Raw genomic sequence first — 132,253 nt, 5'->3', positions numbered from 1 at the left:
TGTCTGAAATGAATTTTCAGTGGTTGCATTGGCTTAAGCTATCAATATCTGTCTTGGAAGTTGGTTGATGGTGGCCTCTTTCATATCTGCATTACCGTATACCTCAGCTCACCATCCTTCGCTGTATAGAAGAATTAAACATCTCACATGTAATACTCAGCGATGAGGTTTTTCTATTTAAGGCATCTGTATCTATTTTGCTGGGTTCTGCTCCAGCATGCTAGTTTATTTTGACAGATTCTGTTTTCCCACCACATCAGCTCTCTGCAAGGTCCTGACAGCCTGCTCAGCAATTTCTTGTATATGCGCCATTGCGGTTTCATATCTGGGTGTCTGAAACACTGCAGGCCCCTGCCTTCTGGGTCCTGCTCAGAGTCTGTCTCTGCTGCCCTCTCGTGATGCCTTTGGGGTATGCTGGGCTTTGGGGAAGCTCTTGCTCACCAAGTTTACAATCAACTCTGAAAGATTTCAACACCAACATCATCGTTGAAAGATCTTCTTATTTTCAACAATCTTTACAATTCCAGAATTTTACAAAACTCCACATTCAGTTATTTCTTGCGATTGCATGTCTTCCCCTGACTACACAAGGGCTGTAAAGCCCCCCTGAAGGGCTCATCCTGGACCACCACTCACAGAAGTCGTGTCCCAGCTGCCCCTTACTCGAGGCAGTTCCCTGGCTGCACACAGACAGATTGCTCATTTTTTTTCAGTAGAAATTAAGTCACTAAATTCTGTTAGTGATTCAGCTTTTTCAGCTACTCTTTTTTTTGAGCTAGGCAGGTCTCTTTGTAATTGCCATGGGCTGCATCTCCCTGCTCTTCTCTGTTTTGACCTGTAGTGCTGCGCTTGGCTTTTCCACACCTCTTCTGCAATCACTGCATGTGCGATCCAGCTTCCTTCCATCCCTGGGTCTTGTGCGGCTGCTTTAGGTCATTACGAAACATTTGAGTTCTGCTCTTATCAGGGCCTGAGGAACTAATTGTTGTTGCCATGAAAAGACCTGCTTTCTGAGACACATTGCTCAGTGAACAGCTATGTAAGGCACACCAGCTGTCTGTCATCATGTGGCATGGAAAAGATCTGAATTAAGTCCCAGGCAAGTGTAAGAGGTTGGCCAAGGAGGTGGTGAAATCTCCATGCTTGGAGATTTTAAAAGTTGGGCTGGACACAGCCCTGAGCAGCCCTGCAGAAGTTTGAAGTTGTTTTTCAGGGTGAAAGGTTGGACTGGAGACCTGAAGGGCAAAGCTAGGGGCTGCGAAAGGCATAGCGTGGCCTTTTGGGACTGACTTTCATGGGGAGGAGCCCTGATACATGAGGTACATGAGCCTGGAGCATGGGCATGTCTTGGAGAAGGTTTTCCAGGTGGCCTTTCCCCAGGCAGGCTGTTCCCAGGGTGCTAGGCTGGGGAAATCCCAGGCAGACTTATTCAGACTTTTCTCAGGATGCCTAAATCAGGGCAGCTGAATCCCAGCCTCAGGGGCTGGCTGATAAAACAGCCCAGGAAATTCAATAAGCTCAAAATACCATCCACTGAAAATCCTGGGCTCTGTGTTTCCAGCAAGGAGCCATGTGTGGCCCTTTGCAATAAGCCCCATGGCTGGCCAAGGAGTAGAAGCCGGTCCTGAGCCAGGTTTCTTTATTCCTAAATCATGCTTAGGAATGCAGGAACAGCCTGCCCATGTCTGGGAGGCAGCATCCCTGCTCCGAGCTGCACCTTGCTATGTAGCCCCCAGACACCATTGCATTCTCTCTGATGAAAAAAACCTACAAGCACACTGCCCTGGACCAGTGGCCAATCCCATATTTCATGCCCAGAACCACAAAGCAGTGCTAAACTCCCAGTAACCTCCTGATAAACACAGAAATGGTAGAAGCATTGGTTAGAAGGGGCCACTGGTGATCTCTAGTTCAACCTCCCCCTTGACCGACCCTCTTTCCCAGCACATCCCATGGTTTCCTTTAGGGGCCTCCTGGCTTCTTCCCAAGAAGACAGCTTATTCCCGTGGTTCACGTTGTGCCCCATGTCCCTGACCGGAGCCGTAGCGGCTGACCCAGGCCTGTGAACCCTCTACTGTGCTGGTCACCAGTGTGTCGGTGTCTGGGTCATGCTGTGGCTTTGACCCCACTATTCTTGTTGGTTGGACAGTTTTGTTTCCCCAGGATGGTCAGCACTTTTTAGCATGCAGCAGAACGGTAAACCTTAATCTTAAATTCTCAGATGAAACATTATGAAAGTCTGATCTTAGCAGTTTTATTCTTACAGTGTTACAGAGGGAAAAAAGCACACAGGATCTTTGCACTCTCATTGCTTCAAGAGCTGAGCTACTTTCTTCTAATTTCTGAGAACTGACAGTAAATTACAACATGCAAACAGAGGCACTGAAAAATGGTATGCAACAGTGACAGGTAGATTAGCACAGTACAAACCCGACCCAGGAATGTAAATTCCTGCAGCCTTCTGTTACAGCTTTTGGAAACCCGGATCTCTAATCACAGTCACAAACGAATCAGCAGTAAAATCTGCACAACCCTTGCTGCAGACCTGGGCTTTCTTTGCTGCTGCTTCTGGCCACTGCTGGCCCTGTGCCACCATCCAGAGTCCTCGTGTCCCCTCGGAGGGGTGCAGGAGTTCACAGGCCACTTCTGCTGCCGATGGTGTTCCAGCAGCTGATGTTCAAGAGCAGGAAGAGGAAGACAGCTTCTCACACACAGTTTAGTGCTCTGAACAGGAGAAACTGGCCAAGTATTGTCTGCATAAGGCATGCGGATGTCTCCTTGCTCGTTGTGGCACATCTGTGGTTTGCCTGAGAGGCTGGTGTCCATAAGCTGATGAGAAAATGATTGCTGGGACCTCTGAAATAGCTCTGTCTTCTCTGGAGCTGTTCCCTGCAGCCCCGAGCCGTGCAGCCGTCAGCGATGCTGGTGTACAGAGAAGCTGCTCTCTCAGGCTTTTTCCCCCAGCCAGTCTCTCTTGCTCAGGATCCTCAGTTAACACCTGCATGAGGATGATGCCAGCAAAGAAGAGCAGCCACCGCTTGCCTAAGTCTTTCTCCTGACGTGGCAAATATTTTCTCACCTGGGCTGGGTACAGCACCTTCCTGGCTTTCTTGCTTCGCTTTGTTGGAAGGCCTGGAGGTCTCCCAACAGTTCGGACAGCAAACATCGGCCTGGACAGACTTTCTGAATTGTTTTTCAGCAGATCTGTGCTGGAGAAAATATTTTCTCTGGTGTAAGACAACATGTCCTTAGCAGCCTGCCGGGGTAGCTCTGAAAGCTGGGAGAACGCTATGGAAATATCTCTTTGCTCAAAGATGGTTTTAATTCAAAAAGCAGACTGATGAAATAATATTAAGAAATATTAATAATAACAACAGTGCTTTTATTCATTCTCATTAAAGCAAAAAAATGCAGAACCCCAGAGCTGAACTCTTGGAGTGATTTATGTGTCTTTCTGGGAAGCTCTTCTTTGATTTCTCTCCCTACTCCTACCTGTGCTATAAATACTTGCTTTGATGAGTGAAGATGTGATGGGAGGAGCTCAGCTGACTCACAAACCACTCTGGAATGTCTCTACCCCCAGCACCACATATCTGCCCACTCACTGCTAACAGGAGTGGAAGAGCATGCTCCAAATTTTCTCCTCCCCGGTTCCTTTCTCCTTTGTTACAGCTGTCTGTCACAAGACTTTGCCTCAAGACATTTCAGTGCTTTTGAGAGTGTATATTTCATTAAAATTCACCCATCTGCTACAAAGAACAGAAACGGACACTGAGGACAGGCATGCTCTCACCATCCTCCCTTGCCTTCCCAACGCATCTGCCAGTATCTCTGGCCTTGAGCTGGAGGGAGGGAGGTGGGAGACCCCAGTTTCTGTTACGACCTGGTGCAATCTCAGCACTACGCCCCAGAAAATTAACAACCTCAGCACTTGCTCTGGCAAGCTCAATCTCAGATATGCCCAGAAAAGGAAAAAAACAACACTAACATTCAAAATCTGTATGCCTTATGATGACTAAACAGAGCCTGAAAGGGCTGAGTGCCCACAAACCTGCTGGAGAGGTCTCCAGCTCTGCCTGAGGTCTTTGTCATGAAGTTAGAAGAGTCAGTTGCATGTAGAAGAGTTAGCTTCATGTATGTTTGTCGGTGAGAAGCACCTCACACCTGCACCACACATGTGGGAATGAGAGATGAATTCCTGCAAAATGTCTTTGGGAACAAGCTCTGGATGGCTAATGTAAAATCAAATATGACTTGATCTCTCCAGGGCCTTCTCAGGCAGCCTTTAGCCACCACAAAGCAGCAGCAAAGGGCAAAAATAATCAAATTTTAAAGCTATCCTTTGTCATCTCCTCTTGCAAAGATCTCCCTAACATTGCCTGCTTTCTGCTTCTTGGAAGAACAAAATGGTGTTGGCTTTAAGTCACAAGGCATCCAACTTCTGTGCTTTGTGCAGTGTAAATCACCATCACGTCACCGCTGGCCTGATGTGAACGCTCCCAGGCATCAGGCTTATTCCACTGGAAATTGAGTTTTGGGCAGAAACAAAATGTACCTACTAACACAGTGACTACAACACACAGAGTCCCATTTCTAGGTCTGTGCCACCCAGCACCTCCAAGGTGATGGGTCATTAGTTCTATGATGGGTCATTAATTCTACGTGGCAGCACCACTTGTGGCTTTTGCAATCATCCCTAATCCCCTTTTAAACCAAGTGCTGGATCCAGTGTCTCACCTCAGGACGCTTGCTGCTAAAAAACACCTTCCTCAGGGCAGTCTTTTACGCTGCCCGGATGAGTACTTAAACCTGAGACACAGATGGGACATAAAGACAGAACTTTGGTGGTCTCTGGGCATCTTCCCCCACCGCACAAGGCAAAGTCCAGAGGGCTGTGTTTCCAAAATCACCTAATCATTGTCAACTCATGGCAAGGCAACTCCTAAGATGTAAGGAAACACTTCAAGCAGCCTCTTTAGTCACCATCTCTCATGGAAGCTGGTCAGAGTGGGTAAAATGGCTTGTCCCTTAGCTCTGATGGCTACAGCTGTGCTAGCTGCACTCTGCCTCCCACGACTGGTGCAATATCACCAGGCAGCACCTAAATCACGTCAGTGCCTTAGTAGCGGCACGCGATAAGAAAATAATTCATGTGGATTGCTGCTGTTTTGCCCTGTGGTGTCTGAGCCTTCAGACCCGCCCTGGTCCCAACAAGCGAATGAGTCAGGCTGGGGTTTAGTAACAAATCCTCCCGCTCCCAGGCCATGGGTTTCAGGCTGGCTCAGCTCAGCTCGGAGGGGACAGTGCCACAGGCACCTGCCCAAACTGGACACCAAATACACCTGGATGTTGAGTGAACAGTGCATGTCAAGGGCCAAAGAATCAAACATTCAGTATTACATTAAACTATCCCCTTTATTTCAGCCAGGATCATATTCAGGTCCCTTCCAACCTGTGATTCTCTGATATTCAAGGAGAGAGACAGATCAACTGAGTTTCTTCCAGGTGTCCCATCATATGAGCTGTGTTTATCTCCGTGCAGTTAACGGGCAGCTCCGTTACATCTGGACAGGAACGCAGCCTGTCCAGAAGTTGACTCCAGCTCTGGAACCAACGTCATCACTTTGTGTAAGTCACATAGAGGTTTCTCAGTGAAATTCCACATCTTGCAGCTCTCACACACTTAGTCCATCTCACCAGCATTGTCCAGCAGCCAGCCGTAGCGAAGTGAGTAATAACGCAACCTCAAAACGAGCCCCAGGAAGAGGGGGCTCTACCTGTAGGGACAAATCCTGTTCTTATTGGCAATCATCATTACCCATTAGCTTATTGTCATGTGAGTATTACACAGGGATGTATTTATAACTCCCAGGTGAGCTTGTCCAAGCAGGTCACTGGATCCTCCTCAAGTGAGAACTAAGATGAATCAGCACTGCAAGAAGCAGATCTTCTGCCCACCAGGTGCAAGGAGAAGAAAAACAATTTCTGTTGAGCTGGATCCAAAGAATTGAATTTCATCAACCCCCTCTAGCCCAGAGACTTCAGTGCATTTCACCAATGGATTACCAAAGCCAAAACCTAAGCCTTGGATGCATCAGGAGCAGCATTCAGAGGTGGAGGTGCTGGATTTTTGTCATAAGGGTGCAACCTGAAAGCCCTTGGCATGGGTCAGGAGGGTAACAGAACCAGCACGGGGTGGCTTTTGCAGATGAAGAGGACAGAGGCCATAGCAGCGATGGAGCTGACTGGGTCGCATCAGGCCAAGGTGCTCTGCAACATTCAGTACCATGTTCTGACCTCAAGCCATCCAAGAATCTCAGTGCTGTTTGTGCTAAAGAAGCCTGCAGGGAGGGGCAGAAATGCTTATTACATCATCTGAAATAGTTGGAGCAAACCCAAGGTACACAAGCCCTTTTTCACACTGCAACAACCTTGAAGCCAAGGACCAGCTTATGCTCAAAGCAGAAGCTCAGAACTGACTTCCCAAGGCCTCCGCAGCACTCAGAGAGATGGCAGGACCTTGTTGAAGGCAAAGCAAGCCTGTGACTCAGAAACCTTGATCCCATGGAGGAAATATCTAGTCATCTCAGGAAGAATTGGGCTGTTTGCTGTGATATATCAGAAAGAGCAGGCGATAGTAATGCCAAGTTGTGCCAGCTACCAGGGGTACATACCTCTTCGGTTGCAGCCTTGGAAAAGCTACCAGGAAATTGAGAGCCATGTTGTGAAAACATGGAAGCTGGGGAGGGCTGGGTGGGAACACAGCACCAGATTCCCAGATTTCGAGAGTCATGCCCATAACTCCTTTTGTACCTACACACAGCTTTTGTGTTGGGTGACTCAGTTTGAGAGGAACCCTTAAATTCTGGGAACATCTTTCTCCAGGATTTTGAAGGTTTGGGGTTTTTTTTTTTGCTTGGAAGAACAAGTGGGATACCACATGGGTCTAGTCCAAACGATAGTGTTTGTTTAGTGCAGCATATTGTGGGAACAGGAGAGGGGAAAGGTACAGGTGAAAACAGAGGTTTTGGCTGCAGTTAATGTTTTACCTTTTCTTTCACATATCACTTGCTGGCCACAAAAATGTACACGCATCTCATCGGGGTCAGGTGCAGGACCTAGTGAAGGAAGGGCTTCTTAGGACTGGATCCTTTATGCCCCTCGGGGAAAGCCGGAGATGATGCCAAAAGTTAACAGAAACCAAAGCCGTAGGGGTCTGGTGAGGTACCCCAGGCTGGAGCAGCGAGGCTGGGAGCTAGGGAGAACATGGCGGTCCCCAGCTCATCCCCAGGGTAAAGCCGCAGCAGGGAGATGAACCATTAGCAATAAGAGCCAAATGCAGGGCAAGATGTGCCCACAAATATGCCCTGTAGCTCAGGGCAGCAGAGTGATTGCTTCCATGGCTGCAGTAACAGACTAAGCAGAGGTTGCACCACAACTGCTGCTTAGCTTGAGTTTGACCTGGAGGAACTCTGTCCTAGACAGAAGATGTCGGGTGAGGATAGCTGGGTATCACAGCAGGGTAGCCAGGGGTGGGATGCAGTGGTGGTGGCTTCCATCAGCAGCACACTGACAGCTTCAGCTGTCGGTTACATCAAGGATTACAGAGCTGCAATGGGCTGGAATAACCTGGGGGCGGTGTGGGCACCACGTGCCCCCAGGGGTTCAACTCCGCCCAGGCAGCCCACACCATGGGCTGTGGTTCAGGGAAGGTTTTGCTTCCTTTTCCCAGGCCTGGGTTCCTGGGCAGGCTCTTTCCAGGAGGCAGGGATGGGGAAATCCCAGGCAGACTTCCTCAAGGTGCTGAAATTAGGGCAGCTGAATCCCAGACCGAGGGATCAGCTGATAAAACAGCACAGGAAGTGCAGTGTCAGTAAACTCAAAATAGCATCCACAGAAGATCCTGGACTGTCTGTGTCCTGCACAGAGATGTGAGGCTCTTTGCAGAGGTCCCCACAGCCAGAGCAGGAGCTGATGCCAAGTCCCACGCTGCAGAGCTCGGCTACTGCGCAGTGACATAGGGAGCCACTGACCAGCTCTACATCTGTAACCAGAGAACATCAAACCACGCTGGGGAGGTCTGCCCCTTCTGCAGGTGCTTCCTGGGGGCGGGTACAAGTCCTTTGAGGTAGCTCTAGATGTAGACCCTAACATCATATCTAATAACTATTAATAAACTGAGTCAATAAGGGAAGTGTCAAGGGGAAGTAAACAGGGTTCTAGATTAGTTTAGTTACACTATTAACTCTTCTGCGTATTCTAGTTTCAATGCTGGCTGATTCTGTTGTCCTTCTAACCCATCCCACCTGGGAAATCAACCCATTTGGGGAGATACTTGCTGATCTCACCCCATTCCCCATGCTGGCAGTTTTCAGATGCAGGTGGCTGAAACTTTGTACCTAAATCCAGGTATTTTAGTAACTGAAACAAACCCATTACGGGGGAGTAATGTTAAATTGGTGTGAACTCCATGAAGACTAAACGCTGCAAGTAAGACCAGCTGTGTGCTGGGCAGGAGAAAGTTACAGCTGAACCCTTGACTGTCATCAAGAGGCGACATAAGACAAACAAAGCAGGAACTTGTGAGACCACTGAGGCAGGGTCCTATGGCTCTGGCTAAACCATCCTCCTCTGTCCCCAGGTTAAGTGGCAGCAATTTTGCAGCAGCTCTAATCAATCCATTTTGGTGCAGCTAAACCAATTTTCCTAAAGTTTAACCTAAATCTCACTCTCTGGAGACACTTCCATGCCCTGCCCAAGGAGGACTGGGCAAACCAAGCACTGCTGTCTCCTTTCTGCCAGTCTTTTGCATATTTGAAACCTCTTAGCATGCTTCACCTGAAACTTTCTCCAGGCTGCACAACCCCCCCAGCTTTCTCCCCTCCCCGAGCTCACTTCTGCAGGCAAGAAGGCTGGTCTGGTGCAGCACCGAGGGCTCCCTCCCCAGGAGGGTGCCCAAATATGGCCACAGTGCTCCAGCAAGGCACTGCGCGTGGCCCCACATTACTTCATCCCTTGTATATGCAACACACCTATTTATACATTTTAATGGGATGTTTGCCTTTCTCGCAACCCCATGGTATTATTCCTTGTGCAGAGCATGAGCGCTGCAATCCCCCCCAGGCTTGTTTTCCTTCCAGCCCTTCGCCCTCCCCATGCTGGAACGTGCATTTGCTCACTCCCACCCTTGTCTGCAGCACCTTCTTTCAGACCTTTCCTCCAATTTATGCTTTTCATCCCAAGCCTTTCTTCTGCAATGCTTGCACACCTCCCAGCTCCCTATCCCCCCCAAATTCAACAGGCAGTCAAGCTCCCACCTCTGTCCTCCCCACCGTTGGGGGAATATTGAACTTCCTTAGCTCTGGAAAACTTCTTCCCGTTCATCCCAGTAAATATTAACAGCTATTCTTTGAATATCCTCTCAGAGGAGGAAATTAGACTCTGTGGTCTCAACTTGGAAAATGTTGGAGGTCGTGTCTTCCCTCCACCTTTCAGAGGCTCATCCCACCTCCATGTGGTCTGAAAAGCTGTTGTAGACAGTTCCCTCCACCCGCAGATGAATTGCATCATTTGCAGCTATTGGGAAATCTCTAACTTACCTGAGCTGTCCTTGCTGTTTTCTCCCATACTGCAGCCCATGATCTTTCCCTGCAGTCACTGAATTTGCTTTCCTGGTGGCATCTCATCTGTTTAATGAAGGCTACAGGACTTGGAAAAAAAGCAACAAAGCACTTAACTTTCTAGGGATCATCAGTATCTTTTCCTTGCCCTGTGTGTAAGGGCATATCATTGGTGTACGTGGAGATGGGCCAACAGTCACTCTCGCACCCCCCTGTAAGTGCTACCCCCATTTGCCTATATCTGCAAACACTGTTCAGGTGCCGCAGGCCAATGTCACTCATCCTCTGCGGTCCATGGTAGAGCCATCACAGCCAGAGGCACCAGCTGGCAAGGAGAGGTCCCACTGGGTAGCCACACTGCAGTAGGAGCAGCCCCAGCAGCACTCAGGGACCGGGCAAGCCCAGCAAGGCTGGCACGATGCTGTACTGCATTACAAAGCAGCTCTGGTCCAGAACTGTGCCATCACTGCAGCATCTTCCCACAGCAGAAAGAAATCCCAGGGAGGACTCGGCCTCATAGCCAGGCTGACCATATCAGCCAGCACCCACCTCTGGAGGCAGCTTTAGTCAGGCTTGCTTTGATTAATGGAGGCAGCTTGGATTAGTTCCTTGTTAGGAACATTTAAATGTAAAACTTTTCCTGGAGGCAGCTGAAGTTAGCCAGAGCTCATGCAGAATGTGTGCTTGTGCACCCTCCTTCCTCTGGCTGGAGCTGGGCTGCGTCCATGGAGAAACGCAGGGCAAATCCTGTTCATACTCCCACACCCCCGGGCCTCATGGAGGAGGCAGCCACATCCCTGGTACCGGGATGCCCTGAGAACCCCAGCCACAGCCCTCCTGCCTGGAGCGCTCCAAGTCCATGAACTTGGGGAAAGCAGTTCTTTATCACTGCCTGTATAAAAGGAAAACCTCCCAGCTCACTTGTAGGAGCAATCTGAGGGCCAACTGGTGTCCAGTTTTCAGCCCTTTCTCAGGAACCACTCAAGATCCTCCTGAAACTGGAAAATGGGAGACCCTGGCCAGGAGGTTGTCCCTGATGATGATCCTACAGGCAACCAGGGCTGCAGGCACCGAGCGGAGCACCGACACTGCTCCAGCCCCAAAGGCTGACTGCAAAATGATGGAGCCCTGCAGCAGAGCAGGGACTTGGCCAACACCCAAAGGCACCAGAAGAGACACCAGCAACGGCATGGTGTGCATCAGTGCCAATCTCAGCAGGGAGAAGCTTGCTGTTTCCGTATCTTGGCAGCCCGCACTTTGTCCAACATCAGGGTTCCCGCACATGGCATTTGACCTGAGCAGCCACAGGCAGGACCCCCGGTGCCACCCGCTGCCAGCTGATGTGGTAGGGATGAGCATGTGCCTGATGGCACCTGGGGCCTGATCCACCTGGATGGGAGGGAGCAGCTTCATCCCATGTGTGGGCACAAGGCGCAGCGGTGGGTTATCTGTCCGGAGCCAAACATGGCTCAGGATGAGTATCTCCAACACCAGCATGGAAGAGAGATGACACTGAGATGGAGAACAGGCCAGGCAGCCAGGGGTGGGTCTGCAGCAGCATGCTGGGGTGCACACCCACCCCCGGGTACACCACATGTGACACCTTTGCCAGCCAGATTGCTCACATGCTGCATCACCCCAGGCTGCTCCTTTCCATGGGCAGCCCCAGCAATTTGTCCTGTAACCCAAAGCAAAGCTGCTTTGGCAGGGAAGGGGGCGCAGATGTTGGGAACCACACGTTCCCCAGTTCAGGCAGCTCTTCTGGTGCTATGGAAGCATTCTACCAACATGGGTACATGCCCTGGACACAGCTGGCACCAAAGGGATGGATGTGACCTTCCACTCTAGCTTTAGGCACCCACAAGGAGAAGGCAACTGGTGTCTTGGCCACAAGGTCCCCTTCAGTGTTCCCCACCAGCTGCACACTTGGCCTGATGGCCTTTCCTGGCCCCTACACCAAGGTGCCCCCATATCAGGGAACAGCAAGATCAGGGCTGCTCCCTCAGGAAGGATGGAGCAAGTGGGACCCCAGGTCCAGCAGGGTCCCTTCCACAGTACCTGCATAGAAGGCTGGGGCAGGTCTGAAATGGTGGCCAGGTCCAGCCAAGAGTCCAGAGCAACCCAAAACTCCAGATCCAGCAACACCACGGTGAAGAGATGGGTCCGGTGTGAAACCAGGAAGACAAGCCACAGATCAGAGCCAGGTCCAGCAATGGACAGGCATGTCCCTGGTGATGGGGCAAGACAAAATATCAGGCTACAGCCTGAGGTCTTTGGATCAGCAGAGCCCATAGCCAGGCACATATGGAGCTGAGCTGGGTATCAGCACTTTTCTAACACAGCTCCCACAAGAACTGATGGCTCCATCTGAGCTTAAATAGAGTTCCTGAGCATGCTTACAAAATTTTGCCCATGCAGGGAAGGCTCCTGGGTGTGGGGAGCTGTCAGGTGAGGTTAATATTGGAAAGACTAATTAGTGCCTTCAGAGCTGGCACTGATTGGTGCATCTTCTGTAATGGGAAGTGCTCCTGAAGGTGGCACAGCTGCTCTGTCAAGGTCTGACAGCGCCACATGTCATGGGAATGCAGCCCATGCCTATGGGCCCTCTGACCTGAGCCCAGCCCTGGGAAAGCAGAGAGCAGGCCAATGTGGTCACAATTTCCATCCTGTGCAAGACATGCACTATTTCATATTTACTTTTACCCTCCTTTATCATTGCCATGCTCTCATGGGCAGCAACAGCAGCCGTTCCCACATCCTCACTATACAACTATTTGGAATCACTCTGCCCTTTCCCCAGGGTAAATGCAAAAGAAGAATTTGGCCCAAACACCCCTCTGGCTTCTGGATGCAGTTGCAGGGTGCGGAGTACCTGCTGGTCTCCCCATGAGCCTCCACCAGCCCATGACAGGGAATGGTTATCCCAGTGCTGCTTTAATTACTGAACCAGCTGTGCTTTGCTTGAGGCCAAATGCAGTGCCATGCCTGCAGCAGGGTGGGGGCTGCTTTCCATAAATCACTGCTCCAAGTGCAAGAGGAGGGTGTGCCTGACTCAGGAAGAGCTCTTGCCAGCCAAGCAGTCAAGCCTTCCCAGTGCCACCTACAGCCACATTGTAGCAGGTATATGTGGCAAGTCCCACGCTTCAGGCAGCCCCCATTCACCTGGGAAATCCAGGGGAGCTGGACGGAGGCGCAGGACAGACATGTGGTTCTTTTTATCCCTAGCAATATCTCCTACAAAGTCATCTTTCTAGATCTTTTAATTATGAAGAAGATATTAAGAGTAAAGAAGGGCTGAAGAGATCCCTTACAGATGGGTGAGGCTAGGGACAGCATTGCACCGTACTCTCTGCAGTCCCCCTGCTCCGTCGGGTGCTCTACCCACTCCTGAGTGCACGGCGCTTTAGGAAGCAAGAGCTGGCAACAGGAGGGTGATCCATCCTGGTGGCTTGGTCCTATGGGACCAGCCGTCCTGGCATGCTGTGACACCTGTAGCCAAGCGCTACTGGAAGAAAGCAAGCCTTCAACTGGGCAAAGGGAGCTGACAGCTCAGGGGAGATGTGTGCAATGCTTGCAAAGTGAGGGAGTCCAGGCTGTCTACCAGCCCTTCAATTCACAGCTTGGCTGTGCAGAAGAGCAGAAGCAGCAGTCTGAGCGCCCCAACACAGGGGGGGTTTCTCCATCCTTCAGCTTCTAACCCATTCTTCCAGCTCAAACTGCATTTTCCCCAGGAAAAGCCAACAGAATAAAGAAATCCACATCTGGCTAATGAGGACAAAGTCTCAAGCAAAAGCACGTTACCACACACCTGCATCTCAGCCATACCTGTTGAGAAAAAGCTCTCCAGGAAAGCCTTGGGTCCTGTGCCAGGAGCATCCAAGCCTCCAAGAGACAGAGTGGGACCAAGGACAAACACCATGCTCTTTGTGCTTTGCTCCCCAAATTCCAGCCTCAGGTGTGCTGCAGGAGGACGTGTTTACTTCTGAAGCTGGGGGCATCACCCTGGCCCTTCAGCAGTGTGCTGCGGTATGGGCTTGGCCAGGTATGTGTAGGAGCAGCTACGGTGATGAGGAACGCCTCAGAGAGGTTCTCCTGGCTCTGAGGCGGCATGAGAGTGCTCCTGTGCACTCCTGTGGAGAACCTCAATGGTCCTGGCACAGCCATTTTGGGAGGCTATGAAGTGTAAATCTTCTAGGATGTTCCTTTCCCTTAGACCAGATTCCTTTGCACACAGCATTGAGAAATGAGCCATTGGGCTCCTGGTGCTCAGCACTGCAGATCACCCATGTGCCAGCTCCACTGCCTTGAAAGCACTTGGCAGGGCTGGTGGCTTTGCAGAGGATCTCAGGGCAGCCTGGGGACCGGGGACATTATGGACAGATGTCTAAGCTGGGATCCTGGGGGAGATTGGGGTTGGGGACAACCTGAAGACCCATTTGAGCTGGGATCCAAGTCCTGGGGTAAGTTGGGACTAGGGACAACCTGGCCAGACATCCTTATATTCTGTAAGGGAGAGCCCTCTCCATGGCCTGGAGGTTCCCTTGCTTTCTTATGAAGCCCTCCAGAGTACAAGCTGCTGTGTGGGCTGGGAATGTGGGGAGGGCTGGCACTTGTGCAGCACTGGCCAGATCGTCCTCTCCAGCATTGGCCGAGGGATGAGGTGATCTTCATGCAGCAGAAAGCTGAGCCCCACTTCTTAGCACTGAGAGCTTTGTGGGAGGAAAAGACCTTGGCAGGTCTTCAAGGTGCACATGGTGCCTGCACACCCCATGGCTTTTGCAAGAGAGTTGGGACAGCTTTGCTTTGGGATGGAGCTGATGCGCAGAAGTGGGGTGAGATGGAGGGGGAGGCAAGACAGTGCAGTGTGTCCCCAGAATCCCTGAGCAGAGGCATGAGGAGCCCTACACTGCTGAGCCCAAGGGTGCTGAGCTGCTCAGGGTGAGCACAGAGCCACCCAGCATGCAGCTCGTGGGAGCTACAAAGGCATGGGCTGGTGCCTCAGCAAAACTGAAGGAGCTCGCTTGTGGCAGGGTTGAGACCTCTGGTTAAGGGCAGGTGAATCTTAGCGGGATGAAAACAAGCTCTGCAGATGCTCAGCTCCACTTGAAGTCACCCTCCTCTCTTGCACGGGATGACTGTTGGTGCAAAGGCACCCAGGGACCTCTGGCACAACTGAACACCCTGTGGGCAGACCGCAAGTGCAGACATCCAAAACCAAGTCTAAATCCCCTCCAAAACAACACAGGCATCCCCACAGTACCTACAGCCACTTGCATAGCCCTTGGAAGCCCGAAATCCTCCCTTGTGAAGGCAGCACTGTCATCAGCGCTGCTGCAGGTCCTGACGCCATGACAAAAGCCGTCTGCGATCCAGTGCCCATGGGTGCCTGCTTCAGCAGCACCCCTGCAGCCCGGCACTGTAGACAATGATGGCTTTTTTAGCTCACAAACCCAGTCAGTGTGGGTGACATTTACCTCTCCTGTCATATTCTTCGGGCTTTGAGTTCCTCTCCCAGAAACAAGAGACCTTGGTAGAAGGAACCAGAAATAAGCTCTGTCCCTCTCCCAGCTGGAAGAGGAAGGGAATCCTGGTCCCTGAGTTGTTTCTGTTTCTTATCCAAGATAAAAACATATTAACAGTCCTGGTAGTAAAGTGTCACTAAGCTATGGAAACCAGCTCAAATACATTGCTTTTTGCAGACGCTTGCAGCTAGAAGGTGGCTTAGTTTCACTCAGAGCCCGTCCCATAAGCTTCACAAGCAGCCCTTCCTTCTTTCTGCCCAGCTCCTCTCATGGGCTGTTCTGCAGGAGAAAAAGGCTTCTCCACTGGATAATTTCAAGAGGAAAAACCATGGACAGGCTTTCCAGCCCAGCGTCATCTCAGCCAAAGACACAGTTCCCTGGTCTCCAGCCTAGTCCCCCCCTCCTGGCTCTGGGGGTTGGAGGAGCTGTGTGGCACGCAGCTTTTGGCACTGCTGCACTGTGTGGGTTTTGGATGTGGCTTAACATGAGCATACCCTGAGGAGCTGCACACACACTCTGCATCAAGGTGGTCTGCAAAAACCACACAGCAAAGCCCTTGCTCCCAGTCCGAGCCACCGGGAAGCACAGGCATGGCAGTGCAGCTACATTGGTCCAGAAGAGAAATTTGGGAGGAAAACCATATTTCAGTCAAATAAAGGAAATGTACTTTGAATTATTTTATTCAGGATAGTTTGGATTTATTCCTGACAATAGCTCTGGAAGCAGGAGTTTGTAACTGAAGTCTTTGGAGACCAACTATTAGAAAGAGGCAAATCAAAAATCAGTGAAAACATCCACAGGATTATGTATATGGTGATTCACAGCAAATTGTAGACGGGGTCTTAGGCACAAAACCAAAACCTGAAAAAGCAATATCATAAATATCTGCTCAGTTTGCCTGCTCAAAACAAGGACATGCGCTTTTCCTGAGGTGCTTCCATGCAGCATGCTCTCCCCTGGGTCTCAATGGTAAAGAACCTCTTCTTGGCCTCGCAGGACTGGGAACAAGCCCAGGATTCCCACTGCACTTGGCCCAGACAGCCCAAATTGTCTTTTCCTGTGTGTGTTGCTTAATATATGTCAGTTGCTATTTTGGGCTTTCTAGATAATGAGCGTGGTGAAGTGTACCCAGAAGCAAAATGCAGAAGAGCTCTCAGGACAAGTTGCCACCACCAGCCCTGAAACAATCGGTGGTTATTTCTGCACTGGCTGGCACAGCTGAGCAGTCTTCAAGGCAAGCCTAAACAGACTTGCAGGGCAGAAATCTCACTGGAGGTGCCAAAGGTGAGCTCAGGTATGAGCTCAGAAGAGCAAGAACTCAGGAACAGGTCCAAAAAACAGTCCCCAGAGCTCGCGGTCACGTAGGAGCTGGAGAAAGCAGAGCTCTGAGTGCCCACACTTTTTGGGGAATGAGGAGCCACAAAATCTCGCAATTCTCCCAGGTGTCCAGCACGGCCTCTGCTCTGCCCAACACCAGCCAGGGCCAAGAAAAGCAAAGAGCTGAAGACTGTGAGCCTGGAGAAGGAGTAAGACACAGCTACATGTACTTCAGAGGCAGTAACCCAGTGACTATTTACTCCTACTGTTTATATCCCACAGCGTCTGGTCTCATCTCACAACTTCTTAATGACAAGGTATCCCAAATGAGCATGTGAGGAACAAAGCATCTTGCAATTAATGGGAGGTTGCTTGGGCTTTGTTGCTGGGGCCTTATTCACAGAACATTAGGAACAAGTGAAGCATCTGGAGGACAAGAGAGACCATGATGCAGAGGATCCAGGGCTGCCGTCCCCCTACGTTGCCCAGGACAGAGCCAGTGCAGGCCTGAGAAAGGCTACCCTGACCACAGCCTGCTGTAACGTACTCCTCCATAAGCCCAGAATTTTGCGAATTGTGAGAGCAGGACTTGGCCTCTGCAGTAAGTCACTACAGCAGGTTGACTTTGGCCACAACCTGCTTGCAGCCCGTGCTGGAGTACTGCTTGTCCCCTGTAGTGTAGTAACTGAGCTGACTTGCTAAATTTTCAATATGCTTCTGGTCGGGATACAGCCCTTCCCTCCTCATCTCCTCTAGGAAGCAGTTTATGACATGAGTCTTCTCCAGAAGAACAAATGGGATGATGTCTGCAGATTTCCAGAGGGGGTGGGTGTTGATCAGTACTGGCTGGACGATGCTCAGCAGTTCTTCAACTCCCCTTTGCTGATGCAAAAGCTCAGCAGATGCATTCTGGATAACAAACTTTGTTATTTCACTACCTCCTATGTTGCTTATTAAAATGTAGATGGCATTGAGGAACTCATTGGTTTGATTGGGTTGAAAGAATCGGCTGAGAGTATCCAGCAGGACTGGAGACATGAGTTCAACCTCATCCAGAATAAACACTGGTATCTTCTCTTCTATTTCAGCTCTTGTAACCATGTCAGAAATCTTCTTAGACAAATCTATTTCACAAGTAAGAGGAGCCACCCCGCTGGGGCAGTGATGCATAACAAAGTACTGAAGCACAAAGTCATTGTCCATGACAGAACGAAAATGTTTGGCCAGCAGCCAGCCAACATGACTCTTCCCAACTCCTGTCGGGCCATTTAAAGAGATTACTAGAGGCTTGTTGTGCATGTGGGTAGCCAGATAGTCTTTCAACAATTCCATAATACTTTCCACAGCAACCTTCTGCCCGAATACTTCCCGGTGCATTGTTTTCTCCAAACCATCTAGGTCGTATTTTTGGAGGTTATCATCCAGGTTCTCTATTGCATTGAGAATCTGGAAGAAGATAATGACAATGAGCAAGAGGAGGCAGCGTTTTGCCTTGCTCTTCTCCTCTGTTGGAAGGTATCTTTTTGTTTTATCTGGATAAAGTACTACCCTAGATTTCCTTCGATTCTTTTTCCGCCTGCATTTTTTCATAGCATACTGCTCCACAGATGTGTCAAAGGTGAAGTACTGGGAAGTTTCCAAGCCGGTCTGATTAAAGAAGGACATGGAAGCACCATACAGGCTAGTCCGGTTCAGGGAAAGCTGCCTCTGAAGCAGCCTCGTATGGACAAGCTCTGAAGACTTTTCTCGAGGGAGCTCTAAATGCAGACGGCTTTTCTTTTGCACCCGGTATCGTCGTCGCAGGCGGATGATTGCTCGCAAGGGAGAAGAAATAGAAGACATTTTCTTTGAAGCAGCAGGGATTTCAGTATCCAGTACTTCCTCCCCATCACTCTCACAGCAAGATTCCTCTTCTTTTGCATCACTCTTGGCACAAGGCATCCCCCTTTCCCCGTCGCTGTCAGTGCCGGGCATCTCTCCTTCCACGCTGCTCTCAGCAGGATGTGCCTCTTCTTTTGTGTTGGTCTCAGCACAGGGCATCTCTCCTTCTGCATCACTCTCAGCACAGGACACATCTCCTTCAGTACCGCTCTCCGCACAGGGCATCTCTCCTCCCAGATCCTCCGTGGCAGAGGACACTTCTCCATCCACCCCAGTGCAGGGCAGCTCTCTGTCCATCTCGTCTGGTTCTTCCAGCCCATTCACATTATCTTCTTTCTAAAAAAAAAAAAAAAAAAAAAAGACATTGTAAAATTAATCTTTGTAAGATCAGGAAGTAACCAATAACAGCCGAATTAGACACATACCCTACTTTCTAATAGGCAGAACAGTTACCTGTAGCAATCAGCAATGGCAAGGTGGCACAGAGAGACTTTCACACCTAAGCTAACTGTCTGGAAGATGCTCTAGACATGTAAAACTACAGATGAAATTCAGTGTAAATAAATGCAAATCCACACATATCACAAAACCAACCCTGCCTTCACACGCAGAAGGAAAGCTCGGAGCTGGCTGGAGCCAAAGCTCTGCTACGTGCTGCTCCCATGAGCAAGAGGCAGGGCCCCAGACAGACAGACCCGTGGTCCGAACCAGAGTTGCCCCGTCCTATTGCCTTACATCTGCTAAATATAGGCAAGACACAAAACCACTCTTCCGCATCAGCATGCGCACACCCCATAGAAAACAGTCACTCCTACACCTGCAGAGACCTTTCGGGGTGTGGAAGTGTGCATGGGAGGAACTTGCTGCAGGAACGCCTGGGCCGTGCAGGTTGTGGTGGCATCTTGCTCGGGCGGGATTTTTCCTAGCTGTGCCAATGGGGACGCCAGGCAGCACCGGGCGCTGCCAGCAGGGAGAGGAGGCAAGGGCAGCATCCAGCCAGCGCTCAGCCCTCGTCCCGCAGCTCCCCAGGCTTCCCCCGATGGCAGGGCTCAGACAGGTTGCAGAGAACCGACATGGTTGTGAGTAAGCCCGCCAGCAGCACACAGCTGTGGGGAGAGGAGCCGGGCTGCCCCGCAGCACCCTGACCCTCCTGCCCCCGCGGTCCTTCACGTGCACCCCTGGACACACGGCAGCCGCTGTGTCCTTCCCACACAAGACCCCAGAGCACACAGGAGAGTGTGGGGACATGAACATCCATGAGAATCGCTGTCTGCATGGAGAATGGACGGACAAACCTCAATTGTCGAACAAGGAGGAAGAGGAGAGGCTGTACTCCGGCAGCGGGACAAGATGACAAGAGGCATAGACCCAGCAGGGAAGCCCCCAAGAGAAAACAGCTCTCTAGGCCTGGATGAGGCCACGCAGCAGGACCCCGCGCACAACCGCCTCCACGTGCTGCCGCACCGGGTCAGTTCCATCCCTGCCCAGCACCAAGCCGGTGGTGGCAGAAGCTGTGTCACAGTGGGAGGACATTTCCCTGCTGCTCTGGGCCACAGCAGCACTGACGCAAGGGGACAGTTTGCCATGGCGACATTGCCAACCCCAAGAGCAGGAAGCCGGCACGGGCAGGGCAAGGAAAGCCGCTTTCATTGGCCGCCCAGAAAAATCAACTCTAGGTTTTACCAAAAGCACTGCGTCTCTGGGGAGGAGGAAGAGGTCCCTGAAGGGTTTGTTATTAACTCGCTTCAGCTCAGCAGGAAGTTACCAACCTGCAAAACGTCATGCTCTGGCGAAGGTTTTACTTCCCCCACCGCAGGGCTGACGCAGGCGGCCGCCTGACAGCACGCAGCGAACGAAAGGGCAGCCAGGGGAGTCGCAGGCGCTGGGAAACGCTCCCAGCCGCCTCCTCGCTTCGCCCTGCTCCCTTCCCGGCTCCTCTGAAATGGCGGGACACACAGCAAAGCCTTCACCCCACCATGGGGACAAGTTGATTTCTGGACCATGTGCCGGCAGCCAGTTCATCATGGGAACCGAGCTGGGGCGAGCAACTCCCCAGCACTAATCGTTGATGGTGTGCAGGATTTGGCCGTGCCCAGAGTGAAACCAGCCAGACGAGATTCCTGCAGGCAGGTGCAGAGGCGGCACTGGGCAGGAGGGCTGGGGCCACCACTGCCAGGCATGCCACTGCCAGGGATGCCCCGGGAACCCTGGGTTGTCCCCACGGCACCCTGGGGTCACACCTTTGCTTCTTGCCATCTTGCATGCTTCGCCTTGCTCACACAGCACCTGAAGGTCCCCAACAGGATGGCTGTCCCCAAAGCCACTGGGGAGCAGCCCCTACAGCACAGACCACCACACACCAGGGTCCCTAGGGAGCAGAGACACCACAGAGCTTGGCCTGGGCCAGGACAACCCTCCAGGCCATAACACTTATCGACACAAACATGTGGTGTTTTCTCAGCCCCAAAACCCATGCAGGTGTAGGAGGGGGTTGCTTAAATGCCAGGGGAGAGCTGTGGGAGTTTATGGGAAAAGGTTTAGGGAGCAGACAGACACTGGCAGTAAAAAGCAAGACATCCCCAACGGTCCCCCGTGGAGGCTGCCAACACAGAGCAGGATGCCACCCCATCCTGCCCATCTGTAGCCCCGGCAGAAGCATGAAGCAGTTCAGCTCCTCGCAGCCTGGAGCCAACTCTCCTACCACCACTGTGTCCACGTGGGGAGCCCAAGGCCCCCGCGAGGCTGATGGAAACCGGCAAGGACCAGGCATTCATTAGCTGGGAGATGCCACCGACCCTCTTTCCCAAAAGCCAAGAGCCCAAAAGCACATCCCCATCCCACCGGCACGGGATGCCCAACACTCCAGATGAGCTGAGCGAGTCAGGGCAGAGAGACCAAATCCCATCTTCAGCAAGAAATCTGTCCAGTCATGCATATAATAATACTACTAATACCATGACTCAGTTCCTATTACCTGCTGGTATTTACATAGGGCATTTGCTATTTGCTAAGAGCAGCCCCTGCCTGCTCAACATCGGATCGGGGCCGGGGCAGGCAGCTGTGCCAGCCCAGCAGCGCTGCCAGCCTGCAGAGATGCACTTTCAGCAACTTAATTAAATGTTTGGTGAAAACAATAGGAAAAAGAACCTGACGATTAGGTCTGCAGCATCACAAGTGCTCGTGTAAACACCGTTAGTTGCTGCTCTGTGCTGAGTCTGGCAACACCATGGGGACGCTTGCACTTAGCTCTTGGAAATGCTCCTGAGAAAACTCCAGCTTTCCTCCTTTAACTCTTCCCTTCTAACATCTGCATTCGTGTGTCACCCTGTTCCTGCTAAAACAGGGTTTCCACAACAGACGAGCCTGTGTGGGCAGACGGAGGCAGCCAGGCCGGGAGGGGAGCGGGATGGGGACAGCCTCTGGGCAGACAGCATTCGTGGGTAGAAAGCATCTGGTCTGCAGGAGTAATCAACCTGACACCAGCTGGAGAAACGTGTCCCCAGTTAAAGTGCCAGCTGCTGAATCCCGAGGATGGCATTGGAGAGGACAGAGCTGCACCCCAAACTCTTTGGGTTAGCAAAGCTGCTGGGAAAAGGGACCAGCTGGAAAATCCCAAAGGCTGATCCTGCCGCTGAAAGTGGCAAAACCGAGCATTTCCAGGGGGAAAAGCAGAGCAAAATGTCCCCTCGCAGTGGGGGTCGCGGATCAAACAGCATCGGTGGCCGGGAGCAGAAATCCTGAATAGTGGCAGAGGCCAGCACGGCCCCAGTGCAGGGCATGGCCCCAGCACCCCGAGCTGCAGCTTCCTGGGGGCACCGCTTGGAAACAAGCTGAGAAATGTGATTCACTTAGTTTGGATCGTGCAGGTGTTCGCCCTCCCCAAAAACACAGCGCAGCAGTGATAGCCAGGGCAATGCCAAACCCACCTGCACCACCCCAAAAGCCTGCTTGCCACCAAACCCCACCAGCCCCACTCCCAGCCCAAATTTTTTGCTGAGCCCTAAAGACCAAGACCAATGGGAAAGGCAACAAGCAGAGGGGAAGAGCCTGGAGCATCCAGAAATGGCAGGAACAGGAGGGTCCCCACAAAACCAGGGCAGTTTTTGGTGGAAAGGCACCAATTGGGGATGAGCAGGAGGCAGTGGTGGGAATGGAGCTCAAAGCAGCCAAGGCCAAGGGGTGCCCCAGTGACCCCCCACGGGGTGGGGAGCGGGACGGGGGAGCCGAACCAAGCACAGTTACCCACAGCGTCTCCCTCGGGGCCGGCCGCCGGTGCTCTCCTTCGGCCACTGAGCCCAGCCTCCGGCCTCGGACGGGCCAGCTGCTCTTCTTCCCCCCTCTCTCTCATCCGTACAAAGACCCAACCGCGGAGAGGAAATGGCAAAGAGGAGTGGCCCGTGGCAGCACTTCCTTCTCCCCGCACCACCGGACGGCCGCCACCAGCTGGTTTTCTCTCCCCCCTCTCACTCAAAGCCCTCCTCGGCAGCTGCCGTCACAGCGGCATCGTGCAGAGAAACACGAATCCCAGGCAGCCGCAGCAGGACAGGGACGGGGCAGCAGGATGAGCTCATCGCCTGTGTGGCCTCGAAAGCCCTGAGTCTGGGCAAAACATCCCCACCCTCTGGGGTGTAATTAGCCCGGAGCCCGTCACCAGTGAAGATCAAAGCAGTGATGCTGCGAAGAGAGGTTATCTGGGCTGACCCAGTACTGGTACAGCTCGGGGACGAGGTTCCTTCCCAGCAAGGAAAACAGGGAAAGCAGAAAATAGAGGTAATCTGGGAAAAAATTGTGAGTCCATAAAAGATAGTGAGTCTGGAAAAAAAATAGCAAATCCAGAGTAGCTGATTTGTCTGTCCCTGGGCTCCTGCTCCACTGCCCCCAGCCACCCCCAGCCCACGGAGGCTTTTGGCCCCTTCACAGCCCCCAGCCCCACGGCAGAGGGACGAGGGGATGGCTGGGCCAGGCTGCACGGGACTGGCCTCTGGAAGAGCTGGCGTGGGCACCCCGAGCCCTTGCTGCATAAAAACTCCCTGGGGAAAAGCCGCTTCTTCCATCAGCTGCAATAAGAGAGAATGAGGAAGCAGCGGGGTTTTTCCGTACCCGGCGGTGCCGAGGCTCATCACGCAGCTCCTCCTCACCTCCACCGGCAGCTCAACTTTCCTTTAGCCCTACCAAACCCACCCAGACCCCCCCTGCCTCTCACCTGTGCTTGCACAACCTGGCCAAAGCTTTTCCCTGAAAAACAAGGCCATTTGGCAAAGCCAGAGCAGCCCCGAAGCGGTGTCTTGCTGACCAAGCTCCTATTTTTGGATAAAACCCCAGCTGGAACCCACTCCCTTGGAAAGTGGCTGCCCAGGACCAAAAACGGGGGGGCGGGAGGGTGGGGTGGGAAAACCCTTCCAGTTTGGGGTGTTTTGGACCGTCACAGTGCAAATCCCACCCTGGCTGTGATGCACATGAGGGTCTCCACATCTCCATGGGGAGGGGATGCTCTGAGCAGGTTCACCCCAGCCTGGAGATCCACAAGGTCTCTCCAGACCAGTGCTGGGTGGCCAGATGTGCCTCCACTGCGGCCAGGGGGATTTGCCTAACAAATCCTTGCAAATGTGGGGATTTCTGTGTCACGAAGGCACAGGAGCTTAGCTTAGCTGGAGGATGGCCACTGGCACAGAGCGGCTGGGAGCTGCTCTCGGAGTCAGGAAGCTTGGCAGGGCTGACCCCGAGCTGGAGGTCCCTTCAGGAAGAGCTTGGGCAGGCATTTTGGGAGCAGCCATGGAAACAGAGGTTTTTCTGTCTAATTCAGGTTTTTGCAAGGGAAAAGCTTTGAACAAGCAGCATGGTTGAACATCATTTAAAAAAATAAAAGCAATGCCCCCAAAAAACCCTAAAAGAAGCAATTAGAGGAGCAAGAAGCTCCCAGCCACCACCTGAAGGCTGTTAGCAAACCTCAACAGCCCAGAAAAGAAAAAGGTATTGCTGTAATTGTGAAGGAGCACGAGCCATCCCAAGCATCCCCGGGGTGCTGGGGGGCCAAGAAGCCTCCGAAACGCAGCAGGAACCCAAGGGAGGGTGGAAGCAGGGCTCAAAGTGTGCTCACAAGGGATGCTCACCCTGCCCATGCAATAGGGTTTCTAAATCCTTCCCAAGCCGCAGGGACAGCGAGAGATGTTGGGGACCACGGCCGGAGCAGAGGGTGGTAAGTTCCTGGTTATGGTGGGGACGTGGGACTGACCTGCGTGGGACCCTCGCGGTGTTGGGGGGGCCCAGTGGTGCATGGGGACAGGGACCCATGTGCGGCAGCATGGCCACCACCAGCTGCTGTCCGACCCAGGGGACACGGGGTGCCCGTGTGGGTGACAGGGTGAGGCACACAGGGTGATACAGGGCTGGCACTTGCAGCTGGGGACACTGTCACGGTGTCAACACCAACCGGCCTCCGAAATCATCAGCTCAGTCCGGGGTAGCTGCCAAAAAAGCGGGGGGGGGGCGCCTGGTGGGAGCAGGAGGATGGGGCAGGGACATCACTGGCACCAAAAGGTGTCCCACGAGGGGACATCCCTCCGGCGTGGCGCATCGGGCAGGTGGGGACAGGACCATGGAAAACAGCCCCCCCCCCCATGTCCCTGGCCGAAATACCTCTTTGTGCTGCTGCCACTGCCATGGCCCCTGGGTGGGGGCTGCGTCCCTGCTGCGGGGCTTTGAGGGACCTCCAGCACCCCAGAGTGGGGGGAGCAGGCTGCCGTGCTGCTGGGTGCCACGGGGAGGGGATATCCTGGGGGGAGGGGGGCATGTGCAGGCACTGGGGCGATGCAATGGGATGGGGGGCTGCATGGGGGCAGTGCAATGGGCGTCTGTGTGCAGGTGGGGGAGCAGCGCATTGGGGGGCCCCCGTGTGCAATGGGGAGGGCTGCGTGGCATCGGGGCAGCGTGACAGGGGAGCTGTGTGTGGGAGGCTCTGAACTGGGGGGGACCAGGTCACAGCAGGGGGCTGTGGGGTGCTGTGTGTGTGCAGGGGGGCAGTGCAGCTGGGGGGGCCATGCCTGTGCATTGGGGCACTACACTGAGGGGGCTGTACACATGCAATGGGGCACTGCAGTGGGGTGGGGGCTGTATGCAAGCGGGGAAGTCTAGTGCAGGGGCAGAAGAAGTGCGGATCGGGGCCAGCCCTCTCTCCCCCCAACCCCAAGTCACCCCCACTCACCTCGGGGTCACAAGCCCTGCATCCCTGTTGCTGCTGAGGCTGGTCCCCCCGGCCAGGCCCCACGAAGGGAGGAAACGGCTGCTGGGCCGGGATCGGTGAGGAGCGGCCGCGGGTGCCACGGCCCTTCCTGCAGAGCCACGAATGCAAATCCTGCGCAAACACAGCCTCTCCCGCAGCTCTGCCCCGCCGTGGGGCACCCCGGGGGAAAAGGGGCAAGAAAGCCCCAGGGACGGGGAGACAGTGACCTCCAAGCCGAGGTTTTGGTACCAATCACTGACCAGCACCCACTGGTTTGGCTACCCAGAAGTCATGGGCAGCCCCCGGTTTTGGTACCCACCAGAAAGCATCGCCAGAGGTCAGGAGAGCTGCACGGCCCCTCACGGCTGGGCACCAGCTTATACAACAATTAAAGATTTCCCCCCCCCCTTTATTTTTCTGCACCTCGCCTTTTTAGCTGAAACACCTCCAGAGCTGATTAGCAGCAGCTGCAACCTGGACACATGCAGAAGCTCCCGGCCTCGCCATGCCCCTGGGAAGCCAGAATAAGGCAAGTGGATCCCTGGGGCAAAAGGTCCCTCTGGGGCGGGGAGGTGGCTGCAGGAGCTGAGACCCCAGAATGGGTCCAGGGTGAGCCCTGGCAGCACTGGGACAGGGGCTTCCCATACCCACAGTGCCGGCCTTGCCTGGAAAAACCCTGCAAAAAAGGAGGAAGTCTGTCAAAAAAGAAGCTAAAGAAGGCTGAAAAGGTCACAGGCTCGGAGCTGCCGGGAAAATGTATGCAAAGGTCAGAAATACACCCCATGGATACGAAGCCTGGAGCAGGCAGGGACCCCTGAAACAGAAAGTGAGAGCCTGCAAGTAGAGAGGGGGAAATGGTACCCAAGTGGGTATACAGAAACCCCCGAGCAGCCCCCAACCTCGGAGCCGGCCCTCCTGCATCTCCAGAAAGGGAAGAATAAAAGTATATAATAAAATAATCAGATCGATGGTGGGCAGCAGCTTCCTTGGCGTAGGACTGCCCAAGCTGACGGGGAGGCAGCAGCCCCTGGCAGGCATCGTGTACAGGATCTGGCCCCACAAGATCATGTCCAGACCCAGAGGTCCTTTTTCTCAGCATCAAGCTGCCCTTGTTGCAGCGCTACCGGCTGCCCTGACTCCACAGCCACGGTCCGATAGCTTGGGCTGTTGGGTGGGTTTTTTCCCTTGTGCATCACCCACCAGGTCTTGATCTGCCCTGAATTTCTGCTGCTGCTCCAGCCCCTTGCTCCCACGGGGTCCCTCCGCACTGTCAGCCCTCCTGCATCCTAAACGGGCGCATCAGCAAGACGCACGAACAGCAGCAAGCTCAGTGCAGAGCCAGCAGCAGATCCGTGACTCCCTGGGCAGGATCCGGCCCTGGGGCCATCAAGCCAGACACCGCGCTCTTCTCAATCTCACTCTTAGCAAAAATTTCCAACCTTTGTAAGCAGCCCTGCTTTAACACATCCTAAATAACCCAAACAGTTTATCTGTGGGCCAGAGAACGTCCCTTGTAGGACACCGCATCCTGCTTGGGTTATCGTGGCCCTTCTAAACAGTTTATAAATAGACCAAGGTAAATGAGGACAATCGCTGGTTTTGAGGGAAAGCAGAATTTTTATCTCATTTCTTTTTTTAAAGCAATTCAAGGAGCACCGGTCCAGATGACAGCTCCTAAAACCCTATTTAAATCGGCTGCTTCTTTGGCCTCCAGCAGAGCTCCATCTCCACCTCACTAAAACAATAAAAAAAGGGGGGGGATACGGGGGGACGGGGACGGACACCAAAGAAAAATGAGTTTGGCAGCTTCAGCCCCTCACGTGCCTGCCTCGGCAGTGTTGTGAGGCCACCAGGAAGGTTGTGGTTGCATCGAAAGGCGACGGCCAGGCTCAGCACCAGGGTGGCAAGTGGGGCGGGTGCCGGGGCCAGCAGCACACGTTCCTGTGCCCGGGAGTATTTGGGGGTCACACAGTTTTTTACATTGGAAAAAAAGTGGAAAATTGGGGGGATAAATGGAAAATTTTGGAAATAATTTGGAAAAGACGGAGAGCAGTGAGTGTCTGCGGGCAGGACAGTCACCTATGCAGCATCCTGCCATCAGCATGCCCCAATGCTATAAAAATGGACTCATTTTCCAAGGGCTGATCAGAGAAAATCGTGGTAACACTTTCCTGGGTAAACAAGCATTCACAGAAAGGATTTACAGTGTGCAGTGAGGGCATCTGTAAAACACCCCAGAGGAAATTAAGCCGTTTCCAGGCATCTAAGGAGTAAAGAAATAGGGTTTTACATGAATTTTCAAGCTATATATATTTTTTCCTTTCTTTCCTCTAAAAGTGGAAGTGATTTGCAAAGGCGAGGGACCTGGGACAGGGCTTCACCTCTGCCAATGGCACAGGCAAGAGTGCAAAGACCCTTTTTTTTTTTCCCCAGCTTCCTCTGTTCAGGCTGAAAAAATTGCATTTCCAGCTTGTTCCAATTAATTTTAAGACTTTTACATTCCGTGAAATCTGAAACACACATTAAACCAGAGTTTTTCCTATTGTCACACTTTGAAACGACCGCACTACAGCTCAGCCAGCAGCTCTGGCTCAGCCTTGCCAGGACCTCCTGCAGGGAGAGAAGCAGCTCCAGGTCCCCTCGGTGGCAGCAGCGCTCACCTGGCTCAGGGCAGACACACTCATTGCACCCCACGGGCCCATCGCACGGAGGGAGCGTTGGGGCAGCTGGGAAAGATCAGGGCCGGAAAGACGCTCGCCCCGTGCCCTTCCCCAGCCCGCTCTCCGCAGCACCGCCGCGGCTGCGGGCACGGCCAGGAGGCCTGGATGCACCCCGGCTGTGTCGGGGGAGCCTGGGAGCGCTGCGGGGATGGGGTACGGCTGGGACACGCTCGCCGCCCCACAGCACCCCGCCTCTGGGGCGTGAGGAAGCGCCGCAGGAGGAACACATCCACCTGCACCTATACATAAATAAATAAATTTTATTGCATCTATAGCAAAGCCGAACCAAGCAGGGCCCTGGAGTCACTCGCAGCCGCATTCCTTGCCCCAGCAGCCAGCCCGGGCTCCTTCGGTGGCTGAGGACAGCCCCAGCAGCCAGCAGCCCTGCTGCAGAGCTGCAAAGCTGGCGGCTTCTTTGATCTCAGAAGATCAAAGAAAGCTGTTTCCCCGCCCTGTCGCAGCCACAGCGCGCCCAGACATTTGACAGTCAGGCACGAAGCACAGAGCGGGACGTGCCGTGGCTCACCCCGGGCAGCTCCAGCTCCCACAGCTGGCAGACATGGACCCTACCACCCCGCAGCTGCCTACCTTTCCAGATGCTTCCATGTGCTCAGTTTTCTTGCCTGAAAAAATAAGCCAAACCAAGTAAGAGAAGCTGTGAAACACAGCCCTGGGGCTCTGCACCTGCAGCACGTACAGGAAGGAGGTATCCTCTAGGGATGTCCACCCCTCTCACCCTCCCAGAGCATGTGGGTTTTGGATGGAGCCCAGGCACTTGTGGGCTGCTTTGATTTATTCAGTGGTGGGTGAGCGTCTGAGCAAGGGCATGAGGAGCTGAGCAGCCTTTGAGGGAATGTGAAGTCCCCAGGAGGTGTTTGCTGCAACAGAGTTCCCCGTATCTGAAACTGCGGAGGGAAAACCCACCAGGACCTGCTGCAGGACCACTGAACAGGCAGCAGAGACCTCTGTCTGGGGTTAAACCAGCTGTGGTTCGACAAGATTTTGTGTCTCGTGTCCTCAGCACGTGGGCCCCAAGTGTGGCTGCCAGGAATGTCCCCAGCCACATCCCACGCTGAGCACAGCGATGAGGAGGCCAGTGCCATGTCCTGGCCACCCACCCAACCTCAGATGACAACAGATGCAGCTGGGAGTCCTACCAAGGTCTGGTGGGGCTCCTCATGTGCTCAGGCACAGACTTCCCTCCCTGCCTGCTGTGATTTCGGATTAGCTGCTGTTTCTCTCTCTTGCCTTTGCCTGGACTAATACCCTACACGTTCACAGACTGGGGTTTGTTTAGTTATTAACAGAGCCCCAACAGGACAAGGACCATTTTAAGCTTCACAGTAGAACACACTGCCCAGCTCCTAGTGCCACAGGACCACGAGCCTGGAGTAAAATACCACGGGGAAGGAAGAACACACGCTCACACCCACAGAGGAAAAGCCCTGAACGTGCGCAAGGGGGAGGTAAGTGCTGCACCCCGCTGCCTGCAGCCGCATGAAGGATGCCCGCAGCGTGGGACTTCCAGGCCTTTAGACACTGAAAAACAAGGTTAAATGTTAAATACAGGTTGTTTTCTATGTTCCACAAGTCTCTCATGCACCTGGATGCACAGCAGCGTGGCCAGGGTTAGAGGCTGCTCTGGTGTTTTAAGTGCGGCCCTTTGGTATCTCAATTCTAGCTGCTGCAGTGCCCGCAGGTTGGGACAGAAGATTCAGCAGAGGAGGGGAGACCCCTTGGGCACTGGAAACGCATTCTTTGCTTCACGACAGGCAAATTTTTAGTAAAAGCCAGATTTCCCCAGCCTATTCCTCCTGATGAGCAAAACCCATCCAGAATCCAGGACTGAGGAACCCTGAATGCAATCCTGAAACCCATTGCCTGATCCTGTCCCCAGGCTGGGGCCATGTTTAACCCACGGAGCTCAGGGATTATCCCATCCAACTGCCTCGTTGATCTCAGTGGTGCCAATAAGTGCGAAGCACAAGATGATGCACCCTCGGTGGCACCATCTGTGGTGCTGGGAGACGTGTATTCGTGGCATAATAAAGCAATCCTACCAGTGCCTGGGTAATCCACTTATCCTGCAGGACTAAGCAACTTGCCCTGAAGAACTGCTACATCTCATCCATCTGAAGCATTCTTCATCCCACAATAAAATTATTCCACACAATTTAAGAGTCCTAAACAAGGGTAAGCAGACCCTGGAGTCTTCCTCCCACATAAGCCAAAGCATGAACACTTGCTTCTGTGTAGGGTCTTGCTCATCACGGCCAGCTGCTTCAGCCACACACAGAGACCCAGGCAGAACTGGAGCCAGCAGCCCCCCTCCCAAACCCTCCCAGGGCCACAGATGGAGACCCAAAGCAAGGGCGACGGTGCCCAGCAGCCAGGGGAGTTTCCTGCCTGCCCTTTCAGTGTGGGAAGGCTGATGCCAAGAGCCCTCTTCTGAGAGGAAAGAAAAGAATTGGTACCATCTGAAAAAGGAGACTGTGGTTTTTTATTAACCAGTGGAGTGGGCCCAGACAGTCACGTATGGGAGGAAAAGAAATGTGGGGAGCAGGCCCAGTCCCAGAAGTTGTGGGGTGCACGGCCCAGGCTGCTGCTGAGCCGTCTCCATGTGGAAAAGGACACCCTTTTGGAGAAGGGGGCACAGCAAACCCCCAGCGCAGACAAACTACCCAGTGGGATGCAGCGAGCTGGGTGGCGCTCAGGAGCTGGGCCCAGGCACAGAGGAGTGACGCGGTGGGGAAAGCAGGGACGCTCGCAGCCTAGTTGCAGTTCTTGGGCAGCCGATAGACACCTCCGGAGTAGATGAGCTGCTGGTCCCGGACCTTTTTCTGGAGAAAACCCTGCAGCTCCTGTATATCAATTTCTGTAACGACTGGGCCTGTCATCACAAACATCTTCAGCATGCTGTGAATCCTCTCCAAGGACAGGCTCTCAAGGTTGGTCAGCATAGCCTGGATGTATGTCCAGAAAAGCTGCAGAGGGGGACACGCAAGCAATAGTAAACCACAGTGACATCTATACCATGAAGGGGGTGCTTTAGCACCCCATATCCCAAAAGCAGAGCAGGCTGTGGCTGGCAGTGAGTTCTGCTCTCAGCCACAGGTATGTGGTCTTTAAACAGGAAATACCCAGGAACAGCATCAGGTGTTGGGACACAGAGCTAGAAAGCAGGATCTGACGTGCAGTACGTGCATGACCCTCAGTGGACAAATACCAGTATGACAACTGCATGTTGCACAGTGGCACAACACACATGCAACATGACACAGCGGTAGGAAAAGCACTGGAAGTGTCCAGGAACCACAAGACAGAGAAGGGAAATGTCCAGCTGTCAGTGCTGGGTAAGCCTTTTTGGCAGTCTAAGTGCCAAAAAACGCTGCTTGGGTGAATCCAAATAAGTTATGACTATTTTCAAATATGAAATCATGTCTCAGACTTTTTTGGTTTTTTTTAAAGTGGAAAAAACGACATTCAGAGATGTCCAAACGGTTGCCTGGCTCAGCAGCCAGGCACTTTTCTGGAGGGAAGGCTGCAATCCAGCACCTGCACCAGTGAGCATTAATCAAGAGATAATCAAGTGGATAACTTCAAAAAAACCTTCATGCTGGACTTAGCCACTTGCAGTGGAAAATGCAAATCCAAAGTTCAGACTGAATCCATCATCTTAATAAGATCCACCAAAGCCCAAAGCACAGGATGTTTGCATTGTCCTGCCAGCTTTGCAAACAGCCAAGACACACGGACAGGTACCTGCAGCTCTTCCTCCTTCTGGTCAGCCTGCGATGCCATGGCAGAGTCCCCCTCCTCGTCACTGTCTATTAGAACAACCTTCTCCACCTGGTCCTTCTGCTCCTCCTCAATCACGGTGAAGGTGCCTTGGGGCTCTTCACGCAGGACACCCTGCTGCAGCCACAGCGTCATCTTGCGCTTCAGCGACGTCACAGGCACCTTGAGCACTTCACTCAGCTCTGTCAGTGTCCACGTACCTGCAGAGACCACAGATATCGGAGAAAAGCACAGGACACCTGCCCACCTCCGCTGCCAGGAGCGAGCAGCGGTGTGCAGCGACTGCCTGGAAGCAGACTGGGTGCTGAGCTGCGGCCCAGCTGGGTGCTGCCTCCGAGGAGAGGTGGAGACCTGGCTGAGCCTTGTGGTAGATCCAAGCCCACAAACCAGGTCTTGGTCCTGCTGCCAGAGCTCTCAGAGCCTACAGCCACCCAAGCAACATGGCCTTCCCACCCACCCATAGGAAACAGAGACACGGGTGGTAATGCTGAGTCCGCCACAGCACTCACTCTTGGTCTGGAAGTGCAGGATGATGGCAGCATGCACAGGAGAGACGGACAGGGAGAGGGTGCGATCTGCCAGCTCCACGTCCAAGCTCACCAGGCCCAGGTGGTACTTCCAGTTCAGGGTCCTCATGGCCTGGAAAAGGGAGATGCAGCCACTCACAGCAGATCTTCTAATAGGAACCATTAAGTGCTGTGTTATTGCAAACACTCCTCTATCACCAGGGCCAGCTGCACTCCATACGCCTCTGCCAGATATGAAAGCTGATCCCCTCCTCATGAGTCACCCAGCACTGCCACCACCCAACCGTTCCCCACCCCGTCATGGGTAGGGAACCATCCTCCTTGGCATAAGCTGTCCAGCCTTTGCCCAAGACCAATGCCCCTCTCCTGACTGAAAGCCAGTCACTCAGCTCTCTGGTAGGGTAAGCACAGGTTGAGGAAACACTGGAAGACCAACTGGGCCACTCAGGACAAACTCCCACCTGAAAAGAAATACTCATCTGGGACAGGATTTCCTCAGAGAAGCAGCAATCTCTTCTGATACTGATGTGAAAAGGGGACTGCTTGCTTTGACGGCTGAGGATGCTCAAGGAGGCTGATTCCTCCTTCCACCTCCTCCTGCATCCTCTCCTAGCTAATTTTTTGCAGGCACAGAAATCAGCTGGCATCCATACCTGGCACATAGCTACAGCAGGAGAAGAGACAGGATCTAGAGCTATGAGCTTCCCAGCCTCATGTCATGTTATCACCTGGTATATAAGAAGTTGTTCAAGAAAAGATATAGAAAACCAGGCCTGAAAAGGAGTCAGAGCAGAAGTGAACACGCAAAGAGGAACATCTGCATGAGACACCAAGTTGTGTTCAGGTTGGCTGCAAAGAACCATCTGTGCGTGCACACAGACACCACACTAGCATGACAGCTAGATCTGAATCATCCATGCTCCAGGTGTGCACTGTGCACTCCACCAGGTAAGAAGCTGCAAGATGAGAAAGCCAAGACCCCAGCTCTGGAAGTGACCTAGATCTCTCCTTGACTTCCAGATGGATGGTCCTGCTTCCAACACAATCTGTATGCACAAAGCAAGATGCACCTCAGCCTTCTCTATTTGACTAACTGCCGTGATCAAGTGCCTGGAGAACAGACGAATACTGCAAGGTTACAGAATCACAGAATGGTAGGGGTCAGAAGGGACCTCTGGACACCATCTCGTTCAGCAGCGGGCCCACAGTTTTCCCAGTCTTTCTTGTACTACTTATGTATTTGAAAAAGCTCTTCTTGTTATCCTTGACATCCCTTGCCAGATTTAGTTCCAAGTGGGCCTTGGCCTTCCTTGTTGCATCCCTGCATACCCTGACAATGTTCTGATATTCCTCCCAAGCAGCCAGTCCCTTTTTCTACATACTGTAAACCTCTTTCTTCCATTTGAGTTTTTCTAGAAGCTCTTTGCTTATCCATGTGGGTCTCCTGGCTCCTCTGCTTGACTTCTTCCTCACAGGGATGCACCAAACTTGAGCTTGGAGGAAGTGGTACTAGAATATTGACCAGCTCTCTTGGACCCCCCCCAACATTCAAGAGCCCTAGCCCATGGGGTTCCTCCAAGCAGGTCTTTGAAGAGGCCAAAGTTACCTCTCCTGAAGTCCAGGGTTGTAATCCTACTTGTTGCTTATATTTGCTCTGTATGCCTCTCTTCCACCTTTCCATGCTGTTTATAAAGGCATGGATTTGGTCTTTGTCTGAGCCACGGTCAAATTGACCAAAAATGCTCGCACCTAAACTGTCTAACATGGAGCTCGGGGACCCTCCAGACATGAATGAAACAACCCAGGAGAGACCACAGACAGAAGAGGAGGCAACATTCACCTAACTCCAGACTAACAGTGAATCTTAAAATGAGAGCATGTTAAGAGAGCTTCTTTTCAAGAGGACAAACAGAGGAGGAGAGTGCCAGAGTACTGAAGAAGAGAGGCCCAATAGGGACAGGATGTCACTCTTACTACTATAGAACTTTGGCCAACAAGCTTAGATCAGACTTAAGATGCCTAAGAACTTACACTTCGGTATCCATTTAAGTAATACAAACTGGCATATTTAGGAAACTCTCTTCCCTAACTGCAATCACTATGATGACCCAGGCACCCCATGAAGAGATAAATAAACCCTTCTTTTGACACAGCTAAGCTAGCGCAGCTTCTAACTCCGATTCAAAGCTGAAGGACTTTTGGGATTCCCCCATAACAGCGTGGGTGTCCTAGCAGCTAACATTTAAGGGATGTTAAAGGGGACTTTGCAAAAAGCATGCTATATAACAAAGTCTGAACGGCATATACTTTTCCTAAGGACGGTTAAGGTTGCCTCACCTTTAATTTCTCATACTTCTTGGAATAGGCTTCCATGGCTTCCTTGACCTGCTCTGGAAGCTCTAGCTTCTCCTCTTTCAGCGGAGGCCAGAACTCACTCGACAGGATGACAGCAACAAGGCTGAACGGGGGCCTCTCCTCCTCCGGGAGTTTCTCCTCCTCATCACGAATGTTGGCATTAATGCGTCGCGAGTCAGCCATATCCTGGAAAAGACAGAGGAAGCTAAGGCAGCTCCTTCTCTTCCAGGTCAGTGCTAACCCTCAGTAAAGGAGAAGCTTAACCAAGGTGACCAGCGTTGTCTCCAAATGATGATGGGAACATTGGAAAGGACATGATCATGTGTGTCTACTAGAAAGCCTGCAACACACTCAGAAACATTTGTAGGGAGGTTAAGGAAGAGCTTACAACTCAGCACTAGCCTACACTGGAGTCCCTCCAGACGTGTGTTCTTCCCACAGTGCTCCAAGCGAATTGAGCTCCAGAGTTCCAACCCTAGAGGACCCAGAAGAGCCCAGCTCTTCAATGCCAGAATGCTGGAAGGGCAGGAGAGACAACAGCACCAGAGCAACCATCCCCCAGGGCTTGAAAAACAGACATGATTTTGAATGCACTTCTGCCTGTCACAAATCAGCCCCCTCACTGGGATTTTTGGAATCCCACTTCCCTAAAAGACCCTTTCTGGGTCACTCCTCAAGTCCCTCCCCTTCCCCAATGAGCTCAAACACCCAGGACTTGAATTTAAAAACAAAAAAATTACTTTTAACATGACTTCACAATAGTGCATCTGAGCTTCACCAAACCGCAGCTTCAGCAGCTCCACGTTGCGGATTTCCCTGATAAAAGAAACGACAGATCCCTCAGACAGACAAGCCTGGCTTGGCCTTCACCCCTTGCAACACAGCCAAAAGAGGTGGCCCCTGGCACAAGGGTGTTCTTCCTAAGAAGCCTTCAAGGCACATTATCTGAACAGGATGCCTCCTAGCATCTAAGTCACTTCCGCTGTAGGCCAGCAGCTTTTTGAAGACCTTCCCACCCCTTTCGTTTGGACGAGCACGGCACCTAGCCATCCCTCGCAGCACACACTGCATTTGGCGAGCCACTTGCCCAAGACTGCCCGTCCCAGACACGGCTTGCGCTAGCTGCATTTCACAGGAAGGAAAACCACTGTAACTGTTGAATCAAAAGACATAATTGGGTTGCAACTGAGGTTTCCTGATGCTTCATCCGTTCTTCTTACTTTTACACTTTCTGCTGACCCTAAGCAGCCTGTGCAGGTTGTGAGGGCCACCAGAATAAGTGGGATGGAGCTAAGCAGGTGTTGATGCCTCCACCTTCCTACATGCTGCCCCATTAGTGCAAGCCACAGGCAGGACTGAGCAGGAAGTGGCCTGAGAAGAATGAAATTCTTCAGCACATGAAATTCTAGAAGCTGCAGAGGAAATGGCCAAAGACAGTCCTGGCTCTAGAAACAGCCATTCATAGGACCAAGTCTGAAGCACACCTTTATCAGGTGATTTTACCATGGAAAGCCCTGGGTTTGGGGACCCGGACCTTACCTTTCAGCACTGTAGTTGAACTGATGTAGCAGCCGGTCAGCCAGAAGCGTGCGGTATTCGTTGATAAACAGATCCTTGCTACCATAGATGCTCACCAGCAGGCTGATGATGTCTGAGGACCGACGCTTGGAACTTGATTTTCCTAGTGAAATTCAGCAGACGACAGTGTGAGATTAACAGAGACCTGCCCCAGCCCAGCTCAGGTCTAGAAGACTAGCAAATGAGCTGCTCAAGACTACACCCACCAGGGAAAAGAGCAGGTTACCAGGACTTTTGGTCTTGGCAGCTAACCTGGATCTGCATCAACTGGGTCAGGAACCCAGTCCCCTGGTTCTGAGATGTCATCATCACTCTCCTGGCCATTCTCTAGGGTCACCGGGTCAGCTTTCGAGAGCTCGTTTGCAAGATCACCAGAGCCCTCAGCATCCCCTGTGAGACCGGCCACAATCTGCCGCACCGTGTCTTCCCGAGTCCTGCCAACAGGCAAGAGGAACAGAGCAAGTGAAGGGAAGGGGAGGGAAAGGGGGTGTGTGAGACAGCCCCGCAAGCCTCTTACCTCAGATACTTCCTGATGGGCTCGCAGGCGACCTCCAGGATAACCATGGAGGGGTCAAGCTCCCGCAAGGCCTTGATGGCCGAGATATACAGAGTGATGATGTCGGAGGTGTTGACTCCTACAGGAGAGGGGCAGAGCGAGTCAGAGTCCCAGAGCACAGGCTAACGGCTCGGATGCAGCGAGCTAGGGTGCTCCAAGCCTGCTGTTCAATCTATGGAGTCAGAGGTGAAGAGCTTGCTGCCCTACAGCCCCAGCCGAAGGGAGAGATCAGATCCGTATGTCTGATAAACCAGTTCCAACTGCAAACACAGGCTCACAGACTACCACAAACCATCTGAGCCCCAACTGTGTGCCAAGAGCTCAGACCACACAGAGCAAAGGAGCCTTTACCCACCTGGACCAAAGCTAAACTTCTAGCTGAGCTCCTCACCCTACTGTAGAGATGAGGCAAAAAGGGGCTGGGATATAATCAGCTACTGCTGTCCATGCAGACTTGAACATGGAGAGCATGAGATGTGCACAGCCTGACTGCCTCTCACTCATCAAACACAAAATCAGATGATAGCTCCCAGTAGATCCTCACTCATGCCCAGGCTCCTTACAGTGTTATGATATACGCAGGGATGTAAAACCCACCAGGATGCAGAAGTCGCATTTCCAGAGCACTTTTCAGGGAGCTGAGCAGCTGCTGCCTCTGATTAGTCCTTTCCAGGCAGAACTTGAGGTCTTCCACAGCAGGCTTTGACTCTGGGAAATCTACGAACCAAGCACTAATTAGAAACAATGCCATGCTCTGTGGGAAGGCAAGAGCAGACAGCATGGTGCATCAGGAGGTGAAGACACATCTATCATACATCCGATTGAAGTCCAAGAGTGAACAAATACCAAACGGGTCACACCTACCTCGAATAATGCTGAAGAGCTCTTCAATGCGCATGCTGGCATAGATGCGGTAGAAGAACCTCTGGACGTGGCACCGCCAGCGCTTCAAGGTGCTGCTAGCTTCTGGAGAGGATCGTGCCAAGGAACCGTCTTGCAGAAACACCCTGCTGAGCCAGCCAATCACTTTCTCAATCCACTGCACAAGGAGAGGGGGAGCACAGAGATGGTGAACACCACAGCTGCATGCACAACCGTGCCCCGCACTTACCCCATCACCAGGCAGCTACCACAGCAAGTAGAAATGGGCAGCAAACCAAAGACAGCATTACCTCCAGCTGCTCTGCAAATGCACCCTGGCCTGGGTTATAGCTGGGGAAAGCCCAGCTGAAAGAATATGAACTTTAATTAAGATACAAGACATAGACTATGCAGATATGTACGAGAAGATAAGCGGTGACTGAGGACTGTGCGCAGGTGCTGGGCTCCACAAAGGATAGGGCATATGCAAAGACTTGCAGACTATTCAATTCTTCCACAACTCCATTCTATACTTGGAAAACTCTTTATGAGAATATGAGCAAATTGCCCATCACCTCATCCCTGGCCCAAAATTACAATTCCTGAAATCAGTGAAGAGCAAGCCATCCCAAGGACTCACAGACATACTCGTACCAGCCAAACTCAGGCACTGAAACAAAGACCTCAAATACCAGCCTAGCCACTGGATAATAAAATAAAAACCTGAACAGAGAGCATCAGACAGTTAATTTTTTATATTTGAGATTGTTTTCTACAGAGGAATGTGTAATTGTCAAATTTTAAAGGTACTCAACTACAATACCCAGATGTTCAAAAGAAATCCCCCCCTTTAAGGTGGCAAATACATGGTACTTTCTGGGATAGTATTTGACTGTTAATAGCTACTAGATATTAACAGTTTTGGATAACCAGATTCCAACACCTGAAACAAAAATGCTAGGTCAAGGTCTGTTTTGCTGATGTTAATTTTTAATTATCTGCTCCACTGAGGAAGCACTGAAGAAATGCACAAGTTCTACCAATTACAAGGCAGGATGAACCTGAGAACTACAGAACACCTGGGCATCGGTCTGGGCAAAACTGTGGAAAAGCTGAGAAGAATTCTCCTAAAGGACAAAAGGAAAGGACTATCACTGATGCAAAGCCACTCAACTTTAAGGAATACAATTATTATCAAACCAACCCATTTTTCCCACATAAGTTTATCTTCTCTGAGTGCTCCTATTACAGCCTGATTATCAGCTGACACCCCAAGACTGGGGCCGATGTGTCTGAAAAACGGGCTTTGCTGTCAGCACTTGCACTTTCAGCAAGCTGTTTCTCAGACTTCTCCTACTTTACCTTTAGCTTGCCAGGCTAGTGCTTTTTTCCTTAAAATTACCCCTTCCAAATTCTGACACACTCCAATATTCTGTGGCCAAACACGCTGGCCTTTCTGAAGAGGTGGGAGCAGAGGGACCTTCTGCAACATCTGACAAGTGTAATGCAGTAGCATTTTCCCTGGTGCCCTTAAAACGTCCTAAAACGATCTCCAGGTCATCCAAAAGCATTTCACACTATGTCCAATAAAGAAAGCGTTGCACAGCAACTAAAGGGAAGTAAATATAAAACAACTGCTGATTTTTGCAGATGACAAAAACAGCCAGTGTGGCAAACAGCAAGGAAACTAGGGCAACCACAGAGAGCAGTCCAGTTTGCATGGCAACCTGACTTCACGCATTGTTCTTCAGCACAGGCAAAGGCAAGGTCATGCATCAAGGAACAAAGAGCTCAGCCTGAGCCTGCAGAGCCAGGACTGTATCCTGGAAGAGCCATAACCCAGAGAAGAATTCTGTTTTAAGGTCATACTGGGTAAACAGCCTGACACGAACTCAGTTTAAGGTAGCAGCAAAACAACTAGGTATTTGCAAGGAAGGATTTCAATTCTGTATGTGGTCCACTGAGATTAATACCAGAGTTACCATCTCCTCCCCTCACTTCCTATTTCAAAAGGGTGCTAAAAAATTGGAAAGAGGACAGAAAACAGCCACACAAATTCTAATTATGGGCCCACCTACACAGAGGGAGGCTCCTTTGCAGCCCAGATGGCACTACATGTACTTGTAGTTGGTAGCATGAAACCACAGGAATTCCCTCATTACTACGGACATCACCAGGTGAAATATAATGGTCCATTATGCACAGGTCAGAGCAAACCTTCCCCTCCAGCATAAATCAATACAGGGAGTTTTGACCACCTCTTCTGCCAGGGATAGTGGGAGTCATAGCCCTGGACCAGGTGCTTATAGGTGGAATCTGCTTTTACTGAGTTGCTAAACCAGTAACAGCCGCAGCTGCACATCTCCAAAGGAAGGGCCCTCGCTGCCCACATGCCTTCCTTACCTCCTGGAACTCATTCAGGAAGGAGTGCTCATATTCCCCCCTGCATCTTTGCTCCATCCTCTCCTCTATCATCCGGTGCAAAATGGTTGTGACGGCATCAGCGCTCACTCTCTCCAGCAAATTCAGCCGGCGGCTACAGACACATACAGTGACCTGATTCAGCACACATGGAAACATAGGTACAAGCAAATAAAGAAAATCTAACTACCTGAAAGCACTTTGTCCCTGTATGCTCCACAGATGCAGGCCTAGCTCTTAGTTTAAATGCTCTGATAGCCCACGCAGATGCCCTACATATGTGATACATGACACTACTGCTATCCCATCTCCCTTAGAAACATTATTTTCTAGCCACCAAAAGCTTTTTCCTTTAGAAGATTTTTCTTCTTTGCGGACAGGCTCTAGGCTCTAAGGCCTTGGAGAACAGCAAAGATATTCTCATATCCAGGGAGAAGAACTTTCTGCCTAAAGATCTGCACTAGTTCAACCACTAGTTGCCAGCCAGCCGCAGAGACCCTGTGTCAAGTCCTCTAGCTAGTACCATGCTACAGTCCAACCTCACACATAAGTCCTCCCGCTTTCAGATACCAAGAAACCCTGCTGCTGCTCCCCATCCAGACCACCTGCTTGTTCTGAGTGACAGCCACCACCCCATAACCTACGTACAGAATGTCATTGAGCTGCTGAAACTGCTCCATGGCTTTGGGGCACCAGCACTGCTCTCTCTTGCTGCTGCAGCCTGCACACAGCGGGCTCTCTCCTCCACCCTCCTCTGTATCGCTCTCCTGCTCAGTCTCACTCATGCTGCTCTCGCACTCGTTCGTTCCGTCTTCTCCTTTCTTCCACTGCCGCATGTATATCCTGAAAGTGCGGCTGTAGAACTGCTGGATCATTTCCTGGAAGGACTTGGTAGTGGAGAAGAAAAGAATAGCTTTGAACATGGTGTAGACTTTCTCTTGCAGCATCTGAGCGCCTGTCCCCAGGAGCAAGCCTGCCTTGGTCCATCTCTCCAGATGTTCCAGGCTGTTGAGGTAGGGGTCCAGGCGGCACTTGAGGAGACAAAACGCATCCAGAAGGAGTGATGAGCACTGGGGCTCCTCAGCCATGTTTTCATACTGGCTGATGCAGTTCCAGAACTCAGGAGCTATATTTGCCTGAAGGTCCGTCTGCAGCACCTCGATGAACCACTCCTCCACGATCGAGTGCAAATCGTAACACCGCAGCACATCCAGGGCTGCCCGCAGCTCGGCATCCTTCAGCGGCCCCACAGCATCGGACCTCGGTGCTGCCTGAAAAGCAGAGGAGATACCAAGTTAAGCATGCATAAAGACTTCTCTGGGAGGATCTGTGGCAGAAAAGACTGCTCATCTAAAAGCACAGGGACCAAATGCACAGACTCTGCTGTCGAAGGGCAGCAGGCAGGCGCCATTCCTCCACAGAGACCTGATGGGGTCTCAGCGCACTGCTGGAAGCCAAGCGCGCACCTCCCAGGCCTAGCACCCAAACACCGTCCATTGCTGTCCCTGTTGGCGGCTGCTGCAGGACACACGTGCTGGCGGGAGCGCCACGAGCCACCCTTGGGTCCCCGAAAAGCCAGGCTCTGGGGCAAAACCTTCCTTGGCCAAGGTCAGCTCCCTCGGGGAGCGGAGCTGCAGCACGGACTGGGGAAGCTGCACCTCTCTACTGGCTGGTGTGACGGGAGCAGCTGGACCCCCACGGCCTTTCCCTGGCAGCCCCCCGAGCAGTAACAAGCCGCCGCAGCGCCAGACCCCCCCTTCCCAAACCCGCAGCTCCAGCCGCTTCTCCCCCCAGCCCCAGCAGCTCCCGCCCGCCCCGCGGCAGCGCCGAAAACCAGACCCACGGGCGGAGGGGGCCGGCCAGGCCGGGGGACGAGGCCGGGGCCACCTCAGCCCCGCCGGGGCCGGCCGAGGTGGTCGGGGCCTGCCCCGCGCCCAGGGGGGCGGCCGGCCCCGGCGGGGCCCAGAGACCCGGGGCGGCGGCGGGAGGTGAGCGGGGAGCGGCGCGCCCCCACCCCGAGCCCCCCGCCCCCGGCCCGGCCGCCCCCGCTCACCAGCCCCAGGGCGGCGGGCGGCACCAGGGCGGTGCTGAGCGTGTGCCAGGCTGCCGACAGCCCCGCGCCCGCCGGCGCCTCCATGCGGGCCGCGCCGCAGGAAGAGGCGGAGCGCGGCGGGGCGGCGAGCGGGGCCGGGCCGGGGCGATGAGCGGGGCCGGGGCGATGAGCGGGGCCGGGGCCGCGCTGCGGGGCTACAACGCGGAGCTGCGGGAGGGTGAGCGGGGCCGGGGCCGGCGGCGGGGCCGGGGCCGGCGGGGCCGCGGCTGACGGAGCGGTCGGTGCCGCGCAGGGCTGGCGGAGCTCCGCGCCCGGCGGGAGGAGCTGAGCGGGCGGATCCGGGAGGAGGAGGCGGAGCGGAGCCGGCTGCAGGGCCGCATCTGGGCGCTGACCGAGCGGCTGGCCCGCACCAGCGAGAGCCTGGCGCGGCACCTGGCCGCCCGCGGCGAGCTCGACAGGACCATCGCCGAGACCGAGGCGGCCTACGGCAAGGTACCCCCGCCCGGGGCTCCCCGCCCGGCCCCGGGGCGAGGCGTCCTGCCGCCGCCCGGGGCCGGGCGGGACGGAGCTGCCGGCGCTCGCAGCCCGCCTTGGCGGGGAGGCCGGCCTTCGGGTCGGGCCGTGGGTGGGCGCGGTGCCGCTTGAGGCCCGGGGGCACAGGCCTGCCGGGGCCGGGCGGGCAGCGAGCGCGGCTGCGCCCCTCGCAGCGGCGGGAGATGCGGAGGGTAAGTTGAAGCGTATTGTCCAAATACGTCGAGATGGTCCTTGGGACGGGCCCCTAAAAAACCGACCTTCTCACGAACCATCACTTGGGGGGAAAGGAGGAGACCAGAGACACTGACCCAGGAAACCATGGATTCACACAGGTAATAGCAAACTGCGGTGACAGAGCCATTACCTTACCAGGCACTCTTTTTGCTCAACTTTTCATATAATTTCTTCCATCTTTAATGGAATAACATGATTTTAAAAAGCAGAAATGTTGGACCAGTAAAGGGGTGGGAAGGAGGCAAACGGCACAAAGGCTGTTACTAATAGTTCAGTTACTGGGGTGGCTCAACCCCCTCACCTGTCCCGTATTTTTAAACTCTGCCAGGCAGGGACTGCCTTACCCTGCACATAGCATAACAGCTGAATTCACTTTTGACTTACACACTGACCAGCTTTTTAAAAATACAAGAGGATCCTTCCAGCTCACTTTCAGATAAGCACTGATCGTCCCTCTATGGGTAACAAAGAGCTGTTTCAGTTCGAGGGCACCCCTTCCCCTGTGAGCTGCTGCCTATGCTTGCCTTTTCCCACACGTTTTTGTTGTTTTTTGTTTTTTGTTTTTTTTTTTTAAATGTGGTCACTACTCTGTGTCAGATCCAGTTCATCTCCCAAATTCAGTACTTTCCAGTGGCAGTTACTTTCCAGATGAGGCTGGAGCTGTTTTCTCGGCCTAATTCAGCACCCGCTGGTTTGGGGTAAAGGGGGGAACCTGCATAAAAATTTAACAGCTTAGAAACTGTGTTGTAAAGCTACATGAACAATCAGAACCTTCCCTGAGATAAAAGCTACAAACCCCTCAGCCTACAAATTAATTCATGTTTATTGAAATTAAAAGTCAGTCACAGCAGGTAAAAAGCAGAGGTAGTTAGGAGAGGAGATGCAGACGTTCTGCGAACAGAAACCAGTAACAAAGTCCCTTTCCTGCGTATGTACATCTCTTGTCCATAATCACACTCACTCCTTGCCTTCCCCCAGCCCTGACAGTTGCAGAGCTCCACCTCCTTCCACACACAAGATGCCAGGATCGCACCAAAACATTCCACTCATGTCTCATCCCACGGGACACTTACCTTCATCTCTTCTCTGGCCACTTAGTGATTTCCACAAGTTCATAGGAACCTAGATGATCTTTGGGACTCCAGCCCTCCTATCACATTTTGCTCCACCTGTCCACCATGTTGTAACTTTAAAATGGTGAGATGGACAGGCAGCAAGATCTCATAAGCCTGTTGTAGCCTTGCTTCCTCGTACATTGCAGGTGGGTGTGTTAGATTATATACAACATAAGCTAAAAATAGAAGAAAATTAAAGGAAAGATTTCATGTGACTTAAGGTCATTGTAGAGTTGAGTTAGTCTTTAAGCAAAAAGAAAAATGTGCAGTTTTAACAGTGGAAGACAGCTGAAACTGCATTGGCTGAGCACAATTTAATACTGATCTAAAAAGCCCAGGTATCAACATCTCCCATAGTAACAAACTGAAGTTCACCCCACAGCCTGCTTCAGGAAGTTCTCTGCCTCGTGCTCCAAGACACACTGCTTAAGGTATTTTGTATTCAGACTATGGGCATGAACCAGAGAAATTCCTGCAGATATTCCTGCAGTGAGACAGGATCATATGTCACCAGGAATTAGATGTTGTAAGTGCTGCAGAATCCCTCTTGCTGCAAGGTAGATCAGCTGAATTCAAAGGGAACACGTAAGAGAAACAGTTTATGTAAAAACAAGCTATTTTTATTTCTCTCTTTCCCAGATTCTGGAGAGTTCTCAGACATTGCTAGATGTCCTGAAGGGAGAAATTGGGAATGCTGCCAAAGCCAGTGAGCCGCAAAGCACTTCAAAAGAAAAAGAAAAACAAGCACGTGGACAAAAGCATTCCTAAACTTGCTTTTCAGCCTGGAAAGTCCTGTTGGTCTGGGGCAGCTGCTGTTCTGGTACGAGGATGCCACGTTTAATAAAAGTCTTCGTTTTGCAGAAGTAAATTTTCCATTCAGATGCACTTTGGTATTAGAGATGTACTAAGGTTAATCCTCAAATGCTAGAGATCAGGGTAGGCATCTACAAAAAAAGAGTACCCTTTATTTTGAGCACAGTGATACTGAAGCATATCCAGAGGTGACTTACCAGCTACGGCTTTTGCCCTCAAAACAGCATTTGCCTTGCTTCGCCAAGAACAAGCTAAGTAAGCTCTCTGGTACAGAGAGTTATCAGAGTACAAAGCTGGGAAGTGCAAAGGCAGCACTCGTTGAGGTGCAAATTACAGCTACAAGGTAGAGCAGGCAAACTGGAAGGAGTAGAGAAGGCAGCAGCACGCTAGGGCACCACATGGTCCTGTTGAGAAGCATGCTCTGCACTCTCGCACCTCCGCTGAGCCTGTCCTAACCAGGGAAGCTGTAGGCACAGGGCTAATTCATGGAGGCAGAGTACCAGAGCAGCATTTCAGTTGGCTGAAGTCAATGGAAAAAGCTGCGGGATATTGCTGACTTTAGCATTTCTTGTTGATCCACAGTAGAATGAAGTCAGGACTAGTTCAGACACCTTGTCCCTAACTTAAATTGTAAGCAGCTCTAGCTTCACCACCTGCAGGTTTTCTTAAAGAAACTTAAGCTGCAGATCTAGAGATAGAGCTGCCTTAAACTGGACTGAGCTTCTCCAACAGTGCAAGATGCTCACTGGGGCCTTTTCTGCTAGAAAAGCTGTGCATAACCTTTTCTTCAGACACAGTCCCTGACCTCCTCTGGCTGTGGGCACTGCTCAGTATTTAACTCCACATATCTAGTAACTTGCTCATCCCTTAAATCTAACAGTCACTAGCAGTTCTGCATTTTTCCTCATTCTACCCCAGTCTCAGCATCTTGTCCTGAAGCGTTTCATTAATGGGAGAAGCCTCAGCACATGGGATTCACTGCTCTTTCCACAGTACTTGTGTCATGCCAGGTGCAGGTGCGCTGCCAGCCACATACTGCTCCTGGGAGGTCACACAGCAAGCACATCGCGACTTAGCTTGAAAAGGACAAGCCTTAGAAGTGCAAGGAGGTGGAAAGAGTTTAAAAGAACTGCTGAGCTTTTCAGGTTGGGCTTTTTTTTTTTGTATTTCCAGAAATATTTAGGCAGCCAGGGCAGAAGAGAAGAGCTAGAAGTAGGTATGTCCTCACATTTAGTCCTGCTGTGTTTTTCAGCAGAACAACCTTCCTCCTGCTGCTACAATATACACCAAAACAAGTGCAAGGTATGGAGAGCATTTTCAGTTCATTGACCAGTGTCAGCTTGACTAGACATTAATCATCTATATACAGTAGACAAGCCAATGCAAGTATCAGATTTAACACCAGCCTGATCCTTTGGACAGAGCTACACACTTGGTACCACTCATTTCATGAAGCCCAAAGAGGCCATATCTATTCCAACTGCATCTCTTTTAATCCCAGAAGTACAAATTACATTAGCAGCAGTGTTCCATCTTTTCCAGAGTGCAATTTTGACCCTGAGTTTACAGTAGTAGAAAACAAATGGAAGAGTCTAAGATTCTTTTGCATATTGGCTGCATTAAACAATTACAATAGAGCTATAAAAATCCTACAAAAAAACCAACACATATTCCTTGTTCAAGTTCTGCAGAATAAAGGAGTGAAATGGCCCTCCTGTGCTTTGCATTAGAGCAAGCATGGCTAGAAGGAAGCCTCCCCACCAACCAAGGCAGACAAATCTTGGGCCTGGCCCCATTAGATGCTGGAACAAAGCAACAAAAGGAACTGGCAAACTGAAGCACAAACAGCTGTTATTAGAGGCTGCGCACCAGAGTCAGGTATAGACAGATCAAAGCTGTGGCCCATGTTTGGGAATCTTCAAGAGGCTCATGCCAGTCTGGACACTTCTTTATAGATCAGTGCAAAAACGACACCTAAAGCTAGGGGAATTTATCCCCCTGCTCATCCCTCACACGAGTTTTCTTCACAAGAACGTAACTGGCATATCAATTCCACAATGGTTCAATGAAACTAGACCCAGAAACATGCCAAGAACAAACGATGAACCTTCAGTGGTTTTCCAAACACCCAATCTAGCTGTCGAATCACCACCACTTCTGTGAATCCAGCTAACTGCCCAGATACTCCCAGTGCTCCAAGTACAGAACCATTCTTTACGGGGGCTCTGATGGGAGATGTATTACAAAAGCCATCCAGACCCCACACAGTGCCTGGATGGGCAGACTTGGATAAGCACTGAGAGAATCTACATCCATCCCAGGATTACAGATCTGTTCTTAAGGTGCTTGCCTAACCGGCAGCTGATCTTGAACAAGGAACGTGCAAGGCCACAGGTAGATGAAATCATACACCTTAAACGTAGTAGTTGGGTCCCAGAATCCAGTGCAAATATTCTCCAAAGATGCCCAATAGCATCTAGTCCACCCTTGGCATCAGGATCCAACAAAAACTGTGGTGGGGGAGGGACCCAGAAGTTTATTTCCGTGGTGCTTGCATGGACATTTGGAAGGTGCACTGACATGTTTTGCCCAGCAGCTGCTGCTGCAGGCTAGAAGATGAAGCGATCAGAAATACAGAGCAGGCTCACTGCTGAAATCGGAGAGTCCGCTCTTCTCTGCTGGAGTGAGCTGTGGAGAAAGCAGAGTTGACATGGAGGTGTCATCAAATCCAAAGCAAATGAGTATCCACGCTTTTGGATGGTGAAGGCTGCATTGGCACCTTGCCCAGGGCTAATGAGCCCATTTAATTCCCCCCTCCAAACGTGCCCTGGAGTACAAAGTGTGCCAGCTGCCTTAAGTCTCCTTTACACATACAGGGAGCGGCAGGTCTGCTAGTGGCAGTGAGACCTTGTGTTGACGCCTTTGTGAACGCTGGCGCACCTGCCTGGGCAGCGAACACACGCACAGGTGTTCCACAGAAGGCACACCCCGTCCCAGCCACTGTCCAGGCCAACCTGAGCACTGGGATAAGTGCGCAGCAGGACAAAGCCAAGACCTGCTTATTTGAAGTCTCACCATGACTTGGTTCCCATGGGAATCGGCTTCCTTTGGGAGTGGTCCCTCTGCAGCAGGCATCTCCTCATATTTCTGCTCCTGCCACTCGCTGAATTTCACGGAGTGCTTTGGGGTGTAGCTGGATAAATCTGCTGGAAGGACAAAGCTGACATGAATATTTCTCACTGCTCCAAAGGAAGTGGGATCAGGACCCTGGCAGGGACAGCATGAAAGCTGCCCATCTGCAGTTCCCTGTTCTGGTTCAGGTCCTGTCTGCGCTAAGCCCCAACCCTGCTGTCAGAAGTCACCTCCATTAGCATTTCCACCTGCGTGGAGCCCCATGAGGGTCTGTAGGCACCGTGGGCAGTGTCAGACACCACCAATAACCCCACAGTGCCAACACAGTACCTCGCTCACCTGAGTTAGGTGTATCGGGATGCGAAGTGCTATTTGGGCGTGGAATGTAAAAGGTGCAAGACTTGTCATCCTCTGTTTCAGAAACATGTCCTTCCTCTTCCTCCTCTTCCTCTTCTGCCAGTGAGCTCTCTGATGGGTACTCAAACATAGTCTGCAAACTTGTCTCATTGAAAGAGATCTTCATCTAGACAACAACAAAGGAGATTTATTAGAAAGCAGCATGAGAAACCATTGATCAGAACATTTGCTGTGGCAAAGACCACCTCCCATCCCAGGGCTACACCCCCGCTTAAAGGAGCCATTGCCTATCGCTCCACCTTTCCTCACACGCCTCGCCGAACCTCTTACTGTGCTGAGACAAACCACAAAGGCAAACAGCCAAAGAGATGGAGTAGAGTCAGGAGGGTGAGAGGTTGAGAGTATCTCTGGCTTTTTGCTCCGGCACACACGTTGCCATCATCACCTAACACTGATGCCCAGCAGCTGGGAGGAGCTGCTGTGTGTCCCTCAGGAGGGATCAGTGTTGCCAAGGAGGACAGGAAAGCATCCACACATTGGAAAGGCGACATCCCTACTGCTTGCCAACTCATTTGTGTACCCATGCTCTAGACAGCAAAAACATCAGCGATCAGGACTACATTTTTGTGAGGACATCACGGAAAAAAAAAAAAGCTATTTAAGCTAGATAAAACAGGGTTTAAGACCAGAAGTGAGAAGATGGAAGCAGCTAAAGGAGAGATGGTAACAGGTGGTAGTAGAGAGGGAAAATACTGGACAAGTGGCAGGTACTCATAGGTTCTGTTTGGAAAACAGTTTTATTTAGTACTCTCACTAGTGACCTTTGCACAATAACTGGGCGACTGAGAATGAAGGTGACTCCAACATGGGAGTTTATCAAGGAAAAAATTTTGTGTCATTCAGAAAACTGGAGAGCAAGAACACTAGAAATGGGACAATGTTTAAGATCAACCCTTACTCTAAGAGGAGTTCATCAACTGTGAATAACAAAGAAAATTCTGGATTGGCTACAGAACTGTAATCATCATTAGGATGGTTTAAATAAAACAGGAACAAAGCAGGGCATTTCTACTGGAAATAGGGACTGTCTGGCTCCATCCTGCATGTAACACCCGCAGGTAGTGGAAGGCAGCAATTGGACTCTCCCTTTCTCTCCTCCAGGCTGCACAAACCAGCTCCCTCAGCTTCCCCTCATATGCCACTTTCTCCAGCCCTAGGAGCACCTCGGTAGCCTCCACTGGACTTACTCCAGTGTCTGCATCTGTCCTGTAGCAGAACACCTAAACCCAGATGCAATAACTCCAATGTTCTCTTCCAAGTTGAAAGAAAAAGCTGAGGGAAGGTGTTGTTCCCCTGCAGCCTTACACATTCCTAATCTTTATCTACCATTCTGCCTAGAAGATCTGGTTACAAGTCATCTCAACAGGTGGAAAGGAGATTCAGTCTGTTCACATCATTGGCAAAAATGAAAGTTGAGAAAAAGCATAACAGCTCTTTTTGAGTACAACGAGAAAATAAACACCAAGGAACAGAGAAGAACTGCTGATGGCAGCATACAACAACAGACAAACAAGGAGGATAAGTTTGCCAGGAATAAACTTAAGCCAAAAGAAGGGAAGTCTCTAGCCAACGCAGATCAAGGTTCAGAACCAGCTGCCTACAAGGGTGTTGTGATCCCTTTACTTCTTACTTCTAACTACATTAACATTGAGCTAATACAATTATGAACAAAATTAAAAGGACATGGTTGCTTGTGACAGGCTGTAGGAGCTGGATGGTTCAGAAGATCTCTTCTGATGCAAGAAGAAAGTGCAGCACGTTTGCCCCATGTGCCTTATTTGCAGTTTCCCTCATATACAAAATACACCACGGCCTGAGAAACGACACGTGGCCCCAAGCACCTATCTGCTGCCCAGATGCATGTATTTCTTCCAACAGCAGCAGCCACCTCTCTGCATCAACTGTGCATGGAGCACAAGTGTGATGCTGCTGCTGCCTACGGGCCCTGCCAAAGCCGAACGTGCCAGTGCACGGGGTGACAGAGCCCGCAAACCAGCAGTGAGCGGGAGCCAGCCTGCTACTGGGATGTCCTGCACTGCCCACAGGCAGACGTGCTGGACCTACGTGGGTGACAGGGGTTTTCAAGGCAAGGCAGTGAGCGTTTCACTGCTGCTCTTCAGAAAAGCAATGCGGGGAGCTTGAATCAAATCCAGGTAACAGAGCGAGTACCTAACACCTCCTCAGCACTGCTACTCTGCCCGAGTCCGGGACTGTAACTCGGACACAGGCTGGCTCCCAGGAGAAGGATGGAAATAACAGAGGACAACCAGCTGCCTTTCCCCATTCCCTGCTGCAGCCCTGGCCAGAGCCGGTAAGACCTTCTCCAGATGACACATGGGGAGGGGAATTATTTTATTTCAGAGAAAAAGGGTTGGAATAAAATGACCTTGAAGATCAGAGCATCCCAGTTGCTGTTCCCTGAATTTCTCACCCCTGCTGCTGACCTAGATGCTCCCTGATCCGAGCCAGGCAGCGGAGCGAGTAGCAACCACTCACAATTGCAGGGACGATGCCAGGCACGAAGGCCATGAGGGTGGAGGTGCCCAGGGCTCCTGGAAGCTCAGAAGCTATCCCAGAACCAGCCACTGCACGCAGGCCGCTTCCCAGTGCTGACAACTATGCTGAAGGCCAGATCTACTTGGCTAAACATGGAAGATAAAGGGGACAGGAGAGAGGTGCTTCATATTTAGAATTTCAGCTTGGGAGGTGGAACTAAGTTTTCCTGGTTTTCTGCTATCAGGAAGAAATCTCTAAGAAAAATGACCACGTCCAGTTTGGACCAAAGCTGCATGTAGTGCAAGAGGAGAAAACACTCTCAGCAGGGAGTAAAACCAAAGAGTAGAAAGCAGCAGACATAACCAGGAGAGACCCTGCAATGCAGTGCCCAGAGGCAGCGTGCCAACGGCCCAGCCTAAGCCTTGAACTAAAGCAGTTCCCACTTGCCCACACGCAATTCAACTCCAGCCACGCTCGCTCCCCAGAGCCGGACTGGGTGTCCTGCAGAACACTCTGCCACTGGGCTTTGTCAGGTACCTGCTGCAGAGGCTGCAACACTGTGGGGGGGCAATCCTGAAGCTATTCAGCAGTGCAATCATTAACCACAGTGGTGCCAGCCCCACGAACCCAGGGCCCCAGCCTGGGGGAGAGCTCGTAACTAGATAATTTGCTGCTTCAGCATCACCTCCGGTTGGGTCAGCGCAGCCTACGCAAAGGCTGACGCCAGGCAGTCCTGCTTGGCATGAGTGCACCCTGGCACAAGACCCACCCCTCAAAAACCCTGCTGGCTTGCTCTGCGGTAGCATCGCACGCCCCTGCACCCAGTGCACTGCTACCAGGAAGCAGGAAGAGCCCTATGGCTGCTCTGCAATAAAAGCACTCAGACGCACCCAGGCAAAGCAAACACCGGAGGAACAAGCAGGCACTGGCACAGGGTCAGACTCCTGCGAACCAGCTCTGCACTAGCGGCTGCCTTCCCCGCACCTGCACACCCGCCCCGGGGACGCTCAGTCAGCCCTGCCCATGCAGAGCCAGAGCCCCAAGAGCAGCCCCAAAACTCGAAGTGATGAACCTGTTGTGGGATCACCTGGGTTCCCTCCATGAGCGCCCCTCCCCAAGCCTGAGGTGGTTTCAGGGGAAGCATGAAGCAGCTGTGTTTGATCCAACAGAAGGTGGAGGACAACTTATTCAGGCAAAACTAGGAGACACGTGAGTCACCACAGCTGCCTTAAGAAACCCTCTGAGCAGCTAATGAGCAGAACTGAGCACTGTGCGTAGGGAACACAGGCAGATTCAGTCCCAGGAACCACCTAAAAAGAAAAACTAAGAGCCAGTATTGGCACAGACAACACACTTGCACAGCCAGCAGGCCCTTGTCAGACCATATAGACTTTTATGGAAACAGAGAAGGCAACAGAGGTCATTTTCTTCAGAAGGAAAACATATCCCAGAAGAGCCAAGCGCACCCAAGCCCAACCAGAGAACTCTGCTCATCGTGTCTCAGCTGTGGTTCCCCCATTTCTGCCTCAGCTGCAGCTGCCAGTTGTGGAAAGGAAGAATTTTGCGCCCTTCAGCTGTGGATGTTTGCGGGGATTTGTCACTAGTCGCTCAGCTGAATGCTTCACCCAGAACTGTGTCCCAAAACCAGGGTCCAACCCAAACCCTTATATCTATATATTAATACTCTGCCCAGCAAACAGAGCCACATTGGGAAGAATAAGGCAGGCTTCTCAGCCATCAGATTCTTGTTGCCATAGCAAAAATCACTCATTTATTTATTTATTTGCTAGGATTTGAGCAGTAAATGCATAATAGAGTTCCCGGGGAAGAAAAGCCAGGGTAAACATTGCCCAAACATAAATCTGAGTAGTCATACAGGGCTCACTTAGGAAAAAAGTCTACCTTGTTTCAGGCGATGCAGGCTGTCAGGACCTGGTCTGCACCCAGACCAACAACGGAAAAGCCCCCATGTACAGAGAAATTAGAAATAATTATTAGTCTTTAGACTTAGAAATCATTATTAACTATTATTAGAAATAAAAATAACCAGTTTACAGAAACCAACCTGCAACATGAACAATTGATGTCAGCAGACACCTCATCTCCAAAAGCTGAGGTGGGAAAGCCTGCAAGGCTCCACAGTTAATGAAAGAGCAAACAGCCTGTGGCTTCTCACAAACCAGGGATATCTCTGTAAGTCTCAGGAGCAAATCATGGGGTTAATCTGCAACCTCAACTCCAGAAGCAGTCTCTTTAGTGTGGCTTTTCTCTTCTCCACCCATTATCACATTTGCTTCTTGGCAGATGTGGCAAAGACAAAGTGATAACATAGGGTGTTTTACACCTTTTAAAGAACCACCTCTTCAGCAATCCAAATCCTCACTTTATAACAGTAAGGGGGAAAAAAATATTGTTCTAGGCATTAAAAGAAAAAAAACCAATCACCCTTTAACTATATTCCAGCAAGGAGAGTCAGTCAGCATATTGATCCCCACCGTAGCAGCCTACAATGGGACTGAAAATGACTAAGCCCATCTCCCCTTCCCCGCAGAGCGACTGCGAACAGCTGTCCCCCAAACCCGTGGCTCTTGCAGAAGGCTGCAAGGGGCACTGCTGCTGGCCCTGCTCGGTGCGCAGAGCAGCCACATGGGATGGCAAGTCGTGAAGCACAAGCTGGAGTTCATTCCTGCCGCTGCTAACACCAACAGTACCTTCAGCACAGCCAAATCCACCCCACTGCTGCTGCAGACTAGGTAAGAGAGCAGTGGCTGCAGCATGGTGACAAGAGGGACATAGCAATTTTTCAGTAACATGGTTATGCTACCCAAGTACTTCACAAGATCCAAACAGCAGGAAGGCCCCAGGGATAAAGAGTTACTCTTTTCAGGTACTAATTATCATCTAGGCATCCTCTCTCCCCAAGTAATATAACCCTGAAGTGACAAAGCTAGGAACTGCACCGACTCCCCAGGACACGCATGGGCTGCAACCATGCCGCTGGGTGTGATTTAAAGCAGCTTTTCACACCTGGTCAAATGCCTCCCTCTTTCGCAGCAACAGCAGCAGGAAGGTTTTGGCTGATATCTGCAGGAAGCGCGGTCAACAATTCAGCACGAATACAAAAGAGCTATTGATGGATATCTCTGAGAGAACAAGCATGAACAAAATCAGTGTTTTGAAGAACCTTGTGCTTCTGTGCAGTCTTACACCGAGGTTTGCTACATTTGCTGCTCTACTGGTTGACTAAAGATTTGGTCAATGAGATGAAAGCACAAGACACCTGAAAACTGCAGCATCAGGAAGTGCATCAGGAAGCCTGTTGATACAGAGCATCCCACAGAGGTTTGCAAGAAACAGCCCCACAAGCTGGGCAAGAACTCCTCAAGCACCAACAACCGTTTGGTAGGTTGGTGGAGGCTCTGCCCAGTGGAGCTCAGGATCCCTGTGAAGAGGAAGTCTCTTAGACCCTTAGAGCACAGAACAACCTCCCACCTCCACACTGCATGGGGTGAGGGGGAAGGTCCCTGCACAGACAAATAACTGCTTCTGAGATGGAAACAGAGGGTAGAAGCAGGTATTTTAAGTTGGACAAAGATCCCCCAAAAAAGCATACCCTGGTCTTTCCACCTGACCCAGCCTGACCAGTCTCACAGATCAGCAGATTTAGTAAAAGGAGGTGGAAGAGCAGTTCACAAACTGCATACCTCTGCAGGGACCTTCATTTTTTTCACTAGCAACCTGCAGTCAATGATCTAGACAACTCCCATGGAATGCAGTTTTCTGAAACTTTTAGATATAGGATTTCTGGGAAAGTGAGCCATTTAATAGGAGTTAGCAATGAGCTTATCTACATGCCTGTACTTGTCCTGAAAACATGGTCAGGTGTCAGCCCAAATCGTTGAAGGCACAATCTCTAGATCTCTATGTGCAGCAGCCAGAAGTAGTACCCTGGGGGCTGCAGCAGCATCAGAAAATTGCCAAGGCATCTGCTATCATTTGGAGATGATAAGGAGCTTTTGTACCTCTAAAGCCTTTCCTTGACACAGGAAGAAAGGGTTTTTTCCTGATAGGTACTCCTAGGAATGGAGGGGACCTGAGGCTTGGTTCCTATATCAGATTAACCCTGTACTGCTATGGCTGAAGCAGCTCAAGTATGCCCAGAAAACTGCAGATGGCACTTCAGAAATGTACTCTTTTGTCATTTTGTACAAGAAGAAGAGTTTCGTGGCACAGGAGTTGGCTGCTCCACTACAGGCTCATTTGATCTTGCTTTTCCAAGAAGTGTTTAAGAGTAACACTGAGTTTTGCTCCTCTATTAACTGCAGCACAGGGCTAGTTACTGAATAGAGCTAGCAGCAATAAAGATTTACAGCAGTAGCATGTCAAGGAAGCACTGTGTTGCCAGCAAAGGAGGGGCTGCCTCCAGGATCACATCCCAGCTCCCAAGCCACAAGGCAAAACAAGAAAGTCTCCATTTACAAGGCAACCCACAAAGCCAGCTCTGTGTAATCAATATCTGAAGCACAAGGTAGACAGGAGCAATGCATGGAGATTCGAAATATTAAACTCCTTGTACAAGACACTGGGAAGTTTCAAATTCCTGATGAGAAGTGACAGGGTGGGGACAGTCCTGCAGGGCAGGCAGCTTTGTTAACTCTTCCCTTGACTGTGTCAGACAAGAAGATTCCAGCGCCAAAAACAACCACAGAGCAGTTGGAGTCCCAGTCTGACACGGTACAAAGCAACTATTCACCCAAGGATCCCTTCATTCCTTCGCACATCTGCAGACAGAGGAGCCAGAGCCTTCCACAGTTTAACAAGCTATTCAAATATTACTTACTTGGCCCATAAGAATTGGACAAACCTCCCTACATATATGAAACAAATCTTATCTAAATACACAAAGAGGGCAGCCATAAACAGGACACAATTAGTGTCAAGACTTCGTATCTTTGTAAACAATGCACAAAACTCCCAAACAGCAGAGGATTCTGATTTACAGGCAACTCTGCGCATACAATTTGTGGCTACAGTGCGGTGCAGTGCTGGGAGGTGCCACCCACAAACATTTCTGTGCAACTGAGGCTGACCAGAGCAGTCCAAACAAATACCTCTGTTTGGTGCAAATGATCAATCTCCAGCTGGAGTGGGACAGATGGAGCATCATTTCCCAGGAAATATGGGGAGGTTGGTAACTTAATTACTTCCCACCCTGGTGAGGAACTCATTCTAGACTTCAGGACCAAAAGGCTTCAGTGATGTGAACAGTGTTACCTGCACGGCAGAGTTTGTGTCTGTTGCCCTTTTTCTGTACTACGAACATGCAAAGATACTTCCTCAAAGAGGATTCACTAAGTGCAGCAAGTTCACCACGACGCTCACAGATATGCCTTCAGACCTGCGTTTTAACTAGCTGCAAGCCACACAATTTCCCTAAGCATGCAAGTGTTCTGCTGTCATAATGTCTGAGATTTTTCTTCAAATGCCTACGGAACAGCAGCTCCTTCCTGCCAAGTTCCCAAGATCATCCGAAAGGCACTTAGAAAACATCAGCACCAAGTTCCTTCAGTCCAGATTTTCCCAGGATGTTTGCGAAGTTTCTGTGTGATACAGAGGCTTCACGTGACTCCTCCTACACAAACTGTCCAAACAGTGATTATCGTTACAGCTTCATGGCATACCCACATCCCACTGCGGTCACTGGGGGGAGTCTGGGTTTGTAAATAAGGTGTTAAATTGCCCAGGTTTCACTCAGGAGGGGAGTGAGCACAACCCCCCCAGAGGTGAAGGAGATGCTGCTGCAGCAGCTCTTACCAAGATCTCCTTTACTGCCACTGAACCTGGAAACCAAACATTTTCACTTTTCCCACCATTTCCCACGTATAACACAGACAAGCAGAACTTCTGCCCGAGCCAGCCTGAGAATGTACTTCCTCAGCACTTCTCAGGAACACTGGGACATGTACTGGAAAAAGCAGAGTGGGGAGGAAAACCCAGACAAGCTGAATACTTGAGATGGAGGGAAATTATAAACCATCTCCAATCTGGTCCACAGATAAAGGAAACTGATTAAGATAACATCAACTGTAATCCCTGTGGTCAGAATTCACAGCACAAAGCACTCCAAATCTCTCAAGATGTGAGGCGGCCTGAGCCCTGGGCACATCCTAACCAGCTTCAAGGGCAGACTTGTCTCTTACTTGCATAACAGTTTCTATTTTAGTTCTTCTGTCCCGTTCCCCATGCTGCTAACAGTGCAAGCAGGGGACTGGAGGAAGAGAACTGGGGGGAATTTGGGAGCAGCTCAGGCTGTTGCTGCAGCACAAGGCAAAGCATGGGAACAGGGAGGCCATGGAGAACCTCAGTCGCAGAAAATTTCCCACTACAGAGATGCGATAAATATGACTCATCTGCTCTGCCAGGGGTTTAGTACAACAAAGTACTAGGACTTCAAGGAGCTGGCAGGCAGCGGGGAAACAAAAACCAACCTACTTCCCCACCAATAGCCTCAGGTGCAGCTTGTGAGGTGGTTTACAAACTATAACCACAACCAGATCCGGATTTCTAGAGTCTTCAGCCATCAATACCATAAGCTAAAGATCAGCAGAATTAGAAAAGGGCAGGGAAATTGCATTGTCTGGGTGAAACAGCCTGCTCACATCTGACAGTGGAAATCACCTCTGCAGGGGAGGGACCACGCCTGATCACCCAAGACATGTACTTTCTGAGCAGGACTTGTCACTGCTGACCTCATCTACCAAAAATTCAGTACATTCACATCTGATACGTACTACAGCCCCTCCTTAAAGGTGACAGATGCATTTGCCTCAGCAGAGCACAGCCATGAGACAGCAAATAGAATAGGAATATGCAGCTCTTCGGGAGCTAAGTAGCAGAAATCTTTGTTCTGTCCCTTCCAAAACACACAAATGGGGGAATCTAAGTAATTTTTGCAGAAACATTTTTTCTTTCACCACCAGGTTAATTTACTTGTGTTGTGGCTAATTTATTTGTGTTATACATTGCAAAAAAATACTTCAGGCAGTCACTGGTATTTAGATTCCACACTGTGCAGACTTGCTCCAAACAGGTCTGGGCAATAGTTGGAAGTGTTCATCTCTGCCAACATCTCGAGCCTACTCCTGGTTCTCACAGGAGACCATCTCCAGCAGAACTGAACAGATGGAAAACTACAGAGCAAGAAGCTCTGCAGGTTAGACCAACAAAACTGCTACCTAATCCTGCCCATGATGAGGGATCTTGAGAATAATTTATTTAATAGTCATTTAAGTTGGCATTTGGAAGCCATATTCAGGCATCACACAGCTCAAAACGTTAGAAAATGGACAATGCTACAGTCCACAAAAGCCAGACCTTTTTGAAGTTCAGCTGAAGCTGAACATCTTTGAAGACAATTTTGCAAAGACGCAGGAAAGTATTAGACTCCCAACTGTTTGGATCCCACCAACTTTGTTCTTGTAAACCTTGTTCACACAAGGCCGCAGCTCACTTCCAGTACTCGGCAAACTGCCAACAGTGACGAGCAAAAACGATTAAAACCAACAACAAACTGACATCTGTTGGCTCTCAAGTCCTGTTATTTACAGGACTTTGGGCAGCCTGGCCAGAAGTCAACTTTCCTGCAGGATCCCCAAGAGGACAAACATACTGTGACTTGGGATGAACTGCAGGAGTGACAAGACAGAAGGAAGGAGCAGTCAGGGCAAATTCTGTACATGACCTTCAGGGCAGAGTCCAGCCTCCAGCAAGATGACAACGCGAAGCCTAAAGACAGAGAGCTACTCCTCAGGACCCCAGCTGGCGCGGCAGTTTGCAGTCCTTTCCAATCACTCGCTCCAACATGCCAGTCACATGTTTCACAGAAACCCAGATTTCTATCTTGCTGACAACTTTATTGTACATTGTTCTGGCAGGTAACCAAACCAAGATTGAGTCTTGTCAGCCCAGCCAAGCTAAATTATATCCTCCGAGATCCCAAAGATCTACATCCTGCACCAAAGCTTTCCCTTCCTCCTGGGGCTGCTATCAGGCTGAAGTGGCTTTACTCCTTCTGTAATAACAGAGTACAAAGACAAGCACTGAACAGAGGTCACCAACAGCGCTCTGCATCCTCTCCCCCACTCCCTGTTTAGAATAAAGGTCAGTAGGGCTCCTTGCACTCGTATGCACGTATCCTGTCCTCACCACCAGAGCTGAGAGCTCAGCCAGCCGCCTCCAGCAGCTGCCCAGCGCCCCGCTTGAAACCCAGTACCTCTGTTCCAAGCTGCAAACGTTCTCTTCATTTTCAAACTGAAGTCACAGCCCCATTGCTTTATCTGAACTAACTGTGATACTGCTTGAGAAGCCTCAAAACAGCCACAGAGTAGATGAACAGTCCTGAAGTGCACCTCAGCACCTGGAGGAGGACAAGAGCTCAAACTCCCTGCCCACACGGGCAGCCCAGTCCCTGGGACGAGCACGGCTGGGGCTCTGCCCTCCACCTGCAGATCTTAATCGTGTCCCATCATACTCATGCACATTCGCCTTCACAGCCCTGAGTGAACAACTGTCCCGTGGCAGCAGCTCTAGTTGCACAAGAATCCTGGGAACCCATTTTTTTATTCTGACACAGGAACAGCATTTCACTCCCTCATCAGCTCAAGATCCATCTCCAACCCCAAAACAAACAGCTGCTTCTCATACTTGAAGTGTCTGGAAGAAGCAATAAAGCTATTTTTCTTGAAAGGCCTTGAACACCACCAGCATCCCTCAAGCCACAGCAAAGTCCCAAGTCCTGCAGCCACTGTCAGCAGCCATGCAGCCAAGAGCATGGGGCTGGAGCTCCCCCAATGCAGCCCAGAGCAGCGCTGCAACCCACTCCCACCCTGTCCCAGCCACCCTCTCACTCTAAAAAGCCATGGAGGACGTGGACCAAGTCAGCTCTATTTTGCTGGCATCTCTACCATAGCCTGGCAATCAGCAGCCAGACAAGCAGACAGAAAAGGGAGGCCAGATTTCCTCATTTGAAGAAAAACACCATTTGCATCTCACAGAAAGATCAGTCTAACTGCCCCTCTCCCTCCTAATAAATCATTAGCTTTGACTGTAAGCACAGACACCCCCACTGATCCACAGGAACAGAACGCAGCATTTCCAGGCTGTTCATGCTACAGTTTATCTTGCCCAGATTCCTGCTGAGCATCAGCAAGTAGACGAAGCTTTCCAAGTCATCAGAAGTTTCATTAAACACCACTTTCTTGAGCCTGGAGCATACTTAAAAGACCTTCCAGCAAATCCAAGGCAAGGTTTGGAAAAGAAGATGCTCAGCAGGAGGTGGGCTCATCCAGCAGGTCTGCCTGGAGAGAATCACCCAAAAGACCCAGGTAGCTGCTCACTGAAACCAGCAACAGGTTTTATTTTGATACCCCCCAAAGAGAAAGGGACATTGGTTTTACCAAAGAACTGCAGCTTCCAGCTCACAGGAAATGTCTGCTTCTGCCCAGTTCAGGCCAAAATCAAGTTTCTGAAAACCCCGACATATCCAGAAATCAGGATGCTTAGTTTTGGCTGGTTGCCTTGGTGACACACAGCAATCTCTTGGGAAGAAACCAAGAAATGCGTCCTAATGCTGGCTCCTTCCTTTTCAGGTATTAGCACTCAGCCTTATTACCCAGAGCGAAAGCCACAAACATCCTCTAAGGCTAAGAGTAAACAGAAATCTTTCCACTTGCTTCAGCATCCCTGGCTACAAAGCCAAACTCCACGCTTGCCACCCCTAGCAGGAAGGGAACTGAAAGAAAACCTGGTGTTTCTCCCACTACATTGCCACATTTAATTTTACCCAGAAACTTCTGTGTCTACTACTTGTCCTTAAGCTGGATTTTATTTTCTGAAGTGTCCCAGTTTGTGTCAGCCTCCTGAGCTCTACAATGTAACAGGCGGTTCCTCCTTTGCCCTTTAATATCTCTCTTCTCAGAAATGAGATCTTTGTGCAAGTTCTTATGCAGGACATCCCCCACGTACAATTCTTAGTGAACGCCATTAGTTGTATAGGCATCTTGCAGCATTTAGCACACTTCATCTCCAGAGGGCCTGCAGAGTGGGATTGTTAATGCTATTAAGTGGATAAGAACATAGGCAGAGAAGCTACATGACCTGCCCAATGTCACACCAATCCAAGACTGAACAGACAAAACAGTTGTTAACCAATTTCAAAGAGTATGAGTATGGTATTTGAGGTTGGGAAAGGACCTCCAGGGGTCTCCAGCCCCAACTCCTGCTCCAAGCAGGTCTGACCTGATCAGTTGCTCAAGGCTCCCCCAGGCAAGCTTCAAACAGCTCCAAGGATGGAGATGCCACTACTTCTCTGGGTTCCTGTCCCAGTGTTTGACCAACCTTCAACAATTCAGTTGCTGCACTAGCCTTGTCCTCGTCTCTCCTCTCCTTTTTGCACTGTTACAGACAGCTTCCACTGCGCACCATTTAATTGGTTTTGCTTACTTGAAGCTTTCTTCTTTTACCAGCAAGGCTGCTGCCCCAACAGGACCACGCTGCAGAGAAATCTGCTCCTCTGGCTGTATAAGCCAGGCTTATCTAAGAGTGTCTGTCCTGAAGGTTTCCTCTGTATTTTCTGCTCCGTCCTAAAAGTACCCATAACTGTTGTCTTGATACTTTTACCATTTATACCACACACCTGATTTGCTGTAAATCCAATTAATACCCCAAACTGAACAGAGCAGAGCCAAGAAAACAGCTGGAATGAGTGCAAGCCATCAAGTATTTAAGCAGCAGAACAATTTCAGTCTGATCAAGCATTTCCCTGTAAGAGGACAAGGAAAGACTGCAGGAGCACCAAGCAAGAATCAACACTCCTGCTTATTTGCTTATTCTGGATCTCATTGCCCTCATGCTCCAGATCTGCTACCTGCATTAGTCATGATCAAATTAATACAGACTGCATGCTCTTATGAAGGACTTTGATGATGTTAAGCCACAAGAAACAGCAGACACTACCTCCTTTCTAAATGAGGTGCATCCTAGTCAAAGGATTTCCTCAAATTATAATGCTTAGTGCCTCAGGCACCCACATGGATTCAGTCCATCAAATACTTGGTCGAATTTAGGTAACGGAATATCAAACAACTTCCTGCTATGGAAAAACATGTCACATTGCAGACCTAGAAATCGGGGTTTGCCACCTCAGTGTGCTGCCTTTAGAGCCAAGCAATTCATGCCTACTCCTTCGGCACAGCAAAATAACCCGCTCTTTCAGCATGACTCTGTGTTTATCACATCCAGATGCATTTCACCAAGCCGTACAATGGTTAATTCTCAATTTAAGGCTCACAAGGGTCCAAGTTAGATCCCAAGCAGTGAGAAAACCTGGTATTCACTCTGAAGACACTTAGAACAATTAACATCTTGTGGATCTTCAGAAATGTAGCTACACATCCAGAAGGAGCAGCCAGGTGGTATAATCCTATCAAGGGGAGTTAAGTTGCTGCTGATCTCTTTCTGCCTAATAAAGACCTAATTCCTGAGCCTCTATCAACAGATCACTAATGCGGGGAAGACACCAATGCCATGCTGCCCGCTGTACTGTGTCACAAGCTGGGCAGTAACCCCAGGGAGCTCAACATGTCCAACACCCGCCAGACACAACGAGCAGAGCTAGAGAGGGGGCAGGTCCGCAGCCGTTCAAACCACGTAACTCACCTTGATTCTCTCAATACATGAAATATTTTACTTTCCATTATCATACCTCCAAGAAGCGACTGTGGGAAAGGCCCTGCAGTTATTACAGGTCATATCCCACCCTCATCTACTTGGTAGAACAGCACCCAGTGCCCGCTCCCTGAGGGTAAGCCTCTGGCTCTCAAAACGACCAGAAGAACACCGCCCATCTTCCCAATTGGTGCTTCATGGAAAGACTAGCCAGAAGTAGAACCGAGCTACTTTCAGCCTGCCTGTCCAGTGCAGAGGCACCCCAGGCAGTTACCTTCTTGCTGCGGGAGCCTGACTTGCTCATGCAGGACCTCTCCAGGCACAGGTACCCCCCAATCACTTCGATCTCATTCACCATGGGGTAGCGCTTTTTATGGGACATCCCTGCTTGGGGCCCATCAGCGTTCTCCATAGCTTTGCCTTTTCCTTTGCTCTCCTCCTCCTCCTCCTCTTCCTCCCGCTGCGGCCTTCCACTGGCATCAGCGAGAGTCTGCAGCCCTGAGGTAACAGGCTTCCTTTTGGGCACAACAGTGAAGGTGCTGCCTCCCCTCTGGTGGGGGGCAGAGTGGGGTCTGTAGAGGGGCACAGACGAAAACTCCATCTCCGAGTCTGGGCCAGCTCCTCCAGGGTGATCCACCAAGCTCCCTGTCCTTGCAGCCACACCAGCCCTGGGAGAAAGCTCCCCGCTGTCCGGCTCCACAATGTCATCGATGTAAGTCACAGGTACCAATGGATCCAGAGGCGCCGGTGGGGAAGCAACAGGCTCTTCCTGCTCCGGGGCGGAAGCCCTCGGGGGCTCCTTCGGTGCCTTCTCCTCCAAGGATGGTGGCGGTGGGCCCGGCCTGGCGCTCTGGGCCAGGGACAGACCCGGGCCGCCCTCCCGGCGGGGCACAAAAAGGAAGGAATTGCGAGAATTCAGGCGCAGCTTGGCCAAGGCCTGGGCCTGCAGGTCATGGGCTGGGATGGCGGCCAAGTCAGGCTTGGGGGCTGGGTGGATTTCGAAGGAGCCCCTGGCCCGGGGGGCAGAGGCAGAGAGCGGCTGGGTGGAGCCCGTGGCACTGGGGGCCAGACTGGCACTGGGTGGGGGTGACACGGCCACTTCGGCCTCCCCTGGCTTTGGCCTCCTGGCATTGGCTCTGGCTTGGGAAGCGCTGGCGGATGGCACTGGCGGCCCCTTGGGCAGCGTGGGACGGCTGGCAGGGACAGTGCCGGGCTCGGGGATGCGGCTGCCGGGGGGCAGCCCCCGGGGGGTGACAGTGAAAGAGTTGGAGCCAATCTTATGGAGAAAGCAGTTGGTCTGGGGGGCTGCGGCCTTTGGGGTGGCAGGGACCACCTGCGGGGCTGCGGCCCGGGGTGGAGCTGGGGCTGCCTGGGGGGCTGCGGGTTGGGGGGGTCCAGCCTTGGGGGGGGCTGGGGCTGCCTGGGGGGCTGCGGGTTGGGGGGGGCCAGCCCGGGGGGGAGCCGGGGCTGCCACAGGGTCCGTGGGCTGGGGGGTGCGAGCCCGAGGGGGAGCCGGGACCGGCTGAGGGGGGGCAGCGGGCTGCAGGACAGCAGGCTGGGGAGCGGCCGGCACCGCTGGGGGGGTGGCGGCCCGGGGGGGAGCCGGCAGCGGCTGCGGAGATCCCGGTCCCACCTTCGGGGCCGAGGCCCGGGGAGAGCCCGGCACGGCCGGAGAAGGGGGCGGCCCGGCCCGGGGGGAGCCCGGCACGGCCGGAGAAGGGGGCGGCCCGGCCCGGGGGGAGCCCGGCACGGCCGGAGAAGGGGGAGGAGGCGGCGCAGTCGCCCCGCCTGGCACGGCGCCGGGCCCGGGCCCGGTCAGCGCCTCGCCGCCGCGGCGTCGCCGGCCCCGCGGCCGCTGCCCGAACTTCTCCAGGAGGCGGCTGACGGTGCCCGGCTCGGCCGCCTCGGGCGGCTCCGGCAGCTCGGCCGCCTCGTAGATGACGACCTGGTCAGCGCGGATCTCAGCGAGGGAGGCGCCTCGGCGGGCCAGCAGCTCCCGCAGCGGGTCGGGACGCCGCGGCGGGGACGAGGCGGCGGCGGCGGTCGGGTCCCGGCGGCGGCCGGGCAGCGCGTCCCCCTCGGCGAAGCAGGCGGCGGCGTCGGGCTGGGACTCGATGATGAGGATGTTGTCGGCGCGGATGGTGCGGATGCCGGGCACGGCGCTGTACAGCTCCAGCAGCTGCTGCAGCGGCCGCGCCGCCCCGGGGCCGGCGCCGGGGCCGTGCCCGGGCAGCCCCTGCCTCAGCCGCCGCCGCTCGCTCTCCAGCCGCATGAAGGGGTTCTCTCGGAGCGGGCCGAGGCTCTCCGCCACCACCAGCCGCTCCCCCGCCGGCGGCTCGGGCTCGCCGCCGGCCGCCCCGGCCAGTTTGGCCCGCTTCCTTTCCAGGATCTCCCGCTTCCAGGCGGGCTGCGCCCGCGGCCCGGCCCCGAGCGGCGGCTCCGCGCTGCTCATGGCGGCGGCAGAAGGAGCACTGCCCTGCCCCGCCGCGCCTCCGCGCGCCGCACCTGAGCCGGCCCCGCCGCCGGCCGCGGGGCCGCCCTCGGCGGGGCGGGGCGGGGCGGGCTCCCTGAGGGGGCGGCCGGCGGCAGGGATCCGCGGCTGTGGGGACGTGGCAGGCGCTGCCCGGCGCGGAGAGCCCCTCGGGGGGCGCTGGAAGCGGTTGGGCTTTGGTGCGGGTGCCCGGAGGGACGGGGAACGGGGTCCCTGCCCGCCCACACGCAGCTCCCGGGCGCTGGGGTGCCGGGTTGGGGGGGCAGAGCTGGGGCAGGCCTGGGGGTCTCCAGCCTGCCAGGAGCAATCGTGACCGACCCTGCCCAAAACACCCTGCTCTGCTCCTTCCCTGCTGTCCATTTAGCATCCCGGACCAGCCTCCGTGGTGCCAGCCGAGGACAGGAGCCAGAAACGTCTTTTGGGGCCACCCCACCTTCAGCTCGGCCACAGTCTGAGGAAGAGCAGGTGTCTGGGCATGGTGGGCACAGAATAAGCCCTTGGCACCAGAGGAGTGTCTTACGGGGCTCTCAGAGGACCATTTTAAGGAGAGCTCTGGAGGAGACAAGTGGGGGTTTCCACGACACACGGCAGCAGCGTGGGGAAACGTTTTTTCCACAGGCTTTGCTGTTTGGCAGTGGTTGCTTCTTGGGCACAAAACCATGGGGAAAAGTGCTGGCACGGCTTTATTTCCAGGCAATGCCTGTTATCAACCACCAGCAGGTTTCTTCGGGAAGTGTGTGCAATCAGGAAATGATCGCACAACAGCTCAGGACTTTCCATGCCTCCGATAACGCTGTGTGCTGTAATCCTCAGCCCGGGAGGCGCTGGGGGCACAGCACACCATGACGTAAATAACCTTTGGCCAGAACTTGCCGCGGTCCCAGCCTGCCCAGGAGATGCAGGGCCGCACCCCGGCATGCTGGGCTGCTTCGATGTGAGCGACTTCACCCTGCTCCAGCCAGGCTGCTGAAAACACACCATATCCTGCTGATAAGGTTCTTACCTTTGCACTCCCGTGCCAAAGCAGAGCAATTGCACCTTCCTCACAGGACACACGGAAATGATACTACTGAAAATAGTATTTTGTTGCCAAAGCTGCCTGTGTGCCCGGAGCTGTGCAATGCACAGATGGGCTGTCTGCCCCAAGGAGCTGCTCTGCTGCGAGCTGGAAAACCAGAGCTAGATGGAAGGAGGCAGCTCTTCTGTGCTTCATCTTAAATAACACAAGGGTGATTTAAGGTTTACACATGACCCACTGTACTCGGCCAAAGCACGGGTCCACGATGCACATCCCACATCGTGGCCCTCGCCGGGTCCCGCGGTGGGTGCCCGGGGTTGAGATAAAGACGGGGCAAGCGGGTAGTGACATTTTCCCGCCTCTGGTGACTCATGGCTCAGGCACGTACAGAGCCAACAATGTGCCTTTGTACTCTGGGGATCTCAATGGATTTCTCTTTCGTGGTCTTGTCTGGTTGGCTTTTGAGCCTGTGTAAAGCCCATAAATCCTGAAATAATGAATCCCACAGTTCATCTGCACCTGGTGCAAAGAAAAACGCCTCCCTTTGCGGGGACTGAACCTGACATCTGCCAGTTTCACTACACGCCTGCCTGACTTTACAACAAAAAAAATAAATCCAGGCATTATTCATCTCCGCCCCTGCCAGTCAAGATTTGAGAGCCTTCTATCATTTCTGTCAACTGTTTCTTTCCTAGGCTGAGCCAGGGAAACAGTATTAAGGACTGGAGAGTGAACCTTGGCTGGCAAGTGAGTGCTTTGGAGCTAATCCCGGTGTTGCTGTATTAAGACCCATGGCTAACTCAAGTACTGCCCGAGTGCTGTTACTAAGAGGCTCCTGTGAATCCCACACAGCTCACGTTTTGGCATGAAAACTAATGCTTGATTACAAAACCCAGGTGTGACGATGGCAGGGGACAGGGCCCGGAGTGTGTGATGGCAGAGTGCCACCACGTAGCGCACGCATGAGTCCCCGGTGCCCCAGCATAGCTGATGTGGCCGCGGAGCTCCAACGGGTTGCGGCGTGTACAGCAGGGCAGTACCAGACCTGGTACACGCTGCTGGCAACGGTAGGATCTGCCCGGACAACCCCAAGTACAGGTGACAAGGGAACAGGGAAAGTGCAGGGCCCAGCAGGACTCAGAAACACGTGAGTTCACCTTAAACCCCCGCGAGACATTTCAGTTCCTTGCCCTTTTACAGGGCGGAGCAAAACCCTGCCAGCAGAGCTCCCGCTCTGGGTTTATGTCCATCACACCACCATATGTAACAGAGCACAAAGGGAGAGGGAAGAAGGCGGTAGGTAAAAATAATCCATTGTACTTGGGCTTCTGCAACAAATTTGACTTTGTACTGTACAACACTGGTTTAAAAACAGGGCGGTGCTGACAGGGAATGGTTCTAGGATAAAGACCATCTTTCTGGCCAGCAGGTACTTGGGGCACCACTGGTTCTGTGGGGGCCTTGGGCAGGACAGTGGCCCGGCCCCTGGCCAGAAGCAGTCTGCAGAGGTGGTGGTAAGGGGTTAAAACGGACTTCTGTCATCTGTCACACTGCTGAGATGGGTGCTGCACATCCCACCCCGCTGTGGTGGCACACGCAGAAGGATGTCTCCAAATGGGGAAGATGCAGAAATGAAGGCTGAGAGATCCCAGTGCTGAAGGAAGAGGTTAAATGACAGAGTTGTGCAGCCTGTTTTGCTCTGCCCCTGCGCTCAGAGGGGCTGCAGTTGCCACATTTAATGGAAGAGGAACATGCAGGTGACAGCACTGGAGATAAAGGGGGAAATTGCAGCTGCGAGTTCAAGCCAAACCTGCTCACTTTGGAAATTAAGTCAAACAGACCTGCGACAAAGACAGTGGCTTATGGGAATTCAATGCCTTCTGCCCTGCAGGGGATGTGCTTTATTTTGGAGCTGGTCTGTTTTCCCCAGAGGGATTGTCAGGCCTTTAGCCTCCCTTGAATTTCTCCAGGGCTCTGTTTCTCAGTTTGTAGGACGGTGCTCAGCAGTTGCCCTTCCCAGGAAAAGGTGTCATGCTTAATGCTCTGTAAGTTCCTTAGTGATCCAGACAGTGCTGGAACTGTGAATCACCCCATAATATCCCCACCACTGGATTTGCCTCTCTCAGATGGTCCCTTGTTCAAAGCATCAGGAGTTTTTGCCTTTCTCCCCTTTCAGCTGCCCTGTGCCATGCGACTCCTGGGCACAGCGCTCATCCAGGCCTCTCGCACCTACTGGGATCCGCTCTTGAGTTCTCAGCATTTCCCTGGCTGCTGCCATTCAGAGATGCCCAGCACCTGCATCTCCCTCACCTGCCAGCACAGCAAAGCATCTGCCAAGTGGCATTTCCTGGGTCTATAAACTCAGCCAGAGAAAACAACAACAACAAAAAAACCCAAACGAGAGAAAACCTGCTTTCCCAGAAATGTCTCTTTTTATTAAATCACATCTTAAAACCTAGAAACATTAATGTATTTGAAACCTGGTTATCATACACGAAGCAGCAGATAGTCTCAGAGAAACATGTTAACACAGGCAGCAGAGATGGCAGATGACTCCTGCGTCACGGCCAGGTTTGCCCCCTGCCTGGGCAGCAGGCAGCCAGCCAGAAACCGCCTCGAAAACCAGGGAGAGTGCTTTGGAGTAACTTTCTTCTGACTCTTCCAAGGAGCCAGCCTGCTGGTCCAGGGCCCACTGAGCACTCGGAGCTTATAATCTTTGTTTTCAAAACTCTCTGTTAACTTTAAGACAGTTTTGGCCCCAAAGCAGCATGTCTCACATTGAGCTCTCAAACCCAGAGGCTCTCCTGGGCTGTTTCAAGCTCCTTATGCATCTTGTTCTGCCTTCAGCTTCCCGCTGAGGTGGGTGAGCAGAAGAGGGACCCGCCTGCTCGCCCACACCGCGGGCGGGAACGTGCAGACCCAGCCTCGCCTGAGCAGCACGGATGGACGCAGCAATGGCACCCTGCTCTGGAGTTTGGCTGTGAAAGGAGCAGGGCGCTGTCGGCTCCCTCTGAACTGAGAGTAAAGGCAGAATCAGACAGTGTTTTATCGTCACATGGTTTGTCTAATGGCTGATTATTATTTACACTTGGGTGGTTTGGGGATTTCCCCCCATTATTTTGACAACTATGCTTCTTTCTTTTTCTCATTTGGATGAAAGTAACTTTCTCAAATGTCTCGGAATACCAGATATAACCTATCCTCCTCCACACTACCAGATCCATTTTCAAAGCCTGCACCATTAGCCTTCCCATTTGTTACTCAGGTGTTTGGTTTTCTTTTCAGAAGACCGATGGTGCCGCCCTCGCTAGCAGCTCTGCAGCAGCAAAGGGAGGGCTCGCAGCTGGGCACAGGAGCTGGAAATGAAAACTGGTGCCTGAACTCCGAGGGGAAACAGTAAAGACCCTAAAAGCGCATTGCCTCCCCACCCTGTGAGACCTTGGTTTTTGCTGCACTGTGGCTCGATATCACAACTGAAGTCACCCCAGTCCCAGGAAAAGAACAACAGGAAAAACACAGTGGAAAAACTACAGCCCCTTCTTGCTCATTTGGGTACGACTCCAGCCTGGTTTCCTGAGATGGGGAACACCAAACTCAGTTTCTTCAGTCATCGCTGCCTTAACACCTAGCAAAATCAATGCCCTCAGATATATGGTGTGAATTTGGGGTTGTCCTGTGCAGGGGAAGGAGATGGACCTGATGATCCTTGTGGGTCCCTTCCAACTCAGGACACACTATGATTCTAAAATAATGTCTCATTTAGCACAGGGGGTAGAGCAAGTGCAGGGGAGCAGGATCCATACTCAAAGGGCCTTGCTTGGCTACACACATTTGCAATGTTTTGGGGGCATTTCAAATGTAAGGGCAAAGATACCCGTCCCTGAACTCCCAGCTCTGTACAAGCTCCAAGTTAACAGGACATTGTAAGGGGCACTATATCACTACAACTGAGTTTTAGCACTAAAAAAGTAAATACATTTTAAAAAAATCTAATAACCCCACACGTTCTACTGAAGCCTTTTGAATATCACTGACGTGCATCCATGCTGGACCTGAGCCAGGGGCCAGGGGGACCGTGGCAGTGAGCAGTCCTTGGCCGGCTGCCCCAGACTCCTCAGCACCCCTGCAGTTCCAGTCTCACGGGTAAGAATTGTTCCCCACGTACAACTCAACACGTCCCCAGGAGGAAAATGCCACTCAGACACGCAGAAACCCCACGGACACCCCGGAGCAGGGCAGGGGCTGCGCCTGTCGGTTACTGCTGTACGTGCTCGGTGAATCAGAGGGGCCGCCCCGTGACACGGGATGAAGGCTTGGCTCTGTCGGCTGCTTCAGGCTCTCGGTGAAGGCGTTCGCTTTGCTCAAGGCTTAGCAATGCAGGTGGAGAGGTGCCTCTCGCCAAAGGTTTGCAGGGCCATTACTGCTGTGATTAATCACCAGTTCATTTGGACGGTGAGATAAGGAAGAAAGGCTGGAGTGCCGATTAACTAAATATAGCCTGCCTCTCCGCTATCGCTATCATAATGTAAGACAACCCTTGACGGGTCTTATCTGTCCTTATATACGCCAGTTTTAAAGATATTCTAAAAGCAATACAATCATGTGAAAAACTTTTAGGCTGTATTAGTTCTTTAAAATTTACTAAATGTTTATGGAAAAATGCAATTTCGCTTCCCTTCAGATGGATTCTTCACATTTAATGTCCATAATGTTTATTCCTTCCAGTTTTTCACAGGGTGGCAGGATATTGGGCTGACTTTATTTCCGAATCAAAGCAGCTACTGGTTCCCATCACCCTTCGATAGCTCATGCACCACGTTGGCAAGAGCTTGCACGCTGGCATTTTAGGCAGAGACTGCAACCTCTGGTATCTTTCTACTAATTCTGCTGTTGACACAGCAGGATTACCTGGGAGTAACAATGACCACAATCAGGTTCATGGTCATTAAACCACCCATTTACTCACTCCACTTGAGTATACGATATTATTAGCAGGCTGACTTGTCATCAAGACCATAACAGTTTCCAGATTACTTTGGCTTGTGTTTCCACAACTGAGAATTAAAAAACACTCCCATGAGATGCAGAAAGCCACAGGTACTCTGTGATCAGTGGGACAAAATACAGGATCACAAACAACTTTTTACAGATGGTGTGGAAAATGACATCACCGCTCGATATCCCCTGGGAGGATACCTGCGTGGCACCCTTCAGGAAGGGCTCTCTGCATCATCAGCTCCAGGGAATGTCATGGCAAAGCCCAGAGCACAGAGCAATTCAGCTTAATGTGTACCTGCAAATCTGTCCCGACACTGGCAGCGTGGCCCGATCGCTCGAGGAAGGATGACACGACGCAGCGCGTTCTCTGATGCATGATTCTGGCAACACATGCCTATTACCAAGGGCCCTGGAAGGATTTTATTTTTTTAATTGTACAGTAACATACCTTATCCTGGACCAATACATTAATAATATATAAGCGTGACTCTTAAACTGGGTTTTAATGGTTGAATGTTTACACTTACACCAAGAGAGCAGAGCAAACCTGTCGTTCTACCTCCTGTCTGGGCCAGAATTAAGGACACGCTCCCATTTCCAGATCCCCCCAGGCTGGGCTGCTTAAAACCAGCATTTTCCATTCTTTCAACTAACCCCACTTATGTTGCCTGAAGGTGACGAAGCAGTGTTTGCAGTCACTCTGCCAGCAGAGCCTTAGGAACAGGAACTCCCAGCCACAGGTCACTAACGCAGCCACGTCCGAAAAAACAGCATCTATTTGTGAAGTGGATGCATGCCAGGAGCCAGAGAGACACTAACACAGCATGGACGACAACGATAACGCTGCCGGGGCAATCGAGGGGGAGCAGCTCCCCCAGACCACGGGAAAGAGCCTGTGTGTGAAGAGACAACATGAACACACGTACTCGTGTACTCCAGAAGCTCCAGGAGCAGGAAACCTGTGCTGAGCTGCAGGCAACAAGTCCAGGCTGAGAAACGAAGAACAAATTCAACTCCAGAGTCCCCTCACAGAGGCGCGGAGCCCCCGACGGGTGGTGGCTCGGGCGGCTCTCGAGGCACTCAGAGGCAGAAGCAGTGGGATCCCATGGGTGCGCACAGCATAGTCCTCACACGGGGCAGGATGAGCTGGCCGGTTGCCTTTTGCAGTCAGATGTTTTGCTAGACCTACAAGGATTTTTCTCGGTTTTGGTTGGGTTTTTTGTTTTGTTTTTTTTTTAAATGCAGGAAGGGATTATCTGCTAACTCATCCGTTTCCCATCCCAGGCCTGGAGGTCAGCTGCAAAGGGGAGTTGGCGGCTGTGGCATGAGAAGTACAAAAAGCTGTATCTCAATTTTTTACCTATTTCTATGTCACTCAGGTAACTGAATTTTCTTCTTCCCTTTCCTTCCCAGCCAAATGAGATGAAAAGAGAAAAAGCCTCTCTGGAAAACACTGTATAATAAAAGTGCCACATCTAAAAATACGACACACCACACCACACCCCCCCCCCCCCCCCCGCCCCAATACACCTCCCTAAACCTCTAACAGCTGAGTGAATGTGCTCTGCAGGCACCAAGCTGCTGGGGGCAGCTCCCAGCACATGAGCCAGGCTGAGGAGCAGCAGGCGGGACAGCTGATGCACTTGCTGCCCACCCTTCTCCTCTCCTGGAGGTGAAAGTCCCAGCCCAGGCCATAACCCAACCAGCAGAGCTCTCTGCTGATGTTCACGAGGCCAGGTAAGGGATTTGAGGTGACATCCAATACTGCCTCACAGCAAGAGCAGCAGGAACTCCCATGCGTGGCTGGGGTGAACGGCCAGCGCTGGCAACAAATTCAGCTATCCCAGTTTAATCTGCTGCTCTCCAGGATTAACCAGGCGTCCCTCCTGCCCTTGCTAAAAGCAAATCCAGACCACACAGGAGCTGCAGTAGCGGTTCCCCGCGGTGGGGCTGAGCGTGACGGTGCGACAGGGCTGCTGATCCTCTGACGGAGCAGGCGGGGACGGGAGCTCAGCCGCACCGTAAACTGCTCACTCGAATTACCCTCGTTAGAGGTGAGCTCCACCAAGCCAATTCCGACAGCCGTTACCGACTGCACGTGAACAAACTGGTTTCAGGGCTTCAGACAGACACACCCCAAGAGCAGGTAGCTGAAGGCTGGAAGAAGCAGATTGCAGCGGAACAAACCGTCCTGTGCGCTCAGGAGCCACAGCTCCCCCTGGCAGAGTGCCCTGTGGGCGAGCTGTGCCCTGCGGGCGCTGCCCGGGCCTGCCCTCATCACCCCCCGGAGAAGATGCTGCAGGGGCGCTCGGCCGCTGCGGAGGGGGCGTCCTGCTGCGACCGTGCTGCACGCTGGCGGCAAGGGCACACCCGGAGGTCATCCTTTACAGGCTGGGCCAACCGAGGAAGTTACAGACGCTACTTTAAAGTTTAAATAATCTTAATTTTTTTTTTTTGCACCCTAGCCTCTGCTGATCCCTTCCTTTCCCAGAAGCCACTTGAAAAATTCAACCAGTTAAAAAGGGGAAGAAATTTGTTTTCCTCTTTCAGAAATGGTTAACTTCAGTGACGCTATTCGCACACAGGACTTCAAACATCAAAACCCTATTGTCTTTCCAGCCACAGCTTTTAGAGTATTTCATCTCTTTAGTCAAATGAACGCTACAAAGGAAATAATATGCTCATGTCATAAACATCACAAACTATGAGGAATATAGATCTTTGGAAAAGAGTAATGCATTCATCGTTTGTCATTATACTATACTACAGTCAACTGCACCAGTAAAACAGTCCATAATGTTCATTCAAACATACATCTTCCTATAGAAGTTACGCAACTGTACAATCTACCTTTCTACTTCGCACCCCTAGTTCTACAAGTGGTCAATGAGGATAGATATACAATAGTTCTACAGAGAAATCACTGAAGTGGATACATAAACGGGCCCTTTCGGAGTTAAATAATATTTTCAATAGTTCCACAATGCTACATTCATGCTACCAAGTTCACTGAATTGGGATTGTACTTTAGAGAAGAGAAAGGAAGAACAGTTTGTCTCCAGTTAGGAGCATAACCGTGGGAGGTAAACGGGTCAGAAAGGGAGGGAGTTTTGCGTCAGCATTTTAATCCTGCCACTACCATTTCCTTCTCCAAACAACACATGACTTGGTGCTTTCATCACACCTACAGCTCCCACCTTTCACAAGCACAGCTGGCAGAAGCTACCGTGCTAAATAATAAGAGAATGGGCATAAATTTTGTTTTCTTTTTTGTATCTGGCACGTTCTTCCAAAAGCTACAGACTGGTGCCTATTATCCCCTTCACCACAAGCCTGGTAAACACGGCCGAGTCAAGAGGCTAAGAGTCCAGCTAGGATGACACGTAGCCACCAAACCTCCCGAGGTCAGGCCAGCTCAGCAGGGCGGCTTCCCAACGGCTCCGAACCAGAGCGGGAGGCAACAGCCCTGACCTATTTGGTTCAGTATGTTGCTTTCAATGACTTTAAACCATCACTCTCCACCTATTCCTCTCCTTACTTACTATATGTACATCATTTCTTCAAAAGCTTTATTTTAAAACTGCTTTAAATGTACAGGGTTCAGCAGTTCTAGCCAGAGGCCTGCTCCCCCAAATTACAACCACAGATATGTCACGGGGGAAGGATTACTCTACAGATCAGAAAAACTAATTCTTTTCGTAAGTATTTAAAAGAAGATTTGTACATATATTTTCCTTCACTTCACAATCAACTAATTTTCAATACCAGGAAGTCAGGAAACAAAGGTAATCCTTCCCTGTTACTTCTCCAGTGTATTTCACTTATAAAAGAAATAACTTGTATCACTTCCCAGAACTGCCAGAGTGACCTATGCAGATTGTAAATAGTATTTATCCTCTGAACAGGAAAGTAGAAGATGAAAAACACCCTTCCCAACACAAAAAGCAGGCCCCCGACCTAAACAAACAAAAGGTAAATATATTCCAAAATATATCCTCAAATACCATGTACAAATCTGGGTTCTCAAACCACGGCTGCTCTGACAAAGCTCTGGGTTTACTCTGTCCTACGCAGGAAGGGACGTGAGCAGCGCAGACCAATAAACAGGTATTTTTAGCATCAGAAAAGAGGTGGTTTCTGCACAAACAACTGGCAATCAAGTGAACATAGGGAAGATTCAAACTCATGCTACAAACCCGTGCTCTATTCCTCCAGAAGCATTTCCTCCGAATGCCTCAGTGAACAGTCTCCTTGGAGGGTTTCTAATGGTCATGTAACCGTGCTGCTCTTCACAGCAGACTAGAAAGAGAACTCGGCTCTCAACACAGCAAAACACTGGCATGAACAAGTAATTACCATGGCTATTATTTTCTAATTCATTTTTATACCGTAGCGAACCTGACGGAGGTTTCTCAGCCAGGTACCATATTTCTAACCTAAAGTATTTCAGCAAAACTAAAGTCCCATAGTTTTGCAAGCAGCAAAATAGAAAGTAACAAAGTTGTGTCTAATTGGAGGAGAAATATACATTCGTGAGAGCACGTACAATTAGTGCAACACAGCTACTCTGGAAGTAACGAACCAAACCGAATTAATCAATGCAGCAGACATGCAGGGTCTGCCAAGTTATGTTAAAACCATGTTTGCTGGTGATTAAATATGTCTACAGAAGATATATTACCATTTTGAATATATTTTCAAGCAGACCAAAAATACCTCATCTATTGGTTACTGGTGTGTTATTTTTAACTAATTAAATATTGGGAGGGATTTTACCCCTCTCGCTATAAAAATTGCACTTATTTTCTATTAAACAAAACAAAAGTTAGATTTCAATTCTATATTCCAGTATATATTCACATTGAAACTGGATCATCTTGATCTAAGCTTGCAGGAGTAGGTGTAGCAGTCCTTGCTCTCCGAGATCCCCAGCACAGAAGGTCCCATCAGAACAAACCCCTCCTTATTCTGTGCTCTGGTCACTTCTTCATTGTAGTGCACGGGTAATGGATTTTATTTTTTGTAAGAAAACCTGAGCTTCAAAAGTCTTTAAAAGGACCTGGAATCAAATCTGGCCCATTCTGACCCAAAACAGCTCAGTTCTGCAAGGAACTCCATCCTGTCCTCATTTCACACAGCTCCTCCTGAGACACCACGGCTCTGACCTGAGGCGAGTGAGGTGTCAAACCCTTTCCCTCCAGTCTCTCTTGACCCAGGAGACTCCTCCCGACACACTTCTGAGGGCTCCTCCTTCCCTCCCTTTAGCACTGCTGCCTCCTATAGGGCTTTGAAGGGCTCCCTGTGCCAATAAAAAAGTCTCTCTGCAATAAGCATGACTTCTTGGACACCGGTCATCAAACTTCCTCTTGCAAAGTCTTCTCCAGCTCATAAAATGTCATCGTAATCCAATAGTTTAGAGTGCTGGCGGGTCTTCCAGAGGCGGTAAAGGCGGAAGTCAAAGTAAGTCTCAATCATTTGCTTACCTAGGAGAAGTGAGACGAAGCAGAGGGGTTACACCCTGCAGCACAAGGGAGAGATGTGAGAGGCGGCAGCAGCAAAAAGACCCCAACCCACTTACAGGCAGGGGCGCAGGAGAACCCATCCATGTGCCTCATTTGGAAAATACCGACAGCCAGGGCATGTGAAGGGACCCGAGAGAAGCAAAACGTCTTTTTAGATCTCACCAAACCATGAAAGGCTCCTTAATGATCCCTTGGCAGAGTTTAACCACAGGGGCGGGAACTGAACACAAAGTCTGTCTCCAGACTTTGACCTCTCTGCACTGACTGCAGAAGGGGGGCCGGGGGCTGCAGAGTATCAGACAACAGCTCCAACAGCCTGCACAAGGCAGCCGCACAGGAAAATTACAAATCAAGAGTAAACACATTGTAAAGATTTGTGGGAAACATTAAAAATAATTAACATTGAAAATTGGATATATATTTTTTTCAAATGACATTAACTGGCTGTCTCTGACCTCCAGAGCCGTCTCTTCCCACCGCAATGAGCGCAGCAGGACACACTGATGCAAGTCCTGCACCACTGGCACCTCTGATGGAAGGTCTCACAAGGCAGTCGCAGACCGAAAGCCATGCACGGGGCTGGTGGCAGAGGCAGCGAGTGCATTTGAAAACACACGGGGAAACAACCCTGGATTCCGAGACAGGGCTCAAGGAGGGGATTTTCGCTTTTGAGGCCTGATTAAGATTAGTTTCAGATGACTTTGCAAAGGATTAGGGAGGGTGCACTATTAGCACGTCCCAGATTGATCAAGGGGATAAATTCAGACGTATTCTTCAGGCCAGTCCCCTGAAAGATCAACTGCTTAAGTACATACACACAGAACCTGCTGCCTTGCCTGCCAAGATGCATATAAACCCAGGAATTTCCCTGCAAGTTGCTTCTTGGCACACATGCACAAGCACGTTCACTGTGGGATCTGTGCAAGCAGTTTATGAAGCGGGGTCCAAACCTCGACTGGACACGCACAGAGAACGCGGCGCAGCACGAACGTGCTCAGCTCCCGTACATTGCTATGGCAGTAAGCGGGAGTCAAGAATAACTCATCAGTGCTGATGCCAGCTGTGAGCAGCAGAGGAAGTATCCACAGTGCTTATAGCCTAATGCTGCGTGTTTTTATCTTCTGAGAGAATAAGGTACCACAGATTACAAAGATAAATCAACAAGGGCAGCTTCAGAATAAGTTGACTATATGTTGCTTATGAAACTGCATCCGTAATTACTTAGACTGACCAAAGAACAGGAAAAAACCTATAGCCCTTTGAAATATCTTGAGCTACAAGCAGAAGAAAGCAAAGCAGATTGAGATATAGAATGGCTATAATGGGCTACATCCCAGTTGCTTGCTGAGGACACAACTCACTTGGTACCAGTAAGGGATCCCTGCACACTTGGTTACAGAAAAGGTTCTGCTCCTATGTGCACCTCTCCCGTGGACTTCATACGCTCTTGTAATATGACAAATCTCCTAAACTCAGCCTGGAAAGCAGCCTATTATTTAGGCTACTTTGCCACTGCCAGTGGCCTGGGAGAGGGCTCTGCAGCTTCAGGCACATCAAACAGGACAGCTGAGATGTGGACATGAAGGAATTGCAAGGGAAAACCCAGGTTCAGCAAGCAAACTACGCAAGGTGGTTACAAGCACAAGGATGGCCATGGCAGGGCTTAAGGAAGCTGAGAATTGCTTTTTCATGAAGGTGCCCACTGAAGGAGGCAGGCTGATCAAGATGATGTGTCTTTGTACAGAAAATAAATTACCTTGAGCTGATAGTTCAAGTGGAGACTCAAAGGCAACCCTATAAGGATTCATTAAGTTTTTCAGATTCTGAAATAGCTGAAAGAAAGACATATCAAGAATTACCAGCTGAAAACAAAGAGGAACTCCAGGGCACCTAGAATTGCCTATCCTAGTTCTCTACCTCTAAAAACTTTTCCACTACGTGTCCTTTAAACCATCTAGCTCATCAGTAACTAAAGTGCTTTGAATGACTGTTCCCCCCAAAGACTTCAGTATCTGTCCCTTCCTGCATGTCACTTATCACTCCTCCCCTGCCCTCTGGGGAAGGCACAATCCATAGGGTGGTTCACTCCTTCACAGCCACTCACGGGACAGGATAGCAGCATGTTTCCTCACAGCAGGAGAGGACAGTTTAGACTTCACAGTGTGACTATTGACTCCCTGGGCTTGGTGCTACTCAGCATACATCCCCAGAGAGGTGATCCAGGAAGCTCTTACCTTCTCCCCATTGGGGTTTCCAAGAACATAGCAGCCCATGATGTGAATGATATTTGGTTCAGGATTGACTTTACTCATCAGCCGGCTCAACCTCTTCCAGAAGCTGGAAGAAAATGGAAAAAACAGAATACATAAATAAAAAAAAAAAAACACAACCAAAACTATCTCCTCACAGGCATGAGTAATCACAAGGATGTGTGTGCACACACTGCTCACAAGGGGCCTGAGGCGAGGCATGTTGCCTGAGGAGCAAGCTGCTCAGGAAGAGCCACTGGTTTCTTGGGACAAGGAAGAACAGCGCAGAGCAAGGGCCCAAAGAGCAGGTCCAGGTCGTGTGGTAGAGAAGGAGGAGCAGCCCAGCGAGCCAAGGAAGGTCCAAGGAAAAGAGAAGGGAGCAAAGTCCACCAGGAGCAGACTGACAGTTTTACTAAACATCCTCTTTTTGTAGCAGTTCCCTTCAATCAATTTCCTCTCTCCCATTTCTATCAACAATTGTCCTTTCTAAATATGAGTGTTATCCGTGCACTGGTTCATTTCCAGGGCATGAAATCAGCAGAGAACAGCTGGAGAGGCTGTTGTTCTACATAGCTAGAGAGACAACACCAAACCAGGCTGTTCCATGGTAGCCAGTGCTTGGTGCTGCTCACCAGTCAGACCCGCTAGAGCGGATTTTGTGAGCATTTTGTGACTCCTGACCAGGCAGACTGTATCTAAGAGACACGAAATACAACCACTTCCCCTGTGCAGTGGGTTAGAGCAGACTTCTGGGGGGCTCTAAAGCCCAGCAGTTCCTCTGTGGGGTCTGCAATCAGATTGCAGCATCAGCTTTCCTCACGACTCCTTGCCAGGCATGTGCATGTTGGAGGGAGACATTCACTTCCAAGCACCCAAGTTTTCAGCTGTGTGTTCGCAGCTTTCTGAAGGTTTCTGAATTACCAACTTTGGAGCAGCTATTCCTGGAAGGCATTCAGAAGCGTGTATGTGCACACGTGCCTAAGAATTTTATTGACAGTGTTTGTGCCGAAGCATGAGAGCGCTGAACAGATGTTGATTTTAATACTCAGTTCTCATGCCAACAAAAAGTTGTGTAGGAACAGGTTGGTATACATCCTCTCCCCCACAACGAAGCACTGTTAGCCAAGTAAGTTTGAGCCAGCACAAGCAAGCAGGCAACAAAACCGGCAAAGCTCAACTCTGCAAGGAGAAGCAAAATTGCCTCAACAACCCCAGCCGACAGGCTGGCATGTCAGTGAAAACCCTCCTCGGTAACATGCTGGACTTTGAGCAGACTTTGCAGAGACAAATTCCACTCCCCCCTGCAGTTAGGAGGGCAGTTACCAGAGAGCTGCGGGGGGAATGGTTTGGATTTCTGCCACTAGTCGCCTGTTTAGAAATGCTCTCTCGGCCACTTCTGAGCAACAGAGGCACGAGGTGCATGCTCTGGTTCCTGGTCAGCAAAGCCTTGGTTAGGATACGAAACAATTTTTTCTTTTGATAGTCTCTAGGCCAGGCAGACACAAACAGCAGATAAAAGCGTAACTCTTCTGTTGACCTGTCCCAGGGCTGCACCACCCCAGGGATGAGCGCAGCTCTTATCTTCGCAGCTCCCTGTGAAGGAGCTGTAAGCTGCTATTAGGTCCCCCCTCAGCCTCCTCTTCCCCTGACCATCACCCTCTACTTCTTCTAGGCCACGTGCTACAAACATTGAGCAAACAGAGCAGAAAAATGCTACGCAAGTCCAGAGCATAATGCGGCCACTCACAGGATCATATCTTCCTCCTTCTCCACTTTGGCAAAAGTGGCAACTTTGTTCTTTAACAAGTATAAGTGACCGGGACCTCCCTGCAAGAGAGAGACAGACAGATGCAGACCACTTTGCACAGGCCCTGAAGAAACAAACCCTGGATATGTTTCTTGTCCTGCACAACCATACTCAGAAGTGCCACAAGGGAGCAGAGCAGACACGCCAGGCTGGCACGGCTGCTACAACCTCCATAGCAGACACTGCAGGCACTTCTGGAAATAATCACATATTCAGGAAATATTCACATACGGGGAGTACGTTGGGGGTTGGGTTCTCCAGTTTTTACTGTTACATGCCCACCTCACTCTAGAAAAGCACAATAATAGGCAAAGATCTTCATTGTGGGTGGCTGGAGAGTAATAGGGAAGACAAGAAAACCCCTTTCATTTGGGGATGCTAGGGGACTTCCCGTGGTAGGCAGATGAGAAGCTGAGCAAAGCAGGAGTAAGCAAGCAAGATGTCACTGTAGAACTACTGGATTTCAGCAGTAGCAGGCATAAAAAGATTGAGCACAACATCAGGAAGATTAAGAGCTGCAATCTTCAGGTTGGTGTGCTGCAAACCCTGCTATTTCGCAGCACTAGGCACGTGGGAGGGAGTTCAAGTTAGATTGCCTTCCTAACTTCTCCTTTCAAGGTTTCTTGCACAGCTGCTGGGAAAGTCCAAAGCTGACTACCCTGAGGAACAACAGACTTGGGAAGGAAATCCCCAGCAAGCCCCAGATCCAGCAGGGCGTGAATCTGTCCCACCCACAGCTCAGCAAGCCTGTGCCCTGACCCCTCTCCCACGTATGCTGGCCTCCAGCTCCGAACTGGGCCATATGCTGGTCTGATCCACAACACCTACCACTGTCACTGTCATACTGAAGCTGTATGAAAACTATAACCATAATTTTGCAAATGCTTGTTCCTTTCTCTGAAATCCTCCTTTTGAGGTCTAATGCTGGTTTGCCTGGGTTTCCTTGAAAGCAGCTGAGAAGCTGCCCAGCTCTGAAGTTGGCCACACTAAACCAGATCTTATTTCCCGCTGTCACAGCAACTTGAGACTGCTCGTTGTCTGGGGAAATGAGAAGTGAAAGCCACGCACATGCAGTTACTTTAACAGAACCTGACTTGGGAGTATTGGTTCCTCTATGCAATTTTCCCTGTAGAAAAAGATAAATTTGCAACAAACCACCCAAGCACTTAACAACTTCCAGGTACCTGGCAAAATATCAGCATCTTCCAGATTTTGCAGCCTTTCCGATAAATGTTAAGCTTCTTCTCTATTTCCTCTGCAAAAAATATGTTGGAAAAGATAAAAATTAATCTTATCTCACTTTAGGCCCGAAGGCAGGAGGCTGAGCTGTGAGAGGTGCTCAGCACCTACATTCCCACTGATGTCAAAGCAAAACCATTGCTTTCATGCTGTGGAAAGTAGGAAACCCCAGCATATCACAAGGCAGAGAAGGTACGGTGCAGCACCAGACACTGCTCTATAGTGACCACAGCACTGTTCCAGACCCTCTGTTAATGTTTCTACTCACCTACAAGGGTTCAATGAACAGGTATCTGTGCTGCCCTGTGCCTCAGCTTCCCTTTCATAAACTGGAGCTTGGCATAGAAAATGGGCTACAGAAGTGAAGTTTTATTACTGCAGCACATCCAATGGGAGCTGACTGACTGTCAGGTGTCCCTGGGGTGATAAAAACACCTTTATGAGTGGCAGCTGAGGCACAGGGCAGCAGAGTGACTGTAACATATTGATCAGTTACATTTGCAACAGGCAGGAGTTAAGAAAAGGAAGTAACACTCACATACCTAGGATGTCATCAAAGGTGGCATGTTCATGGTCCTGGAAACCAAGAGAGAAGACATATCAAGGTTCACTGTCACTACACCAGCTCCCATGACATTATTGTAGTCTCTAATATTGCATACAATCCCACTCCCAGACAAACACATGCTCTAAGAGCACAATTATACCAACTGATGGCTTCTAGTCACATCACAGTAATTATCACCCCAAAACATGTCTGAATGAAGACTGAATGGTCCATGAAGACCAACTCTATCCAAAGCCTTGAAAATGGATCCTGCAGACAAGCCGAAGCACATCCCATCAGATGGAGTCAGCATCAGCATTGCCTCTTGGCCCGTGTTTTATAGCCAGCCTCTGGCTTTAGACACGTCCAAGCTGGCTAACAAAGAGCCACGCTCCCAACACATCTGCCTCTGGCACAGCAGGGTCATTAGGACAACCCTACGACTCTCAAAGGAAGAGGGGCAGCAAAGCTAAACCCCCCAGCAGCACTGCCTGCTGCACATGGAGACTGAGTTTTCTGGGCTGCTGGTCAAATCCTTTCCTTTTAAATTAAGTGAATATGAAGTGCTTAGGAAAAAGAGACCCATGACTCCTTGCTGGCGTTTCACACACCTGCTCAGGCAGGACTCCTAATGAAAAATCAAGGTTAAATTCATGACTGACAAGGATGTGTAGGGTGATGGGGTTCATGGTCCACTGCAAAGCTCTGAGGTCCTGCTCGTCCTAAGGATGAGCATAAGGAGGAGCCCTAAGCCTGGCAATACGCAGCTCTGCTTGTGTGCTCAGGCCTGCCCTGCCTTCCCTTGTTGCATCGTCCCATGCTGCCTGGCTGCGCCTGCACAGTCTGGCTGCCCACAGGTGTAATTTACACTCCACCTTACTCTTCCACCTAGACCTGGGACCCCAGAAAGCTACCCCACACCCAAAATCTGGGTTCAGCACATCCCCAGCCCTGTCCTGACAGCTTTTCCAAATCACGTCAGTGTTTCAGAATCACCATAACAAGAACGAGGGATAGGGACAAATGATCCTGTATGAAGCCTGCTCTCGCACATCCAGACATAGCAGAAGTGATATACTTACATAGAGAATGGGGATGATAGAGGGATCGTCCCTGCGGATAATTGTCGGGACATACTCTGCTTTGGGCACCTTGGAAGAAATGAGCTGGAAGGGGAAAAAAAAGTGCAACAGCATGAGAAGCCAGGGGAGTCTGGATGGAAGCACAAAGGCTACAATAACAGTGCCCTGTTCAGCTGCTGATGTTACCCAAACCAGCAGCTAATCCAGCCTATCTGCATCCCTGTGAAAGGTCCCCCAAGCCTTTGGTCTGCTACAGGGCGCCCCCAGGCCTGCCAAGTACCCCGTCAGTCTCCTTGACCACCAACAAATGAGCACACAGCTCTGCCTAAAAGGCAGGACTGAGCCCAAGATAACAGTTTGTAAAGGGGAGATCGATGTGCACAGAGGATGACGAAGCTTGTGCATCACCACAAATGGCTGTATCCCAGTAAAGATCACTTCTGTACAGCCTTCCTCTGTGCAAGGGTCTGTGCTTCTGGCTGTAGATTGTTCAAACTGGCACGCATAGCCGGCTGTGGTGGGACGGCTGCAAGCCTGAACAGCAACCAGCCAAGGGATGAAACGGCATCAGGCACAGGTAGGCACACCACTATAGGATGTCAGGCAGGTCACCTGGCAACTCTGGCTGAAGCATCAGCTGGTTCCATCAGCACGACAGCCTGAGAGGATGCGCCTGCCATCAGCACAAGCCAAAGGTCTATGGGAACAAGGGCAATTTGACTGTGCTGTGATTTCAGGCACCTCTGTTCACCGCTGTGAGAGTGGAGCAGGCAGTGGTGCTGGTGGGCTTGTAGATGCAGCCTGGTTTCCAGCTTGGGTGGCTTCAAAGACCCAACCTGGCAGGCAGCACATCACTGCTTCGGCCACAGGGCAGTTCATGTAAAGTTTGTGAAGAGGCACAATAGAGTCCAGGGATGGACAATCATCACATACACCACCTGGGGAGACACACTGGAGATGTCAAGGGCTGAACAAACCCAAGTGTTGGGTTCCTAGTGTTTGGGTCTCACCTGGACACTTTGCACTGAGGGTGCTTTAGGTCTGAGTCTGCACAGACAGCCTGGGGAACACACATAAAAGCAGACTGTCTCCATTCCCTTTGCTCTTCCCAAGTCTTAGTAGAACCCATTCAAACACAGTACTGTGGTGCTGGACTGACAATGCTCCCTTGAGAACAAGCTGGAAGCTTGAGACTTCATTTTGCCTGAGTATTTGTGCATGTGGCCAAAGATAGGATGTGTCAGAACCTGGTCCTGTCCGCCAAACCCTGCAGAGCAGACCAGGGGGGAGCACGGGGAAGCCTATCATCAAGGAATGACAGAAGAGCAGAAAGCATCTCACAGGATGATATACAGCTCCGAAACAAGTCAGGTAAATAACAAAAGGGAGGGTATGCTGGGACTGGGGACTCAGGTCTCTATTGTCAGGGTTATCGAGACTCAGGGTAACTCGATTCAGTGCTGGTGACAACCCCATCTGATTTGGGGCTGGACTACAGGTCTTTCCACTTTTAGTTTTCTTTCAACACATTATCCCCAGCAATAACAGCTGAATACCATGTCATGCCTTGGCTGATATCTGAGAGACCTTCATACACACCTGAAGAGTTGCCTATACGAAAGACCTGCCCTTCCCATGAAGATCCTAAACATCTCTGAAAGGGCAGACAGAGCCTGAGTAGATACAAGCAGCTGAGTTGGAAACCCTCACCATTATTTTTGGTGGTATAAAGTCTTCTCCATCACATGCCACGGCTTCAAGTTCCTTTTCTGCTTCCCAGTTCAAGTCAAAGTCACCATCCAACGTGCCGCAGGAATCCTGAAGATCATGGCCTGCCAGAACACAGTGCGCATTACAAGGGCAGAACAGCTTGCCTTCCCCACTCGATCCTGTCTGGCAGCTAACTCGCAAGAGGTACCACAAGCCATGAGACTTGTGCCCTCCTTTCTTCCACAGAGCGACAGACACCACACTTCAGGTCTGGCGTCTCTAAACAGACAAACACTTAACGAATGAAGAGTGTGCACACAGAGCCCGATAGCACATATCACATAACTTTTCATCACTCTCACAGTCACCAAGTTCAGCTTTCAGATGCTAATTCACAACAGTCGCCCTGTCATTTCAGAAATGGAGGCAGAACACAGACAGACTCTCTACACTTTAACATTGCCAAGCTGATGAGCAAAAGTCCAAAGACTTCAAAGCTGGTCTCCTTGTAATAATTACTGCTCTGGATACATCTTCTGAGTGACTGTAAAGAAACTCTGCCTTGTTGGTCAAACTCATCCTGGCAGAGAAGTCCCAGAGCGTGAGGACAGCCGTAGGAAACACAGTAGTATTGCAAAAGCATACTTAAATTTGCCTTCCAAATTGACCTTACCTGTTGGCCTTCAATGCCTCCTGGGGAAAAAAATATCTGGAAGGAATATAATTGACCATTAAAGGTTAAAATAGCGATGGTTCCCTGAAGCCAGGGACTGAGGAAAGAGAACCAAGATGCCTCTATTTGTGCCTTTGGGATGTCCAAGTGTCACCGAGCGGTACCTGGAGCCTGTCTGAACCATGTCTTTTCCATTCGCCTCTGAGTTAGCTGAGGGAGCGGGGAGGAATCAGACTGCAAAGGAACAATCGGGTCATGTTTTGAAATTGGCCTTTCATACCTCTCCCCCTACAACTTGGTATGGTGTCTTCTACAGCTAGGAGGGCTGGATCTCGTGCTTACCTGGTAGGTCAGTTCACTTCATTAGTGAAATTCTTTTACAATACAACCCATTTCAATATGGGCAAACTCATATCCACCAAGTTCCTTGCCTACAGGATTTCAATAAAATCTGGGTAAAACAGCCATCCCTTTATAAAAAGACAGTGGGAAGATGCTGGCATTTCCTCCTATAAATTAACACAACAGCATCTCAGTCCCCACAAGCGGAACATCACAGCATTACTGGGGATTCCCAGAGGAATTCCTGGCAGCCCAAACAAAGATCAGATTGCCCCAAGCTATCATCTGTGCAGCCAGCACAGCCAGGAAATCAAAGCTACGTCTCATGGAGCGCTGCAGCTGTGCTCTTGAGCTATCCTAGCCTAGGAAAGAGTTCAGAAAGGGCTCCTGCATGGCGAGCCAGGCAGGTTAGCCCCACTATGGTGAATGTTGCCTTGGACTGTGTGCTTCAGGTAGGTTGTTTTGATCCCAAGTGAATAAGGGATGATGGGAACAGAGGACTGTAAGAGAGCTATACCACTGGGTATCCTTTGGCAACTGCACAGTAACATGAGGTTGGATGCGTTGTGCTCTACAAATAAATAGGTACACACAGATGAACAGGTGCATATACCTGGAGTGTTATTTGCTCAGATCTCATGAAACTAAAAGGATCACAGATGGGACAAAAGGGCACAGAGGAGTTACTCCAGTGGGACTCCAGTCAACACCTCAGCTGGAGGGTTTGGCCACAGGAGGAAGCTCAAAGAACTCACTTTCTCGAGAGTCATGGAAGGAATCAGCTTTGATGGGAGTCGGGTCACTCCAGGACCTGCTGAAGCTCCTCTCACGCCGTTCGGCAAATGCTAGGACAAAACCAAAGCACGACATTAACAGACTCCAAAGCCACCTCTGTTGCTGCCAGCAAAACAAAACATCCAGTAGATATCCACCAAAGCTGCACATCAAGGACTCCCCTGTGCTTGTTCCTCCACTTGCCAAATGTGAGTCCTTTCCACACAGCAAACAAGGGCCTACCTTCTAGACAGCAGAAGACAAGATGCCCACTTTGAGCAGGACCATTATGGGGTTTGTAACACAGAAAAGGAGGACACTCAATGGTTTCTCCTTAAAAGCACACTGCTCAAACCTCAATATAATCAAAGCTATTCCAGTGTCCCGTTGTAAATGCTCTGACTCAAAGGCCTCACAGGAAGATGTACTCAACAGCTAATGACACATACATGACCAGAAGAAGGCAGTAGTTTCCATTCACTTCTCCCTTCACATCTGTTTTTGGGCATTCACTCTCTTCGTGTTCTAGTGACATCCCAATCACAGCTGAACCAAACAGAGGGGGGCCTCTGGAAAACTCATGCTTTCTAAATTCTGTTCCAGAAGAAGAAATCCTTCAGTCTTTGTTTGACTGCACTCTTATAAGCACATCCCCTCACCTGTTTTTTCACTCCCCCCTGCAAGGGGCATTATATTGTTTGCACTGGCATTTCCCAAGTGGAATCCAGGGAGCTTGGCCCAGCTGGCCGCGCCGCAGGCAAGCAGGCAAATTCCTGGGAACTGCCAACCTCAATGTCTGACTTGGCAAGCCCATGTGAGAGCCATTATGCCTAGATTAACAGCCACTTATAGCCACTAATACCTATTTCTGGTAGCAGACAGAGCAAGTTTGCTGTAGTGTATCTAGTTACAGCATCTCATGTCAGCGGCACAGGAATTCACTGCAGATCTGCATTACAAGAGCTGAGAAGCAGCCTGTCCTCTGCTGCAGTGTGTCCAAGTGTGGGTGTCCAAGGAGATAAATCACATAGGAAGTTCTTCAGGTGATCTCCATCCTTAGCTTTCATTTAAAACCAGGCATTTCGCTATAGTGCACACGAAGAAAGCTTTGCAAACATGACCCTTGAAAACATGACCCGAGAGTTACCAAGGCAGAGGCATGCCTGAACTTCCAGACAGCTCTAAGGGGAGGTGAGCCCTGTTCATTTCAGGCAGTGCTAACTCAGATGCCAATAAAGACACTTTAAAGGGCAATGCTGTTTGCTTCCCACAGCATATGAGAAAGGAGAGGAAAGAATGCAAATTCAACTCAGTGATGCTTTGCTGTGGGCAGTCTGTACATGATGCCTGGCCAGGGGGTGGGAAGAACAAGCTGTTTCCTCTTCTGGAGCAATCCTCAGCTCTTAGGAGCCGGTTACACCATTCTCAGCCCATTTTGCAGCGATAAGAGAGCTGCCCCAACTGAGTTATGGAGGAGAGGTGCCTTCCTGAGGGAAAGGGAACTGCTGCTTCCTAGGCCTAAGATGTGATATCTTTCCCAGTGAGGCATAACACTCCCTTATGTTCCCACTGCGCCAATCTCTTCCTGTTCTTCTTCTTTCTCCTTTCCACTGTCCTCTCAGCTCCCACCAGACAACTTTCCACCAGGTCCTGCTGCAGAGATGGAGGTGGGACAGGGGAGGAGAAAAAAGAAAGCTGGCACATGAAGCACTGACTGTCCCCAGGCAGCCACAGTTGGTCCACAGCTTCAGTAAGAGGCAAGGCAGCCCTCGCCAGCTCTCCTGAACTCTCAGCTCTGGTTCTCCTCAGCCTCTACACTGGCGATCACTGAAAACCACACGCACATGGGACAAGGATGCTGCATTCCTTCCACTCCTTGCACTGAAGCCGCAGAGATCTCCCATGGCCAAGGTAGAGGGTCCTCAGAAATAGCTTACAGGCTGCATGCAGACATCCATGTGTTCTGGAGGCTTGCAACAACCTGGCCTTCTTTTCTGTAGGGTAAAATGGCATTAGCAGGCCAAATCCTTTCTCCGGCCCAATGTTAGGTCCTTTCTACCTGCATTTGTGCACAACATAGGGTTCCCCATGTCCCACCAGCACAAACCCCGACTCCTCACAGCCATGTCTTACAGGTGCTCACTTACTTTGTGCTTTAACCCTTCGGCTCCCCACCATGCGGAGGTGCTTCCGAAAATTCCTGAAAAAAATGCCAAACAAAACCTCTGAGAAAGGTAATATGAAGCAATACCTGGGCCCAGCAGGACTGAAAAAACTAGAAGGAAAATCAAAAATGGGAAGACGGTGTATTTCCTTCTGGGCTACAGACCAGGTTCCCAGCCTGCACCTACTCAGTGCTGGGGATGGTTATGTTTGCCAAGAATGTGGCTTTTCTTCTGAACCTCCTCGGCTGGTGGTAGAGGGCAAATGAGGTCCTACATGGCAGTGCCCTTCTCATGGCCTGCTTTCACTTCCCTATGACGAAGGCACCTGTGCTGTAACTTTGCTGAAGACACTGCCACTGCTCATGCTGGCAATGATCCCTCTTCTCCTAGTAAGCAGCACTAACTGCTCCCCTCTCTCCTTTCTCCCACACTTGTTTCAGCAGGGAAGTGGGGTGCCCAGGCTCTGCCCTGCCAGGCAGCATGCACACACCATGCCTGTGGCTGTGCTCATTCCCAAATACATCCACAGCAGCCACTAAAATCCTACCCATGCTGTTAGCAACTGTGCAGCCCATCCTACTCTCCAAGGCAAAGAGCTGGCAAAGACCAAAACAGCCTCCTCCTCCTCAGATAGCATGGTTCAGCAAGGCTGACGGTCCTCATGGGCCTGCTCCCTGCTAGTGCTGCCTGCCTAACCTCGTGCTTCCCTGCCCAGGGCTCAGGCGGAGTCCAGTGGGGCTGCAGAGTACACAGTGCCAGAGGAAAGCCCACCAGAGGGGAAGCTTCGGGGAGCAGTTACGCTCCCTAGTCAGGTCTGTGTAAAACAGACCATCCCAGCCATTCCTGAGAGACCATGGCAAAGGGACTCTCTGTCCAGACCCTCTGAGTGCAAGGGACCTACTTCTCTTAGTTTCTCACCTAGACTGAACCAAACAGGACAGGAACCAAACAGCACACCAGAAGAGACACAGGGAAGAAGCAGCAGGTGGACTAGCAAGAAAAGCATCACTCCTCCGTGTACTCTACCTGGGGTGACTTTGCCCTGCCCTGCAGCTTCCATGGCCCCCAAGGATGTCAGTGAGCCTGTGTACCAGCAGCCTGCATGGAGTGGCGGAGCCTTCCTGGATTCCCTCCTGCCCCATCAACACACGCTGCAGACATCAAGCGACACACACTACTGCTGGTGAAAGAAGTAAAATGACAAGTGGTCTGGCTCACATACAAGTTAGTGGGGTGAGTAAGGACATGTTACAACCATGCAGATGCTTTAGTGAACTAATTTGACTAGAAGGCACTTCCAGCACCCACATGAAGTTGTTCAGAGCAAGTCAGATATGTGTACTCTGATACAGAGACATCAACCCAAACACCGCCCTTCTGGGAGGGAGAGCACTTAACCCCTGCCACCTCCTGCACTGTCCGCCCCCTTTGGCCCCGGATCTCTTGTTGTCGTCAGGATCCAAATTCAGCAACTCAAGAAGGAAAACTAGCAGCTGGGTAGCAAAGCTGGGAGCAGCATTATTCCATGACAAATTTCCACCTGCACTTGGGCTATTAATGTTCATTTACAAAGCTTTATTTTAGGTCCACTTGGGTCTGTAAAGGTTCACTGCTGTTGCTCAGACAACTGCCCCCTTTAGACAAGTAACTAAAATAATTTGCTTCGCTAACACATGCTGGACCACCTCTATATACAAAGCCTCTGGGGCATGTGATGGCTGATAACATGGGCTGTCTTACTGCGCATTCAATTCAAATCCAAATAAATACAGTATTTTAAGGGCACCAGGGTCGTTCTTTACACAGAAAGGTCTTAGGCATATGTTGTAACTCATCAGAATTAAAACCTTTACAGTCCACTGTGATCAAGATCATGATCGTGGCACTGTGTGTCCACCAAGATCATATCAGGCACTGAGACAGAGATCATACCAGACGCTCAGCACCAATGTTAATTGCCAAGGCCACTGTTACCTCCTTTGGGCTTTTGGCATTTCAGATTAAAATCCATTTTTCTGTGAAATGCTCAGTTGCCCTCTCCACAGAGAAGCATCTTCAGACCCTAGCAGGGAAAGGGGTAAAGCAGTCTTTGCCACAGAGGAGTAGTACTCCCAGCTGCCTAGACAGCTTGGTCTCTCCCATGAGTGTGGGCTGAGGACAGCTGCCTAGATACATCTTCTAAATACTGCTGAGAGCAGCTCCAGGGAGAATCCAGCTGCTCAGGGTTAACCATTGCACTAAAAGCTCAGAGAATGGGACAAAGGCCTTTTTTCCTCCTCAGCTCTTCTAGAAAAAAAAGCACTTTGGAAACTGGTGCCTCTTAATGTGGGCACCCTATGGCTCTCTAGATCCTTCTGAGAGCTTTCTGCAGCTGTATTGGTCCTCAGGCCCCTCTGTGCTTGCATGTTAGCACGAAAGGACCGGCACAGCACTGCCAGGGGAGCTGCAATCTGCTCTGTTCGCAGTGGGGCTACATAAACCTGTCCAGTCTTCCTGCCTGGCTCCTGCTATTGCACCCAGAAACCCCAGTGTTACTTGATCACTAGCAAGATCTCTTCACCCATCAAAATTCAACAAACATCCCTCAAGTTACAATGATAAAATTTCCTTATTGCTCCCTTTCCTGAACAGTCCTCCTCCTGATAGGCTCCAGCATGCCACATGGTCTGCACAACACTATGCCACCTCCATGGCATCCATCCCAGCCAAAGGGGCTCCAGGACGGAGCAGCCCCACTCTGCCGCTCTGCCTGCGGCAGTTCATTCACACTCTGCAGAGAAGCCTTTTCATTCCCCCAACAGAGGTCAGCGAGAGAATTACTGAAGTACATCAATGTTCTGCAAAACTCCCAACAGCACCTCGCACGTGCTCGTCTCCCTGCAGCAGTCACAAGGTTCAGCAAACTACTGGGCATCACTCATTCTTGAGGCAACATCCATCGTGTGCCATGCCAGGCAAACCAGCTTCCCTGGTCACCAGACACATGGGGCCAAGCACTGAAGAGGCTGTGCCATAATAACGGAACTTCGAAACCGCCTGAGGCCACGAAGGGCTGCCCAACAACCATCCGACACTGCACCAGGGCTGGGGTCCTTCTCACTCCCTGGAAAAGAGAGCTGAACACTAACTGTCAGGCAATCCTTACAGCCAGCCAGGGCCTGTTTGCATGGCACAGTCAAAAGCCCATCATTGCTACCCTGTCTCCTCTTCACCATGAGATAAATGCAGATAGGCTCCCACTGTACAACCCTGCCTAGACCTTCAGTGTCCACAGGAGGCGAAGGGACATGCTGACCACTCACCACAAGGATGACATGACTCTGTCCTCTATCCTGACTATACAGCATCACCGAGATATATGACTCCTACTCCTGTATTTGCAAGCCATGTGAAGAAGCCTTTAACACTCGCCTCTGTCTAAAAAATTCTGAGAAATCTCTTTCTTTTTAAAGATACACTGTCTATTTATTTACTGTGTCTTTAGTTTTGATTCTTATTTCTCTCCATTATTGGTGAAAAAAACCACCACACTTAAGTTGCTAAGGAAATAAAAAAATCTTCCTGGCAATTTCCCAGTTAAGAAAACCTCATGTTTTTCTCCCACTTTGTTTTGAATAGTTCTGAAGTCATCATGGCAGTTTTAACCAATCATACAAATGCTGTGTTATCCTTCTTAGTAGGCTGCCAAAATACACAAGCTCTGGCACATTTAAGAAAACAACAGTTCTGATCAAAACAGTGGCTAAGTGATGTGCCCTGTGAAGCCAGCAGAGGGAAGCCAGGACCCTTCTCTATTACCTTGACAAGGAATCAGTCCCCATCCCCTCCTCTTTCCTTCCTGTTCTTAAAAAAAAGAAATATTTAAAATAATAGACTTCTGGTCACGAGAGATGTTAATTCCACCTAGGTCTCAGATTTCTGAGATGCATTTTAGATGAAGCAACAGCACATAAAAGTATTCAGTTAACTTCAAGCAAATTCCAAATATTTGGGAGGGGGCTGGGGAAATTGCATGTTTAAATTTTTTTATTATATATTTCTCTGAGACACAGATCCTGTATACTATATTTGGAAGCTTAAAAGAAACTTGACAGTGTTCCTTTAAGAAGATGGAGATCAGCTCTCTTGAGCACTGCAGCATCATTCACCTCCGCATTTCCAACACAGCCACTGCTAGTGTCCCTACGAACAGCAACACAGACAGGGACAACCACGTTCAACGTCATCAAGCGTCACTAATGACACCCGAAGGGCCCATGCAACACCAGGCAAAGTTATGGCTATGGGAGAAAACGGGCCCTACCTCTGTATAACAGCTGCGGAATCATTCTCTCGTTTCCGTCTCTTCCTCTCTGCGTAGCCCCTGAACGCCCTGGGAAACCATTTTAAGCCATTAACCAACTACACAGCTTTGAACTGGAGAGGACATGAAACACAGACAGGAAAGCTCTCACCAGACAACAGAGAGAGATTAGGCTGACCAAGGAAGACAGCCGGTCCTTGCAGGACTGCGTGCGAGTCAGGGGCCCGGCAAAAGACTCACCAAACCAAAAGTCCTCACTCCCAGCCCAGATAGGCTGGACAAGCAGTTGTTCCTAAAGCAAACATAAGAGTGGCCAGAACACGGCCCAGATAATGGGGGCGAGCAGCCATCGTCCCTGCTACGGAGGAATAAACCTAGGAGACTGCAGGCACAAAACCTCTGTACACCAGGACCAAGCGGGACAAAAGCACGCTAGCAACTGTAGCCTCCATTTCGAAGATGAGGACGGTTGCGCTGTGATCCGTGTAGGCCTACCAGGTGCAGCCATCTAACCTCTTGCCAGCTGACTAACAGCCCTAGCGTAGGGAAAGCACAAGTGAATATGATGGACAGAAGAGGAGAGGAGAGTTTATCCAGGACACCAACAGACAAGGAAATAAAAAAAAAAAGAATTAAGATTGTACTTACGAGATGCTAGAGATTCCAGGAAATGCAGGGAAAAAGAAAGAGAAGAGGAATTCATTAGTGCTCAGCCCCAGCCAGTGTTCTGAGGGAATTCTCACTCCAGAAAGAATATTTCTTGTTAGGTGGAAGGAAATTGCTTTTTAAATTAAACATTTCTCAGTGGTGAGACTCCTACTTGACCGAGCTAAATCCTCCCAGGGGAAGCGTTGGCACGTGGCTTGGATAGAAATTAAGCTCTGTGTAGACCCAGAGAATACACAGATGTACAACTGACAGCTGAACGTGGCCCGTCAGGCTACGACGCGAGCTCAGCATCATGGGCTTCTGGAGCAGGGAGACCTTCTCCCACAGTGACAGACTCCTGACATCAGCTCATGCTGTCTGGTCTGTGAAGGAAGCAGGCATGGTGGGCTGAAAAACACTAAAGCAGAGGCCAGGAGGACAGAGGCACCTGGGGCAGCCATTCCAACCAGCTTAGGGAAGTGCCCTGAACTTCTGGAGATGTTTCTGTGCCATTTCAAGAGGCAGCACAGAATCTCCAGAAACATTATCCGAAGAGCTACGTTAACCAAGGGAGCTGTGCTCCTCAAGGGCTTCCTTAGGGCACCATTCCCCAAGCCAACCTCACTTTGGCCTCCAACAGCTCCAAGCCTTGTAAGCCCTGCCATGGGCCACCATCCTGCACCAAACCTTGCGCACAGCAAGGATGACTTCAGATAGCAAAGGAAAGCTGCTGATTTTGTGCATAGTTTGGAGTGTCAGATCAGAACTATAAAATACCATTCACTGTTACCAACCAGCATTTCTAAAGAGGAAAGCACCTGCCAAATCGCCCTGGGACTGCCCACAGGCCCTGTCACCCTGGTGCCCAGCTGGGGTGCCACCAGACTTTAAAAATCCCTGAAGAGGAGGCAGAGGGACATAGAGACTCCTCACTCCCACTGTCGGGGTGGGATTAGCACCCCACCATCATGCATTAGATTCCACAGACTGGCACCAGGCAAATGCCTCCCCCGTTGCTGTTCCCCATGCTGGGAGGGTGGGTCACACCTCTCCCCAACACCAGATCCAGCCCTCCCTGCACCAGTTTTACAGGTCTGATCCAGTCTGGGTTATCCCAACATCAACAATCAGCCTCTTTTTGAGATTTGAGAAGGGAAAGGTACGAGGGAAAGAAGAAACGGCAGAGAAATAGATTACAAAAAGGACACCAGATCAGACAAGGAGAAATAAAGAGAGCAGTAGAGCTGAAGGTGACACAGACATTAGAAGGACACAGGAAAAAGTGGGCAAGGCTGGAGGAAGGCCTTAAAAGGCAGAGCAGTATCTCATTTCCCTCATTGCTTGCCTTGGCTTTCCAGCCAGGTAGGAAATACTTTAAACCAGGAAGATGGTATTTCCTGACAAGCTGAGTACAACCTGGAAATGAGGCTTCCCTTATTCTCTTCAGTCCTTCAAGAACTGCCTCCTCCCAGCGCACCGCAACCAGGGGCGCCAAAACCTGAGTGGAGTGTCGAGGGAGAGGCTGTTCCTGACTCGGATCCGTTCACATGTGGCAGAGATTTTATTGACACCTGCTTCAAATGACCAGACCAGCGCAGAAGCTGTAGGGCTGTATCTCATCCCATACAGACACACTCCTCTGGAGTGACAGACGCAGGGCAAGCCTGGAATAATGTTCCCTCAGGGCAGTGGCTGCAGCAGAAGCAAGTGGTGGAGGGTCTCAGCTGGTGCTCCCACAGGACCCTCGCTCTGCACAGGCAGCCAGGGACAGGGCATAATGTCACAGAGAAAATAAGGGAAGCAGAGAAGAGCTGGGTAGCCCAAGGTGTTAAAGAAAGTAAAACCAAACAAGTGGGAGTAGTAGGAAGGAGAACTAGTAAGTGCAAAAAAGAAATTAATAAGAAACAAGGTTATCTCTCTCTCTCTCACCCCTGGACTGTGGTGCCAAACATACAACTTGATGGCTCCAGGCTCTCAGATACAGCTTTCAGTGGACTGTGAACTTTAAGATACACAATAAAAGCTACAGCAGTAGTTTCACTTACGCTTGCATAGTTGTAGTAGCAGTTTGAAAACTGAAGAGGTTCTCTTTTGGGAACCAGGTTCGTATGGGGACATCATCTGGAAGAAAGAGAGCAAAACCTGAGAATCCAGTGGACAGAGACATCATTCAGAGGGCAAGACTTTCCGAGCCCTTTCTCTTAGTCCTTTTCTTCAGCATCCTGCCCTGTACTAAACAGGGGAGTCTCATCCTGGTCATGCACGCTACCTCTGAGTGTCTTATCAATTTGTGCAAAGCCTGAATGAAAGCTCTATCCTAAGTGTGGAAGATTAGAACAATCCAGGAATTACAAAAGAGACATCTGAACAAGGAAAAAAAGAAACCAGCGAAAGAAACATTTTTTCATTAGAAGCATTTTCCAATCTCTGCCTTTTCCTTAGTAACATTAGTTTGAAATGTCCCATTCATCCAGTCCTCTATGATACAGCCTCCCATGGAAGATGAAAAGCATTCATCTTCCTTACTTCAGAACTTTAAGCCTGAGAGAGACTCTCTTTTTCTACCACTGAAGCTTCAGTAAAACCCTTCAGACACCTGCCCCTGATGACCTGGCCTTCATGAGTTTTTCTGCTTTTAGAAGTCAAGCTGCACATCAGCTATACAATCTGCAGATGACTTTGTGCTCATTTGGTCCTCTGTGTTTGTAAACTGCCCTGCCTGAAACAGCTGCAGATTATTTCCTAATTCTGTTGCATTAGGACACTGCATTATCTTCACGTAATGACCACCAAGACAAAAAACAGGCAGCAAAGTAAGTCGCTAATTATGTGTGTGGGACAGCGGTGACCAGAAGGAGGAATCCAACCAAGAAGCAGCTCTTGCTGAGAACTCTCAGGCTGATGTCGGTCAGGCAGGGAATCAGAGGTGTATTAAAATCCACCAACACAAGACGTGTGAGATCTCAGTGGATTGGTTCCCTGGGATTTGGGGCTACCTGATTTTATATCTTGCTTCACTCTCAATTTGTTGCCTTCTTGCCACATGCTGCTGATCATGTGTCTTCTTTCACTCATTCAAGTTTTAAGATCATTAGCAACTATGCTATCTTAGTCATTAACATTCTGGCATTGTCAAGAGTATTTTTTTAATTCACTTTTATTGGCCAAAACCCAATCATTCCCTACATGTGTACTGCAGACATAATTACTAGAGACCAGATATCTTATGAAATGTTTTGTACAGATCATCATCTACTACAGACTGATCCTGCTGTTCCCTGAAAGTACAAAAAGTGGCTGCAATTAAAGATGTCAAAAATGCTAAATGCAACTGGGGAGGCTTCCTTTGAAGTGAAGCTTCCAAGAAATCATATAGAAAGCTGTAACAGCCACTCCTCACTAACAGTTTATTGTCAAGTCTTGTATAAAGGCACCCTAAGGAAATATATGTTAAATGAAAACTGCATTCTAGTATGCTAAATACTTATTATGAAGTTCCTGTGTCTGCTCTCCTCCAAAAAAGATAGAGAAGAAATGCAAAACAGCTCAGACTGTAAATGAACGACTTGTTTGAAGTCTTGAGCCCACAAAAGTGCTGAAGGAGGAGAAGTTGTACAAATCCTTTTTAGCCAACAATTCTGTACAGACTTCTCAGGGACTACACATCTCAAAGGACTGACAGTCTCTTAATATATTTTAGAGCTTTTAAGCCACTAGCTTTGATTCAAAGCAGAGCTTATGAAAAACACCTAATAACCTTATGAGGCTTTGCCTGGACAATCACCGGAAGCCTCCCCTCCTTTTCTGATAGGCAGGAGTCAACACAGGAAAGATATCACACCCCTACCCAAAGCACTCAGTGGAGAATAAAGGATTTGTGACCGTTCAGAGGCACCTCTTTACCAGCCAGAGGTAGAACAGCAGCAGAGAAGCACACAGCTGGGGACGGGGGAGCACAGCTCAGCACTAGAGCTCATCCAGCTAATTAAAATTCAGATTACGAGTATAGCTATTTTGCTTCCAGGAGCAGGTAGCACGCTCATTTTTGGCCAGGCAAAGCATCTTGTTCTCCTTTCTTTTTACCATCAGCTATGATGAAATAGTCAAGGTACCACGGGCCTGGGTAAGACTGGAGGAACCCCACCGCCACGTTCAGCATCTCCAGCCACTTGACGGGCTGCATGAAAATCTCAGCACCTCTGTCCATGAGTGGATGTGTTTGTATCAGATGCTTGGAGCAGCACAGGAGACGACAGCTTGTGCTTCTCTGGAACGGTGTTAGGCATAAAAATCCATATTAAATTATGCCAACCTGGCCTAACTGCCATGAGTGTTGGTTTGCTGCAATAGTGTGTCATGTAAACCCAAACAGAAAGCAGCAGTGTAAAGTGAACCTCTGGGGAAATTAGTCTGTCTCTCTCGCCTCCATTCATCTCCGCTCTGTCTTCTCTGCTAGCCATGCATGAAGGATATTCCAAGAAATACTTCTTGCAGCCCGTGACAGTTGTGCCATTCAACTCTCCATTTTTCTCTGAGTAACAACACTTGGACAGAGAGCACAAACGAGACCAAGCTGCAAAAACCTTCATTCCATGATGCCAGTGCTATGAGGGCATTTAGTCTCAGCGGCACAGCACTGCCTGTGCAGCCACACGTGCAAGCACTCAGAAGCCTGAGACAAGCAGCGAGGGTAGCTGCTATCTGCCTGTACGAAACATGAAACATTCATGGAGGCATCTGCAGGTTCAGCGCTGTCAACTCTGTTCCCATTTAAGGAACCACTCTGACATATTTTCAGAAAGGTAAATGTCCATTTCACATTGATAACTGGCCCTAACAAAAATTGTTGCCTAGCTGAAAATACATACTATAAATCCCAAGGCCCAGAAAGAGAACATAGCATCACTCTATAGCATTTGCTAGGACATGTTTTCTGGCAAACAGGTGTTTAGATCCAGCTATAAGGAGTTAAACTCTTTCATTAGTGATCTGGAGCTTTCCTTTGGTTCTGCATCAAGTAACCTGCTGCAGTCCCACAGTGCATAGCACAACTTTGATTTGTTCGGGAAAGCTTTCAACATAAATCCATCAGCACTAGACCAGGAAATCTTCACTTTCTTAATTCAGTATGCATCACGAGGCTGCAACCCATTCAGCTCAGCACGCTGATCTCCAGAAGACCAAGCCCCTGGGGTTGCGATCTCCTTTACTGAAACGTTTTTTTTTTTTTCTATCCTCACACAAGCATTCTGGCTGTGTCATCATATGCAGAGCCATCTTTTATGATCGTATGTGTTTTACCTGTTAAAACCATAAAAGATTTCCATACAGGAAATCTTTTCTCACTCCTTTTCTTGCACTTATGCAATAAAAATAATAGAGTGTAAACTGGCACATGTAGTGTCTGATGTAAAGCCTCAAAATCACAGGGAATAAACAGAGAAACAATGCTTAAAACTGCACAGGGGTTAGTAGGACTGTAGGTGTTCTGCACATTTGATAATTAGTTCTTTTTTATTATTATTTTTCAGTGTTAGGGCATGTATTAATTTAGTCATAGAATTTCAAGCACCTAGGCATGAAAATATGGTCCAGAACCCAAACTTTCAGTGATTTTACCTGCAGTAAATATCACTATGGTATTTACTAGAAAACTATGAACTCAGGAAAAATGTACAGTTTGATCTCCACAGTTCTTATACTCAATTTCTTTTCAAGGAGAAAACCTTGACCTTTCCTGCCTGGACACTCGAATCTAAAAGCCTTGATATGTGTTTACAAAAAAAAAACCCCAAAAACAAAACAAAACAAAAAATCAGACAAATTAGGTCAGACTCCACCAGCCACATATAGAGCTGACAGGCGAAGATGGACAGTGTACTAGCTTATAATTCAAAGCACATAGATTGTGACATATATTTGATTAATGGTTAAGTTTTTAAAGACAATCAGAGATTTTTTAAAATGTAATGAATTATTACAAGCCCTATTCCCCGAGAGGATTGAGCAAATGGATAGTGAGCGGGGAAGAAAAGTCCAATAGTGTGTTATTTGCTAGTATTTATGGAAAGCCCATGAGGTGGCACTACATGAGAGACCCTGCTAAACTGATTCCAGCCACGCAGATGAGTATTTCAGGGACACACCGAAGTACAGAACACCATATCTGAGCTGAGCTGAGGCTTGTGCTGAGCACCCTGGCACGTTCACAAAGATTTCGCCTGCCTCAGCCCCAGAACGAGGCAGGGGAGAGAGGGTCCTGCTCTGAACTGCCTCCTGGATGAGCATAAACGTAGATGCATTGACACAGCACCTCCTCTCTTGCCCTTCCTTCAACAGAAAGGGAGCCCACAGAGATCACCCTCACTAAGCTACACGAAGCTGTCATGAAAACCACCCAGCTCATCTGCTGCTTACAAGCTAGAGGCAGAGACAACAGAGCTGGCCTCAGACTGAGCTCAGCTTATTTCAAACTCCTCCTTTGACAATCCCTTTCCACGAATGCTGGTGCAAGGTACCAGCAAGATGCTGAAGGCGAAACACTACAGGGCCCAACCTGAGGCACGTGGCAATGAAACCTCCATGCTGGGATGAGATGGGTGTCACCCTTCAACCCTGTGTCGATGAGTCCCTTTGTGTCCTTCCAGCACCCAGCACTCACCCTTACTTACCAGACACTCGATCGACACTATACATCCTCTCCAGCCTTTTTCTGTGCCACCCAGTCTCACCGGTTTGATGCTGCTCCAGGTCAAAGGAATGCTGGGAAGGGGCAGCCAGCCGGGTGCAGTTCGGGCACTCCTTGGAGCCCTGCCGGCTGCCTGGCCAGCCCTTGCAATGCCTGCTAACGCCATGAGAGCCACCAGCACTGTGCACTTGGTGGCCATGGTGGCATTCCTCTTGGGCAGCCCCCTTCATCACCACCAGTTCCATGCTTTCGTTCTCATGGTCTGACAGCATCGGCCTCTCGCCAGAGATTGTGTAGACTCGTGGCTTCGGTCCCTCGCTTGGCATCTTCTCTGCCTGCTCCTCGGAGAAGCTCCTCTCAAACTTGCCGTCTGAGATGACGGAGAGCCTGCGCTTGTTCTGTGCCGCCTGCTGCATCTCAGGGGAGTCCTCCTGTCCAATGTAGGAGTCTGCTAACAGGTGATCTGAAACAAATGGCACACTTTCCTTAAAACCAAAGCACCCCAGACACCAATAAATTTAGGAGGCTCTTTGTTACTGCTGCAGAAAGGGGAATGGGGAGAGAGATATGGTAGGCTCCCCCCAGGAACCTTTTCAGATGAACGTGTGCCCATAGTCTCCAGAGCTGGTCCTGAAATGAGAGACATTTCTCACAAATATGCTCAATATTTTAAGCGTGCATGGCCACCAAACAAGGCTAGAAGCAAATGCAGGTCTCACTGCACAGTCTGAAAATGCCTACGTGTAAAACAGCCCTTGTTCAGCTGCACAGTCCTGTTGGCTTCAGCAGGTTTAGCCATGCAAGGGAAAGTTTGCAGGACAAGGACCAGCACAAACTCCTCCAAGAAGTGACAAACTATGGGTGTTTTGTACACCAAGTTATTATTTGTTTTAGAACTAAGGAAAAGGGGCAAACCACTGGGGTTTGTTTTTTTTCCCTCTGATTTTCTGCCAATTCTGCCAAAAATGCAAAAATACTTCAGCCGGCAGCTGCAACACAGCGTCCTGCTCTCTGCAGCACCCCTGGTTAGCAGGCCTCGTCGGGTGCGCAGGTGGTGACAGCACAGCCTGCGGAAGCTGTCCTGACGGAAAATGCAGCCGCTCCCTTTGTAGGGTACGAAGATCGAAAGGAGAGAGGCCCATGAGTGCAACTATCTTTGGAGCCCACACACTGGATGAAGTGCCAGGAAATCTCAGCATTTCCATGGCAATTCCATGCATGAACCCAACAGTATCTCCCACCCACCTGCTAATCCTTTTTTCAAGTGGCTGTTAATTACCTCTTACACTTCCCTTCAGATGGGAAGCAGCTAGGGGACTGTTAAAAAGGCTCAGCAGGGAATGCATTATTCATGTGACTACTACCCCAGAAAAAAATAAAACCATTAGTGTCCAGCACAGGCAGCAGCATTTTAAACCGAGGCAGAAAGCCAACCCAAGCCTTTAGTTCACTAGATATTTAATGAACATCCTTCTTTTAGCTACTGAGCCACGGCCTGGAAGAACTCAGCAACAATCTGAGGCTTGGCAACCTTGCAGCAGCCATGAAAAGATGACAGAGGAAGAGACCTATCTCAGAACAGGTCTGATGTCGTATGTGTGCAACGTGGACCTTTCCCTGCTGCCACATTCTGCTTCCAATGAAGTGCTCTTGTGCCCCTCCGAAAAGAGCCTTCCCAAGCTGATGGCGTACACTTTCATCTTTTGAATCTGAAGCCCATCCTCGATTGTGCTCATGTTGCCAGGGGCTTCTCCCCCTGCTCTGTTTGCAGCCAAGAATGAACTGAATTTAGCTGGTACTGGTACAGTGTGTCACCCTTATCTCATTTTTCTGCTTGAGATACAACCCCCTCCAGCACCACTAGGAGATAAATACGTGTCTGGCCACTCTGTCAGGACCGTTCAGGCTGACACAAGTCAGGTTCATTTCACTTGTCTCCTAGTGAGACCTCACAGTCTCCAGATACTGTAGCTGGCAGCTGTGTGAATCCTTGAGCTGGCCAGGGGAAGAAGCCTGTAGGAGTCCTACAGAAAGAGCTACGCCTCTTGAATCTATAGCTGATGCTGTCTTTCCAGACTAACCATGAAGTCCAAAAAGCATGACTAGGTGTATTGAGGAGCCATGCCTGTCAGTGATACTGTCCAGGTAAAATACGGAAGGCGGGCAGTGGACTACTTCACCCAGGGTTTCCTGCACAGAGACAGCCCGGACATCTGCACCTCCTTCCAGGAGGGGAGCCTGATGGACTGACTACAAGGGCCATCACCAGAACAACCGCAAGCCATTCAAGTGGAAGAAGCTGTTCCACCTGCTGTCATTCAACAGGTTGTCCAGCTGGATCCTACCAGCTGCAGGATACAATGTCATGGACCAACCACTGCAGAAGGCGTTCACAGACTCCAAAGTCTCTCCAACCACTTGTCACCCCTCAGGAGGCAGCAGGCCACCACATTTGTTCTACAGTGACTCAGACTCTCTCCAGTTCCAAGACTCTAGAGTGCTCTAGAGTGGGTATGTCTTGGGAAAACACCATGAAATGACTCTTCAAGATCTGCCAAGATCCATGCTGGCTAATACTGCCAAGCACACCACTTTTTAAATCAAAAACAAAGGCCAGTTCTAAGTACTCATCTCAACTTGTCAAACTTACTAACCTGTGTGGGCACAATGATGCTACATATTTCTTAAGACACCACAAAATAATGGCTGACAGCTGCCCCTGTTCCTCCTGAAGTGAATACTTCTATGGAAGACACATAACCTCATTAGAGCAAACACACAGGATTGTGCACCTTTACCCTCGCACTGATAGCACCGCAATTCAGAACTTCTGAACTCTGGTATCTGTGGGTAAATGGAAAAATGAAGCGCCCAAAGAACAGGATGTCTGAAAACACTGATGATCACAAGTGCAGAGAGACCAACTCCAGTCTCTGTTTTATAAGCACTGAGGTCCATTCAGCCCCATAAAATTTACAGACATGTACGTGGGACATGACTGGTTTCAAGTAAGAGCAAATTTTTTACTGAAATCACGGCAGGGTTAAAATTCTTCACTGGATATATTTGACATAAACTACCTGTTTGATCTAGCATGAAAAATGCAAGGATAATCTTTTCTTCCTATCTTACTTGTCCCTTACTCAAGGTGTTTTCACTTGTACTTAACTAGGGGTCTCCATGGTCTGCACTACAAAGGCCTGCCACCAGACCGATATCCTTTCTCTTGTCAAACAATTGGATAATTATTTATTTTCATTCAGTTTAGCACCTTCCGTAACTACACATGGGAGAAGCAACTTCATATGCAAAGAGAATGTTAAGTATTATTCAAGAGTTCCAGTTAATAAAGAATTTATCTACAGAAAAAAAAATTAGTATGGAAGGAAAAGAGATTAAAACATCCATTATAATGAATTATTGGCTTCTAAAAACGAACCTGCACCATTTCAGGGAGCAAGTCTGCCCTAGCATTCACACACGCGTGTTCACATACACCAGCAGCCTGGAGATGCTACCAGGTTCCCTTGTCTGTGCCTGGAGTGAACTGGATTCTGGTGCCAAAGCACTGCACCTGCTTCCACTACGGCATTTTAGGTTAATAGTTTGCTTCTGCTAGGAAAGAAGCCAAGATGGTTCAGAAATCAATGCTGAATTAAATCTGAGCCATAGGGATGTTCAGGGAAGAGAACTGAGAAACAGTAACAGGGGACTTCAGCAATAGCTGGAATTGCCTTCTAAGAGTCAGCTGAAGCTGACTGCTGTTAACACCCTCTGCCTGGTTACTGCTGCTCCGTTTCATTTCATTTTCACATTGCTCTTGCCACCTCTCCCACAGGCAGATGCTCCATCAAACTGCCACGCCAGCCCAGGAGAGCGTGACGCAGGAAGCCTGGCGTAGCGCCCTCCTCTCCAGCCACTCCGATGAAGCTGACCTGGTAACAGCTCTGCTCTCCCACTTAACTTTCATCAGCAACACCTTTGTCTCACACAGCTGTAAAGCTACCTTGGAGCAGGCAAATCAGGTTCCTCAAACGGATTCCTTCTCATCTAGATTTGTGTTCTACATGGATTTATTGTGCCTGAGATACTTAACAGCAAGATACAGGAAAGAGGACCAACATGTTTGATCTGTAGATCATGTGTCTATTGGCAACGGAAACATTCAAATCATATTTTCATCACTTTCCTGTCTACCTGGGCTAAGTCTAACAGCCTGTCCAGAGCCCATGGGCTTGACAGTCCAGCCCTAAGGGACAATCCCCTTCCCATCCCCCTTGTTATCTACTTGAACACATCTCATTGGCTTCACTTGTTCCTCTCTGGTACTTCTTTCTTCACCTTCCACACAGCACTGCCACACACAGCCATTAGGGCATGCGTACCACCAAGGCATGGCCACCGACAGCAGTTGTGATCTGTACTAGTTAATTTGCAGTATCTTGAGAAAGAAAGAATCCACATTCTGAGTACATGTAGTTCCTGATAATTAGGCACTTATTACTATTAGATACTTGCAATACATCCTTTCTCATCCAGTAACTCCTAACTCGAGCACTTGCTTTGACTGAGGTAACTAACCATGAAAGGACTTCCACATTTTCTTTCGCTGTCATAACGTTTCTCGAGAGGAGGTAACATACTGGCATAAGCCTCAGCTGACTGATGATCATTTAGAACAGTGGAGGAACTCACTGAGCCAAACTCTTCTCTGATGCAGACTGCCTTGTAACCCCATGGGATGAGAAGTTTATAAATCAAGGCAGAATACAGCCACAAGGCATAGAGAGAAGCTTTAAAAAAAGTCTCAAATTTATTACAGTATTTAGCAGCCAAACTGATCATTAAAGCACCTTAGATTTAAAACCTCAGATCCAGCATCAGAATCAAAGTGGCGAAGAGGAATGAAGTTAGTGCCTTTTTTATTTTACACCAGCAGGAGTCCAGGTCATACCCTCAATGAGGAGGGCAGACGGGTGCACCGGCTAGAGCCCAGGGCATTTCAAAACCAGTAACATCTTTTCAAGCAGAACAGATGAGCAGTTTCTCTTGCAAGTTCAGTTCTGAGACACCCCGTATGCCTGCCACTGACCCTCAGGTGTGCTAAGATGCTGTCAGGTCCTGTTCTCCTCTGCTCCCTACCATGTCAGCTCTGTCCTTCCCAACGTTAATGTACCATAACGTGACCCCGCCAGCACAGGGCTCCTGCTCCAGAGGCAGGCTGGCAGCCAACCTCGCTGGTCTGCAGGGTTGAAAGGTAGTCTAGAAATAGGCATGGTAAAAACCAGGAAATTTGCTCAAAACATTGAAGTATGAGGCAGGGAGATAAAAATGGAGATATAGCAATTAAAAAAAGGTCACAGTGGCATTTCAGCCATGCAGTTAACTTCAGAGTCAAGTAAGCGAATGTCATGTACAACATTTGCTATAGGATTACCCAAAGCCTGACCAAGCCAGCCCCACCGTGACTTTACGGGCACCCTGAGCCTACAGCTCCCGAGGAAGGAACGTCACACACTTCTCTGCAAAGCCACAGAGAAAAGGCAAGGGCTGCTTCAGTAAGGGAGCTGCTCTGAGGAAACAGAAGGTCACTTAACTATGACAAAATGGTTCTAATTAGTCTTCTGCGCTGAAATGGGCCTAGAAAACAAACAAACTGAAGATGCTGTCCGCATTATGCCTCATAGATGAGTAACCTTTTAGTCTGGCCTGTAACATTAATGTGAATAGATGAAATTGTTACTGTGAGACACGATCCAAAGGAGCAAGTGGCAGCTCCACCACCAGCCTTAGAATTTCCATGGTAACACTGTGACCTATGTTTTTATTCACTTTATAAGCAAACAACATATTCCATGGCAAGTTTTAGGATACACCCACACCATACCTGTGCTGGCCAATCCTGGATGCAGCCTGAAATCCTCAGAGATGAGATTTCACATCCCTGCTTTGTCCTGAACTCATACTGCCTACAATGCCTCCGGAGCACAGGCTCCTTCTAGAAAGGGCACCACCATTATTTAAGGCCAGCTGCACCACATCAGCACAGGGATACACCGAGAGAGCTGGGACAGATGCACTGCTGGGGTCCGTCCGTCCTGTGGACAGGGAAACACCCTCTAGGCAAACAGACAAAGTCCGTGCTCACCCTGAATCAGGCTCCAGTGGCAGCTCCACAGTCTGAACATCAGCAAATTGAAGATTCCTCTTAGAGCGTTGCACAGCTGCAGCTTTACTTCATGGCTTCATAAAAAACACAATTTGCAGGTCACTTGCTTGGACTGGAGCACCTACGAAGCCTCACGTGAAGTTTCTCAAGCCCCATGATAGTTCCTGGAAGTGTCAGGAACCTCCTCTGTTGCATGGCTGCTGCCCTCCACATGCACTCACACCCTCTCTTCTGAAGCGGCAGAAGCCCAGGGTGCAAACACACATGGCTGCTTCAGTGCAGTCTCTGCATGTGGCACAGTAGCCTCAGGAAACACGTTTTCCTCCTGCCACCACTACCGATTACTATTTGGCTTGGGGAAATTCACAGGTGCCCTCTTCTTACACACTCAGTGTTTTCACTGATGGCTGAAACATCATACCAAAAACAAAGGAAAGAAGTGAAGACAACTTCTTTTGAGCTTAAAAAGAAGCTTCTTCCAGTTTCAGGTAACTATTTCCTTTGGCTTGTACTGATGTAAACCGCTCAGAGTAGCCATGTTGTTTCTGCAATAACCACAGTGAAATTGGGTCAAGACCTGCTCCACAGCTCTGGCCCAAGGCCCATCATCTCTGCAGCACTAAGCACACCTTATACTTGCTGGGATCTTTCCCTCTCTCTTGCTTCTAGAGCCTTTCATGCACAGCCTGCCCAGAGCAGCCAACCTGCAGCAGGCAGACCAGCGCTGCACCCCACAGCAACAGCCCCAGCACTCCAGCAGCAGTAGCTGCCCTCCAGATAACCCAACTGAGCAAAACAGAAACTGCCTGATATAGGAGTATCAGGAAAAAAAACCCAGCATAACCCCCTCCTTTCTTCAGCAAAGGATCCTTGTGTCTGAATCCCATCTCACCAGGATGCATCAGTGCTCCCCCAGAGAGGAGGAAGTTTCCCAAATGCTCCACTTGCTGTCATTTTTAATTTCACTGCCCCATGCCTTGGGTATCTTTTTTCTCTCACAGTTCCAGTACATGGAGATAAAGAAATCTAAAGCAGTATCTCAGTGTGGGGCCTCTGACACCTAAGCTGGGAGAAGGGGACTCTGGGAATGTCCAAAACTCCTTATCCCATGAGGGTGTATAAGTTACCTCCAAAGAATAAGCTCTTTGATCAGTTGTGGAATGTGAAGTAAGAGGTGGGATGCACCTCCTTTCCTTGCAGTCAAGAGACTCTAAAGATAAAAAAAAGCCAAACCAAAATGGATGACCCTCAGGGAACAAAGTGCAGCAGAAGTCGAGTAAGTTGGGGCAGTTGCTGCACACTTGGCACCTCCATCCACATGGTGGGTCTCCTGTGTCTGTCTGGGGAGTTACAGAGCTGCACCCTTCTGCCGAGGAGTTGAATTAGCAGGTAAAGCAGCATAAAAACTGGCACGCCAAAGATTCACACCCACCTCATTTTCTGCATGAGGATTGTCCTCTGGAGGTAGAGAGGAGGGTTCTAGCCCCTGGATCTGCAGAGGAGGATCCTGCCCTTCCTTCCTCCATTTAGGCCTCCAATGTCCCAGTGATGGCTTTGCCACCTTCCTGCTCCTCAAAGACCACAGACCGCTCCCCTCACTGCATTTATCAATAACTTTAAACCTTTCTTAAACCTTTTTTTTCCTGGACCATAAACTACTGAAGTCAAGGCCTGCCTCCTTCCATTCACATTTAGGCTAGAGCCTTAATCCTGCTGGCAGTGCAGGGAGCCTCCACGTGTACAGCTTGGGTTATTACAGCAGAAAGCAGGCCTTTCCTACCAGGTAAAGACACTCAGGGTGAAAGTCCAGAGTGCCATGAACAGAAACATGCACGCACTGAGGACTCACTTTTTCAGCGTGCTGAGCTTCCCAGACCTAAGCCACCGACGCATGCAAGTAGGAATTTAACTGCAGGATACTGGTGGGCTGTACAGCCATAATACTGCCTCTCCCTACTCTCTCCAGCCAAGCTGAGCTGGCGCGGATTCAGGTACTTCTATATACATGCTACATCTTCAACTTATGTAGGAGAGGCCTTAGATTTGTTTCACTGGAGTCATCGGGTGAAAGCTAATCATACAGATTAAGCGCTCTGCTGAAGCGTTCAGAAAGGTGAAGCATTCAAAAACTTGCAAAAGTGATAATAGTGAGATATGCAGAATTTCTGCAGGAAGGAAAGAGTTGACTTCTCTGTTATTGGACTACTGGGATGAACAAAAGGGAGCCAGATTTTCTACTCTCAATATTTTTATAGGATAGCAACCTTCCTACCATGGTTATTTACAAAGAAATGTTACAGACTGTGTTAAATTATACACTGCAGAATTTCAAAAGACGGCTTAAAAAATGATTATTCTTTTTTTCCCCTCTTCTATAAACATTTGCAGTAATTTCTAGGGAACTTTATTTCTTTCCAAGTCCATATTTAAGGATCCCACAAGGATTGTGGTATATCCACGTGTACCTCTCGCTGCTTGATTCTTATCTGTGGCAACTAAATTTGCTTGGTTTCAAATACAACCTCAAGCCTGATACACCAACGGGCAGTGGGTATGAGAAGGCTTCCCTGGAGAGCTTACGGATATGTTCCAAGCACAGAGAGGGCTTAAGCGCTGGTCCGGGGAGCCTGACACTGGCACATTACCCAGGAGTCACATCAGCTCCATTTCCGTGTTCTCCTTATCTACAGTCAGAGAGAGGAATGAGCAGCTAGGAGCACCCATAAGGCTGAGTAAAACAACAGCTTTGTAAGCACGCATCGGAGAGGCTCCTACTCCTCGGCTTTGACCAGGGCACCCCAGGTCTCAGGCACCTGAACAGATCTACCATTTCCCCTCATGTCCATCAGAGATTCTCCCTCCAGCCTGAACGTGACCCCAGGGGTACTATGAGGGAATTACAAAGCAAGCAGGAGGCAACACTTCTCCTTGTTGGAAACTGGGGTTGGGGACCGCAGAAAAGGACTAGCAAAGACTCCAGCTGACCGAAGCAGCTGCAAAAATGGCCATGATAATGGCTGCTTTTGCTGTTCCAGGGAGCCTCCTTAGACCTGCCTGGCCTGTCTCTGCACTGTCTGTACAACCCCTTCCTTCCCTCTGCCTCACAGGCGCTTCAACTCAGCTGCATTAAACCCCAGCCTTTTTCTACCTTTCCTACCACCATGGGTTATTCTTAGACCAAATACTGTAAGTCAAGTGTCACTGGAGTTTCTCATGCTTGAAAAAAAAACAAACCTCAAAGAAAACTGCAGTACATAGTTTTAAAGCCCTTCCATTCACAAAGTTAGCACAATTCAGCCAAGGACAACTTGAAGGTCATTAGAACAGATTCAAGAAAAAAGGCAGGAACTCATTCAGCTGGCTGTCAAAGACAGTGATTGGGCTTGCTCTTTTAGCAAGAGGCATTTCCTGCCTGCAGAGGTTTAAACACACACACAGTTTACGCAAAATGGTAACATCGCTCTACACTACGTTGTATTTGACAAGTTTATCCCCCGAAAACAGTTCAACACTACAGAACAATCCACTACTTGTTCACACAGGATTTTCTGCAGATTCCACAGGATTTTCTACAGTTTTGTAGTGAATTTATTGTCTGCAAAATGTCTTCTTTCCTCACAGAGGAGACACAGTCCTGTTAGAAGTCAAGTGAGTTTCTCTTGTGCTCTCTTGCCCGTTAAGCAGAGCTCATCATAAGCTGACAGAGACAATATCTGCATCTAAAAAATTAACACATTAGCTAGCACATGCTGGTGCCCTCAACTAGACAAGGCAAATCTCATTTAACCCCTGTTGAAGAAAACCCCAGGAATAAATCCAGAGTTTACCTTTGCCAGCAAAGGCAGACTGCTGCACGTACACTAAGCACATCAGTTACCACGCTATAACTCACCTTTTTTTATTCCCCAGCAAAAGCAAGACCTAGGATTGACAAACCAGTGCAGAAGCCTTGTGCAGTGCAGTCTTTCACTTCCCTGCTGAAACTTCTTCCATGGACATCAGCTCTAGGGGTGAATTTATGACAGGGCACTTGTCCACTAACACTGAACTTGCCCCCACAGCCCACCCAATCCTTGAGGCACCAAACTGCCTTTTCTACTCAAGGGCTTCAAAGATCCAGAGGGCAACTCCTCCTGCCTCTCTGCTGCTGAGATCTCACACTAACCCTTTATATGATAAATAAATGCAATTTTATTCTGAAGCCTATTAATAATTAGGTGCATGCACACACATATATAAACAAGGTATGTCAATTCTCTTACCTGAGCCGTTTCTACCTTCAGGATGGTTTTGTGAAAGATATTCTCCAAAAGCCCTTGCCGCTCTGCATATCCAAGCATCACAGAAGGCAGCAAATGAGAGAAAGAAAGAAATGGGTAATGGTTAAAGGCCAAGGAAAGAAGGAACAGTTCAATATACTGCTGTTTTCCTGCAGCTGCCTTTCCCTCATCTTCAGGTGACATCAATTCAAACATGCTGCAGTAGCAGTGGGGGCTTCCTGGTTAAGACACCTCAGTTTTCCCTTGGCCAAAGGGGAAAGCAGAGTTGGACTACAAGCCCAGGACTATTTTAGTCTTTAGCTTCTCTGTTAAAACTGAAGAAGATTGAAATGCACCTGCATTAAATTTGGCCTTGTTTCTGTGATGCACATAGGAACTGGACTGCTGTCTCTAATCACCCTGAGTTAAACCCCTCCTGGGTTTAACTCCATCCCCGTTCCAACCATCACCCCAGCCTTCCACTCTGGGTCTGAATGCTCCTATCTGTGAGCTATCGCAGCTTAGACATTAATGCTAATACCCATTTCGCCTACCTTCAAGCACCAGTATTTGGGTGACTGGACAACCTTATTTGAGACCCCCCACAACAACCCACAAAAGCAATTCCTGGTTCTCCGATGGATTCAGATCCCATGGATGACTGAGATTTTACTGAAATATATTAAGAATCAACCAGGCAGTGTGAGCTCAACCCTTATCACACATCAAGGCCTACATAAGAGAGCAAACCTATGAATATTCCAACCACAGAAAAGGTTTCTGCTTTCAACCCACACAGGAAACGAATCCTTGGTCAAGGCATGCATTCCCTGGTATACAGTAAATAAAATCTCCAGTCTCCTATTACCAGGACATTTGTAACATCCTGCTGCTGCGCTTGCTCTCCTGTACCCAACAGACCTAGGGCTGAAGACAGCTAATACTAGCTTTTCCCCAGCCATCCATTTTCCCCAGGTTTGTTGAACAATCTCTCCAAGGTCTGCAGCATCACAATCAGGCTAATGTTTGCCAGTGGACAGGCTGGGGTGGAGGCTCGCAAACAGTGAGATGAAACAGCCACCCACCTCCTTGGCAAGCCAAGCCAACAAAACCCAGCAGCCAAGCACTCTCAGCCTGCAAGCGCACCAGCAGCTCCTGGGGGAGGAGATGAAGACTTGCTGCAACAGGGAAGACTCTCCATACCAAAGCACCACTTCATTCAGAGGTGCTCAACCTCAGAACATCCCTCTCCAGTTCAAGCTGCCACAAAAGGCCATGCTCGTAACAGCCATTAATCATCTAAGTGGAATATGGCTTTGACCTCCAAAGCAACCTTCTGCTTTGCTACCCAATACGGCAGCATATCCCAACCTGTGTAGCCAGGATTTTTCCCCCACTGCTTTTATACACAGCCTCCCAAAAAGGGAAAAGATTAACAAAGCTACAATATACCTCCCAGAGCGACTAGAGCTGGAAGAAGTAGGAAGTCTATTTGTTATCCACTGCCAGCAACAGGGGATCAATATGAACGATGAAGAAAGCGTAATTTAATCTCCCTGGGACGAAAATTCAGCAAAGCCACATGCAAAATGCTCTGGAGCAGCGCAGCTGGGGCCGTGCAAGAAGCAAGGTTTAACATTCTGCGTCATTACAGGCTAACATGCAGCGCTGAGGGTTTTTTTGTTTCCAGATTCTTGCTGTCTAATACCAGGCTGTACCTTTAGACACTTGCCTGGGGTGGCAGCTGCCCAAACTATCTTCCTTAATGCCTAAGCACCCCCAGAGGCAGTCACGGAGAGGGTCACGTGAGGGAGCTGTACAATTAGCATACAATCCCCACTACAAAGGACAGAGGGATGACCATCGTGGTTCACCCATACAGGAGGGCAAGCACCTCATGGATGTTCCTTGCACCCACTACCTTACAGCCAGGGCAAAAAACAGGACTCGGTCCTGGGGCAGTACACACAGGTCAAGCTGGGAGCTGGAGAACAGCAACTTCAGGGAAGTGGTTGAGTCACCATCCCTGGAGGTATTTAAAAGATGTGTAGCCGTGGCACTTAGGAGCACGGTTTAGTGGTGGACTTGGCAGTGCTTGGTTTATGGTTGGACTCTATGACCTTAAGGGTCTTTTCCAACCTAAATGATTCTAGGATTCTAACAGCAGGCTATGCAGCTGCAAGAGCACTCCTGAGCTACTCCTGCATGCCACCTTAGAGGTGGTTAAGGCTCAGCCAAAGCCACAGCTGATCTCATGTAGCACTGGCAACAGCCCCACTTTGAGCAGATGGTTGAGCTCGAGACTTCCAAGATCTCTTCCACCAAGACTTCTGGGATTCCAAGGTTTCCCACGGAAATGTGTGTCCTTGCAAGGCATCATCACCATAATTCACAAACAGGGCACTTACAGCCTTGGGAAAGACTTTGAAGCTTCTCTTGTGCATCAGTCATTCCATGTAGAAAAAATAACAAGCAAGTTGTCAGGTAAATTATCACTGAAAGAACATAGTGATTTACACAAAAAATGCTGAAATATGATGATAAAATTCAGCCTGTACCTAGTTCAAAAGCTCCAAAAGCATGTTAATCCATCTATCATTCTTGCCATTCAACTCTCTGCCAATGCCTAAAGCTGATCTGTCTGCCTTAAAATCTGAACCAACGCTTCACCCTTAGCCTGCAAACCACAAGCTCAAAAAATTAGTACCAAGCACTTCCTAAGACCCAAACTGCAAATGGCTAACATGGAGCCAGAGAGAAGCACTACCACCCTCCATCCCACCTTGTTCCACAGCGAAAATAGCATCACTCAGAATAAGAGCCCAAGTTTAAAGGTGCTGCAGTGTGTCTAACCTCACTCCTGTTTCCCCAAGCAGATAAGGTAGAGGAATAAAAGCCTAAGTGCCAGAGCTCCCAGAGAGCCAGCAATACCCAGACATCTCCTCGCAGGTCAGAAGCACAGTCAAGGAGCACAGAGCTAGTCAAAAACGTTGCTGCCTGGCCCAGGCTGAACCTGCAGTTCTGTCGCTACTGTTCCACTTCCACTGCTCTCAGACACTGCAGGCCAACCTAAGACCAAACGAATGCGGATACTTGATCACAGTTATCTAGCAACAGCTAATAAGGCAATGACGCCTGCACGGTACAATGTGCGACGGGGGTTTTCCAGCCAATTACGCTGCAAACTTCAGACTAATTTTTTTGCCTATTATCTCAGTGGTTCCTTTCTACACTCCTGTTTCCCAAGGGCCACCAGCTTCTCCTTGGCTGTGCCTCAGCTGATCTCCCACAGATGTCTCTACGTGCCCTTTGCCAAGGGGACTCTGCTGGCCATGCTAGCTCCTTATGCCTAGTTTCCCCTTGCCAAGCCTTTTGTGCTCCTTCACTGTCCTCACTGTGCTCACAGTCACCACAGTTTACCGGCATCTGCCCGTATCATTAATGTGCCATCTACCCCCTCTCCTCGGCTACCTACGGCCTTGATCAAAATAAAGTCAGAACAAAATTCAAACAGATGGTAGCTGTTCTGTTCATCCCATTCTTTTCTATTTCTTTTATCCCACACTGTATTAATACAAGTCACACAATTGTAGTTTTCTCTCAGCTCAGTTTTGCCTCCACTATCCCAGCCAATGTAGTTCAAGTCCCATTAAGCCTTCTGATGGCATTGGACAGAAAACCCTTCAGCTGGACTCAGAGCAGAGACACCTCAGGATAATTTAACTGGCAAGAGATAAAAAAGGAAACTTGTTTCACACAAATGAGATGAAGTACAAGGTGCCTTACACATACACAGGCCGATGAGCTATAACCCTGAGTGTACGACACTGCAAAGGCCGCATACAAATGAGCAGGTAGTACTGAGAGGTAATCAGCTGACGACATGACAAGTTTAGCCCTGACTCATCTAGAGAGAGGTTTTGATCTTAGTAGCAGATCAGACCTGCATGTTACACAGTCAGCACAGCTTGATTTAATGGAAGGACATCACCCAGGGACCATAGCCTTGGTACTCTGCACTAACCAGTCCAACCGGTAAAGACAAGGCTGCCATTGCCTCAAAGAAAGCAGCACCATATTCTCTGGCTTCTTCTCCATCAGAGTAACCTCAAGAGTGTAGAGGGTGGGATGGGGTAGCACAACGCAGCAAGGGCAGCAAAGGCAGCTGCCCTTCTGAGGGCATTTATCAGTACTCACTGTGCATTAGGTGTCAAAGATGGACTCAGGTCTGGAAGAGAAACTGACTGAGATTTTGCAAAGAAGCATAGATGGTCTAGACATACATTTGCTAGAAGGAGGAAAGCCGCCAAATAACAAAGATCTCAATTACAATATGATGAGCGTGGAATAGCCTTCGTATCTCTGAAATAATCATGTCAACAGGATAAAAGGGGCGTTGACGCACACTAGCAGCTATGAGAAATTGATGCACACAAATTTATCCAATCCACCAAACTAACACTGAACCGAGTGAAGAAATGGGTATTGAAACACTCAAGAGATACATGAAAGACCTCAGACAACTCCATTTAGAGCATAGCAGCAAGCTAAGCAGAACCTGGACTATTCAGGAGTGTTACATGGAAAAATAGAAGACACCCACCACCTTCCCGCGTTCCTTCAGAAGTAATGCCCAGAGGAGTTGCAGCAGGAATCTATTGTGACAGCATCTGACTGCTGCATCTCAGGAAAACAGGAGAGAAGATACCTCCTGCATCATCAAGACCTATGTCATCCTACAGCAGCAATCCTGCTCTTGTCACCAAGCAGAGAGAGGAAACCGCTGGTATACCCATAGTTAACAGCTCAGTCATTAAAGACTGTTGACACCTTTGTTGTTTAAACCTAATAGTAGCAATACCCTGACAAAAATTAGTTTTCTGAAATACTGACGTAGGGAGATGGTAGCTGGAAAATTTTAATTTTCAATTTTAAAATTTTTAATTTTCACTCTCAAGAAAGGCATATTGGACGTCAGCGATGGATCTTAAAGTCAAAGATCCCATAGCCCTGGAAGAATTTATAGTTACAAAGCTTGGACAGGTGGAGAGAGGACAGAGCAGGAAGGAGTTAAAATAACAAGGTAATCAAAGCATGAGAGAGTTCATACCACTCACAGGAAAATTCACAAGCAGAAAACAGGAAGCTAGACTCCAAGAACAACCCGATCTAAGCGAAAAATTGCTCACGCAGTAAGAAACCTGGGATAAGGAGCACAATCAAATACCTCGGCATTTTGTCAGTGCACAATTTACCCTTTTGCAGCAACCAATGCTTCATGTCCTGTTTTAAACCCACTCTCTAGCCCTCTCTAATTAATACAGAGGGAGTGAGACCAAATTCTTCTCTCTCAATGGGGTATCTTGGATGAGACACCAAAGTCTTGAAGTTGGGTAAGGTGAATCAAATGCTCAACTCAAATATTTCACGTGATAACCATAGCAAGGAGAGATGGTTCTGGGACATCCAGCAAAAGTCTCATGTCTGTTTGCTCCACTATCACATGCTCCCAAAGTAAAGGTGTAGGCCGGTATTGTTCTGTAGGCAGCAAGGACAAAGAGAGCTCATTTCTAAACGCTTTCGTTCATCTATGCCCTTGAAAGTGTGCCAAGGAAGCCAAGGAGCGGGTGTCAGACACCACGCAGGCCAGGACCCTGAAGAGAACCTGCACAAGCCCAAACCGCAGCAGCCTGGGAGCTGTCAGCGCAGGGGCAGCACCAAGGTCACGACTCAAGGACAACCGCGTCATCCCTGCCTTCAACACTTGTGCCCCAGGAGCTGCAAGGCAATAAAACACACACAAAAAGGAAAATACAGTACAACACAGTGAGATCTCACATACAAGCACTTCAAATTTGATCAAAGCAACAGCACTAGGCCACAGTCACTTTCTGGGTACCGTACACAGAATGAGCGCACAGTTTGCTCTAACTCTCTCAGGAGAGGACAAGACTACAGAGACCAAAGTTGGCAGCATCGCAGATGCTCTCTCAACAACGGTAGCACAGAGCAACTGTGCCATTATTTTGTAAGAAGCTATTTAAAAGATCTAGCACACAACAAACTGCATGGAGCTTAATTAATTCTCCTGGGACAGGAGACTCCCCTAGGTTGCTCTGCAGAGATTTTCATTTAAGAATCTAGGGAGTTTGCACCTTCTGCTTATATTACATTACTCACAACAGCAAAAAAATGATGCTCCCTGCTCAGTAAGACAGTCAAATGCACACGCAGACATTCCAGCCAGGCATAATAAATATACATCAGCGGCCACTTGGACTTGCAGTGAATTTCAGGAGATTATTTTTCTCTTAAAAAGAAGAGTCAGGAGGAATATGAACAGGGCAGAGGTCAGGAGGTGCAGAGAAACAATCCCAGGGCATCTCCTCCCGCAGCACGAGGACAGGATCCCTCAGCTGCCTACACGAAACCGCAAGGGACCTAATCATTGCAGCAGTGCTACCCACACAGGTGATCCAAGTCCCCAACCCTCTTGGGAAGGACAGAATAGTCTAGCTTTGTAGCTTTATCTACTGTCCTGCAGAGCCTCCTGGGAGGAGGCTCTAAGGGTCTATCTTCTATAAGGAAGATAAGGATACGGGGGATACATGGAGGAGGTCCCAGGGCAGAGCACAGGAGCCGCATGCGATGTGCTCTGGGAAGCCTGGAGAAAACCTTGCAGCAGGTGGGTCATCACCACTGTAGAAATTCTAAGGGTGGCAGAGCTCTCACGAGGCAGGGACTGAAACGTGCCTGGGATGGCAGGGTGGAGGCACACTGGCGGCGCTCGTCCTCACCAGCACCTTCTCCAAGCAAAGAGGCAATGCAGGGAGCTCCTCAACAAGTTCTCTGCCCTCCCCAAAGGCTTTTTCAGTCAGGCATTTCTATAGCAGGGCATGAACAGGGAGACACGTGAGAGCACCTGTCCTGTGCCGTGGTCTACGTGACCAGACGCTCCTCAAGGACTTTATGTTCCACAGCCCAAGTCGACTCTGCTAACCTTTCTGGCCAAACCACCACAATTCACACCACCAAGTGAGACCTCAGAGCTCCTGCATAACAGTAGCAGCGGCTTGCCAGCAGTTACAGCAGGTACGTAGCAAACCAGAATCCCAGAGACACCTCCTGAATTCTACAGAGTTGATCCTACTTGAGTAGCATCTGACCATCCTGGTGTGGGCTAAAAGGCGTTGTGTTCAAAACGTGTTAGTCGCTGTCAAACACCCACGCTACTGTTTGAAATCTGATTACTGAATATGTCATTTGTGTGACTGGCTGCCTAATCTTACACCCAGGACCCCATTACAACAGTTATGGTGCATTTTGTGTCATTTCTGTATCTCCACCTTGCTGACATCTGTGAAAATGAATGCCACTTCCAGATCTTTGAACACCATTGAAAGCGCTCACGTTTTTGTTACTGGTTACGAACATGATGCATCATCATAAGGTGGGGAAAAGTTCCAGGTTCTGCCTGGACAGCTTTCTCCAGAGGCACTCCAGACTTTGAAGGATGGATTTCTTTACAATGCAAACAGACAGCAATATAGAGACATCTTTGGATCATTTCACTTCAAACCATAAGACTGTCTTTCTTCCCGGCATAGCAGAGATGCCGTAATGCCGAGTTACAGTCACAGAGAGGTGACTGAGATCTCTCAGCAGTACGGATCGAGTCCTGCACATGACTCTGGGTTATTCTAATGCAATTTTGTCTAACACAAAGGAGTTGTTATATAATGCAGCTGAAAAGTTTATTTCTTCCTATTTTTTTCAGCAGCAAAGAGCCAGTCTAGATGTAGCAGAGACAGTGACAGCCCTACCCCTTCGCACAGCTGTGCTGTAGGAGCAGCTAAAAAGCTGCGCCAATGCCCCCAAACAGTCACCAGGTGATTGCCGTGACACTTGCGCTGCAGCGTGGGAGACAGGTCGTTTTCATCCTTCTGGGCAAAGAGCAAAACCCACCTGCAACGGCTTTTTAAACTTAACTACAATCAAGCAACATATACATTTTCTGTGATCTCCCATGTTTGATACTAAAAAGCACTGGGACCAGACAGCGAGTGAAATTCTACGCTGTAAGACAAAATATAAAAACAGAACACGCGCAGTATAGAACCCAAATCTTTTAACTGGTCGATGCAGTGGCTTAGGACACTGCCAGAGAGGGCAGATGTGGGGGGTCCAAATTTTCAGGCCATAGGTTTTCCATTCCAAGGAGCAAGACCCCTTACATAAAGCTGCTGACTTTGCCCTCGGACATCCAGATGGCATTTCAGCTGCTGAAAAACCACTCAGCAAACCAACTGGGCTTCCAATTCCCGAACATTAGGAAGATCCAGCCCTGACAGCTCCACCTCTGACCTGCTCCTTGCCAACCTAGCAAAAACCTGTAGATGATATTAGCAGGGCCGGCAGCAAGAATCAGGGACACCTTTGGAGAAAATGACCTCTCCCAAGGCCGAGGGCCCCCGTGTGCGGGGGGAGCCCAGTCACCAGCCAGCTGCGAGCGGGTGGCTGCTTTTGGGGGGCACCGCGGCAGCCAGCGAGGGGGACTCGCCGGTCGCGTCCGGCGGGCGCAGGCCGGGGTCCCTCCCAGCCCCCCCAGCCCACGCTGCCATTCCCCAGCCCCCGGGGAGAGCACCCTGCCCCGACGGCGCCGCACAGCCGCCGCTCGGGCCCTGGGGGACAAGACCCGGGGTCGCGCCCCGCCGCCGGGCGCCTCGGCTCCTTGTCCCGAGGGTCTCGGGGCCTCCCCCCGGGCTCGGCGCCCCGCGGGCCGGGCTCCCGGCGCGGCCGGGATCCCCCCCGCGGCACGGCGGGGCTCGTTCCCCCGGCACCCACCTCACTTTGGCCGCCACCGACGACATAGCCTCGTTCCTCAGCGTCTTCCTTTTGGACACGGCTGTGCCCATATTCGCGCGGGGGGGGGGGGGAGCCGCCGGGGGAGCGCTCATCGCACGACCCCGCGGCTGCCCATGCCGCGGCGGGGCCGGGTGCCGGGGCGCCTGGCCGCCCCTCGCTGCCGCGCTCCCTCAGCGCCCCGCCATGCCGCCGCGGCGGCGCCCCCCGCCCCGCCGCGCCCCGCCGCGCCGCGCCGCCCTGCGCCGCGCTGCCCCCGGCGAGTGCGGCGCTCCGCCGCGGCCGCTGCCTCCTCATTGACTGCGGCAGGAGGGAGGGCCCGGGCGCGGCCCGCCGCCCAGGAAGCGCCGCTATATTTGGCCGGCGGCTCCCTCCTCCGCCCCCGCCTCCCGCCTGACATCATGGCGGGCGGGCCGGCCGGCCGGCCGGCGAGCGGGGTGCCGGCCCCGCCTGAGGGGCAGCGGCGGGCGGTCGCCTCGGCCCGCGGAGCCCGGGGAAGGGCGGCTGTCCGGCCCCCGCCCCCGCGGTCCCCGCCGTCCTGCCCTCCTCGGTTCCAGCCGGCACCTGAGGTGAACGCCCAGCCCTGCGCCGGCAGACATGGCCGGTGGCGAGGGGAGCCTCGGGGGATGCTCCCTGCGGGCTCCTGTCAGGAAGCAGACCCGCACCCTGCAAAAAGGTGGAGCAGGCGAACGGTTTATTTCCCACAGCTGGGCGCTAGGTGGGTGCACCGGGGTCCCACTGCTCGTGGGGTGGTTGCGGTCGCAAAGGTTGGGCCGTCGTGTTCAAAACCTGTAATCTCTGAAGGACTGACACAAATGCCCGTTCTCCGCTGTTTTGTCCCCCCGGCCCATCACTGCTCACCACCATGGCCCTGGAGCGGGCCCCGGGGCAGCACAGGAGTTCCCAGCGGCGACTGGAGGTGGCAGAGCCCGGCATCAGGGACCTCCTCGTCCCCGGTGTCACCTGCCGGAGCAAACGCCTTCCTCGGGGTCATCGAATGCTTGAAAACAAACCCAGCGCAAAGAGCTTGTCAGCCAAGGCGCAGAGGATTTTCAGTTCGTAGAATCACAGAACTGCTGGGGTTAGAAGGGACCTGCAAGCGTCACCCAGTCCAAGCCCCTGCCATGGGCAGGGACAGCTTTCACCAGGCCAGGTTGTTCCAAGCCCCATCTAACCTGTCCTATGATGGGGCATCCACAACTTCTCTGGGCAACCTGTTCCAGTGCCTCACCACCCTCATTGTAAAAAATTTCTTCCTTATGCACAACATACACCCACCCTCTTTCAGTTTAAAACCATTGCCCCTTGTACTGTCACTACAGGCCTGGTAAAAAGTCTTTCTCCATCTTTCTTATAAGCCCCCTTTATATATCAAAAGTCTGTAAGGTCTCCCCAGAGCCTTCTCCATTTGAACAATCCTGACTCCTTTAGCCTTTCTTCACAGCAGAGGGGTTCCATCCCTCAGATCAATTTCACGGATGGAGGTTTTTGATCCCTAGGAAGGTTTGGAAAAGTGCTTTTCCTTGAGAAACCATTTTATAAATCTGCTTTCAGGGCACCTGAGTGAGTGGGGCAGCAATTTTAAACATATTATTCACAAAATACATAGAAAAAGCACTTGGGTGGTCCCCCTGCCTCTGCAAGCGAGTGCATGAATGTCAGGAATTCAGAGCCAACCCATTCAACAATAGTTGACAGAGGGGTAAAAGTTTTATAGATAATTAAACTTCCTACAAGCTTAGTGAAAAGAGGCAGCCGAAGGAGTGACAGACAAACAGACACACCTTGTCTTGTCTGTACCTGGGGAAAGGCTGTAGCATAAGCTCATGTTTCACTGTCCTTCAGAGACCCTGTATGGAAGAGACCAAAAGTTTGGGAAAAGCTTCAGTCCTCTCTCTCCATAGACTCCAAAGTCAAATCTCTAAGAAAACACATGAGGATTTGAACAAATTAAGTCCAACTATTTTGTCTGTTAATCTACAAATTGAAAAGTAATCTGTGTAGAGAGCAGAAAAAAGATGAATAAAATACCCAAGTACCCTGGTGTGTGTGGACACAAGGAGTGGGATGTAAATACCGCATTGGCTGGAATTTTCTCATACACTGGGTAATCCACTGCAAATAACAACCTTTGAGAAATGTATCTTCACTTAGACCCAAGCTGTGAGCAGAAAAAGTGCCATGTGTGCGAGACAAAGACCTCACCCTGCTTTTCAGCTTAGACCAGCTGACCAAGAGAGAGGTGCAAAGTGACCTCGGCGGCTCCATCGCTGCCACCGCGTGAGATGGCCTCCGTGTCCCGCTCGCTCCGCAGAGTGGCTCTTGCGGGTGAGAGTCTCTCCTCTTCCCATAGGGTTTTGTAGCTCAAGCAGGATGAACACAGCTCTGCTGTTACACAGCGCTGAACTGAGTGATAAGACTTCTTTAAACATTACGGTCTCAATCCCATGCACTAATACTGGTGAACAGATTTTAGGGCAGGTACACCGCAGTCCTGTGTGTTGGAAGCAAGCATGGTAGAGCTGATGCATGCTCACCTATTTCGATGCCTAGCCTTGCTTCATGCCACTAGAAACACAGAGACACAGAGACCTGAAGCTGCACACACAGTCAAAACAAGGGATAAAAGAGAAATACATGGGAATATTTTAAAAATAAGGTCAGCCTGAGTCTTTTGATTGTGCTTTCACCCCTTTTTTTCCTGCATAGTTAGAGGGGGAAAAAAGCTCTTCATTTCTATGTTTAAGTATTTCGTCAGTTGTGGCAAACGCTATTCTTTAAAAATGCAAACAAAAAAAACCAAACTAAGACATGTCTACCCTAACCCCAACATAATCTGCACTAGATCTACCTGGAAACACCCCAAAGTTGCTCACAGTCACATTTTTTTTCAGGTACAAAACAAAACCCAGTGTCAGTGCATTGGATTTCTTCCCACAGAAGATGACTCCCATTAAACTTCTACTCATGACTCTACCCTCCTCCCCCCCCGTGTTTTGATGTACAGTCATGTCACCAAAGAGCTTCTACAACAGAAAATGAGAGAAAATCCATCTGGTTTTAGGGAGCACCTTAAAAAAAACTGTAGAGAACTTGAGCCATGCAAGCACTTACAGTCTGAGTGAAGCCCTATTCGGTACTGTCAATTCCCAGAATTAAAAAGCAGGGGTGCCTCCACCTTCATCCTGTTTTCAGACCACACTCGTGCCTCTTAGAGCTCTCCCAAACTCTCCCTTGTCCGTTCCCTGGCAAGGTCTCGCTCTTTAAGGCTGGGAGGGTCCAGCCCAGTGTAGAGCTCACTTCAAAGGCATGTTGGCCGCTCAGGGCTTGGCCAGATGGGTTTTGAAGACCTCCAAGGATGGAGATGCCACCACCACTCCAGTCCATGTCCCAGGACTGCACCACCCTCACATAGGGAAAGATTCTTTCCCATATATCTAATGGGAATTTCCCTTGTTGCAACAGCTGCCCACTGCATGTTGGTCTGAGCGCCCTTGAGAAGCACCTGGCTCCATCGCCGCCCAGCATTCCACAAGCACTGGTGCATCCCCCCCCGTTTCCCCTCTTGCTTTCTGCTCCTTCCCTACTTTCATTTAGGCTTTCCTCCCTGCCTTGGTGTTTCTCCCAGGTATCTGGGGCTCTGGGTTACCCCAGTGCGGCAGAGAAGAGGAGGCAGTGGGCCTCTGGCTCATTACAGCTGGAGAGACGCCTTTGCTTCGTGCTAGGAAAAAAGTCAGGCAAGCCAGGCAGACTGTTCCCCATTGCTTCTCCATGGCAACAGGCCTTCCAGACGCACGCACGTAGGCAAACAGGCCGAGGAGGCAGGGAGCACCGCCGTCCCTCCGCCCAAGCCCCAGACCTCCACTCACGGGACGTTCTCTGCCGAGCTCACGTCATCCTAGGGGAGCACAACCCTAAACAGCTTCCAAAATAATCACAGCTGGTCAGAGAAATGCTCCCCTTCTTCCACCAGTGAAGGTTCAATATCCTGAAACCCAAGCTAGGCAAAATTCATCCTGGCCAGTGATGACTTCTGCCCATATAAACGTGTCACACTTTAAAAATCTGGTATCTCAGCATCCTGTCAAACCAATCGGCACATCTCTGCCTAGTGGGAAACCCAGAGCCTTAGACCTGGTTAGGTCTAGGTCTTTGATCTGGCTGAGGTGAGATGGCCTGGTGATTCCCAGGCTTTAGGGATATAGTAATTTCTATGCTTAGAAAAGCTATTTTTGTCTAAACAAGCAAAAGAATGTATACCCTGATAATTTAAATTCAAAAAGAGAAAGAAGGCAAGCCAAAACCAGTCACAGGAACAACCTGCAGAAGGCAAAGCTGAAAAATAATAAATACTTCTTCAAACACAACAAGCGCAGGAAGTCTGAAGCCTGCTGGAGTCTGGAGAGTCAGAAGTTGGCCACGGTGCAAGAGGAGCATTCATAGGAGATACGGTCAGCACAGAAAAACAATGAATATTTTGCATCTATAGTTAGTGATGAAAAGCTCAGAGAAGTTCCTGTGCCAAAAGTCATCTTCACATGGACGCGGCATTGGCTTTGGCTCATATTCAAGTGTCAGAAGAAGAAGATGAGGAATAAATAGCCAAACCAAAGAGTGCAAATTCATCAGACTGAGACGGTTCAGCTAAGTGCTCAGGAACTCAGAGATGAAACAGTTTAATTACTTAATTGTAGCATGTAATCACTGTGCGTAACGCAGCCTCGGTGTCTGAGAGCTTCAAGGTGACAAATGGGAAGGGCTTGGGGTTATTACAGACCATGAAGTCTGAGGCCCCTCCTGGGCAAACTGATAGAAGTTGTAATAGAGAATACAATTAGTGCATAGTTGGATACATCTGAAATGGAAGAAAAATAAAAAAAGGTGGTTTTCCTTGAATAAAGGAATGCCTCGTAAATCTATAACAGTTCTTTAAAGGAGTCGATGGGCATGTGGCAGAGTCTGCCTGGATTCCCAAAAGGTCTGTCGCAGGCACTTCCTACAGAAATGCAGCTACCATGGGATTAATGGAAAAGGCTTGAAAGAGAGAAATAACTGGTTAAAGGATTCTCAAAGAGTAGCTATCAACAGTCAGGCTCCTGAATGGAGGGAGGGTTTGAATGGAGCACCACAGGGACCTGTGTTGGGGTCTGCTCACTTTGGCATATTCAGAAATAACGAAAAGTAGTTGAAAAAAGGGCTGACAAAGCTTGCTGATGATGCTAAGGTATTCAGGGTGACAAGTACATGAGATATTGTAAAGAATTATAAAAGGACATCATGACAGCAAATAACTAGGTAATAAAATGGTTCAGGACATCCAGAGCAGATAATTACAAAGATAGGGGCACAAAAAAAAAAACAATCCCAACTTCAGCAGCACAGTACTGGGCTCTACACTGATCCTTATCCTCAGAAATGGCCCCTTTTTCTCCCAGGTTCATCCGAATAGCGTCCCCACCCAAGCTGCATCTGTGCCTCACTCACCGGGCACTGGCTTTGGAGGGACTACAGCCCCGGGACGTGAAGGGAAGGGTCTCAGCAGTATGGTAAGCATAAACGCAGGACAAAGCATGATCTTTAACTTGCCTTGTGAGTTGACTGCAGTTTCTTTGGTCCAAATTGAGACCAGGATTGTTTGTGGTCCCTGCTGATAATGCAGTCAGTTATTTGGTTACTGGGAAGCTCCCGGCAGAATAACAGGGTTCGCAGTGTCGAGGGAGGTGTGGGACTCCCCTCCCCAGGGACATTTCCCAGGGCTGTACATTACGGCAGTGTGAGCCGAGGTGTGGCTGCCTCCCCGGCGCACCGTGTGCTGAGGCCACAGAAGTGGTACAGAGAGGACTAGCTCAGGCAGGGTCATTTTCAGCCCCCTGCCCTCTGCTCCCATCATTCTGCACAAAACAACTGGCCCAAGTGCCCACTGTCCATAAACACGGTGTGCCAATTCAGCTCTTCTGACAAGTCACAACCGCCCTGAGAGATGGCGATAACACCAAGGCAGTGGGGGAGCTGGAGGAGCTGTTGGGGTTTATCTGTGTAGCACTGCTTGGAAAAGAGTTTGAGGACAACAGTTAGGGCCAACTGCACTGGGAAGCTCAAGGTCTCCCAGGTACCAGGAGGTCACTCTGAAGTATCATCTAGCCACCTTCCCCCTTGGCCAATTGAGTCACTTCAAGATGTTCCTGTTAAATTCAGCAATTAGAAACTTTAATGAGGCACTGTAAGACAATATTTTTCTCAACACTGGCATAATTAAAATTAGGCAATACATCACAGAAGCAACATCAATAGCTAACAAGTTGGAGTTAGCCCAGAACTATGGCTTTGCTTCGAGCAGATTCATTTGAACAGAGATGTTCTTAAACGGCCAAGCATTTGACATCAGAAAATAAGAGCTTGTTCAAATACAGCCCCAAAATAGGCCTGATCACTGGATGAACAGTTCTTCTGAACCAGCTGGGATATGGAGAACTCGGACCCAATGTTAGACCATCTCACCCCCAGCTACTTTTAGTAAAAGGCCTAATCAGTAATTATGTGGGCTGGACGCAACCTCTCAGCCTTTCTTTCTGTTACATGACACATACCAGCCCTGACGTGCTAATGAGTGCAGCATTGGCAGGAGGGGAAGTCAGACCCCTGATCACAGGGTTACCTGTGCTCAAAGATTAAACCTTCTCCTCCACCTTCCTAAGTCACTGCACTTTCCCAAAACTTCTCATTTCACCAGCATTATGAAGAAGCCAAATATTATTTTATATTACCTGTCTGCTCCTGCACCAGGCAGCAAGGGCGCTGGCAGAGCAAGCCAGAAGCAGCCCTGGTCCCAGCTGGAGATCGGGAAGGGAGGATCTGTGCTTATGGGGTGGAGGACATGGAAAAGCAGAGCCTTTCTATCCCAAATTTGGAAAAAAACAACACTGAAAAGGGCCTTGGAGCTTCACTTCTCATGCATAGCCATAGTTTGGAGGGGATTTGAGGGCTGGTGCACTCTCCTGGGACAAGTGCAGTAGCCCATCAGCAGCATGTACTGCCAACACCTGGGGCAAAGCCCAGCCCTTGCATGGGCCGAGCACGGCTCGGAGGGCGCAGTGCACTACTGCTCCCTGGGCTGGGCTCCTCGCACGAGGGGGTTTCCTGGGCACAGACAGCCAGGCTGCGCTTCCCTCAGACCCCAGCTGCAGAGCCGCTTCGTCAGCCCCTGCTGACCTGCCAAGCTGGATCAGACAATGACTCAGAGCAGGAGCTCTTCCAAGTCGGGTCCAGTGGCAGCCGCCTGGCTTCCCACCGGGAGACTCCCGTAGCAGCACCGAATTGGCCTGGGTCTGTCCAGCTCTGCGGGCGCAATGCACAGCCTTGCTGTGTCTGCCATTCAGGGAGATGGGACGGTGACGAGGCTGCGGGATTTATTTTGCTACCTTCATACCGAGAGCAGTGCTGGAGCCTTAGCAGCTTTCTCTCAGCAGACATTAGAGATGGGGAGGACGGGCTTCAGCTTGGCACCGTCATCCCACAGCCCTTCTGGCCGGGCAGTGCCTTTCCCCGCTCCCACTGCACTGCAGCACCAGCACTGTCACGGCCTGTCCCCAGTGGGAGGCATCACACTACTTAAAGAAAATTATGTTGCTGGCCTTTTCATTATGTTGCCCAGCAAATGTTCCCATGAAATATAGGCCTAATTATCTACCCACATTCAGATTACTCTAAGATGCAATTTTCTTCTACTCTGTGGAGTTTGCTTTCCTTCTGTGGAGCTCATGATTGAAATACACTCAATTAGCTATTACTCTGCTGGCTGAAATTTTGAGCTGCCTTCCCGACAAGTCCGCTCTGTCCAGTTCTCACTGGCATTACAACAGCTGGGTGACACAAGCTCACATGCAAGCCACAAAGCCATGCCTGCTATTTATTAGATTTGTATTGCAGTATGCTGGGAAGCCCAGTTAGGACTAGGCGCTCGCAACGTGAAGCCTCGAACAAACCTGCCTTAAAATGTGACCCCAGAAGGCTAAAATCATTTTGTAAATGCAAGACATACCTGGCACTAGGTAGATTGGAGCCAGGGAGACTCGGTCCCTGGCATACCCTTGATAATACGCATATGCACAAATTCAGAAAGTAATTACAGTAATAATAATAACAATGATAATAACAATACAGTTCAAACACTGAAGGGAGGACAAGAGCACATCCAACCCCACTAACCATGTACACCCTTCCATCCTTTCCCAAATCCCTCTGTCCTTTCCCAGACTCCACCTTGAGCACAGCCAGTGAGTTTCCCATGGCTCCTCCCCGCCCGCTGCAGGCCCAGCCACGCAGCCCTGCTCTCCCTCTCCTTGTCCTTGCTGCTGAGTCAGTTTTCTGGCCATTTCCTGAGCCCAAGAGCTCCTGAGCACCAACACTGGGCAACTGTGCGCACAGTCTGTCACGGTCAAAGCCAATGCAGGCAAGCGGACCTGCCAAAGAGCCCGACCAGAGGAAACAGCACCAGCACGGGAGCTTGCTGTCGTCCGTGTCAGTCCCTTAGGTGGGATGATTGCAAAAGCGTGCTCCTAAATCCCTGCAAGGGACGTTACTCTGCCCAGGAGAGGAAGAAGCTCGATGAGACACCATGTTTCTCAGTCAGGAGAGCTGACAGGAGAGTGGGCACCTCTAGAGCAGCATAATATTATATTCCTCTTTTTTTACTTAAAATGATAGAGCAGGTAGAGAGAAACAAAAGACATGAGCATTGGCTCTAGCAGGAGGGACAGTTTCAGCAGGACAGTAACATAATTTCCTTCCTGTTGGCTAAATTAGTGGCATCAAACTGACATAAGCCTGTCTGTCCCTCAGAATAAACTACAATAAATAAAACCAATTGACATAACAAAGGAAACAACAATGCAGATATTTCATACAGCGGAAAGTTTCCTTAACTTCTCCACAGAAATGTGGAAGCACCGGTGCGAAGGCTCTCTGGAGGTCTTTGGCCCTGCTGCCTGCTCGAGGCAGGACTGTCACCTACGCTGGAGCAATTTTCCTCGGCCAAGTCGTGGTGCTCTCACTGGATGGTGATCGCCCTCACCAGGGTGACGTGTTCCCATACTGCACCACCCTCCTGGTGAAGGGAAGCTGATTTTACACCTACCAGAGACAGGTTTTACCCCCAGTGTCCCCAGCACTGGCAGGGACCGTTCAGCAGCTGTAGAGGTGCAGGTCTTGGTCCTTACAATGGAGGTTCCTCAAGGTCAGGATTCCCGAAACAGCTCCAGGAACAGATCTGATGGTAATTGATTGCTCAATGATTCAGTAATTACTCAGTTTTTTGCTCCATCCACGTCTCAGTATTTCATTGTTTGGCAAAATAACACTCTGACTTTGTCCTGACATTGGTACCACGCAGCAGAAGAAAAGTTGAAGTGGCCGTGTTACATTTAAGGTGGAAGAGAAAATGTTGCTACTAAAGAAGAGCTGTGTGCCTGTCCCTATAAACACCGCACTCCTGAAGCTCTGCTCCGACTCTACCCCGCACCATGTCCAACCCTTTGCTGTATCTAAAGGTGCTGGGCACAGAAATGAAACCATTTCCAGTTGCCTTCCACATTTATTGTTACAGCTGGCAAAAGGGCTCAGGCAGAGCAGAACAGGCAGCACCCACCCTCCGCGCAGCCCAGGGCACAGCAGCGCCAGCTCCCTCCGACACGGGCGCTTCTGCCCATCACGAGGCTGTACAAGGCAGCGGCAGCCGTGCACGTGGGGACGGACCCTGGACAGAGGGAGGCCAAGGAGCAAGGAGAGAAGCAGGTAGAAATGTACGGGGAGGATGACTCAGAAAGCTCAGCTGGAGGATGAGGAGGGATGCATTTAGCCTTTCCCTCTTGGTGGGCGGAAGGAAAGTGTTTGTGATGGTTGTGGCACAAGGAGTGAGAAGCTGAAAAGGAGGTGAGGAAAAGAGGAGAGCTGGGCTTTGCTGTATCGTGTGCATTGCAGGGCCTTCCACAGCTCCTCTCTGTGGCCTGAAGCACACACCTGTGGCTGTGCTAGTGACAAGAAGTGGCTCTGGGCAGCTCGGGGAGATTCACGCAGGGCTGCGCACAGGTTCAGGGTCCTCAGCAGCTCCTGGCCATAGTGAGGGTATAGCAAAATAGGTGCCATCTGCTTCAGCTGGGGCATCTCACACAGGCAGAGCCTGCAAAAATCCTCTAGGTTAGACCCTGTTGGCAAGGGTAACAAATTCCACATTTGCAAATAAAATAGCCCAGGGCACAGGAAAGGAGTGGCTACAGTGGGTGCATGTGGTAGGAGGGGGTTATCTGTTCTGCTGTTCCTGCCTGCGCCCCATTTCCAAGCCGTCCTGCGGGGAGGAAGAAGAGCAGCCCCAAAGGTTCATAGTGAGATCAGACAGGTGCTGAGTGAGGTTCAGCCGGGCGCATGGGATGGGCAGCAGCTGAATCCATCGCTGTTCTGCAGGAAAGGACCTGGATGCTGGGGTAAATCATCAGCTGAACCAGAGCCAACCATGTCGTGCTTGCGCAGAAAAGGTGAACATCACAGCATGAGAAATAATGTGGAAATGTGCCACCACGCACAGGCTGCGCAGGTCTGGTACGACCCCAGCTGTAGGGCCTGGCCTGGCTCCGGCTGTGGCATTTTGGGGGCCATTTGGGCTGGTTGGAGAGAGCGCAGCAGGGGTGCGGGAGGGGTTGGATGGCACGAAGGTGCAGCCTGTGAACAAAGGCTGAAAGGGGGACCGATTCACCCCACAGAAGTAAAGACCTGGGGGGAGCCACAGCAACATGCTCCAGTTACATACAAGCCTGAAGGCAGGAAAGGGCAACAAGGAATGGGATTAAACTGTGGTCAGGAAATCCAGGTTTGACCCAAAGAAAAACTGTTTAAGGCTAGTGGAGCAGTGGAACAGACTGCCAGGGACAGCAGGGATGTTCCAGGGTGGGAAGAGCCGCTCAGGTGCTGCATCAGATGCGACCAGCCAGATCAGAGCCCCCCTCAGGCACCAGGTCAGACGGGACGGGCTCAGCGCAGCTGCTCCAGCCTGCTTTGCCAAGATGCTACGGAGTCACCTAACTGTCCCCTGCACTGGTATGGCTTGTTAGTCTCTTCATCACTCATGGAACCAGCAGCTTCACAAACTTCATGGAGATGGTGACAATTATGAGGAAAATTGAAAGGGGGGAAAAAGTCCCCTGCAGAGTGGGACATCAGCAGTTCTTTGAGTAAGGCTTGCAACAGGGCAAAAGAGCTAATATTGCAGAGTCAAGAAAATATAACTGGCTGAAAGCCCATCCTGTAAGTTTGTAACCTGAAAACAGCAACTGGATGAAAAATGACAATGTATATGAAGAGGAAGAAAGTAATAGATGCCAATCAATATGCAGCAATCACCACAATGAGCTATGGAGCAGAGATATTGATAGAGAAGGGTAAACAGACAGAGGAAAATCCATGCCTGGCAAAGCCAGGACCAGTAAGTGGTTCATTAAATGTATTAGAAACAAAAGACATGTTAATGATGTTGCAGATTCATTTCACAGACTTAGAGAAGCATAAAAAGATTTTGGTAAGGAGCAACCTCAGGTGCCTGTAGCCCAACCTCCTGCCCAGAGCAGGACCAACACCAAAGCAACACCGGCTTGCTCAGGGACCGCCGGTTGTATTTTGAAAATCTCCCAGCACGGAGGAGTCATGGTGTTTCTAGATGAGGAGGTGCACTGCTAGTGACAAGCCCCTCAGTGCGTCTATTCTGCATTTAGAAAGGAGGGGAATGTAAGACATGAGGATCACAAAATACTCTCTTGCCTACTAACAACC

At 50.3% G+C, this 132,253-nt stretch overlaps 4 protein-coding genes across 13 annotated transcripts; all 4 read right to left on the bottom strand.

The window, feature by feature from the left end:
* Positions 1-15,804: 15,804 nt before the first annotated feature.
* TOR4A (torsin family 4 member A) lies at positions 15,805-25,871 on the bottom strand. 4 transcript variants are annotated; one of them, XM_075111949.1, is made up of 2 exons: positions 25,542-25,871; positions 15,805-18,676 (listed from the first exon to the last, which is right to left on the bottom strand). In XM_075111949.1, exon 2 carries the CDS (start codon positions 18,635-18,637, stop codon positions 17,069-17,071), a length of 1,569 nt encoding a protein of 522 aa, XP_074968050.1. In that variant the 5' UTR covers positions 18,638-18,676; positions 25,542-25,871; the 3' UTR covers positions 15,805-17,068. The 4 variants fall into 4 exon arrangements, with proteins under 4 accessions (XP_074968050.1, XP_074968049.1, XP_074968051.1 ...); XM_075111948.1 differs by lacking the exon at positions 25,542-25,871 and adding an exon at positions 22,587-22,915; XM_075111950.1 differs by lacking the exon at positions 25,542-25,871 and adding an exon at positions 22,583-22,671.
* Positions 25,872-30,757: 4,886 nt separating this feature from the next.
* ANAPC2 (anaphase promoting complex subunit 2) lies at positions 30,758-42,907 on the bottom strand. Its single transcript, XM_075112495.1, is given in 15 exon segments — positions 30,758-31,263; positions 32,042-32,277; positions 32,587-32,716; positions 34,942-35,145; positions 35,700-35,775; positions 36,499-36,640; positions 36,790-36,971; positions 37,055-37,172; positions 37,691-37,810; positions 37,958-38,132; positions 40,358-40,490; positions 41,024-41,646; positions 42,429-42,578; positions 42,580-42,714; positions 42,716-42,907. Coding segments are annotated over 15 exon segments (2,814 nt in total). The 5' UTR covers positions 42,893-42,907; the 3' UTR covers positions 30,758-31,050.
* Positions 42,908-46,594: 3,687 nt separating this feature from the next.
* On the bottom strand, positions 46,595-65,418 carry TPRN (taperin). 2 transcript variants are annotated; one of them, XM_075112498.1, is made up of 4 exons: positions 63,168-65,418; positions 48,596-48,779; positions 48,200-48,330; positions 46,595-47,812 (listed from the first exon to the last, which is right to left on the bottom strand). In XM_075112498.1, the coding sequence occupies exons 1-4, from the start codon at positions 65,343-65,345 to the stop codon at positions 47,750-47,752; spliced, it is 2,556 nt and encodes an 851-aa protein (XP_074968599.1). In that variant the 5' UTR covers positions 65,346-65,418; the 3' UTR covers positions 46,595-47,749. The 2 variants fall into 2 exon arrangements, with proteins under 2 accessions (XP_074968599.1, XP_074968598.1); XM_075112497.1 differs by having other exon boundaries at positions 48,200-48,327; positions 63,168-65,409.
* Positions 65,419-73,856: 8,438 nt separating this feature from the next.
* NSMF (NMDA receptor synaptonuclear signaling and neuronal migration factor) lies at positions 73,857-120,623 on the bottom strand. Of its 6 annotated transcripts, XM_075111786.1 has the most exons (16): positions 120,422-120,623; positions 111,581-111,642; positions 101,133-101,612; positions 96,507-96,582; positions 94,462-94,467; positions 93,814-93,882; positions 89,493-89,545; positions 87,327-87,416; positions 85,557-85,678; positions 83,847-83,930; positions 82,760-82,793; positions 82,163-82,233; positions 80,919-80,998; positions 79,157-79,259; positions 78,679-78,754; positions 73,857-76,883 (listed from the first exon to the last, which is right to left on the bottom strand). In XM_075111786.1, exons 1-16 carry the CDS (start codon positions 120,532-120,534, stop codon positions 76,786-76,788), a joined length of 1,617 nt encoding a protein of 538 aa, XP_074967887.1. In that variant the 5' UTR covers positions 120,535-120,623; the 3' UTR covers positions 73,857-76,785. The 6 variants fall into 6 exon arrangements, with proteins under 6 accessions (XP_074967887.1, XP_074967889.1, XP_074967883.1 ...); XM_075111788.1 differs by lacking the exon at positions 87,327-87,416; XM_075111782.1 differs by lacking the exons at positions 93,814-93,882; positions 94,462-94,467.
* Between the last annotated feature and the right edge of the window lie 11,630 nt (positions 120,624-132,253).

This window comes from Phalacrocorax aristotelis, chromosome 17 (genome assembly GCF_949628215.1).
Source record: "Phalacrocorax aristotelis chromosome 17, bGulAri2.1, whole genome shotgun sequence".
Lineage (NCBI taxonomy): Eukaryota > Metazoa > Chordata > Aves > Suliformes > Phalacrocoracidae > Phalacrocorax > Phalacrocorax aristotelis.
This window is presented reverse-complemented; position numbering and strand designations above follow the sequence as displayed.

What these genes read in the sequence shown, in the direction of transcription:
- TPRN (XM_075112498.1), bottom strand. Translation starts at nt 65,345, where the DNA reads ATGAGCAGCGCGGAGCCGCCGCTCGGGGCCGGGCCGCGGGCGCAGCCC. An exon ending in CAGGCTCCCGCAGCAAGAAG is followed by an intron (nt 48,780 to 63,167) that starts GTAACTGCCTGG and finishes GTTGTTGTCTAG; the next exon opens with ATGAAGATCTCTTTCAATGA. An exon ending in CCCATGGGAACCAAGTCATG is followed by an intron (nt 47,813 to 48,199) that starts GTGAGACTTCAA and finishes CTTTCTCCACAG; the next exon opens with CTCACTCCAGCAGAGAAGAG.
- NSMF (XM_075111786.1), bottom strand. Translation starts at nt 120,534, where the DNA reads ATGAGCGCTCCCCCGGCGGCTCCCCCCCCCCCCCGCGCGAATATGGGC. An exon ending in CCGAAGGGTTAAAGCACAAA is followed by an intron (nt 87,417 to 89,492) that starts GTAAGTGAGCAC and finishes GTTTTGTCCTAG; the next exon opens with CATTTGCCGAACGGCGTGAG. An exon ending in TTATACCACCAAAAATAATG is followed by an intron (nt 83,931 to 85,556) that starts GTGAGGGTTTCC and finishes TTCCCCTTCCAG; the next exon opens with CTCATTTCTTCCAAGGTGCC.
- TOR4A (XM_075111947.1), bottom strand. Translation starts at nt 19,818, where the DNA reads ATGGAACTGACCCGGTGCGGCAGCACGTGGAGGCGGTTGTGCGCGGGG. An exon ending in CTCCTTGTTCGACAATTGAG is followed by an intron (nt 18,677 to 19,635) that starts GTTTGTCCGTCC and finishes TTTTTTTTTTAG; the next exon opens with AAAGAAGATAATGTGAATGG.